The sequence below is a fragment of the Solanum verrucosum genome, unplaced genomic scaffold (genome assembly GCF_900185275.1).
Source record: "Solanum verrucosum unplaced genomic scaffold, falcon-dt-bn FXZP01000289.1, whole genome shotgun sequence".
Taxonomy (NCBI): Eukaryota; Viridiplantae; Streptophyta; class Magnoliopsida; order Solanales; family Solanaceae; genus Solanum; species Solanum verrucosum.
Genome location: NW_026020016.1, coordinates 1,068,607 through 1,212,785, shown reverse-complemented (window position 1 = coordinate 1,212,785; position 144,179 = coordinate 1,068,607). Strand labels below are relative to the sequence as shown.

General features: G+C 32.4%; 10 protein-coding genes across 11 annotated transcripts; 4 read left to right on the top strand and 6 right to left on the bottom strand.

Annotated features, from left to right (window-relative positions):
* Positions 1-28,061: 28,061 nt before the first annotated feature.
* LOC125820916 (uncharacterized) lies at positions 28,062-32,684 on the top strand. The gene is made up of 3 exons (XM_049500341.1): positions 28,062-28,216; positions 31,593-32,504; positions 32,601-32,684. Exons 2-3 carry the CDS (start codon positions 31,653-31,655, stop codon positions 32,682-32,684), a joined length of 936 nt encoding a protein of 311 aa, XP_049356298.1. The 5' UTR covers positions 28,062-28,216; positions 31,593-31,652.
* A 1,760-nt stretch (positions 32,685-34,444) lies between these two features.
* Positions 34,445-44,303, bottom strand: LOC125820906 (uncharacterized). The gene is made up of 7 exons (XM_049500330.1): positions 43,896-44,303; positions 39,257-39,397; positions 38,803-39,168; positions 36,756-37,001; positions 35,830-35,922; positions 35,307-35,507; positions 34,445-34,700 (listed from the first exon to the last, which is right to left on the bottom strand). Exons 1-7 carry the CDS (start codon positions 44,202-44,204, stop codon positions 34,485-34,487), a joined length of 1,572 nt encoding a protein of 523 aa, XP_049356287.1. The 5' UTR covers positions 44,205-44,303; the 3' UTR covers positions 34,445-34,484.
* A 1,691-nt stretch (positions 44,304-45,994) lies between these two features.
* Positions 45,995-53,331, bottom strand: LOC125820907 (probable folate-biopterin transporter 4). Its single transcript, XM_049500331.1, has 7 exons — positions 52,993-53,331; positions 50,359-50,486; positions 48,550-48,771; positions 47,647-48,102; positions 46,840-47,037; positions 46,610-46,747; positions 45,995-46,498 (listed from the first exon to the last, which is right to left on the bottom strand). Exons 1-7 carry the CDS (start codon positions 53,071-53,073, stop codon positions 46,237-46,239), a joined length of 1,485 nt encoding a protein of 494 aa, XP_049356288.1. The 5' UTR covers positions 53,074-53,331; the 3' UTR covers positions 45,995-46,236.
* Positions 53,332-54,273: 942 nt separating this feature from the next.
* LOC125820920 (uncharacterized) lies at positions 54,274-58,237 on the bottom strand. The gene is made up of 2 exons (XM_049500347.1): positions 57,895-58,237; positions 54,274-54,719 (listed from the first exon to the last, which is right to left on the bottom strand). The coding sequence occupies exons 1-2, from the start codon at positions 58,049-58,051 to the stop codon at positions 54,436-54,438; spliced, it is 441 nt and encodes a 146-aa protein (XP_049356304.1). The 5' UTR covers positions 58,052-58,237; the 3' UTR covers positions 54,274-54,435.
* Positions 58,238-60,867: 2,630 nt separating this feature from the next.
* LOC125820909 (probable serine/threonine-protein kinase PBL23) lies at positions 60,868-113,956 on the top strand. 2 transcript variants are annotated; one of them, XM_049500335.1, is made up of 6 exons: positions 60,868-61,080; positions 61,577-61,758; positions 61,961-62,150; positions 62,260-62,651; positions 62,761-62,887; positions 113,719-113,956. In XM_049500335.1, the coding sequence occupies exons 1-6, from the start codon at positions 60,933-60,935 to the stop codon at positions 113,931-113,933; spliced, it is 1,254 nt and encodes a 417-aa protein (XP_049356292.1). In that variant the 5' UTR covers positions 60,868-60,932; the 3' UTR covers positions 113,934-113,956. The 2 variants fall into 2 exon arrangements, with proteins under 2 accessions (XP_049356292.1, XP_049356291.1); XM_049500334.1 differs by lacking the exon at positions 113,719-113,956 and adding an exon at positions 63,174-63,273 and having other exon boundaries at positions 62,761-63,143.
* Positions 64,713-66,672, bottom strand: LOC125820871 (12-oxophytodienoate reductase 1-like). Its single transcript, XM_049500294.1, has 4 exons — positions 66,590-66,672; positions 65,893-66,164; positions 65,675-65,824; positions 64,713-65,305 (listed from the first exon to the last, which is right to left on the bottom strand). Exons 1-4 carry the CDS (start codon positions 66,670-66,672, stop codon positions 64,713-64,715), a joined length of 1,098 nt encoding a protein of 365 aa, XP_049356251.1.
* On the bottom strand, positions 85,390-106,551 carry LOC125820910 (triacylglycerol lipase 1-like). The gene is made up of 9 exons (XM_049500336.1): positions 106,343-106,551; positions 105,750-105,860; positions 94,720-94,860; positions 88,215-88,325; positions 87,975-88,118; positions 87,850-87,890; positions 87,683-87,759; positions 86,266-86,361; positions 85,390-85,850 (listed from the first exon to the last, which is right to left on the bottom strand). The coding sequence occupies exons 1-9, from the start codon at positions 106,499-106,501 to the stop codon at positions 85,525-85,527; spliced, it is 1,206 nt and encodes a 401-aa protein (XP_049356293.1). The 5' UTR covers positions 106,502-106,551; the 3' UTR covers positions 85,390-85,524.
* A 2,866-nt stretch (positions 113,957-116,822) lies between the features above and the next one.
* On the top strand, positions 116,823-118,256 carry LOC125820948 (flavonol 3-O-glucosyltransferase UGT89B1-like). The gene has a single exon (XM_049500371.1). The coding sequence runs from the start codon at positions 116,823-116,825 to the stop codon at positions 118,230-118,232; it is 1,410 nt and encodes a 469-aa protein (XP_049356328.1). The 3' UTR covers positions 118,233-118,256.
* Positions 118,257-121,617: 3,361 nt separating this feature from the next.
* Positions 121,618-122,115, top strand: LOC125820918 (uncharacterized). Its single transcript, XM_049500343.1, has one exon. The coding sequence runs from the start codon at positions 121,618-121,620 to the stop codon at positions 122,113-122,115; it is 498 nt and encodes a 165-aa protein (XP_049356300.1).
* Positions 122,116-131,502: 9,387 nt separating this feature from the next.
* On the bottom strand, positions 131,503-133,826 carry LOC125820947 (isoleucine N-monooxygenase 1-like). Its single transcript, XM_049500369.1, has 2 exons — positions 132,897-133,826; positions 131,503-132,141 (listed from the first exon to the last, which is right to left on the bottom strand). The coding sequence occupies exons 1-2, from the start codon at positions 133,824-133,826 to the stop codon at positions 131,503-131,505; spliced, it is 1,569 nt and encodes a 522-aa protein (XP_049356326.1).
* Between the last annotated feature and the right edge of the window lie 10,353 nt (positions 133,827-144,179).

Here is a 144,179-nt window from a genome sequence, read left to right as displayed (position 1 = left end):
TTGAATTATGGATTCAAGGTTTGTGATTCATTTTATGAATGATCTCTTGATGTTTAGATGTAGTTTAGAGTAGTTAGAATCAATAAGAAGTAAAGCTACATTTTAAAAGGACTTAGATGGAGCAAACAATGGGAAAAGGGTGGGAGCAGGCAACCCTGACAAACTGCTGGAGCAGGGCACCATCCCCTAAACTTCAGAGAGCTCATTTTGGCGCACTATTGGTGCGCCATACCAGACCTGCTGGCGCATCTGGGGAGCGCCACGCCACCCCTCCCCCAGATCATTCGGATGAATTTTCTTTCTCATTTTCTGACCCTAATTAGTCTAGAATCGATTTCTTTTCTCAAATTTTCCTTAGATTCAATTACTCAATACAAGTACACGAGAATCTACTCAAAAACAACCCTCAAACACATATGTTTATCTCAAGAACTCATCAAACCCATCCTAATTCAAGAACGAAAGCAATACTTAAAGAATACTTATCAAGAACTTAAATTCATCATTCTTTATGGACGAATTCAAATATGTAAATCATGATTGGTGTGTTGGTGAATGAACCCAACACTATGAAAACTTACATACCTCGATTTAGCGAAATTCGACAAAACTCCTGAATCTTGACGAATGTCATGAACTTTTCTCCTTTTCTCCTCTTCTTGAACTCCTCTCAAAACCCTAAGCGTATTTGGGATTATGAAAACTGACCCAAATCAGATTGACCCCAAAATATTTACTAAATTTGTTTTAAGCTGATGGGGTAAGGAAAAGACCAAAATACCCTTCACCAATTTGGGTCACTTTCCTTAAGTTGACATGCTAACTTCAAATGAGCATATATCCCTCATACGAGCTCAAAATTTAGCGAACTCGGTGGCGTTGGAAAGAGGATTGAAAGAATTTTCATTTGATGTCTTATAGGCTACCTAACTCATCATGTACTGAAAGTTATGGTTGCTTGAAGTTGACCCAAAATTCACAACTTAAGCATAACTTGTAAAATTTCTGATTTGGCTCTTTCCAAATTAGTTCTTTCTAAATTTAGCTCTTTCAAATACCGAGGTGTTACAGTAATTTTATGGGTTAATAATATATAATGAAGCTAATATAAAATATAACTGACCCAACTCGTTTGAATATGGATTAATTAGATGGGACGATTTACAAATATTGGCTAAAATTGCCACCGGAGACGATGGGCCGATGTATAAATATTGGCTAAAATTGCCACTTCTAATTGTGAGAAAATTAGGTTTTAAAAAGTTTGTACAAAGTTTTAGAAAACCCTAGCCGCTTGCCGCTCTTATAAATATAACGCTTCAACAATCCCTCTCGTTCAATCACACAACTCAACTTATTACGGCTGAGATGAAAGACATGAGCACAAAAGAGGACGTTAATGGCAATGACGATGATTGAATTCAATCCAACACGAATCTTTTTTATGGATTCTAATTTAGAATTGAAAATAAGTCAACACGTTATAAGTTCTTTCTTCTCTTTATTTAATGTTGTACTGTTCATTTCTTATGTAGTACTTTAATGGACTATTTCTTCAAATACTCTATTTTATTTAAAAGATTCATGTTTTAAAGATCCTTCTTGTTTTAGTAGTTGTATCAGATTTAACAGAAAAAAACACTATTAATATGTCTTTTAAACTTAATTTTTTTCTTAGATCCAAAAAAAATTCTTACTAAGAATAAGTGATTAATTCAACATCGAATAAATGAAATAAAATCTAATTTTTTCAATCTACAAACTAAAAATAATTTGTAATGAGCTAGTGGTTCAATTTCTTTTATCGATTTAAGTATTCACATTTGGTAAGATATACATTATTTAACCATTTCTATTTTGAGATATAACAAAAGTAGTGTCAACTACATTTAATGAATGAGCTAAAGAAAATTTTCAATTTAGCTCAGCCTATGTTAAACTGATAAATACATATAGAAGCACGTTTAAAAATTCATGGGTGATTATTCAACTTTTATAATAATTTTTTTTTTTATGTCACATTAAAATAAAAGAGAATCATATTGTCTGGTTATCAAAAGTATCACTTTGATTGGATTTTATTAGAAATTCCAGCTAATAATTATCTTTTAGCCTAATTAGAGTTTGATTTTAGTACAATTAAGTTGATTAGTTAATTCACCAATTAGGGTTGTGGTGAAGCGGTAAGTACTCTTTCATCTTTAACCAAGAGGTCTCAAGTTTGAGTCTCCTTCGGTACGGAGTCGCCTTTGTTTGGAGGAGTAATTTACCCTCCGATGTGGGACTTTTTGGGTGCAAATCTAAATTTAATCAGACTCAAATGAAAAAGAAAAATTAATTAGTTAATTGGTGTCTTCACTCATGGTATATATTTGACCAGTTTTCCAAATGAATGAACTCCTTGGAATACTATTTTATCAATTTAAGATTCACATTTAAAATGAAAAATAAAATTCACAGATTACGAAGTAGTAACTAAAAAAAGTGTCATTTGTATAAGGAGCAAACCTCTTTTTCTTTTTCTTTTTATCTTCAACAATAATTATCTTGCGCTTCATGCTTTGACTCAATATTTTGCAAATCTTGAAATCTCCTACAAATAATACAAAAACAATATTGATAATAATAAGAAGAAAAAAGGTGGGAGATATAGTGTAATATATGTAGCCCTATAATAACAAGATTACATGATTCAAACTATGATTAAAGTGAGTGTTAGTTGTTTGGATGGTCACTTAACTTAAGGTAAATGATAATCTTCGAGGGACTATATATGATTATCATTTATCGTAAGTTGAGTGACCATCCAGACAGCTAACTCTCTGTTTAATCATAGTCTAATTCATGTACTCTTGTTATTAGATACTGTTCTTACTCAGCAAGATAGCTGTAAAGGCTTATCAAGCAATGATTTAAAGAGTTGATGATTTGTATTACAAAAATGTTCTGGTGAGTGGTCTTGATGGTGAAGTCCCGATCTAGAAATCCTGGATACGCCTCTGATTCCATATCAAGTAAAATTAGAACATAAACAATTTTCTAAATAGAATTCATATTCATCCAAGGGAAACCGCGCTTCCATATTGCAGGTAGAAAAAGAATGAAACGAATTATCAAAATTAATGTTCCAATTTATCGTCTTGGTTGAATGTTCTACGTACACTACGCATTAACAAATCTATATATCAGTCCACAAATCAGACCAGCCTGGAATCATGCTCACTTATGTTTATGCTAGATGGGAAGGAGTACCATATGATGCACCATTTCTAACGGAGATTGTATCTAATTCTGATATATAATGATTTTTCATTTCCTCCTAATAAGTTATACAACACAAAATATTATGAAATAATGTTTCTCTTTTTTTTTTGTGACCATTTGAATATTATTTTAATGACAGATAAGTACTATCTATGTGATGCGACATATTCAAGTACTTGAGGATTTTTAGCACCATATCGCAACGTTCAATATTGGTTAGGTGATTATCATCTTAGGCGGACTAGTAATAAGGAGGGAAAATTTAACTGTGGCCATGCACAACTCAGAAATGTTATAGAACGTGTTTATGGAGTTCTAAAAGCAAGATTTCCTATATTGGATAAGATGCCTCCATATTCTATTGATGTTCAGAGAAATGTTGTTGTTGCATGTTTTGTAGTTCATAATTTTATTAGGAAGGAGCGTATAAATGATGACATTTTTAATCAATACGAGTCAACTCAATTAATATTTGATGAGGAAGAAGGAGAACCCGAAGAAGTGTTGGATGAAACAAATGGACATGGTTGGACAACTGTAGATTCACAGATAATGAATAATATGTGTGAGAAACTTGCACTTCAACTAATGCAAAGAAGAGGGAATACTTGAGAGTTCTATATTTTCAAAATTTGACATGTTTTATAAATATTTGAACATTAGAATTTGATCATACTATTTTATAATTAATTATTAAATTATCTTATATTTGACCAATTGAATCTGAAAAAGATTTGATCATGTAGCGACACTTTCGGAAGTATACTACCACTTAAAGAAGAAATCTAATTTAATACTTGTGACATTTAAAAGAGATTAACGAGGGCATATTGATTATAATCTAGTAGAGGAATTAGGTTCATAAAAAAATAGTTAAGGAAGTGAAGCTTGCCCATTTACACATTAAGTTGATGTCAAATTGATATTGCGCAGAATTTTAACTTGTGGTGGAAGAACCCTTCCAAAATAATCGAAGTAAATAACTTAGGAGATTTTCATGCATATATTATCCTCACACTTAAAAATGATATAAAAAGAATATTACCAACTTTCGAGTACCAAAATTAGCCGGTTCATGCTTCACACAAATAGTAAATTTAGTATATTACAAGACTTGGGTTTACACACCCCAAAAAGAACAAAACATATAGCCATACTTATATTACAACCCATGGTGACATGATCAAATTAGCCTTCAAAATTTCATATAAATGTACAACACATAGATCATGTACAAGTCCCAAGGTTTATACAAAATATAGATGCCTATATGCAAATGTGATCTTCCTTAAGGCTCTCAAAACCTCCATCTCCAATGGCCAGCTTCATGCATCCTCTCTAACATTCCCTACGATAGAAACAACTACCGCTAAGCATATAGCTTGGTGGTGTAAAAACTATAGGTTTGTAACCCACAGATTCATCAAGCTACCTTTCTCAAGCCATGGGCAGCACAATTGAAACATAATAAATAAATCAAGTAGACATATAAAGAGTGTCAAGTTCGATATTTAAAGATCCAAATGTCAAGAACGCTCATAGAACCATTTTCCAAGAGATTCAATAACAAGGCGCGCCCAATATATACACATGTCATCACATCAAGCATAAGTAGGTATCAAGAAGGACCGACGCCTTGCATCAAGAAGGGTCAAAACCCAATAATTAAGAGAGCCAAGAACCATATTAAAAATGGCTTTCTAGTTCGTACTTAAAATGGACAACTTCCATACTTAAGACAAACTAAAAATCCAGAGTCAAGATGGCAAATGATCTGAATCAAAAGGCATGTCAATAGTGACAAAGTCACAGCCACAAGAAGGAAAAGGTCCCAACAAGAGTGTCAGGTTATCAAACAATATGTACAAGTGGGCAAGTTACACAAGTGTATTTAATGTCTTAAAAGATACCAACACGACAATGCAAAGTGACAAGAGGTAACCAAGGTACCAAGATAAACTTTCAAATATACCAGCAGGTAAAAAGAGTGCAAGTACAAGTTTATACACAAACCTTGGTGCTTTAGCATAGAACCAGTCCAACACAACTTCAAGAGTTCAAACCGTAGACCAACCAACGTATCAAGGTCCTCAACTTGTTCACGAGTATATACAACCTTAAAAATAAAATTGAATAACTTCTTTAATTACTAGTAGCTCAATAATGTTGACGTAAAACAGGATTATCATCACAAGTAAGGCTTACCTGTACAAATACGACTATGCTCCCAAAACATTAATTTTGGCCAACCAAGTACCTCATGTTGCAACTTAGATTTGAAAAGAAAAATGGCAAAACTGGACTTTATATCCTTCATGAAAGATGTAGGTACATCTCTTAAGCTTGGAAATAATCAAGAATCATCGCAAAATACATTTTGTACAAAAAATATAATCAAAACACTAATAGTTGAACATACATGATTTCTAATTATTTCGGAATCTGGACAGAACTTGTCCTATGTTGCGTCCCATATTTCTAATCCATAACAGCTATATTAGAGTTTTACATAAACTTAATAGTTGTAGGTATAAGAATTAGCTTTCCAAATCATATTAATTCACCGAAAAATGAGTTCTAGAGAACGAGAAATTCTAAAAATACGAAACACTACTCAGCTCAAAAACAGATTTCGATTACTCACCAAAAGGTAGGATGTGTCTCGACTTCCAGCTAAAAGGACCAAGGTTAGAGGAAGTTCTCCAGGTTTCTTAGAGTTAAGGAACACGAATTTCACTACAGGAGGTGTGAAAATATAGTCACAAAAGTAATGTTTATCACTTTACAACTGTCCTTAAAAGGTGTTGCCCAAATAAAAAGTGTGCGGCCCAAAATGCATACATATATACCTATATGTATATACCTCACCACCTTTTCAAGTTATAGGTAATCCTAATATGAAAATTACATAAATACCCCAATACAATCCCTTAAATTACTATCACAATTTATGTTAAGCAAGGTTGCAAATATCGTAAAATTTCAGGTTCCTAAAATGAGAATACAACAAACTAAAGTAATTAAGGAATGGTGTATCGACATGCGACTCTTGGTTAGTATTTAGGGGTGTTACAGCTCAGTTGAATAATTCTCTTTATGAAGTGATGTTTATGTTGAATTCTTAAAAATATTCATGTTACAATAACTTTTATTTGCATGTTATATAATTTAATTTTTTTAAATCAAATGTAAACACTTAGAATTTTTTTTTTATCAAAAGTAATATTTTTTATTGAAATGAAATTTAATAATATTTTATTAATATAATGTTTAATTTTACATACACATTCATATATTGAAAACAAATAGTATTTATTATTCAGTGTTCAAATTTAGAGACCACATCTTAATATTTGATAACACTCAAATGTCCTCCTTAAAACCAATTAAAAGGGATAGCGGTCATAGTCAATAAAAAATCCAACGAAGAGTCGGAGTTGAATCTACAGAGAATGGTATATCGTGGAAAAATACTATCAAGAGATTTGAATTTTAAGATCGTTCATTTGCAATAGTAAGAACAAGTGGGTGGATACTTCCACCAATTTTATATAAATCTTTGGTTATCAATTATTACAATTAAACTAAAATGTCGAAGATTTCAAGAGTTAATAAACAATCTAGAGGTGTGGAGATTGGAAATTGATGTCACATAGGGGTTTAATTTTGTTGCTCTATAGTGATAAACATTCATGAATAGGCTAAGTCATCTTCATTGACGCTAATCATCTTTCGATCTCAAAGCATCTGTGCATAAAATCTCCTTTCGGTCTCATCTAAATGTCAAACTAAACAGCCCAATACCTTACTCTATTCTCTCTTTCAAAAATAGGGCAAATAGATGTGACCCATAATGTCTATTTTCAAGCAAGTTACATACATCAAACCTAAATTGCTAGTATCCAACTAATTACTCACTCCGATAAATCTCTTTCTAACATCAATCGGGATCAAAAGTAGGAATTCAGTTTGCAACATTAACCCATAAATTAACCCCATGCTAATTAGACCAAATTCATGTATGAACAACAGTAAAACAGAGCATAGCACAATACCCACTACATTAAATCAACACCCAACCCCATAATTACACTCCTAGATCTTGGGGTTTTAGCCACCCATCACAAAAAATAAAGAGATTATACTTTCCATGAAAGCAGTCATGGTTAACATTAAATTAAGCAATTACAAGAAAACCCACTTTAGATTCAACTTCAATTTTTCAATTTCAAGCACAAAGTTGTAAAACCCCAAAATCTAGAAAACTGTTCTTCAAAAGTAAAGTATTTTCTCTCTAAAATCTTCACACACTCTGATATTTTCTATTCTATGTCATTTGATCTCTAATTTCTCTCTCCTTTGAGATATTCAAAATTAGACCCGAAATTCCAATACACGACTCAGTCGGCGACATTAATTGGGCTAGTTGAACTCATTTAGCACAATGTCTCTTGCTCCTCAGCTCGCCTTCTAATGCTCTAGGCTTCAGGTGTTTTGAACCAGATGGTAAACTCGATTGAGTCAGCCTTTCACGTTGAGCGAATCACCAAGTACCAACACCTTGGCTCGCCTTTCGAGCATTCAATCTTTTCTTTTCACACTATCATTTTAGGCGATGTTCATCAAAGTCGCCTTTCTCATTAGGCGCATCGCCTTCTCCACTAGATTCTGCCGACCTTATTTGATAGACACAAATGATATGAACTGTCATTTTGGGTGAGGTCGTGCTCAATTGGCGATCCGCCTTCATGTTAAGCGATCAACAATGTATAGTTTGCACTTCTTTCTGCACTTTTCGCCATTCTTTCAAACATCAATCCTCGCCTTGTCCAATTGTCTTCATAGCTACAAATCATCAACATTCTATCAGAACAGGAAAAAATTAGGCATTGAGGACACTAATTATCGAACTAAATGGACCTTAAATGAGAGCAAACCTACCACTCATCAACATTCAGATGTGTATTCAGATCCAAACACCTGAATCTTAATTCACATCTTAATATACAGATACTAACCATATTTAGACGTCTGAATCTTAATGGAAACAAATTGTTGAATATTTTGTAACATACAGAGATTTTAAATTGAACAAACACATTTATTCATAAAAGAATATGACTGTTATGAAAAGTTGTTTGTTCATGAAAGAACATGACTCTGATGAAAAGCTATTTGTTCATGAAAGAACATGAATCGTATGAAAAGTCATATGTTCATGAAATAACATGACTCTTACAAAGAGTCATCTCTTAAGTTCTATTAATATAAAGACTATCTAGAAGTAGCCTAGAAAAAATCTGCATGTATAAACAAAAGACTTTGTTGCATCCTGAAAAGAATCGTTTGTATTTACCCCATTATGTAGATGGACAATATCTCTTCAAGGAAAGTGATATTACACGCCTCAAAGTCATCTTTTTCTTCAATTATATTTCCTATTATTTTTTCTAACACAAATGAGGCCTAAGATGATGAAAGTTTCCTTAAGTTTGAGCACTGTCTTCTTTAAGAGTTTCCTGAAATTGAAAGCGTTGGGAGAAAGGGAAAGCTAAAAAATTCATCAAAACAAAACAAGAAAGAGAACTTCAGAGACCTTCTGAAGATTCCGAGCAATGAGACCCAATCTTTCTCTATGGAGTTTTCAGTGATGGCGATGGTGAATTTCTCAACCCTCAGTCGAGTCTTGACTCTCGATTTCTACCTCAATTGAGACTTGACTCTCAATCCCGATGAAGATACTAAGACCTGACTCTTGACTCCCAACTCCCGATCTTGACCAGGGATCCATCTATTGATCCATACCCCACCTAGGACCCTACTCATAATTCATAACCCAACATCAAACCACGAACCTACTCCTTGACCTAACACTAGATCCTGACCGCGACCCTGAATCCAGACCAATGACCTAACTCCCATCTTTGACCAGAACTTCATACCCAAGACCCGATTTTCAACCCTGACACCAACTTTTGACTTTGATCCAAGTTTCGATCACTCACCCAAGGGGTATGGTATGGTGGTTGGAGTAGACGGAGGTAAGCAGGTAAGGATGGGTAGATAATGTTAGAGGGTGCATGAGGGACACGATGGTTTGTTTTTATTAATCTGAAAAATAAATTTTTAAATTTTTAAAGATTTTTTTTCTATTTACATATGTGAGTTTGTATATAGATGCCCATATTTATCCATATTTGTTCGTAAGTTTTTAGGTTAATAATATCTAATGAACCTCATATTTAGCCAACTAAAATATAAGTGATCCAACTCATTTAAATATGGATTAATTAGATAGGCCAATTTACAAATATTGGCTAAAATTGCCACCTTAGATGGGCCGATTTACAAATATTGGTTAAAATTGGCACCTCTAATTGTGAGCAAATTAGATTTAAGAAAGTTGGTACTGAGTTTTAGATAACCCTAGCCGCTTGCCGCTCTTATAAATATAACGCTTCAACAATCCATCTCATTCATTCACACAACTCAACCTACTGCGGCTGAGATGAAAGACATTCAAAACACTAAAGAGGACGTTGATGGCAATGACCATGATGGAATTCAATCCAGCACGAATCCTTTTTATGGATTCTTCAAAATTGAAAATAAGTCAACTAGTCGTAAGTTCTTTAATTCTTCTCTTTATTTAATGATTTATTGTTGATTTATTCTGTAGTTTTTTTAATGGATTATCTTTTACAAATACTCTATTTTATTACGTTTTAAAGATCATTCTTGTTTTAGTAGTTGTATCAGATTTTAATATAAAAATAACTAATATTATGTCTTTTAAACTTAATTATTTTCTTAGATCCAAAAAAACTTCTTACTAAGAATAGTGATTAATACAACATCGAATAAATGAAATAAAATTTAGTTTTTTCAATCTACAAACTTCAAATAATAGTGATTAATACTACATCAAATAATTTCTTACTAGTGGTTCAATTTCTTTTATAGATTTAAGTATTCACATTTGGTAAGATATACATTATTTATCCATTTCTATTTTGAGAAATAACAAAAGTAGTGTTAACTCATTTAATGAATGAGGTAAAGAAAATTTTCAATTTAGCTCAGCCTATTTAAAACTGATAAATACATATAGAAGCAAGTCTAAAAAATCATGGGTAATTATTTGAATTTTATAACAGAAAAAATATTTTTTATCAAAAGTATCACTTTGATTGGATTTTATTAAAAGTTCCACCTAAAAATTATCTTGTAGCCTAATTAGAGTTTGATTTTAGTACAATTAAGTTGATTAGCTAATTCACCAATAAGGGTTGTGGTGGAATGGTACGTACTCCTTCATACTTAACCAAGAGGTCTTAGGTTCAAGTCCCCTTGGATACAAAATCACCTTTGTTAGGGAGTACTTTACCCTCCAATGTCGAACTTCCTAGTGCAAATCCCGATTTAGTTAGGCTTCAATGTGGGTACCGAACACCAGATGTAAAAAAAATTATTAGTTAATTTGTGTCTATACTCATTGTATATATTTGATCAGTTTTCAAATGAATTAAATAATGTCAATAAATTGAAGACATTTTTATCTAGAATTTTATTCCTTATCCCACCAATAAAACGATCCTTGAAATACTCTTTTCAAATAAAAATCACAGATTACAAAGTAGTAATTAAAAATGTGTCATTTGTATAAGGAGGAAACCTTTTTTTTTCTTTTTTCTCTTCAACAACTAGTTCTCATGTGCTTCGTGCTCGACTCCATCTTTTGCAAAGCTTGAAATCTCCAACAAAATAACACTACCTACAGGGGGGTTCAATCCAAATCCCATGAACATACACATTTGTCCCTCTGTAGAAAGTATTCTTCTAGAGGACTGTGTTTAATGATTTCTGCTTTAATTAAGTATCTCTGAGTCTTCTACTGAAACTTTAATGTTGAATTTCAGAAAATGGAGTCTTAGTGGTTCTAACATGAGATTTAGGCTTAACATGGATCTCAGTTGATTTGAGTTATAATAAATTAGGGTTGATTTAAAATAGATCAATAGAAAGATATCATGAGATTAATAAATTTTTGAATAATATTTTCGAAGTGTATCATATCAAAATATAAATCATATGTTATTTTTATTATTTATTTGAGAATGATTTACATTTGGACCAATCAGATTAGGCAATATAAATATTTAATAATCTTAATTTAGAGGAGCGGTTAAAAATAAGAGCAAATATGAGCCAAAGAATTAATATGTGGATATTTTTTAGCCAAAGCCCAAAAGGTTGATGTCAAAGATGTTTTAGGATGAAAAGATGAATGCAGGAGTAGTTTATACCAATTCAAATAGTTGAGGGGCATTTTAGGCCCCTTCTCCGTTGTTTTACTACCTCGTATTTCATTTTTACTCTCTCAGTCCTCTTCTATTCCTTTTTCTCTTTTGTGGATCTTGCATTTCACCTTTTCTTGCTCTATGGTCTGGGATATACTGTCTAATCACTCAGTCACTTCGTTGGAAAAGAGTTTATCATCCTACGTCTAGAGACATGGTCTTACAAAGGTATGTGACATCTTTATCTAAAAGCTTAAGTTATTAGAGAGTTGTAGATAGTGAGGTTTTATTGATAAATTCATATTAAATTTAAATTAAATCTTAAATACATGTACATTGATCAAATCAAATTACTGATTAATTAAGTCAGATTAATTTTTAATAAATCAAAATTGTATGACTTAAACAAAGTTAAATTATATTTAGGCGAGTCCATTAAATTGACAAGACAAGCACAATTCATGTTCATCAAGCCCAATGTCGTCTAAAATTAGTTGAACCAAAATACCCCTAAAACCCTAGCTCAAGCCTATATAAAGAGATTTTCATAGGAAGATCCATTTATATAGGCGTGAGCTAGGGTTTAAGGAGTATTTTGATCCAAGTAATTTTAGAAGATGACCTTGGGTTTGAAGAATATGAGCTGGCTCGATTTCCAACCTAATGGACGGCCCAAATGTAAGTTGAACTTTATTTAAGTCATATAATTTTGACTTAAATATTAATTCGACTGAATTAACCAGAAATTTAACTTGGTCATCGTATCATAAATTTAAGATTTAATCTAAATTTAATATGAATTTATCCATAAAACTTCACTCTCTACGAGAGCGTACACTTGACTTGTTTAATTACTGTCCATGAAATAGGTATGAGAAAGAGTTGCCAAGATTTGGATATGTGTGTGTGTGTTGTAGACACGTAATTTTTTACCGAACTTGATGTTTTATACAAAGTTTAGGGCTTAAATATTCCATTTATATTTGAATTAAATATTTTGATTTTTATCTTATTTTAGTTAGTTATTTTAAAATATTTGTAAACTACAAAAAATAGAGCCACATTTCAAGGTAAGTTTTATTTTCAATGGTTAAAAAAAATGTATGAAAAGTATTAACACTGCCCTTTTACACCCCTCAAACTTTAGCTTTTACCAAAAATATCATGAATGCCACAAAGTGAGGTGCGAGTTCGAGGTTCTTGTTGAGTTTTCGATCGACACTCCAGTTTCGGTGAGATTTTACTCAAAAAGTATCGTTCTTGAATAAGGCAAGGGAGTTTTCTATTCCGCAAAAGGTCCATTTCTTGACACCATTATAATTTTATTTCATTTCTTTGTAAATTGTTGAATCATTCTTATATTATATGTTAGCATTTTATTTTATTTTTGTTTTGTTGTTTGTTGTTATTTTTCTAAGCTACTTTGTCTTAATTCTTAGTATCGTGATTCTTGATACATTGAAAAGTGCCTCATCACGCTAATATTAAACTTGTGATTTAGACAATTTAAAGTTTTTTTTAAAAAAAGTAAATATGTTTTATGCTTGCTATATTTAGTTTATTCTTATCTATTGAAATTAAAGGAGATGCTAAATATTTAGGTGGTAAAGTAAAAAAATTTAAGTCATATTTATATTATCACAATATGTCAAATTTATATTAACTCTTGGTGTTAAAAAATGAACAGAAAGAGTGAAAAGGGAACAAATAGTTGCCTTAAATGTACAATGGACGAATATATGCATCTAACAGTAGATGGGTATAAAATTTAAAATTTTCTTAAACATATTAATTGTGAATATAATGGATTTTCATTAAAGAATATGATTTCGTATCTTTTTGAGATACTTAAAGACAAACATAAATCTTCCTTTAAAACAATACTAATAAAAATGAGTTTTAATGAAGAATGTGGTTCCACATCTTTTGAGACACTTAAAGAAAATTCAAGGATGCGATGATGCACCTTGACCAATTGTCTTAATAATTATTATTTTTCTTTAATTATAATTAAAATTACAATTTGTAGATAAAGAAAATTAGGTGAGGCACTCGAGAGAAGAAAGTAATTATGCTTCTAAGCAATTGTATGTCAAAATCGAGAATGCAGTTATGCATCTGATTTAAGACTTAAAAACTCAACAATAAAAAATATAAGCAAACCATAGCCTATACATACAATTTATCCAAATATATATTAAGATAAGTATAAGTCAATAAAAGCGATCGTGCTAGAACCACGGGACTCGATAGATGCCTAATACCTTCCCCTCGGTCAACAGAATTCCTTATCCGAATTTCTAGTTCGCAGACCAAAATAAAGAGTCATTTCCTTTTGATTAGGGATTTTAAAAAGGTGACTTGGAACACCATAACTCAATTCCAAGTGGCGACTCTGAAAAAAATAAAAAATAATCTCTAATCAATACTGTCACTTAAATTGGGAAAAACCCTTACCGCCGGTCGGAAAAGGGGTGTGACACGTGTGTGTGTGTACAGCTGATCTGTCTCTGTTAGATCGATCTGTTTTATGTGACATTTTTTTATTTAAAGCACAGGTTCTTATGATACGTTTCAAAAGTCTTTTTTTTTAGAAAATTCTTTGTCACTATCCGAGCCTACACCCTGGACGTGGCCGGCACTCAAGAACCATTGTTGGTCCCCAAGCGAACCCTCATCCCGGTTGACTACAAGCGGAAGACTAACTCAAGCATACAAAGCTTAAAAACTAAATAAAATTCATGATACTGAAATACAAAGGTTTAACTCAAATAAAAAACTCTGAATAAAATAATATATTCAACTCGCAATAAAATAGACACTTAGTCTTTAAAACATTTAATAAAATAAATGAATAATACAGATTTCTCAACTATACTGACTATCTATGAAGCCTCTAACTGATAAAGATGGAAGTCGGGACAAGACTCACGACATCATGACTAAACTGAAAAGTAAATGAAATCCTCCGGAAACAAGGAGGCTCACCATAGCTAACTCGAACTCCCGGACGTATCAACGAATCTCCTGTTAATGATCATGAATACCTGCGTCTGCATCATGAGAAGATACAGGCCAAATGGCTCAGTACGTGGAATGTACGAGCATGCAAGGGGAATTCTAAAACATAATCATAAGCTTGAATCTTGATAAAGAAAAAAGAAACATACTTACCTCTTCTCAAACTTACTCAACTCAAGGAATACTCATGGATACTCAAAACTACTCAAACTTACTCAACTCAGAAGTACTCAAGGGTAAGATACTCAACTCAGAGATTAGATACTCGACTTCAAAGGTATGATGCTCGACTCAAAGATTAGATACTCAACTTCAAAGATATGATACTCGACTTGAAATACTCAACTCTGGATACTCAACTCATGAAGACTTAACTAAACTCATTTCATTATAAAGCAGTTTAAAACAAGTGCAATATAAAGAAAAGGAAAACTGTTTAAAACATGATGTCAACTCATAATCATAAATTCATAAAAGACATACCATGCTCTCTCTCAAAGTCTACTTGTGCAATGCATGAATGAAGTCTCATACCCCCATTCATACTAAGTAGAACCCCTTGAGGAACCATGCAATTATTGTTGTGGGAGTTTCTGTAACCGACAACCATCACTTAAGAACTATAGTGATGATACAGTGTTATTAGCCTCACGCTGCCCGAGCCATCCGATATATTTCCATCCGTATAGGACCTAACTGAACTTAGTAGATCCACTAGTCTATGTAAAAAGGATTCATTTAAAAAGTATGACCCTTTTCTACCCATGATGACTACATGGTTTTCATGCAAACTTGAGTTAATATGAAACTCGCATCCCCACATCGGCGCTCAATATTACTCCCAAAATATAACACTAGCTCTTTATGTTTAAAACATATTTCTTCTGTGATTTGAGATTAGTGCTCAAAATCTTAGCTCAAAGGCTATCTTGAAAATCAAAGTTTCTTCTCTTGCTTCATTTGGAAGCGATTACTCTTTTCTGAAAACTATCACGAAGGCTCTTTGGAAATCTCAGTTTCCGTTCTTATTTAAATGTGAAAACATTTTAAATCTCTTTGGGAATACTTAGTCCCCATATACTTTTTGAAGAAAAGAACTTCAACTTTACTCTTTACTGAACTCAAAACTTAAGTCTTAAAACAAAGTTAAAACATTTGTAAAAGACTTCTTAAAATATGGTTCATGCCGAATTATGGACATAAATGACTCAATGCAAGGTTTTCAATAACCATAGATAGAACTCAAATACTTGGAACTCAAGAACTTCAATGATACTACTCATTTCAAGAATGCTCAACTCAGAGTTCATGCGGAATTATGAGCATGAACTACCCAACTCAATGACTCAAAGATACTTTTCATCTCAAGATTGTTCGACTTATAATGTTCATGCGGAATTATGAGCATGAAATATTCAACTCAAGGACTCAAAGATACTTCTCAAAGGGGATTAGGAACTCAACACTTAAAGGCTTATAACTTGAAGATACCACTTCTCTGAAAGATGCTCAACTTACGAAGTTCATGCGAAATTATGGGCATGAAACAACTAGACTCGATGGTCTACATAACTATATGGAACTCATGTATATGACTCTTCTTATTCTCTGACTTACTTCATCAAAATCATAGCTCAAATCGATGGTGGATCTCAAAGGATTCACAATTGAACTCAAAGACTTTCTTGAACTCTACTCTTAACTCTCTCTTGAATGTGAATTATGAATTCAAGAGCTATGCTTCATGGTATGAAGGATCTCGTGATACAAGGTAGACTCATGAATACATTATTCTCACTCTCATACTCACTTGCTCGAGTCTTTAAACAAGTTATTAGAATTTGTAGAAGACTCCTCAAAAAGGACTTAAAGGACTTTCTTAGAATGTTCGAAAGGATTCTCAAAAACTTAACTCTTAACTCTACCTTGAACTTGAATTATGGATTCAAGGTTGTGATTTGTGATAGGAAAGATCTCATGATGTTTAGGATTGATTTTAGATAGTTAAACATGAGAAAAGACTGAAAATCAATATCTGAATGTGGGTCCACGACGTGGAGAAGCATTTAAATTTTGGTTTCGAAAACGGCTTTTGAGGCAGAACACTCTGTGTCAGCTTCGCGACGCGAAACATAAATTCCCAAATCTGAGAAGTGGCTGCGCGACGCGGAGGGGGTTTCAAATTTCAACCGACGAAATTTCTTCTTCGTTTCCTAACCCCAATTCGCCTAACTTCGATTCTTTTTCTCAATCTCTCTTTAGATTTAAATACCCAGCACAAGAACACAAGAATCTAACTCTAACAACTCTATAAATCTAACAATAACCTCAAGAACTCCTCCATCTCAACCCAATTCAAGAACGAAAGCAATTTCATGAATACATAACAAGAACATCAAATTTTCAACTTTCTAGAACGAATCTAACGCTGAAATTAACATGATTGGCGTGTGGGTGAACAAACCTAACGCTGAAATTAACATGATTGGCGTGTGGGTGAACAAACCTAACACTATGGAAGCTTACATACTTGAAAGAACCATCTTCTTGAAGAACTTGAAGGAAAATCTTGAAAGATGAACCCTAGCCTTAACTTTTCTTGAATTTCTTGAGCGTAGAATCTTTGGAGTGAATGAGAGGGTTTAGATTTAAGAAAACTGATTTTCTACACGTTTAGGGCAATTTAGATGACCTCCTAAGGGTTTTTAGGACTAAAATACCCCTAAAGAAATAATTAAAATGAGCTGGGACTCGGAAAGATCTTTCACCAGGCAGTGAGGTCCGTGTTGGCTCCGCGTCGCGGAGCTATCTCGGAGCTGCTGCCAGGTTTTGCGCGACGTTAGTAAATCTGTCATAACTTTTTACTCAGAGCTCGGAATTGAGAAAACTTGGTGGCGTTGGAAAGAGGACTCGAAGGGCTTTAATTTTCTATCTTGTAGCTCACCTAAATCATCCTGTACTAGGAGTTATGGTCGTTTGAAGTTGACCCAAAACTTAAGAAACACTAGGAATGACTTGAATGCTTTTCTCTTTGGTTCTTCTTGGAACTCAAGGTGCTACATCTAGATACCTTAATACTCAAGAAATTTTAAATTCCTTGCAAAAATCTCACTCACTATGAAGAACGGTTCAAGTCTTAGCTCAAAAATTTTCTAGGGTGTTACAACTTTGTCCTCAATCAAATACCGCCATACAAAATGCTACGGAGGGAGTAGTTTCGATCTTCTCTTCAGCTAGAATGAATGAAGTTTGAGAATAAAATAGTCTAAAGGTATGCTTTGTTTTGAATGTAACAAATTAAAGTAGGTGAATGATTCTTCTAACCACCTTAAGGTTTATGCATATAATTCTTTTTTTTCCTCTTCTATTCACATTTCCAATTACTTGATGATTGTAAAGATATGACACTGAAATAACTCAATCCAATAGCTAGCTAATGAGGGGAGGATTGTCTAAGTCCACTTAAACAAATTAAACCACCCGTTTATCCCACATTGCCACTCTAACACTCCTTCACGTCCAGTCCTAATTGAAGCATGGATCGGGAGTCCAAATATGAATGAACCTGACTCTAATATCATGTAAATGGTACCTGGGTCTAACTCAACCTAAAAAACTAGCTCCTGAGCAGAGAATTGTTCAAGTCCATATATAAGCAAATCACTGCAGGTTCATTCCTCAACCAACGTGGGATTCTAACCCACTCTTAACAATAATAATTCAGCATCTAAAAAGTTGAGAACTTAGTGCCCTTTCTATAAGAAGTATTAATCCAGTTAATTCAATTAATAAGCTGTCCATTGTGTGCAAAATTACTATAGAAGTGAACAAACTTGTGCCTTTTATGCTTATGGTTTTGTAAGCACTATTGATTCTTTCAGAATTCTGTTCTAGTAATTATTACTTATTTGTTCATTGTTTATAAAGTTTAGGTTATGTGCAATTGTGGTAACTGTTGTTGGGCGATTTGAGGCAAGGACAGGTGGGGGTGTACAAGGCAAATCGAATCGATAAATTAAGGGGGGGAGGGATTCAATTTATTGCTTGGTATGGTTGGTTTGACGTCGGGAAAAAAGACCACTCTTGGTTTTTGTTTGATATTAAAAGAGAAAAAGTCAAATCGAATGCAAATCAAACCGACATAAAATAATATTGATTATATAATCTACTTTGTTAATATATTTTAAAATCAGTTTATAGTTTTCAATGTATAGATATATTATTTTAATATGTTGGCTTGTAAATATTTTGTTTTGTACTCAATTCGAAAGTTACAATTAGGGGAAATGCATAAGTACCCCCCAGCCTATGCCCAAATTTCCTGAGACACACCTAACTTTTACTAAGGTCCTATTACCCCCCAAACTTTTTTTATATATAATTTTCTACCCCTTTTCGGCCTACGTGGCACTATCCTTGAAAAAATTGTCAACACGCGCTGGACCCACAAGATAGTGTCACGTAGGCCGAAAAGGGATAGAAAATTATATATAAAATAAGTTTGGGGGGTAATAGGACCTTAGTAAAAATTAGGTGTGTCTCATGCTATCAATCCACCACAACGCCATCCGTCAGTCATTTTCTAGTTTTATCGGCGTCTGACGAGATTCAATAAGTTAGTGGTAATTCCATCATTTTCAAATCATGGACCTGCCTGTACTTCTCAAGGCATTGCATCTCTTTTCTGGATGCAAGTGTTGATTATCAGGGCAATATTGTCACACTTTAGGTGATCCAATCGATACTCATTTATATAAAAATTGAAATTTTTTAAATGAAAATTTTAATTTTGTCCTAACTCATATCGATCCATTCAATAATTCTAACCTTTTTTTATGCTTGAACCTTTGTTCATAATAATATTGTTATTATTATATGCTTTTCACACCTTCAACTTTTTAGTTTAGTGGGATACAATTATATAAGCTCCCCTCCCACATGTAGTATTCATTTATGTACACCAAAAGTGCAAATTAAGTAGAGAGTTGAGTTGGTGGTGACTGGGTCAGTGATTACATCTTAATCAAAGAGTAGTGAGGCACCCAGTTTTAGACCCTCCAACCAACACCATACTTCTTTTTTCATAATATATAAAGTTGTTGATAAATGTGATAGGCTCCACTTTTGTCCCCTCATCCTCCAAAAGTTTGGACTGTTCCTTCCTTGTTAAAGTCTATAAATAGTATGTTTTCAAGTCATATACTCATCATCAATACCCCTAGTTTCATTTTGTTTAGTACTCCCTTCGTTTCTGTTCTTATTAAAATTAGATATTTTTTTATACTTTATTTTACAAAATTAATGCAAAAAAATGATTACGATTCTTTCTATTTTATCTTTGAGAGTTATTAGACTTGAAAGAATGAATTTGACCAACATAGAAAATTAAATAATTAATTCATATTCATTGATCAATTTAATTAATCAGAATAATTATTTATTGAAAACTTGACTTCAAGAGAATACTAAATAAGAGTGTATTTTTTAAGTGACATAAAATCTAAAATGATAGACATATAAGTGGGAACGGATGAAGTATATATTAAAAGAACATAAATTTTTCTTGTTACTTATCATTAGTACTTTCTTTAAAATAAATAAAAATTCCTAGGGAGCTCCCACCCCTTTTGCTCCCTTGGTGACTCGAACTCACAATCTTCGAGTTGGAAGTGAGGGGTGCTTACCATCCGAGCAACTCCCTCTCGTCTTTCTTTTATACTTATTTTAGATTTGTTTCCATTTTTTTGTACTTCCTATAGATTTTTGTTTTGGATTTTCACATTGGAGTCTCACAAAATTTGCACCTATATTAGAGTTCAATTAAATTCGAATTTGTATTGAAAAATTTCACTTTGAGAGGTAAAGTGATCTCTAAGTGACTTTGTACCAAAAAAATTCTAATTTAAAATCTCTGATGAAGTATGAAACAATACTTACCACTCTACCATTAGTACCATACCACGAGCGTGTAACCGCCGACAGAGAAGGAAACATAGAATGAATCATGTTAGAGGTGGCATCTACATTGGGTTAAAACGGAACATGCAAGATTCCACTTACTTCACTGCGTTCACACCTATTTTAATATCCCAACACAATATAATATAAAGACACAATATCTGTTTGGTACGGATATCTCGTCTGAGTTAAATTAAGAAAATATTCATTTTTTTTTGGGTAAATTTTGTAATCTTAAATTATGAATATTTAAAATGTACTAGAAGATAATTTAATTCAAAAAAATTTGTAATCTTAAATTATGAATATTCAAAATGTACTAAAAGATAATTTAATTTTATAATATTCACCATATTATATCAGCAAAATAAAACTAAACAATTGCAAGGGAAAAAAAAAAGAAACATTATTTTTGAGATCAATTAAATAAAAGTGAGATAAATAAATTGAAATGAAGGGAGTAATAATTGTAATTTGAACGCAATGCCCTTTCACCATACATCTCTTCCTAGTTCAGTACCTCGCTCAATCTATTTTAGTTGTCATGTTTACTAAAAATAACTGATTAAAATAGTTTTTAGCAAATTAAATTATTGTTTTCATTTTTTTAATTGATAAAAATGCGGGGAGAGATTAATGAGGTGAAAAAATAGTATTAAATTGAAATTAAAGCATAAAAAAAATTATAATCAAATTACCATTTTAGTTAAATAGTTTTCTAATGAATGTGTAAAAGAAATATGACAAATAAAACAGACTTAAGTATTTTAATATAGCAGACTCAAGATTTAATCCGATTAAGTTATAAAAGTAATACTTAATACCTACTCTGATTAGTTAAATTACTAACTTCTCAACCATGGAAATTAATAATGTGCTCCAACAATTAAATAAAATACTCCCTTTTCAATCTGTTTTTAATTCGATCTTTCTAATATTTCACACCATAAGATTGAAATAATATTTTGATATAAATTTAATTTAAAATTATAAAATTAAAAAGTATTCATTATTTTTAAAAAAATTTTATCAAGTCAAATTAAGTCATTGTTTTAAATAAAATAAAATAATTATTGGAGGGCACACGTGACGTGAGTAGTGCAACTAAAACTCAAATAAAAGCAAGATTCTATGCACTTGAGTTGCGTTCACACCTAATTTAATAACACTGATTCCATCCCAAAACTCTTTTCACACTAAGCCATCTACCCCCACTTCTCCCTTCAAAATGTTACTTTCTCCCTCCCTTCGTCTCAATTTATATGATAAAGTTTAATTTAACATAAACTTTTAAAAAAGGAAAAAAGGTTTTATGGACTAATATAAATCATATATGTTTGTTTGGTTATAAATTATTTTATTAAATATAAAATAAATATTTAAAGTTCAAAATATTAATACAAAATATAAAAATATGTCCTTTTTTTTCCTTCTTAAATTGATATAAAAAAAACAGAGAGTCAGACGAGTACTAACATTGTTCAATTTTCAGATATGCTACAATTCATAGGGAACACAAATATTTGACTCAAACAAATCCATGTTTATCCTCTCAAGAAGTGAAGCCTTTATTTATGACTTATTTTAGTTCCGTTTAATCAAATATCATTACATAAATTAAAACAAAAAAAGTGTTAGAATTTAATTTTGCAATATATATAGAGAGAGAGTTAAATTAATTTATTATCATGTAATTACATGCAAATTTCATCTTGTTGCATATCTTACTAATACGTGTTAGTTCATTTATTTTATATCTTGCTATTTTACTATTATTCTCCTCTTACAATTTTGTTTTTAAAAAAAATCGCCAGTGGAAAATACTTGTCTCTCTACTTTCACAGAGATACAAGTAAAATTTGAGTTAATTCTATCCTTTTTAGAGTCCACTTATAAAATTATATTAAATACGTTATTATTATTATTATCATATCTATCCTTCAAGATGGTCCAGCGATTTAAATTTAGGACTTTCATGTTGAAAATCTCAAATTTAAAATCTCTTACCAATAAAAAGTAAGAAATTTACTTTCAGAAGAAAACTGTCTTCTGAATCGAACTCGTCGCATAGAGGTAAAAGAAAATTTATTGATGTTACGTTTATTGGTGTGAGAGTGGAATAAAGGAAGATAAAATTAAGAGGAGAAGAACGTGAGCCAATAGATTCCTCCAACAAACATAACATAGTAGGTACGATTACTTGCTTTTAAGCAATATAAGACCTAATCCAAAAATAGGTAAACTTGGACCCACCAAAGGATTAGGTCAAACATCTCCCCTCATATAAACTCTTTCATTCTCAATCATCAATATATATAAATGTCACAAATCTCATTTTACAAAAAAAAATCCTTACTTATTGAGATTCATAATTCATACACATTTATATTCAATTTATACATATGGGAAATTGTATAAGAAAAGAGTCATCCATGCAATGGGGTGGTGAAGACTGGGGCTTCCCGTCTACGGTGCCAGAAATCAATGAAGATTTCTGCCACCGTAAAACGATGAAGTTAGAGGAAAATCATCATCAACTCCTCATAGGAGAATGTAAGGAAAACATTCATTCTTCGATACCTATAATAAAAGAGGTTAAGGTTAAGATCACGAAGACGCAATTGACGGAGTTGATGGGTAAAGCAGACGTTCAAGGCTTATCCGTTCATCAACTGTTGACGCAGTTGATGAACGTTAGTGAAAGATTTGAACTGCATAACAACTCATGGAGGCCTGCGTTACAAAGTATACCAGAAGACATTTAATAAATTAGGTGATTTTTTAAATTTTTTTTTTTTTTTGGGAGTTAGGAAGGGTTATCATTAATTTGTCTATATGTAGTGTATATAGTAGGAGAGTTTCGAGGAAATGAGATCTCTAATCAATTTCAAATTTGAACAGAAGAAACTGATCTTCTTTTCAGATCTTTTATATATAAAAATGACAATTAGTTGTTTTGTAAAGTTTAATTGATCTCTTCTACGTCTATTTTAGTTATTCTCTCTGTCTCAATTTACGGAGTTCGTAGATTGTTTGAAAAGATAAGCGGTCAACCGACCTTCTCCTTCCCCTAAAGGCCTATCTACTCGTACTTGTAGCTCGATCGAAGGTTAAACCTGTAAATCGATGGAAAATAGAAGTTCTTATTTTAAGTAGTCAATATGCAGGAACTCTATTGTCAAACTTTTTGAATGTTTTTAACTTATTGAGGTTGGTTTAATTAATCTTTAAAATTAAAATTTAGATAAAAACTAATTTAAAATTTTCAAGTTAATATGTAAATATTTAAAAAGTTTATGCAGTTAAAATATCGTAAACTGTAATTTTCGTCATATAAATATAATTAAAAATATTCCTTAAAATAATTGTTACAATTCACATTAAAACGAGAGTATATATTTTTTATAAAATAAAAGCAGAGTACTAAACCAAAATGACAAGAAAATGGAGAGAAAAAGAGACAGAGGGGATCATGTTTTCAAATTACTTTTCTTTCTTTTTCGGGTGATACTTTACATTTAAAAGTATTTGAATGTGTTTTTTCTTCTTTAGTTCATTTAATCAATAAAAAAAAAATTGAAAACAAATTTTGATCCATATATCATCATGTGTACTTTGATTTATTTAAATAATACTCGAAGTCGATAGTATCAAAAATATTTGAATGTAATTTCAAAAATAAAAAATCTTAAATCTGTAAAACGTATTTTAGAAAAGAAAAAGAAAAAGAAAAAAAGGGAAGCTGAAAAATCATTAATCTTTAAATGTGAAAATATAATAATTAAATTAAGAGAAATAAGTATTTCTAAAAATAAACTGATGGTGTAATTTTCTTGACATTCTAAGTGGAGAGAAATTAATATATCTTATATATAAGCCTAGAAAACTTGAAGAGGAAACCTTTTATAATGTAAAGGCTCAGCAAAGAAATCGTTCAGAATTCATATCACTAAAATATTCATGGCCTAATACACATGAAAAATTGAAAAAATCACCTAATTCCTGTAAAAAAAAATTGGCCCCTAAATATTCAAAATGGACTCTAATAATTGTGAGACGGTATGTACGGCTCCTCCAACTTCATACGGAGGATTCCATGAAGGTTTCATAAAGAAATCATCTAGAACCCATATCACAAAATTATATATGAGCTAACACACACGAAAATTGAGAAAATCGCCTACTTCCTGTATATTGAGCTCTAATTGTCCAAATAACTCTAAAAGTTGTGAGACTATACCTATTGCTCCGTCAACTCCATATAGAGGGTTCCATAAAAGTTTCAAAAAGAAATCGTTCGGAACCCAGATCACCAAACAATTTATGGGTTAACACACGAAAAATTAAGAAAATCGCATATTTCCTGTATATTGGCCCCTAGTTGCCCAAAAATGACTCTAAAAATTGTGAGACTATATGTACTTCTCCCCCAATGCCCCAACTCTCTACAGAAGGTTCCGTAAAAATTTCACAAAGAAATCATCTGGTTCATATCACAAAAATATTCAGGGCTAACATACACGAAAAGTTGATCAGAAAATCGTCTACGTCTTGTATATTGGGCCCTAATTGCCCAAAAATGACTCTAAAAATTGTGAGATTGTACGTACTGCTCCCCCAACTCCCTACGGAGGGTTCCGTAAAGGTTTCACAAAGAAATCGTCTAGAAGTCATATCACAAAAATATTCACGGGCTAACACACACGAAAAATTGAGAAAATCGCCTAATTCTTGTAAATTGATCCTAAATTCCCAAAAATGACTCAAAAAAATTATAAGACTGTACGTACTACTCTCTCAACTCCCTACGGAAAGTCCCATAAATGGTTTGCAAGGAAATCATCCGGAAGGCATATGACCAAAATATTCATGAGCTTACGCGCACAAAAAATAAGAAAATCGTCAAATTCCTGTAAATTTGACCCTAAATGCCCAAAAATGGATTCTAAAAATTGTGAGACTGTACGCACTGCTTCCCCAACTTCCTACAAATGGTTCCTTAAGGTTTCACAAAGAAATTGTCTGGAAGTCATATCTTCAAAATATTCATGGACTAGCACACATGAAAAATTGGAAAAAAATTACCTAATTCCTATAAATTGGCCCCTAATTTGCCTAAAATGACTCTAAAATTGTGAGACTGTACGTATAGCTCCCCCAACTCCATATGGAGAGATCCATAATAGTTTCACAAAAAAAATGTATGAAAGTGATATCACCAATTCACGGACTAACATACATGAAAAATTAAGAAAATCGCCTAATTCTTGATAATTGGCCCCTAAATGTCCAGAGATGACTCAAAAAATTGTGAGAATGTACGTACATTCTCCAACTCTCTAGTGAAATGAAAATAGTGGATAGAAGTCGGGATCAAGACGGAGGAATAGGTATTCAATGGAGAAAGAGGTGCTTTGGGGAATACAACAAAATGAAAAGAAAAAACATAAAGAAATCAAAAAGGGGACCCACAAATTTCCATTACCTCTAAATAAGAAAATTTACATATTTTTTTAAAGAGGTAATATATTAAGAAAAACTATTAAACTTATTAATTATATATTGACCAATAAAAAAAATAAATCATGTGTACAATTTTACAAAATTCAGCATTTTTTTCTCCTTTTTCACATGCTTTTAGGAGAACATAATCACTCTCTTTGTCATGTCACTCCTTAGGAGTGTTTAAATCACTTAAAAGATATTAAGAGAGTATTTAAACGTTTGTGTAGATTAAGTGCTAAGATAAATTATACTTCCAAGTTTATGGGGGATTTTTATGTATTTTTTCTTAATTAAAAGATAATATGTAAATATTACCTTTTTGCTTCTTTTCAAAACTCTCCTAAAACGTATTGTGGAAAATTCCATTAAATAAAAGATAATTTTGAAAAAAAATAAAATTCATACAATCTTTGGGTTTTGAAAAATTCATTATATTCATTTTAGACCACAAAAAAATGGTCAAAAATTTATTCATTTTGAACTAGAGCGAGTAATATTTTTTAATCTAATAATCTTAAATTAAAAATATATAAAAATATCGAAATATCTTTGTTTATCTTCTAAAATAGTCATATAGAAAAATTAAAATTAAAAAAATAAATAAAGAAACATCATTTTTGAAAACGAAAAAACAAAAGAAAAAAAATCAAACGAAATTGAACATAAAGTTTCAATTGATACAACTCGCTTTCCTTATTAATAAAATCTAAAAAGAATAACACATTTCTATATAATAATAATTTAATTTTAAAATATTCATTTACCCTTGACATACTTAAAAGTCGGACAACCCAATAGAAAATCTAAATAGTTGTGAAAGAGGACGCAAAATACTTTGTAATATATGAGAAACTCACGAAAATCATTGAGTGCTCAAATGTCTAATCAGCTATTTATATCACACAACTAGAAATGGTAATGCTAAATGGTCAGAAATTTAAAAAGTCTAACTTTTTTTAATTTTAAAATAAATTGATCTTTTTTTCATTTTTAATTAAAAGGTATTAAAGTTAAAAGAGTAAAAATGTTCAAAAAGGTAAAATAACATATAGAGCCGTCAATATGGGCTAGGCCCGTTGGGCCGGCCTGGTCTAACCCCGTGATTTTATAGGGCTGTGCTATTATTTTTGAAGCCCATTTAAGAAAAGAGCTTTTTAGCCCAGCCTAAATAAGTCTGTCGATTTGTGGGGCTTGAGAAATATGGATAGGATCGGCCCGTGGGCCAAATAAAAATTAATTAAAAAATAAAAATAAAATAGAGTATTTAAAATAATAAGAGTCTAAACTCAAAATCTGTTTAAAGTTTGAAATATTACAATTTAAATACAAATTATGTTTATAAACTATGTACTACATAAAATTAAAATTCCCTAAAATTTCTAGTTTTTGTGTTTTATTATGATCATTGGAAAACAATTAAGTTAATATTTCTATATAGTTATTTATGTTTTTACTTGAAATCAAACTTAATAAATATTATAAAGATAATTTTATTTGTGGATTTGATTAACAAGTAGTAACACTAACACCATGTAATATTGTCTTGTCAATATTTATGATAATATTTTTAAATTATAATTTAATTTAAAAAATTATTAAAAAAATACTTTAAAAAAAAAGGACTGGCCCGGCAAAGCCCGTAGCCCATGTACTTGTGGGCTGGGTCGACCATTTTCTGGTTCACACCAAATATAGGCTAGCCCGGCCTGACCCGTCAATTTCAAAGCATGTACAGGTTAGCCCGGATGGGGTGGGCTAGCCCATATTGACAGTTCTAATAACATAGTGTAAAATATGTTATTTTACCATTCTGATCAAATTCTGGCCAAAATGATTTTTTCTATGAATGACTAATTTTAGATTGAAATTTTAAATATTATTATAAAAATTTCGTGCTAAATTAAATTACATCACATAAATTGAGTCAAAAATGCCATTCTCTCTCTCTTTATTCACGCTCTAGGCAAAATAAAATAAAATGATATCATTAATGTCAATCCTTCCCCCCTCACTCTTAAATTCTAGAGAAGAGTAAATTAATTACCTAATTATTCCTCTCCATCTTTGCTAATTAACAAAATCTAGGGTTTATAATTTCACCACAACTACTGTTTGTTTATCTCCCATTTTTTGAATTCTTCTTATCTTCTAGCAGGCTAATATTCAAGGTATGTTTTTTTTTTAAAGGTTAATTTATGCATTTTATTCTTTTTAGTCGGCAACTGTTGATTTTGTTTTTAATTGTGTTAAAGATTGAAATTTGTATATTTTTATGCATTTTGCATTTTAATTTTTTTCGTTGAAAATAAATCTAATGTTTGTTCGTTCAGTTTCAGTATTTCATAAGTAGTTATTTTGCTTCTGGAATAAATAGACCTTATGTTCAAACTTAATAGAATTACGAAAAGATGTCAAAGAATTTTTAATTATTTTTTTTTGAAGTTTATTTTTCTAGTATTCATATTCAAATTTATTTATAATTGATTTTTTTTTAATAATTCCTTTTTCAATTTCTAAAACATCTAACTCTTGAAATACATTTTCAGATTTATCATTCTTTTGTTTTCTAAAATAATATCAAGTGTTCCTTTGTGGGATTGTATTAAAGCTTCAGCATTTCTTTTTCTTTTTTTTTTTGAATAACTGAAATTGTGTGTATTTTCTAATTATCATATTTAAATTCTAACAAGTAACTAAAGAGACAATATCAGTCTATGAAATAAAAATGTCAAAAACAACAAATTTTAGATGCAAAATAATAGATAATGAAATCCAATTCATCTAGTTGATAACTAGATATTACTTTTCATTGCTTCAATAAGCTTGATGCAATGACCGAAATTTTGAAGAGAAAAAAAGGGCATAATACATAAATGTGTTATTTAACTTGGTCTCATTTTACGTTTATGCCCTTCAACTTTGGATGTGCACAAGTAGACACTTTAACGTGTATAAAATTGAACAAGTAGACACATGAGTCGTACGTGACATAATACACATAGAACGCCACGTAGGATGAAAATTGCCATGTAGGATGCCACGTAGCACACATTTGTCTATTTGTTCAATTTTGTACAAGTTTAAGTGTCTACTTTGGTCGGCCCTATAATGGTCGATGAAGTGGGAGGAGAACCTTGAAGTCTCATGTTGAAATCCCTGCGGAGGCAAAAACACTAGATAATTTATTTTCATCTGCCTAAGTCTTAATGGACTGAGTTACCCAATACTAGTGAGATAGCAAGTATCCGATGGAATAATTGAGGTGCATGCTGGCTAGCATGGACTCCACCGTCACCAAAAAAAAGAAAAGAACGGGATTCTCCCTGAGGACTTTGGTTCAGTGGTAAAGGAGATAACATGGGATTCATGGATAGAACTTGTGTCACGAGTTTGAACCTTGCCATCGACAAGGAGCTTAGTATTTACCTGGGATCAGGCCAGAGGAGCGAGCTGATATTCCCCAAGTTTCGAACATATGGGCCAATTGGGGTTCAGTGTGTTAACTCACCGGGGATAACTCGGTTATCAAAAGTGACAGTATAACTTCTAGGAAGTATTGGTGAAATGAGAATCAACATTATACATTTGATAATTCCAATGCTATGAGTGAGTAAGAGCTTTTATTGGTCTTCCCTAGTGTAAAGTCCAAGTTTGCTATGCATTTATCATGTGATGTCTTGTAAAAATTCAGTTGAGGTGTTTCCAGATGAATTCAGATAACAATGTAAGTGAAAGCTAGAATCTTTCTATTGATAGAGCTTTCACATCTGCTCATAGAATCCTTTTTGCCCTTCCATTTTGTTCTTACGGTAGTTGAATCGGAATCTGTGTGATGGTTCGAAAGTAGTTTCAAATATTCTTTGCTTCTGGTTAGTATACTTCCACTATAAATGGAAGATGCTTTAGTCTAGCTCTTCAGCTCCGCTGGTGAATCAGTAAGTGTACTTTGAGTTTGTTTTCTAATAATTCATCAGATAGCATTTCAAAAGTTAAAGAATTGGCAAAAGTGGCATCACAGTATCTGAGCAATCATGGTCGTAGTAAACTTTCCACCACAAGCTTATTATTTATCTTGACTGCTTTGGAGCAAAAATACTCGTGTCTTGTTAATCTCTTAGTTGATGTTTTAGAATTGCATGCATATATTAGGAATTGTACTTGATAACCTAAATGCATGCCATTGGCGCACCCTTCCGCATTTGAGAGGATACTTCTTTTCTGTTTCTTCCTAAAATACCGCGCCATCTTTAGAAGATGGTTTGCAGTCATCTTCTGTTTTTCCTGCTTGTTGGTTCAAAAACCTCGGGTGTACATTTTCCTTTTGCAATATTTTGATGATGTAGTTCCGTGACTTGGGCTTTATGGGATAAGTTAATTGTACTGTTAGCTGTTCATTATTGGATTAGATTAATAAGTACTTTCAGATATTGATTTTCTTTAACAATCATAACCAAATCACATGTTCATGTACAAAGGTTATATATCCTTGCTGATGACTTGCAGTAAATCTGGTTTAAATATTATCATTTTTTTCCTTGACTTATCACTTTGGTCCATGTCTGTTGCTTTTTTATGTATATTATTCGCCCAACAATTTTGTCACACATGTGCATAAATGTTCTGATTAGGAAAGAAGTGTTTCACTAGTCCCGTTATAAGGTATGTTAAACTCAGCTCTGGGCTGGATAAAGTTGCTGTGTCTTGTGGCATGACATTTTTTGCTTTGGGTAGTTACATGGGTATCAGATATGCTTTTCTGAGTTGTCGATAGCATTTTTCCTTACTTAGAGCCATTAGTTGTACTGCTCTGCCTTTTGGTCCTACTAACGAACTGATGGAGAAATGACGTTAACAACTATCCTGCAACTTGGACACATGATAAAAAATTCCTTCCGTACATCTTTGTTCTTTTCAGTCTAAGACATAACTCACCATGAAAAATAAACTTAGATGGCAAAAAGAAGGGAGAGGGAAGGGAAGATAGAAAAAGGAATTTGGAAGAATTCCTTTTATGCGAATCTGCTGAGTCCTACTTAGTCTTGGATATTAACCAACAACAACATACCCAATGTAATTCGACAAGTGGGCTTTGGGGAGGGTAGGATGTACCCCTACGTTTCTGCGGTATAGAGATTGTTTCCGATAGATCCTCGACTCAAAATAAAAGTACCATGAAGTTATAATTGTTTTCTCCTAATAATATTTACTCGTCTGTCTCTGTTCCTAAACTTTTTTTATGATCATCATATTTGGCTTATTTGATGGTTATGCCAGTTTAATCTAATTTCTTATTGACCTTTACACACTTACCTGTCAAAAAAGCCTAATTCGTAATCTCTCTATATGCCATTAACCGTTACAGTCATTGTTTTAAGTTTTAACTTATCATTTCAACACTTCACTGTCCAGCTTTTGTACTAACTTTTAGCTTGGAAACCTAAATGGATTCTCCACCTTTATCCCAAACTGCAATCCTAGAATAGAAGCGATACATTATTATACTAATAATTATTCCAAGTCAAAATAAGAGCTGATCTTTTCCAGGCAAGTACTACAAAAGACTAGCAGGACGGAAGTTTAGATACTTGACAGCAACTTCTGAGAATGAGCCAAGAAGCTATTCAAGGGAACAGCTCCTATGGTGCAGTAACTCTTCCTGTCAAGCGGGGGCGAGGACGGCCACGCAAGGATAGCAACCTAAAGCGTGTAAAAACTGCTCATTTTCCATCAGGAATTAAACAAACAAAAGAGATCCGACCCCAACAAGTAGATACGGTTAATGTTGCAAATGATGAAATGATAGGTCAGGCTGTTACAGGTGTTGTCGAAACTGCATTTGATGCTGGTTATTTTCTGAATGTTAGGATTGGCGACTTAAATTTCAGGGGTGTTGTTTTTAAGCCGGGGCATTTTGATCCTGTCACAGCAGAAAATGACGTAGCACCACATGTTCCGATGATTATAAGGAATGACATTCATCTACCCATTAGAAACCAAATTCAGGTACATGGCCATAATCGGAGGCCTCAGCTAAGTTTATCGGCTCCAACAACAGCTCCTCCTTCTGGCCATTTGGTGGGAGCCCGCAGTGCTGTTGTTCCAGTTGTCCTTCAACCTGTCAACCCGACCAATGGATTGCCACCTACTACACAAGCTCCTCCAGATTCATCCCAAGCTGCTCATATGACAGCTGCTCTAAAGGAGAGAAGTTTGCAAACCGTTGCTCCCTTGGCTACGCTGCCACCTGATGGATCACTTATTGAAATGACCAATGGCGTTGAGGCCTCTCATAAGTTGTCAGCAGGGAACTTGAATGTGGTCGTGGAACGAGATATTGGCGACATGAATGAGCCTCCTTCTATAGAAACAAGCGATTCTATGGATTCCCCTCTTCCCATCTCTGTTTCAAAGCCATTGATGAATTACGGGATTGGCAGGATGACAGAGCTTTTACAGGTAAACTGTGATAACCTATCCTGCTCATTTCAAATTCTAGATATTGTACATCCATTCTGTGTAAATCCTGAAAGAATTGTGATTTCATGAGTGAAGGCAGTGCAGGAAAATCTGATGGAGAACCAGGTGCTTCGTGGCGAAGAGCTTATTAGAGCGAGGAGTCCAAACACGGATGGTTAAAGAGAGGAATCAAAAGTGATATCTGATGTCTCGCATCCCTTAGCTCGGAGAGACCTTGACAACACTCATACGGATGTGGTTCAATTGCTTCTGAAGTTGTACCTTGTCTTTTCCATGGAATGACACATCCGGGGCGAAAAAAGACCAGAAAATGGTCAAGTGTTGGGAATCAAAAGCTCTTATGTTTAGCATTTAGAGGGGTCATTGTTTTGTTACTTTCTTAATTTGCTCTTTAGGTGATGTGATGAAGAAATTGTCTAAAATGCTACTTTCTTTGTGCTCGAGTACAAGGCTTTTGTAGGATCAGAGAGGAAGAGTGGCCTTTCAATTTTCTTTCATTCTTTCCAATGGTAGAGACAGAAAGTGAGAGGGGTGTGTGTTCTGCATGAGAATATTTTTCGGGAAAATAAGTGGTTTTCTTAGAGAAAATAGTTCGTCCTCCTAACCTATATCCGGATTTCCGACTTCACACTTCAATTTAAACTTCTTAAAATTAAATTTATTACACCCTTGAAAAGCCATAACAATATTTTTATGTTGACTAGTGAAATCAGAAATCTACTCATTTGACAAGTGAAAATTTTATTTTATTTTTTCCTTTTTCTTTGATTTATTATTTTTTGAACTTTGTTTAACGTCAAAAGGTCAAAAATTGTACATGTGTGTCTTGGATCTTCATATTTGAAACTTGTTGATTAAAATGTTGGTTGTTAGTTGTTTGAAACTGAAAACACTGGGTTAGTTGAGTTTATAGTTGCGATTTTGGGAATTGAAAAATGCCGAAACTCTATGAAATTCGACGAGCTCCTATATAAATTTTTTTGAATTTATATTCTTGAATTGGGAGCAACTGAGTTCGTCATGTTCCCGTTCTTTTTGCCAGCGTATAAAATAAAGGAGTGCAATTGATTAGTTATACAGGACTGAAGTAACAAAATTCAATCTCCGAAACTCCATAACATAAGAAAGTCAACTTTTTAGTGATGGTAATTGTGAATGAGCAAACTCCTTCTACCTAATTTTAAGTGTTTGACCATTTCTAGCAAAGTATAAGATCATGTTAGCTGCCAATTTTGGGGTTCTAAAGAAAGTGATTCTACTCTGGTAACCATCAACTAAACTAGCGTTGACTTCAAAATATGTAAATATAATACTCTATCCGTCTCAATTTAAGTGTCTCAATTGACTAGACCCCGGAGTATTAGAAATAAATCGGCACTTTTGAATCTTGTACTTTTAATATAAAGACGTGTGTAGTTCTTTAAATCTCATAGTCTTGTTACGTAGAATGTTGAAATTAAAAAACTTACTAAATATAGAAAAATGCACTATTTTTGGGACAGACAAAAATGAATGTAAAACACTTAAATTGGGACGAAGGGAGTAGTAATTACATTGTTTAAGATTATCAAACTTTTGATGGGATTTTCAACTAATATTTATTCAACTTCTGTTTAAATCACTTGCCATTTCCAAATTTACAGTATATCAGTACTTTTTATACAACATATAGTCTTCCACAATAGAAAAGAAATAGAACAAATTTGTGGTAATATTAACTGCAGATTGTTTCAGGATCTATAAAGTTAGAACAAATCAACAAAACTACTACTATATTATTTACACTTCAATTCCAAGTCTGCTTTGACATACTAGTTCATTAGCATTCTTTCTTTTTTCCTACGAATTTCGGTATAAATCTAACTCAATTGTCACACTAACCTGTTAAGCATTGGAACAACAATCCTTGTACATACATACCTTAAACTACAGCAAGATAGCTAGGCATAAAAATCATTGTCAACAACTTTGTGGCCTGTAGTATTTTGGAGGCATTGATGGGCACTTTTCGTTCATATGGGCATATATATCCATTGTATTGTATCCAGGCAATTCCATACGGTACTTCCCTAGAATTTGACAGAAAGGAAGCTTCACTGTGTCATCCGCATTGCACCACTTAGGCAACCGATTTGTATTGTTTTCAAAAAACTTGAGTGAGTAAGCATCTTTTATCTGCACTTCGAAACAACAAGTGAGAACTTAAGACCATTACCTCATGAAAGCATGGACTGTAGAACCCTACCAGTTTATTAGTATCTCAATGAAATTTGATACAAGACTCTATATGCCTTTGAGTTAGATGCACCAAAAAGGGTCGAAGCACTTTCTTTCACTAACTGTTAATGCAAGAGTTATATATATATATATATATAGAAGTAGGCCCAAAACAGAAAATAGACCAAGTTTAGACAGTATAAACGTGGGCCCTTGGCTCCTCTCATGGCTATTTGGTGAATTTTTTTTGCAGTAGTCGAGGGTATAGCGGAAACATTTCTTTTTAAAGGGAAAGTAAACCATGTATGCATTTCAGGATAACCCAAGCACAAAAATAGAGCAGTCGACACAGGGGAAGTAACTAAGAGGGAATCGATAGACCAAAATATATACTTGGTAGGCATATGTGAATAATATGACAGGATAAGCAAAAAATACTACTATGAATGCAATAGGTTCAGATTCATCCATTTAATGCACCCCAATGCTCAGGGGCAAACAACTGAAAATTAAAAGCCACCTAACCCAGAAAATGGAACTTCAAAATCCATCTAACGAACTCACCGTGAATTCTGTAACCTGAATTGAACTAGCAAGTGGACCAAATAGTCCTGCTTCTTTGTACATTTCAAGAACAAAAGCAATACAAGATGTTGATTTCCCATCACTATAAACCCAGTCATCCTGTTCTGGGATAGTCAACAATTTGGCAAAAGATGACCCACGCTTTTCAACTTCGACAAGAATATCAGGAAGATCAAGGCCCTGCATGGACACAAAATTCAGATCCTCATTCAACATTAGTTGTCCATCATATCAGATGTATGGAACAAGCCTGCACTCTCTTGGCTTTTTGCTAGAGAATTTTGACAGCATGCTTTTAACCAACCATTGTGCATTTTCAGGGCAAACTATAGTTATGTTATTCAGCTTTCTTCATTTCATAGTAATTTGCTCGACTTAATTAAACTAGTTATTTAATGGAGGCATGTATTATCTTTAGATGAACAGCTGCTCCGAGTGTATTTTTTGTCCAACTTTTATCTCAATAAATAGCAGCTCACTAATTAAAGAAAACAGATATGACCTGAGTTCCAAGTCGTTTGTTTAAGGCTTCATTCCACATGTTAGCTGCATATGCGGGCTGTAAGTGATTCCAAACAGTCATGACAGAAGCAACCTGTACCGAGTAACATATCAACAACAAATTAAAGCTGGTGAAATTTCACAAATGCACCAAATTTAAGAGGCCTAAAGCAATACAGTAGCACTATTTCCATGTCTCCTACTATACACTCATCATTCTTCTCGTGTTCAACCTTCTTTCATACATCTCAAAAGTAAATAAAAGTGTGAGCATCATCATATGATATTTTGATGTTCTTGCACAAAAGAACATCCGCACAACAGTGCATAAGATTATATTTTAGATCCCCACTGACCATTGGCAGTTCAGAGTCTGGTTATATTTCCACGAAACCAGCTGCTGATATCAATTCATCTCAGCCAAATTGATATGGCATGAACCTTCTGATGAACTTTAAGCTATCATAAGCTAATAAGTGGAAACCAGTCACTTGGATGCTTTACAATTTGGATGCAAGAAAATGATCATGCAAAGATCTCGTGTGTTATTTTCGAATCTCTTATGTGTAAAAATGAAGATCTATTCTATAAAAAAAACATAAAACTAAAATCAAAACCAATTCAACATATTGTTCAACACACCAAAACCTGACCAGCTCAATAGTCTTCTTGGAAAAGGCACATGCATGCTAATCACTTATTTCAGTTCACAGTTCACACGTCTAGAATCTTAAATGCACCAGTCAATAACAATCTTTATCTGAAAGAACGTAGGTCAATGCTTGAGCCAAAGCAGAAAAATTGAATAAAGTGTCAAATGAAAAGAATTACAAAGTAAAAGGATTATTAAAAGGTTATGGAAGGAAACACTTCAAAACAAGAGAAAAATTGGCACACCTATGATCAGAAAGAATAGATGGTGCATACCAGATGAGCATCCAAGGGAGAGGGATAATTTCCGTCAATAGTATCTATCCAGCTAAATATTAGGTTATGGAAACCATATGGTTTGCCTGCCATGCTTCGTGCATATTCCCAAGCAGCAGTCTGATTAAACTTGGCACGGAGATCAGGGTGCAAAGGCAGCAATGCAATATGTGGATTGGAATCATCTTTTGTCAGTTCATACTCCCACCATTCCTCCCAGGGTAACATAGCAATTATATCTTCTCCCTGAAAGTAGATACACAAACAAGTTGGTTCATAATTTAACAGTAATCATGTCTATCCACTTTTAAGGGGTCGTTTTGTATGTTGGACAAGCATAGTCATAGATAGTCTTGGGATAAAAATTTAGTATTGTCTTATCCCTTGTTTGGTTACTAATCCTTGGATAAGTTATACCAAGGATTAGTATCAGGATAAGTTATCCTGCCAGAGGGTGGAATAATAGTACAAGGATAAAACAATGAAAATGACAAAAATACCCCTGAGGTCCCTCAAACCCTTTCTCTACTATGTAAGGTGGAGGGTATTTTTGCAAACAAACAACTTATCCTTAGAAATTATGCAATGCATGTTATTTTTAATACGACAAATCAAATAGTCAATGAGAAATAATACCGGGATAACCAATCCCAGCATAACTTGTCTTCAAACCGAACAACCCCTAACAGTTTTCTTATTTGGTTCAACCTCACACCCAACCTACCCTGGTAGTTTGGTTCAACCACTACCAGACACTACCTCAATCTACACAATTTGGAACATGGTGTTCTGAGTACTTCATCTGATTAAAGATAAGGCAACTTTTGTACAGGGATCACATCATTTGATATGATAGCAATACAACATGGCATTTGAACTCAGCACTGTCACATAGTTGTACTAATGCTTAAAGTTGTATACTTCGTATATGCATCACTAGGCAGTCCATACCCTGAAACCGCCCCATACTACACTTCCCTCGGAAGTTATTCAAATTGATTTGTAGTATCGGGTAATGTCTATTGTACCTGCATTAAGGTGCTTATTTTCACTAGCTACGGAATCAATTGAACACTTCAAATCTAACAAGCCATATCTCCCAGATATCATTCTTAAAAGCTAATTAGCTATAGGATAGGCTGCTAACTACACCATAAGGATATCAGAACCAAGTAAAAGAAAGGAGAACGACAGCAGCAAAGAAGAGTTGAATTCTAGCTACATAGTAACATTTAATTTTTGTAAAAACAAAAACTAGCGACAGAAGCTAGGGAGAAAAAATAAGCTTCGTGACGATTTTTCTCTTATTTTTTTCCTTTACCTCAGAAAGCGACTAAGAAACTAGGAGAAAAAGAAAAGCTTAAGACTCTTGAAGATTTTCCTCTTTTTTTTCCTTTAACTCCACTGAAATAATTATTTTTTTCTCGCAACTATTTTTGGAACATAATGACTCTCAAAGCTCAATTATGCTAACTCTGTAATGTTCGGTGGCAATACACTGATATCCTTTGCATCTCATGTAGGAAAAGGTAAAAATCTCTAATGCACAAAAAGAAGGAGAGGAGCATGTTTCATCTTCCACTTGATGAACTCCATAATCTGAATGCATGCCACAGTTGATATATGAAAGTACAAATATAATAAAGAAAGAAGCTTATGAAATGTAACATGTGTTTTTGTAAATGGAAGCAAAAAATTCCACCTTACTAGTTACTATGATCCATCAAAAAGTCGAAAATAATATCTAAAACAAGAGACTGCAACTTCTTCTCAGAGAAGCCAACCCAGACACCATGATAAAGTCTAACCAAAAGCCACATGCTTGCAACAATCAGATTCTATATGCGGATTATTTTAGACATACACAAAAAGGGACACTTTTGTCCCTTTCCATTCTTTGATGCATACTTGTCGCTAGAATGATTGTTGAGCACGTAACATAAAAGTCCATGAAACCACATAATTATAAATCTGTCTTTGCTCCCAATGAAAGAAAGAGCAATGGAAATAGTACCTTCATGTGAAGGCCAAAAAAATGTTAATGTACCTTATCATTCTCATGTCCAGATTCTCCAACCCACAGCTTTCCTTCAGCATCCCTCAAGCAAATAGCACTATGGCCAGCGTAAGTTCCAGATACCCATTTTTCTAACGTCTCAAAACCACCCCAACGCCCTCTAATTTTTGATATTGCAAGAAAATCTCCAGAATGTATGTCTTCAGTTGTAAGGTTGCTGACCCATGGTTGAGGACGTTGGTCAAATGAAGCACCCATGTGTTTCTTCAGAAATCCGATATTTGAGTTTTCACCCCATCCAGTGTTTGTGAACAAAGGGAAAACATCCCATAGTGCTCTAAGGGTTCCTAAAGTTCCTGCTTGCATAAGGAAAATTGAGACTCCTTTGCGTTTCACCTGCATTTGTATTTTAGAGTCCATTACTCTTATCATAACTGATGCTTATATTAATGTCCATGAAGTACCATTTATAATTGCAACTCACATATTCTAACTCAGCTTGAGACTCCCACTCTTTGATCTGAACAGTATGTTCACGAGATAAAGCGTAGTAATCCCATGTCACACGATATGGAGTTGCAAAGATGTAAAGGTCCATACAAGAATAACTGTGTGCATTGTTGACCTGAATAACAATAAGAAATACTCTATTAATTATTGAAAAAATACAGCAGTCCCAGAGGTATAAATTCAACTATATGTCGATGTACTAATAAAAACCTTGGGACCACGAACATTTATTAATTAATAAGTACATTATTTAGCCATTAAATTAATCAGTCACTCCCTCAATTTTATTTTGTATGGCACTATTAGATTGTTCACGGAGCTTAAGACAAAAAGAAAGACTTTTGGTACATACAAAAACTACCCTTAAAACTTGTGGTCTTAAACATGCCATGACACTGTAAAGAGCAAGCCATTAAGGGTAAAATGGGAAGTTCAAAATTTATAGGCTTCCAAATATAGAAAGGTGCCATTCTCTTGGGAATACACTCATAAGAAAGAGAAATATATAAAATGTAACTCGATGTATACTTAGTTAACTTTATCAAAAAGATGTATATTGGTCAATATATTTCCATAATTAGTAAGTCAAGAAGCAATCTATAAAAAGAACATCAAATATATCAAATGGTAAAATAAAACCTGTGATTTCTCATCAAAGGTGTAAAGAGATTTAAAACGAGAATGAAGCATTTTATGAATACAACCTAAAAAACTCAACTCACCAAAAGTTATTCAGTAGTTGAGCTGAACCACTCTCATGCAAAGACGCATTAACAACAGCACAATAACTCTTCCTTGTTAGCACAATACACCAAAGTTTCTAAATGCATTAAGAAAGCCACGGAAAAAGTCCAAGGAGACATTAATTTCCAATATTAGAGTGCCGAGGGCTTTGGTCTAGTAGTAAGATCGCAGGGCAGGATCCGTGGGATGTGGGTTAGATGCACATCACAAGCTCGAGACCTTCCACAGGCAAAATCTTGGTTTTTAAGTGGAAAAGCTCAGATCAACAGAGTTCAGAACCATGTGCCACTGCCCACTGGCCCTCGTAAATTTCACAGTTATCCAAAAAAAAATTCAAACATTCTTCGCAAAAACCTCCCAATTAAGTAATAAGGAGATTATCAAAATTGTACATTTAGATGAACCTATGTTTTCTTTTCAATTGTATTACTCCCTACATTTCATTTTATATGTCTTCGTTTGATGAGATGTGAACTTTAAGTTAAGAAGACTTCTGAATCGTGTGATTCTAAATTAAAGATGTGTATAATGTGCCAAAATGACCTCTGAATCTCGTGGTCTTACACCAGCCAAGTGGAGTTTTGCAATTAAAGAGTTACTAAACATAGAAAGTTTTCTTTTTTAAACATACTGAAAAGGACTACTTATTTCCTTTTCATACTATTTTTTATATGAGTTACTTTGGTGGTTCGGCCAAGGTTCCATTGGAAACAACCACTCTACCTTCACAAGGCAGGGGTAAGGCTGTGTACACACTACCCTCTCTAGACCCCACTTGTGCGATTACACTAAGTATGTTGTTGTTGTACTAAAAAGGAAAATAGAACACAAATTGAAACAAAGGGAGTATTGCATAAATTTAGTGAATTATTGATTTACCACATTGGTCCTATGTCAGGACCAACCAAAAGTTCAATATATATAGTAACAATGTATCAAGATTATATTGTCTTGACATTAATAACAGTCCATTCCTCACTGGTAAGAGAGGGCGAAGGATTAAGTAAGATAAAATTGGACAAAGAAACTAAACATCAAAAAATCAAATGCTTAAATTGGACAAAGAAACTACTTTTTTGAGATGGCAAATCAATAAATTTAATGCAAGCTTGTATTAAATTCACAAAAAGGCTGTGAAGCCACATTTACAGGTAAAGGAAGCAAAACACTGCTAGGCAAGAGGATATCTACTGAAAAAACTATAGAGACTCTAGGACTTGTAATAACGCCTCAGTGTCTTCTATCAACTGAAAAAACAAATGCATAAATTATTTCATTCATAATCTACTGCATGTACGTATTCAGTGACAAACAACCACTAATTACTAGTTATTGGTATGTCGACTAGTGTACTTCAGACCAGTCCAGATGAGATGTTAGAAGAATTATTCCCTGATCCCACCAACAGAATCTATACAGAGGAGGCAACCTAAGAATGAGAAGCTTAAGAGTTGAGACTTAAGAGTACTGATCTATGGAGAAGTGCCGTTATTGAAGAACAGATGGTCAAAGCTTCTCAAAAAAAAAATTGGGAACTAATCTGCTGCAGCAGTTAATAGATTTAAAGATCACACAACTGAAAAGAGTGCCACAACAGATACATGTGCCAAGCTAATTAGCCACTACAGTAAAAGGGTCGTTTAGCATCTGAAGGGGAAGATTTGGAATTCAAGTAATAACTTCCTTAACCTCAACTCATTTTATCTCAAGGGAAACTGGGACATACATTGTTATAAGGGCCAATGCAGCCCAACAAAGAGAGAGAAATTGTTCAATGGAAAAGAACCCAACCTAACAAGAAGGACAAGAGGCTGAAGTGATATCAAAAGCGAAAAGTTTTTTAAAAAAAAAACGAAAAGAAGAATTATTGAAGTCTGTTGGAGCTTTAAGCGCAAAGCACATATAAAACGCAAGCTTTAATGAAGAAAGACTCAAATGAAAAGAACAATTAAAAATATATGCAACACAGAAATAATAACTATAAATATAAACAGCTATAAATAACTATAAATACAAACAACAATTATTAAGATAAAAGCTTTGAAAAAAATTATAATTAGCCAAATAATTATTTTTAGTGTTTTCTTCATCAATACGCAATCCAAGGGTGAGGAACACGTCTTAGCGGCTTAGTGGCTAAAGCGCTGCCTAAGCAAGGTGAACCACTCAGCCTATTTTGAACCTAGTTAAGGGCTAAAACACGCCTCAAACCGATCTTTGACAACACCGTCATTATCAGGCAAACCATCCTAATCAGCCTATTTCAAGACACAGAGGGCACAACTAGCACCAGAGACCACCATTCTAAATTCCTTGCATGCAATACTTGACAATAACACATCATCAACCACATGTCACAATTTATCATATCAATGTCAATCATAAACTCACATGTAGGGAGATATGACTACTTAAACATCCAATACCTCTAAAATAGTGCAACTTCAAGAGACCACTCTAAGTGACCAAGTTGAAGCCATTTTCTACAGCCATGAGCAGTTATAAAGCCCTTTTATACTCAACTAGCAAGAATATAGGAGATGTGGATAGAAAGACAGATATACAACAAAAAGGAAAATGATGATGGCGAGCACCTACACTCACAGTGATCTCATCTTTCCTATGTATATATTTCCTAAACTTTCAATTTGTTTTAGATATCTTGTAAGAATATTATTGACTTGAGTTTCAAAGTCTTGCGCACTTAGCTCGGACGTATTACTCACACATGATTCAACTTACGTCCATCACGAAGCAACCATTTTAAGGCACAATGTCATCAGCCAACAAGTTTGATGCCTTGATCCAATCCAAAAAAGGTATAAATTGTTTCCCTCATCAGTTCCATTAGCGATTCAAGATCCATTTCCAGTTGCTAAGATTAATGTATACAGATAATATACCAAAATGTTTTATTTCTTTATGTCTTTTGGCTAAGATCATTTCACATCCCAAAATGTTTTTGTTAGTTCCAATCAAACTTTACTGACCCATACAAAATCTTCAAATAATTAGATAAAAGCCAATTTTCAGAAGTCCATAGCAAAGAAAGAAGCTTAACCTCCACCTAGTTTCTCTCCTACACAAAACAAAAGCAACAGATATCAAATAGAAAAAGAGATTTAAAGAAAAAGAAACTACAAGGTTCTTCGTAGATAACCAAAAATACTAATTGCATCCTAAGTTGCTCGGACTTTTCACTTTTGATACCACACCCATGCTGACACGACATGGGTGTGGGTGTGGAATCCATACTGGGTTTGGTCAACCAATTTTGGTTACTTTGACCAAAATCAATGGAGAAATTCGAGACAGATACAATAATTTTAGTAATCAAAACTAAGGTGAAATTGAAGAAAGTGGAGTACCTTGTATATAAAAATCTCTATCTAAGTCCTTTTCCTTATATCACCTTCTCGGATTCTCCTCTTGATCAATAAATTTTTCCCCATTATACCTTCTAAGTTATCCATACAACATCTCGTAATTTAGACATATAACTCTCTTTTCATATATTTAAACTATCTTTTAGCCAAATCCCCCCATTTAAAATTTAGATCATGAATGATCCGACCTCTGCATATGCATTCATATCGGACACCTGCACCCCGGAGTGCGAGCAACATAGCTCGTATTGCGAATAAGAGCAAGTTCATCACAATAATGAAACTAAAATCTCTGCTCTAGACTAACCTAAAACTAAAATCCGAAAAACAGCAGTCCAATTTCAACCAACACAGACATGAAACAAAAAACCACCATAAACCCAAAACTTCTACTAATTGATACACTCAAACATCAAAAATAAAAGGAAAACAACAACTACCCATAATCATAACAAAAAAAGATTATTTTTTATGGAAAAAAACCTTGATATGGATAGTCCCACCGCCAAATCGACTTCCAGTTTTGTTGTGAAGTTCCAATGAAGCAGTATTGTTGTAAAAGCAAGCACCTTTCCATTGAAGTGTACTATTATTAGCGATTGAAACAGCTCCAACAAAAGAGGGCAATAGGTCAACAGCACTGTAGAGAGAATTGACAATGGGCCATGACACTTGTACAGGTAAAATTGGCAAAACATCCTTTATATGAAAAACTGACTTTGACCCACTTAACAACAAACAAGAAAACATCAATACAATGAATAAAAAATGGGTCTTTAAGAAAACTGCCATGGCTACCTTGTGGAGTTCTGTTTTTTTGGAGGGTTTGGGGTGTCATATATATATATATGGTTAATAATAAGAAAATCGGTTGCCAAAGAAACAAGTTATCATCATTATAATAACAAGTTCAAGAATCAATATGCTTACTGAGATTTCTTTGGTTGATTCCAAAAGAGTTTTTTTTTTTTTTTTTTTCGTGTAAGATAATTTTTTTTTTTTTTTTGGATTTTAATGATAATATAATCATTAAGAAGATTGATAAAAATCTCATAAATTGTGAAACTTTAGTTTTTAGTTTTAGTTGCTTTTTGCCAATTCCTAAGTTATCTCCACGTTATAGCTTTTATTTTTGGCTTTTCAGCCAGAGTTCAATGATATTTTCTTTATATTTAAAACTCGAATTTCAAATTTTTTAATTACAAATAAACTAGGCCACTATTGCACCTTAGCTCCAGCCTCCATGTTATAGCTATTATAGTTATTTGCTGACACTTTCTTTTATGATCAACTGAATTTTATTATTGTAATATTATTGTATTTGTTGCTGTCTTTCTTGGCACGATCCCTCCACTGAAGTTGTATCATCTATTTCACATCAAGAGCAATATCATTTCTTTCTATTTATTTGTCCTATTTTTTTGTTTATTTTAAAAATTATGTATGTTGATATTTTTTTAATTTAAACTTTTCACGTATCATATTTAAAATAAGTACATTTTGATATTTTGTATATTTTGAATTTAAGATTACAATATTTAAGTGTTTGTGAGAACAATAGTGAAGGAGACTCGAACATTTATTACTAGTCAAGATGGTGTTGCTTCATGAATCAAACTCTTGTCGTGTTTTATTTGTCTTGGTGTTGGATGAATTGACACGGCATATTCAAAAAGAAGTCATGGTATATGTTATTTGTAAACGATATAGTATTGATTGACGAGATATGTGACGAAGTTAACAATAGGTTGGAGACAGACCCTACAGTCTAAAGGCTTCAGGCGGAGCGGACTAAAATAAAGCACATAGAGTGCAAGTTTAGTGTTGCATTACATGAGGCGGATGGAGAAGTGAGGATTGATACACAAGTTATTCCAAAGAGAGGAAGCTTCAAGTATCTTAGTCCATAATCAAAGAAAATGGGGGAGATTGAAGAGGATGTTGTAGATTGAATTGGAGTGGATTTGATGAAATTGATGCTAGCATACAATATCTTATGTGATAAAAATGTATCACTAAAACTTCTGGATAGTTCTATAGATTGGATGTTAGACCAACTATATTGTATAGAACGGTTTTACCAGTCAAAAACTGTTACGTTCAGAAGATGAAGATAGCAAAGATAATGATGTTTAAATGGAATGTGAACATACTAGGAGAGACAAGATTAGTAACAATGATATACCGTCAAAGGTGTGACTTGTGAGTAATATTCGTGATAGACAATGCAGAGAGCAAGATTAGAATATAATATACTTTTCATTATACCGCATTTCATTTGAAACTTCTTCGATAAGTAATTTGTATAGACCTTAATTAATACAAAATGTCTCTCTTTTAATGACACTGTCAATTTTTTATTAGAATATTATTTGATTAATTTCTTCTATTGACTTTTATCAAAAAATAAATTAAATGACGTGATGTAATAGACATTTTGAATTACTACGAATTTTTACATTAGAATATAATTTTCTTAGTTTGTTAATTGTGTACTTCTTGATCCTTTCAATCAAACTTGATAAAATATCCTCTTACCAATTAGAAAGTTTGAAGGGTAAATCCAACTGTCAAGAATAATGTTCTCAGTTAAAACTTCTGGATGTTTACTATTACAGATGTTAATAAGCAGAGGTGAGGATAGCTACAAGTATCCACTCAACTACTACGCCTCAATCTCAAGCAAGTTGAGGTCGACTATATGAATTTCCATTGACCATGTTGCTCTATTTAAGCTCATCTCAATCCAAAAAACGAGTATCCGTCTATCATAAAGAGAAGAAAAAAAGCCTTTGTTGTCTAATCTGTAACCTGCATGTATGATCTATGCTGATATTCCTGTAGCTTCCTTTGGAATCAAGAAAAGGAAGACCACTGGGATGAAAGTGCAGAGAACCTGTATACCAATGCCTAAAAAGAGATTGTCAAAAGATCCTGAAGAGATGTTTAGAACTGAAGCCAACCCTGCTCCTACGAAGGATCCCACCGTAGAACCTAAGTTGTTTATCGACATGAATAATGCAAATAAAGTCCCTTCAACGCCTGGAGGACAAAGCTGTCCCGATAAGATAAGAAAGGGCATGAACCTACAAAAGGAAGAAATACTTGTTTTATACTTAATGGAATAGATGTTAGCTGTTCCAGATGTTCGATAACTACTTTTAAGAAGACCTTATATAAGAGAATATGGGACATACTTGAATTGATTGATGCCATCAGAAAGAGCAGAACCAAATAGCACAGTAACCTTGTCTGAGATACCTAATGAAACATTAGCTCGAGAAACCAAAACCATATCCAGAACAGTCAGAATGGCCAAGCAAACTTGAGTAAACCTGCATGAATTATAAAGAGGGATATAAGTATTTGGTAATCTAAGCCAATATTCCTTCATCACATCACATTTGCAAGTCAGAGATCTACTTACATGAGAATATGTCGCAATCTCATCTTTTTCAAATAGCGATTGTAAGTCAAGGTCCCGATCATGAGACTCAACCATCCAAGAACACGTGCTGTTCCAAGGAAAGATGCCTCTAGTTTTAAGAACTCTGTCTGGTAATAGAACATAACCGTCGAGAGATTTGGAACTGTCACGTGAGCCAAAAAGAACCAAGCCATTGGTCTGGACTCCCAAGGAAAAATTTGCAAGAGAACAACCACCGTAACATCAGTCATCAGTTCATTAAGAAAATGCACAAAAAAAGAAATGGTATTATAAACAAAAAGTTAAGGAGATGGGAGACTACTGAACAATTCACAACCTCCCATGAGCTGTGAAACATGGAAGCATGAAACTCATCAAATGGAAGCACCACAAAAGTGATAACTTGGCCTGTAATTTAATCTATTGAAAGTAACACTGACACTTTGATCTTTCTTAAGAAATTGTGATACAAGGCCAATACTGATGAAAATGTTCTTGGAATCGCAGTTTCATTATTTCAATTAAGGTGATGCAAGTCCATTTATATGCCAACGAAAGCTGTCCCTTCGTGGTCCTGTTACCCCTTCAAATATGGTACACAAATAGAAAGAAATGGCATCACCAAAGGTTAAAAAGAAGGTCCAGGAAGACTTTCAAGACCTAGGTCCCATCATGTCATAATAATACACTGCAGTTGGTGCCTGGTATTGTTCTAGCAGAAGCTCCAAAATGAAAATAAATTGATTCGTGATTATTAATTATAAAACATCAACACAAAAAGTAATTTAAAACTCCTTCACAAGTTACCTCAAAATGGCTGGCTGGCGGAACGCCCTAAATAATGTGTAAGTGGCCATTTTCAGTGATTGATACCACGGAGACACTGATGATCCGTTTTTTTCAGGAGCCTGAAATATTTTTTCCATCATTGGCGCTCTTTTTCTATTTTTCTGGCTCTTCTTTCTCCTCAAAGTACTAATTTTTGATTTTTCACCAGAGAATTGCTCTTCTTCATCAATAATTCCACTCGTCATATCAGAACCATTAAATGCAGAACCTTCAGAGAATGCTTTAACTTGTACAGAACCCTCCTCAACCAAACCACACGAAAAGAGCTGCAAAGCAGGTAAGACAGAGAAAAGGAGGAAAATCATATCTATCCGTAAATTGTCTAATGCATATCCTCCTAGCAAACTACCACAGATTCCTCCGAATGCCATAGACAGCCAAGATACTGACTGAAGATCACCAGCAAATGATGCCCTGTTGACAAGTAAAGCTCAATTAAAAAGAAGTCATGCCTTTCATGCACAGCTAAAATTAATCTAAATCTTTTTGGCGCACTTTGTACATGGCAGACTCTAAACCTGTCGAATTTGCATGTAAAATGAGACTCACAATTAGGTGACAAATTAACAATTCAAATACACACAAACCCAGGCATTCCATCATCAAAAACTTCAAATGAAAGCAAGGCTTTTGTATATAACTACATTTTATCATGAACTGAATAGACAAAATACCCATGGTACAACCTGCTATTGGATCCGATTAATTTGACATTTACTTTTGTTGTATTGTGTTGTCAAAGGCTTAATTTTGGTCCAGATACATTTAAAACTATGTGTTTGTTTCTACAGCTACATAAAATTACTCAGATTGGGAACGTTCCTTTAAATGACCGAAAAAGTTCCACGCAGAAGAACATACCTCTCCAATCTTACTGCCTCAGCGATCATTGCGTCAATTACAACATCAGCCATTGCAGAACCCAGGTTCTGCAGTGTCAAAAGAATCATGAGTTCTATCCTCGTATTTCTCAGGAAATCACTTAACCCTAAAATGAGCCATGGCAACAGCGAGAGCAAAGTTGCAAGCGTAAGGTAGGGGATTCTTTTCCTTCCTCTAATTGGAAAGCAGTCCGATAATATCCTGCAAAGAGCATATTGAATATGGTTGATTGAGCAGAAGAGCGAGAAATGAACTATTTTCCAACAAGCTTTCATGAGAAAACGACAAAAATGATCTTAGCAGAGCATAAGTCATGAACAGCACACCAGCAGTTAAGGACCATCTTAACATCTTATAATAAATTTATTGTTTAATGACAATTTCAATGATCTAAGAAAATTTTATCTGGTTTTAAGCCATATTCTTAGGTCTTCCACAATAAACTGCTATTATATGGTAAAAATTGATCTCCTGATGTTTATTATAACTTCAAACAACTATTGGAAGTTTTCTCTCACAGCTCTTCTCTTTATATGGTAACTCTACAACATATCTAGGTGGCCACCTAGCAAAGAACATTATTCTTAATATTCATTTCACATTGATCTGCAGCTCCTTTTGTTGTTTCCAGTACTGCTAATCAGAACTGCAATCAGATGGAAGGAAACCAAACATCTGAACAACTTTTTTCTTTTGATATGTAACCTGACACATAGATGTTTTAGATTAATTGACCAAATCTATAGGATCATTAAATTCTCAGTAGAATCTGATATTCAGCTCAAGCTTAGCTTTACTTAACATTTACATAAAAGTTAAGCCAGCCAGCCAGCCAGCCAGGCAGTTGGAAAAGCTAATGAAGTGTGCATGGTTCACACCAACTTTGAATCTCATGTTCATAAATCAGGAAATGTTCATCCCATACACATAGAAACTGAAAAAGAAGGAGAAGACAGAAAAATCAAATCCCCCCAAATCCTCAGATTTGGTATAATTACATCATACATGAAAAGAAAAGAAAAGCATCATAGATACAATCAGAAGATCAAACTGGAATGAACTTCTCTTGGACCATAGAATATTTATAAAAGCATGTAACAGAAAGGAACACCATCGAGGACAAGATGTTGTTTCTCAGAGAAAATCCATTTTATTGATTGTTGGATAGGTTTAAGTGGTGTTGTGTACTCTCTCATTTTATAATTAGCTCGGGACAGCATGATACAGTAATAGCTTCTTGTAAGTCAAAAGAAAATTATTACTGAAACAGTAATAGTTTTCTGACTTACAAAAAGAAAACAAAGATGCCCCCCAAATAAAAAGAGTAAAGATGGAAAAGGACAATAGATAATTTCAGTTTGAAGTGGGCTGGCTATTATCAGTATGATACAACCACAGAGATGATAGGAAATCATTTGAAAAGGTGAACTTGACAGAGTAGTGGTTGGACTACTTAGTCCTTATCAAAGCCAAGTCCTCAAGTCTATGTTTCTAAAGCTCAAAAAGTAACGTCAAACGTCTAATATTCACTCAATTCAAGCACCACGATCTACCGAATCATTCATGATGACGATCTACCAAATCAGATTGAACTCATCCCACTTTGGTCTGAAAGTTTGTTTGGCTTAATTTGTTTTCAGTTCTATGCTTAAGAACTGTTTCGAAGATATTAGTTTACACAATACTGAATAAGACTCAAACATATTGCTAGGACACCATTTTCTAATCATTCACAAATATGCACTAGAGAAGGTCACAAGAGGCTGAGTATTAAGGATAGATAAATACCCATATAAAGGTTTTACGCTCCACGGAAAGAATGCTATTGAAGTGACAAATTGGGAGGCTGATGGTGATAGCTTCAAGTTGTCTTTCAACTGATATGAAACTGCTGTCCAGACAAAAGATCTGAACCCCTGCTTCCAAAAATTAAGAATGGTGTTAATTATACCCAATGAGGAAATAATAAGCTTCCAACAAAAAATATTTGATCACCTCTTAAATGCATTTTGTGGGTGTATGGAGAACCGAGAGGTTACAACCACTCGATGTTTTTTTCTTTTCTTTTTTCATATTCACTTTCCTACCCCTCTGTAAATGCTGTTTAATTCGAGGAAACAGCAGAGGAACACTATACGCGCGCTCTCTTAACATAAAAAAGGCTGCCAAAATACTCTATCAGAGTTTGAGAGGTCACATAGAAGACAAGTGTGAGAAAACCTTAAGGGTTCATTTTGTTCAAGTACTAGTTACACAGTAATTATAATGCAAAGAATGTTTATGCAGTGAATAATAATATAGTTGTTGTCATGCAATGAATAATAATACAGAGAATGTTATGTAGGGATTACCTACTTTAAGAGCAACTGTAAAGACTTTTATCTACATATTGCTAATATACATATTTTTATTTCCACATTATATCTCACATAAAAAAGAAATTAAGATCCCTGCATAAGCTATGTCGTATTAAGCTTAACACTGCCAACCAAGTGATGCATTACTTATGTGGCCAACAAACTTAACACTGCCAACCAAGTGATGAATTACTTATGTGGCCAACAAACAATGGATTACTTATCAAATATTTATTTTTCTTATACAGCCAACTGAACATATAATTCAATGCGGAATTTTATGTAGAGAATATATAGCAATGTAGCCAATCAAATGATCCCTAAGATATCTCATTGAGATACACAGTCCAGATAACTGCTATTACAGCAAAACTTATATTTGCTAGATAAGAGAACAATAGTGTTGGTTCACTATGCATAATTTTGTCCAAGCTCTGCTGTAAGACTTCATTCAACAAATTTGAAGTACTGATGTCAAAAAAAGAGACTTCGTCGGAGCAAATAAAAGAGGCAACAAGGTGAAATCATTTTGCTTATGGACAGCAGCATATTGAGTCCAAGATCTTAATATATTGGTTTTCTAGCTAATGGTGTTAGCATCTTGCAACGGCTTTTCCACATCTGGTCCTGTACCATATTTCATCAAACCTCTATTGAGGAGTTGTTCTTTGTGTTCAACTGTCACGGGTTAAATTCTATGTTTTAATTTATTGAAGTCAATGCGCTTAAAAAGCACATTGAGGACTTTTATTCCTCTCTCACTCCACCACTAGGGTACCTATGGAAGAAAAAGTAAATAGGGTTTAAACTTTTTTTTTTTGAGAATGGTAACTAATAGGGTTTAAACATTTGCTGAACAGACACAACGATTGCTAGTTTTTCTGTTACAACTAAACTGCAATTTCCCCATTTCTTGAGAACGAAAAACTTGATGCACTTGGCTGGTGAGCTTAAATAAGCTTTGTTGAACTTTCCACATTTCAATCCTCTAAATCTTCTACTAAATCCACTAAAGTCAGTACTTCCAACATGGGACTGGAGTAATGTACTTTTCATTCTCAAACAAAGAAAAGTACTTTCGAGTTGCTCTTGACCCAAAGACCTCCTTTTGGCTTCGATTCGCACTGCTTGGATCAATCAAACTGTGATCTTCTGATTCAAAAATCACTATCCAACTATGTTTACCTCAACCACAGAAAATTTACGATGTATTTATACCCAAGACGAGATGAAGTCTCTTTTTTAGTCTCACCAGAACATACAAAGTCTTTTGAAAAATGAATGGCATCCACACCTAAATTCTCCGGCAGACCATGTTTTTGAAGGGACACAAAATGAGCCAGCAGCTTTTTGAGTTGATTTGAAAAAGATCTCAAATCATCACTACCATTGACATGTTTTATGTGTTAAGCAAAATCAACTTTTTCTTAAAAATAAAATAAAATTGGGGGTAGGGGCAAGGAGAAACAGGAGGGGGATTACAAGATGGGGAACTGAACACTCACCGACAAGTTGAAAGTTCAAGTAGCCAACCAACTAAGCTACTAAGATTCTCCATGCAAATTATGTTTAATTGGCACCCTGATGATTAATTTTGATGGCAGAAGCAGGAAAAAAAGTAGCCAACAAATAACCTTGACGCATTGCTAACCAACGTTGTTGCAATGAACACATCCAACCCATAAAAAGAACTGATCCATAGGTTAAGATAATCATGTCACCTAATACAACAAGCACTATACATCAATTCCAAACTAGCTGGTTCGGCTATATGAATCCTCAATATCCATTCTACTCCACTTAACCCGTTTCAAATCACTCCAGGTGAAGATAAGAAATTCCCAGAACAGGCAACTCAACAAAATCTTGAATTTTGACTTGGAACAATTTTTAAAAGAAAACAAGCCAGATTTAATCTAAAAACCCAGAAACCCCATCATTCACAACACTAAAAAAAAAAACACCCACTCAACCCCAAATGCTGAACTGAGAAACAGAAGGCATAAATCATCATGAGTATATATAAATTGAATTAAAGAAAAAAGATGGGAAATAGAAGGCGAACCTGTGTGAAGTAAATGAGGCAAACAAGCCATAGAAAGGAAGCCCCAAAAGCAGTATGTAACTGCTTAAACCAACCGATCATTTTTGAATCGATCGATTCAGTAAAAAAAATAAAAAAATGATTCTTGTTTTCTCCAGTCGTTCCTTTATATGGTATAGAAGACTGGAAAATTGGGATGCCCTCAGATTACATGGATCCTTTATTGAAATCTATCTATAAACTTGTTGCCATAGCTGCATTGACGTATTCATTACTCCTCTTTGCCATTTTTCTTCTTCATTTTCATCTTCTTTGCCGTTGTTAAGTCCACAGTGGACCAGCGCCTTTGACCCGAGTAATTGTATTTTACCCGATTTACATTGAAATATAGTAATGGACTATTTCAACATAGGTCTCGAGTTTGAGGGTTGAATATGAAAAAAAAATTCATAGTGGAGCATTATTGCAAAATGTCGATTTAATCATAATTCGAATATGTCCTTCAATCATCGGGTAGAAAAACAACAAAAAAACTTAACTGGAGTTCAATAAAAAAAAAACATTGTAATTCTTGTAGTTTTAAATTTAAAATATTTAAAATGTATCGAAAATGCATAATACATAAAAGTACTATTTAACTTGGTCACTTTTGATATCTATACCTCAAAATTGGGTATGTATAAATAGCTACGTGTTTAAACTTATATAATGCTGAATAAGTAGACATACGTGTCCTATATGACACAGTATACATCCCACATGACATCATATAAATGAATTCGGGTGTATCTCACATAAATTGTTATATATGATGTGGGTTCTAATTGTTCAACTTTATGTAAGTTTGAATGTTGATCTCATCACACTCAAAATTGAAATGCATAGATATCAAAGGATAAAAATGTTCTTATACTTGGTCCAAAATGTCCTTATTGTCCCTTAATGAGTCAAAAATGCCTCTTTCAATTAAACATATTATTTGTTTTCTTTTTGCATATATTCTTTTCCTAATAATATTTTTTTTATCAATAGATGTTTATCCTACTTCAATTCGCAAAAAGATAAAAATAAAAATAGTTCTTATTTTATATAGTTATTTTTTATCGTTATCTAAATGAATATTAATTATGAATTTATCATGATCTTTTAAAAACAATCTTTCAACCTCCACGAGATAATAGTAAAATCTGCGTACACTTTATTATCCCTAGACTCCACTTCTGGATTTCACTGGTGTATGTTGTTGTACCTAGCAGACCATGTATTCTTTGCTACAAGAATTCATCATAATTTGACTATCTTTACACTAACCTAATCATCAATTTAACGGAGTAAACTGAACAGACAAGTGTTACCAGATATATCCAGATTGCTACTGGATTTTCAATAAAATCAAGGCAACCAAGGATACAGTAACAATAACAAGCTTACATAGCTTGTACCATATGATACATTACATATTTATTAGATGCAGTATGTTGGAACGTTGGTGGGACGATATACAAATGGTCTGACTGTGTGTGAATATCCTGAAGGATGATTGTAGCTGAACTTCACCCCGGAGTTGCTATCTCCCAGACGTGTACAGTGCTCGTGGAAGCTGCTGATAGGTCTTGCTAGGCATGCATCCCAACGATCACTCGCTGGCATTGTCTCAGCTACTCTATATATCCCCTTGGAGTCTGTGAATGCCTGATAATTGAGAACTTCCCCGGTCTTGGTAATGCAAAGAACAGCAACCTCTGCACCTGCAACAAGGAAATACGATAACCTACTTCAGATACAATGAAAAGTGAACTGTTATTATTATACATGTATCCGTGGATAAGATAGTCTTGCACTGCGTGTTGAACAAGCATCAACAGTACACACAATCACAATCATCAGCAGAAACGTAGTCAATAAACCAAAAAGAGTACGAACACTTTGCTCTATGCCTTCTTTGCCTAAAGTTTTGATACCAAAAGATGTCCAGAGAGACGACTTATAACATAGAGGCACAATGTAACATCTATTATTATGAGATAACATTAAAACATTTGAAAGTAAAAATTATGCACATGAGTACCTAATGCTTGGACTTTATCCCATACGAGTCCAATAAAGAGATTTTTTGGTCGCAGACTTAAATTTTGATTGGTCTTTTGTTTGACCTTAAACGTGCAAGAGTACAAGCCAGAGCATATTCTAGCCAACAAGAATGGGGTGAAGAGTAAAATTTGCCATGAAATGAAATGTCTGGAACAAAAAATGGGGAAGGAGGATAGCAAAACTAGGATCTACCAATTAGATTAACATTGCCTAAAAGAAGAACACCAAGCAACTGTTCAACACGGTATGCCATCTCTAGCTATAGATGGTTAGGAAAAAGGAAGGAGCTAAAATGGTGATAGACATTGGGCGTGTTACCCTTCTCACCATCATGACATCATTAGTGGAACAACCAAACTATCATGGTACTCATGAGTAATATTGACACTGTCAAATAATCCACTCATGCCCTTTTGTTGAGATTGTTTTTACTTTTTGATAAATTAGGAGAATTCAACGTGGAAATTCTCGATAGACTTTTGGAGTTGGCTAATAAGTGAAGCCTAATATGAATGAGTCATAAATCAAGTTCCCTGACTTTCTATGACACTATTTTGGCACCTTTTTTCCATAAGCCCCAATATCATTGGCAAAACCAAACAACAAAACCATATGAAGTAGCAAAGTCTATAATCAAGGAAAGGTAAGGGATAAACTAAGCATGGCAGGATAATCAAACAGAAGCATAGAAGGTAGCAGGAAGACTGAAGTAGAGAATTACTGAACATTAGGCATCTAGTGGCTATGTTGCTCGAACTCTTCAAAAGTGTCAACAGGTGTGTGTCGGATTCTCCAAAAGTAGTGTATTTTTGGAGAATCCAACACGAGTGCGGCACCGAAAGTGAAGAGTCCGCACTACTTAGTCTACTGGTGCAGTAAGATTCTCTTAATTTTCTATTCTCACGGATGAGATTAAGGGTGATGTTGACCATGCACAGTGATGGTGTTCCACCAGTGCAATGCGTCATTACTTGAATACACATCCCAAGAGTTTCCGTGTGCTTCCAAGCCCATCAGCTTTCACTTTTGCATTTACAAATTCAACAGAACTTTGTAACGGGAGATATTCTAATCTATACAGTTCCAGGAAAAGGAGATAGATTCATGGTGTCAATATTGGTAAATAATAACTTCTTTCCCTAGAGCACACAAAGTATAGGGGGTGGCTTAGCCTATATATCTATGTAAGTGCATACGGATAGGTACATGGAAGGAGAGGAAACAGAGAGCATTAATTAGTCCTCTTCATTATTTCACGAATCTGTTTTACTTCACTACATATTTAGCATCGAATATCAAATAAAACAAATAGTCCATCAGGGTTCAAATCTTATTGGTTAGCAAAAAAACATGTTCTCAAATATTCTTAACAATGTCACCATAAGATTACCCAAAGTAAATTGATTTCTATAATTTGATGCACCATTTACTAGAAGTCCAATGAATCTTCTTGTGATTTTTTATTGCATTAATTGTCTAATCAGTGACTCACTCATCCCTCTATCCCAAAACACTTGCCACGTTTCGCTTCTCAAGAGTCAATTTGACTAATCTTCGGAGCTATATTGGTTTAGATAAATTCAATATTTTAAAACTACTATTTGAAAACTATAAAGGAAGTACAATAAGTTGCTATTCTTTTTATATCAATACGGTGAAAAAATACATCTTAATATATGGGTCAAAGTTCATGTAGCAAAAAATGACAAGTAGTTCGGGATGGAAGGAGTAATAAGAACTCAGTGATTAGGACATCCAATGCTTTAGCTTACTTGTAACTTGTAACTAGGTTCATGAACATAGTGCTTTAGTTTTAATGCAAAACGGAAGTATTCATCTCCTTTTAACCAACCAAGTTAGAAACTGAAAAGAGTAACTAAATAGAAATGAAGAAATAACTTTGTTTCCCTTCCAGATGACATAGAAGGATGGTCTCATCTGTTGGGAGCCAGATGAGTATGCTACGCGTAGTTATCCAAAACGGCCTAGGACTGATAACAAAGTTGAAAGTTTGGAACTTTAGTTGATCCATACGGTACAAACACCCGTATATTTGGCTTTGAGAACACAAATTCTTAAAGCAGGCCAACTTTTCTGAAACTATCAGCAAGCATCCAGCATAAAATATAACAATGATTTAATCAAGCAAAAAAAAATAAAAAATGCCCAACATGATTCTGAAAAACACTACAATTTGGAGAATCTTAGTAGCTCAATTGGTTGACTATCTGAACTTCAAAACTCGCTGACGAGAGTTTAATTCCCACCTTGCACCCCTCCCAATTTTCCCTTCCCCTACCCCGATTTTTCTGACCATCAATAAAATTAGTAAATCTCTCAACTATCATCCAAAGCTCTAGAACATCAATAACAACAAAAGCTAAAAGCAAACACAACGGATTCGAACCATAGGTTCTATACCCAACTCATTTAGTGGCTATTTGTCCATGAACATTTTTTACTTTTTTGGGGGTTGAATACCGAAAATCATGTTTAGCCATAAAATTTCAAAAAATTCTGAAATTCGAAAAACACTAAAAAGTTGTTCACTTTTTCATTCCAAATCACTCATAAAAATTTAAAAACAACTCCAATTAATATTCATGGTCAAGCACAACCCAAATCCCAAAAACCATTTTTCACTTACAAAAACAAAAACTACTTCATTTTTTTTTTCAAATTTCACAATTTTCATTGCCCTAAATAGAAAGTTTTGCTATTCATTCCGATTAATCTGAAACTGAAGCTTCAGTGGTAAAGATCGTAGTTCTCGAACGAGAAATCGAAAAAAATAATCTACAACATACACCAGTATAAGAGTAAAGAAGAAACCTTCTAGAACATGGTCTTCTGGACCAACAGAAGAATCAGCACAAACATCACAAACAACTCTTCCATGAATCTCTCCAGTCCAACCTCTAACACCTTGTAGGGTCAAATTGGTAATTAGAGTTAGGTAAAGTAATACCTTACCCCAACTTGACTCCATTGTTGCTTAGCTCACTGGCTTCTTGATTTCATTTTCATAGCACAAAAAATTGGACCGGTGAAGTCTTTTAATCAAGTAGTTGAGAGATGGTTGGACCGGAATCTTGAACCCGGTTCACTTGTACTAGGTGTGTTTCGTCGGTGACTCGGTACTTTTGGAATTTGGAGTATTATTAAGGACTATCGTAATTTTTTCAACAAACAAACCTATAATTTATGATAAAATTTGACTTAATATTAAAATTTAGGCGTTTAATGCTGGCTTAGGATGGTGCATACAATATACATAAAAGTTAAAACTAGTATAATGTTTGCGCAGTTAGTGGAAAGTAAGGATGGGGAGGAAAAACGAACGAATCAGGTAAGGTATAAATTCAGGAATGGACCCATCCATACCGAAGGAGTGTTCGTTCGGAAAATTACACTATATATATATAAGTATTGACACTTCTTAACACAAGTTAAAAGCTTAGTCTAGTGGTTAAGGTGTTGTGAAAAATCCTTGAGGTTGTGTATTCTAGTCTTAGTCTAGTGGTTAAGGGGTTGTGAAAAGTCTTTGAGGTTGTGTATTCTAGTCCTAGAAGCCACATAATTATATTTTTTTACTACAATTATCGACACCTCATAATTATATTTTTTTTACTACAACCATCGACACGTCTTAATAACGATCCTGGATCCGCTACTGTATAAATTAATAAAGAAGGATACGAAGTTAGAGTACAACGGCTAAGACAATAGTTTTTGAACACATGTATGTGGAATTAAAGGACAAAGGCAGGGATAAGAAATTGTACAAGATAACCAACGTGAGAGAAATGAGGAGTCGTGACGTGGATCAAGTGAAGTGTAACAAGGACGAGGACAACAAAGTTCTGGTGGAAGAGACACTCATTGGACGGAGGTAGCAGACATACTTTCATAAACTCTTGAACAAAGAGGGAAAAAAACATTATGTTAGGGAGTTGGAAGCACTCAGAGAGGCATCGCAATTTGGGGGTGTTGTAGGTGTATCAAGGTTGAGGAGGTTGAGAGTGTTATCCTAGGATGCAAGAGAAGAGTGATTGGACAAGACGAGATCTTAGTAAAAAATTTAAAGAGTGTAGGCAAGGTAGGTTTGGAGTGACTTAGTGGGTTGTTTTGGTCTTGTAAATATTCATGAATTTGAATTAGCCGTAAACGTTCTAACTTCTAAAGCATAATAATGGATTGTTTCGCTACTTAATAATATTACATGTGTGATATTTTCAATTTGACAAAAGGAGTTGTGGTTCAAATCTTAGGATACCAATATCTTCGTCAAATTTTAAAGTATTTACACTAACAGAAAGTTTAAATCTAGATAAGATACTTTTTGATATGCGTAATATTATGAGGCTTGTTACAAAGTAGTGGGGGATTGTTAGAATAGTTGTGTAATATAAAGGGAAAGTTCTCACATTGGTGGGAGAAGCCATCTTTTATATCCTTTTAAGGTTTAGCCCATTTAGTATATATATTTAATAATAGGGAAGAATTATGCAGCGCAATTATCAAAGCTATAGTTATAGAATCTTATTATGTCTATTATGTTTGTTATTTCTAAAATTTTCTCTTTAATAATATAAATCTATTATCTAAATGACTTGGGTGCAGGTCAGGTCAGATTTTTAATTAAATTTAAAGATTTATTTTTTTGTAATTGATTTGAACAAGTTATTTATTTAAAATTTGAATTTAATATTTATTATCTAAATTTTAAATGAAACAAAAACTTTGTATGTTTAGGGAGCAACAAAAGTTTTATCTTTTTAAAAAATGAAGCACCTAAAGGTTGTGATTGTTCAAAAAAGGAGTGACTCTTTCATGAAAAGTCATTTGTTCATAAAAGAACATGACTATTATGAAAAGTCATTTGTTCATTAAAGAACATGACTATTATGAAAAGTTATATGTTCATAAAAAACATGTTTGTTATAAAAAGTCATATGTTAATGAAAAAACATGACTGTTATGAAAAATCATCTCTTAAGTTCTATAAATACGAAGCATTCCCAAACGTAGCGTATTCAATTGCATATAGGTTTCAGGCTTTGTTGTATTATGACAGAAAATTGTTTGTCATCCCTTAAGAATATACAAGCAATAACTCTTGAGAGATAGTGATCTTTCACGCCTCAAAGCTTTAATTTCTCTGTTGTTTTTTCTTCTGACGATTACTTCTTAGAATTTTATTTTCATAAATATAACGCACACGCTTAACGTACGTGTCTAAATACTAGTTAATTGAAACGAGTTTCTAGTGCTCAAACTCAAGAGGAAAAGTAGCAGGAGAGAAAAATTTGGGTCATAAACTCTATCAAAAATGTTATTATTGACCTACTATTACGGGATATGAAAAATAAATGAGATTTTACCTCGTGATTTATAGATCTCACATTTAAAGCTCAAAAATGAAGAAAAACCTCCGTAAAAAACGTTCACCGTTAATTACACTCTACATGACCATAGTCTGAATTAGTCGAATCAGTAAATAATTTTATATTATCCTTTCCCTCCCGAAATAGTTGGGTCATTCATGACTAGGCAGGTAAAACAACATTTTGCTAAAATTGATTAGAAAGTTTTTTTTTTTTTTTGATTTCCTGGGAGACCCAAAAAAAAAAAGAAAAAAAAAAGATTTTGACTCTTTCAGGGATCAAAAAAGTTATCATTTTTTTAAATCTTTTAGATATGAGTATATCAAATTTTTGAATACATGTTGGAGTCCTCTCTAAAATTAATTACAATCACATTGGTTTTTTTTTTTGACAAATTCCAGATATTTTATGATGATTGTATTATAATTTATAAGATATGATATCATATATTTTTTGTAAAGGGAGGAAAATAATTAAGTGAGAATGTTCTGTTTTTCATGTTGTATGTCATCATCATCAGATCAGGACAAAATTAATCATAAAAATTCTTTGGCAAAAAGTATTCATCATCAAGAACAACAAAAAGATACCAAATCTATTGCCTCATTTGCCAACATTTCTATTAAAACTGGTAAATTCATTTCTTATTTTGCTTGATGTCATGTATGCACACAATTGTTGTTATAATTATTATGTATTTATTTTGAATTGCATGGCTTTTCTCATCTTAGACGGAGTCAGAATTTTTAGTTTATGTGTTTTGTACCATAATTATTTTTGTATATTGGGTTCTGAATAGTATTTGTATATATTAAATAAGTTTCTTAACAAAAATACAGTGAGTTCTCGTGAAGGATATAGACATTTGGTGCCTATCAAGAAAAATGAAATGAATAGTCCCAACCAACAAGCATGTGATTTCGTCATTTCCCCCAAATATTGCAAGTAGTCCAAAAATGTTGCCAGAATTTTTAGTTTATGGGTGCTGAACTAGAGTTTCTTTTGTTTATTGGATTCTGAATAAATTATTTATACATATTAAATGATTTTTTAACATAAATACAGAGTTTTGAGCCAAAGCTACTAGGTTCTGTCGAACCCTTAGCCATATTGTATGTATTGTGCAGATAGCAGCAGAAGGAGATACATAGTTGAAGAAATAGAAAAGTATGGAAAAGGAAACATTTCAGCTCAGACAATCACATACAATGACTTGTGTCTTGCAACTAACAACTTTGACTCTGAGTGTTTGCTTGGTGAAGGTGGTTTTGGGAAAGTCTACAAGGGCCACATTCAAAGCAAGAACATAGTAAATACTCTAATTCCCAAATTTCTTTAAAATCTACGTACAATCAAAGCTCTCTATAACAGTCATCCGCTATAACAACATTTCACTATAACAATTATATTCTCTATACCAGCATCTCGTTGTAATAGAGAGGTTTGACTGTTTCCAACATTATATTATAGTCGTGTTGTTTTAGCTATCAACGGTATGTGTTTTTTTTCAGGATGTGGCTGTTAAGCAACTTGATAGGAATGGGTTCCAAGGAAATAGAGAGTTCCTTGTGGAGGTTCTGTTGTTGAGCCTTCTTCATCACCCTAACCTTGTTACTTTGGAAGCATACTGTTCAGACGGTGATCAACGAGTATTGGTATATGAGTTCATGTCAAATGGTTCACTAGAAGATCATCTTCTTGGTATGCATTACCTTTTTTCCTTTCGTAACCATTCATTCATACCATCGCTGTTAGCAAATAGTTAGCATCTCTATAGTTACTGACATATATATATACCTTTGTTTGGCAGAGATTGGTCCAGAACAAAAGCCACTTGATTGGATTACAAGGATGAAAATTGCGGAAGGAGCAGCAAAAGGACTTGAATACTTGCACGAAACAGCTAATCCTTCAGTAATTTACCGCGACTTTAAAGCATCCAACATACTTCTAGATGAGAAATTCAATCCTAAGCTTTCTGATTTTGGACTAGCTAAGCTAGGTCCAACTGGTGATCAGACTCATGTTTCCACCAGGGTCATGGGAACCTATGGATATTGTGCACCGGAGTATGCTTCCACCGGTCAATTGACCACTAAATCTGATGTTTACAGCTTTGGAGTTGTCTTTTTGGAAATAATCACAGGAAGAAGAGTCATTGATAACTCATTACCGAGCGAAGAACAGAACCTTGTTGTTTGGGTAAGTTACAAAAGTTCCATGTGATTAAGCTATCCATTATAAAGGAAATTTTATACTATCAGATCGCCTAAAAGATAACGTTATGTCATTTTGACAAATTGTTATGCAGGCAACACCACTGTTCAGAGACAAGACGAAGTTTCATCTAATGGCGGATCCATTGATGGGAGGGGATTATCCAATGAAGGCATTGTACCAAGCACTAGCAATAGCAGCAATGTGCTTGCAAGAGGAAGGTAGCACACGGCCTTTGATGAGTGACGTGGTGACTGCTTTGGAGTTTCTATCAGGGAACAAGAAAGAATTAGATGCAGAGGATGAGGATGAGGACGAGGACGAGGACGAAGATGAGGAGAAGGCTACAGAGGAAACTTGCAAATCCCCACCTGCATTGCAAAGTTTTACGAGTAGACTTGAACGTGCTGAAAGTCACGATACAAATGGCATTAGAGAAAGAGACTAGAACCTTCTGTGCATAACCAAAAACTTTTTTCTATCTCGATATGACCTTTTGAAGATTTTGTATATTATTTTGCAGGCTCCCCACAAAGCTTTTAGAAGTACATATCAGAAGTATTTTGAAGAATGAAACCAATGGTGTTAGAAACTAAAACCTTCTGTGAATATATAAACTTTTTTGTTTGCTAAGTTTTGTCAGTTTTTATATATAATATAGTGTTAGTCTTAGAATATGGAGTTCCAAACACATGGAGTTTATGAATCTGAGTTTTGATAGAGTAGTCTCTGTCTTTGAGGAATTTAGGCCTTCCTATTAATTACTCTAGGAAGGTAAAAAGTTCAATATTGTTATCGGACTTTGAGAAAAATGCTCATTTATGTCATCCGTTAATAGTTTGGCTCAATTATGCCACTACCATTACAGGAAGGGCTCATTCATGCCATTATTTTTTAACGGTCAGATTTTGATGATTTGACTTTTTTTTCCTCAAACAAGACATTATACGTAGTTATTGCAAAAGAAAGACTAATCATAGTCACTAATATTTGTATAGTTATTGCAGCAATCCTTTCATATTTCGAAAGTTGTCAATATTAAGTTGTCTCAGAGATGGAAACCTTATTCTTGTGGAGAATCTAGAATGAATAGTATCATCCTCTTCAACATACTCCGTGGACCACTTGTATAGCACTAGAATTTCTGGACAAGGCAGCTCACTAAAGGGTGGTAAGCACGAGCAGTTCTTGCAACCGATAATTACATTAGAGACAACATTTTTCAAAACTACTAAGTGATTCATCTCGTCTGTCAGAGAAACCAACGGTCATTGTATGTTTATAATCTTTTGCATTTATTTCGAATGAGATTCTCCTCGAAATACCTTGTTAGTTTTCCTCATAATGTCACATAATTTAGATATATATCAGCATTTTCAAATATTTGAATTATTTTGAGCCGAATCTTGGTACGCATACTCGTTCCCGAATCCATATCTACAATCTTAAAATTTAGACCGTGAAAGATCTAATCTCTAGATCCACATCCCTATCGGAACACCCACACCCGAGTCTGAACAACTTAATTAGGATATATGTGTTTTTGCTTTTTTTTTTGTAATATGTTATGAATGAAGAAAAGTTTCTGCTGAACCTTATTTTCCCTCACGATGCCTTCGGTTCATTCTTCTTCATTTCATCATTATGTTGTGTTGTTCCAAAAACTAAGCATAAAATTTCTGGAGTAGGGGTAACTTGGTTGGCGGTATATTGCAGAATACGCAGGAAGCTTCTGTTGAGAAGATGAAACACGAGTGGAAAACTGTTGTTGTGGTTGAAAATAGGTAGAAACGTTCTGCTAGTAAACTGTTCCTGAGAAGAATTGCCTGAACTTGAGTTGTGTCTGATGTAGGTAATTTCTTTTAAAGATTTCCTCTTACCATTTGAAGATATGAACATTGATCCAACTTTAAATACTTCACTGCCTTTATTACAACGAAGAAATTACTCAAATGATATATAAGTTCAACGTGGATATTAGTTAATCTCATCTTACAAACCCCCTACATCCAGAAAAAGAGTATCATATCTAGTGCTTCCTCGGTGTCATATTGTGGTTTCTAGAAATGGATAGTCAGTATAGCCAACAACAGGATCAGAAGTATAGAATGTTTCCCTGTTATACTTATTGAGAGGTGCATCAAGCTCAAATCTCCTTGGTAAATCCGGATTCGCTATGAACATACGTCCATATGCAACAAGATCAGCTCGGTCTTCAAGCACAGCTTTGTTTCCATCTCCTCTATCGTAACCACCAGCTACAATAAAAGTACCTTTAAATGCCTTCCTCATGGGTATAAGGCTTTCAGGACATTCAACTTTTTCCCCAAGTGTTTTCATTCTTGGCTCAACCATGTGGCAATATGCAATGCCATACTTATTCAAGGATTCAGCCATGTAAAGTCCCAAAGCACTTGGATTTGAGTCTCCTGAATCCATGTAATCAGCAAATGGGGAAAGCCTTATTCCGACTCTGTCAGCTCCTATCTCATTTACAACTGCTTCAACTATTTCAAGTGCAAATCTACAACGGTTCTCTAAAGACCCTCCATATTGGTCAGTTCGATCATTGACTTGGTCTTTCATAAACTGGTCGATTAGATAGCCATGAGCTCCATGGATCTCAACCCCATCAAAACCTACAATTGAACAGATTCACATAAGCAAACTTAGTTTTGAGTAAAGGTTCTAATTTGAAGGCGGTGCTGATCTGAAAGAACAGGAGAAGATATTCAAAGCACACTCTTAAAATACATAATAAATTTACATATTTGACAAAAGTTAACCTCTTCCCACATAGTAAATAAGTCCCAGAATATGCGTGTGCTTTTCATTCTTAGCTTTCAAACTCATGATCCATTTTAGCACTTGCTGACTTTGTTTTCTTTTTGTCTTTGGTTTCATCTAATACATATGGTAAATATGGAAGGAAGATTTTCTAGTCCACAGTTTCAGACAGAATTAAACAACTTTCCTTCATAATAGAGAGCATGTCTAGTAAGTTTTACCAGTTTCAATAGCATTTCTAGCAGCAAGCCGAAAATCGTTAACAATTTGAGGAATTTCGTCTGTTCTCAACCGCCGTGGTGGTGGAAATTGTGCAAATTTTGATGGCTTGTCTGTGCAGGAGATAGGAGCTTGTCCATTGGGTTGAAAATCTGTGGTAAGAGTCGGTTAAGAAGTTGGAAGCATCAATGTGAGTATATAAAGTGAGTTAGGTAACTACCTTTGCTAGAAACCCTCCCTGTATGCCAAAGTTGGCAAAAAAAGATTCCTCCTTTGGCATGGACTGCACTTACAACTGGTTTCCAGGCCTCAACTTGCTCGTATGTCCATATACCAGATGTATCTTTGTACCCATGGGCAGTGTCAGAAATTCCACAGCCTTCTGCTATTAAAAGACCTCCTTTTGTAGTTCTTTGGGAGAAATAAAGGATAGCATGTGGTTGTGGAACATTGCCATATGATCTTTGCCTTGTTAACGGCGCCAACACAACTCTGGAAAACATATCAAGTCTTATAATAACATTTTATTCATTCTTACCTAATGGATTTAAACGATCCATCAATCAAAAAGAAGGGCTTAAAATTATAAGATGGACGAGAAATTTGATATAGTTGTCAAAATACTCTGCTCATCAACAGTTTGAATACATTAGGAATATCATCTAAGCACCAAAACAAAAAGAGACAAACACAAGCTCAACGTTAACTTGATGGAAGAAAGTTTCAAGTTTATTTTTTTTCATCTAGTATATTGCGGACATCAATTTGTGAAGTAATTGCTTCTAAGTATCACATGGGAATCTTTTAATTTGCACAAATAAGAAAACGATGAAAATAAGAAAGAGCAACCAAAACGGTAACTGAATATTCATCAATTCAAAACACACACAAAAAAAAACATATGGGGTAGAAAGTACCTATGAGAAAGCTGAAAGTTTCCCATTTCATAAGGGCTCAATAGAGGGATGTGTTGTTTCCCTTCACCTGATTTGTTTTCCATTTTGGACTTTTTGGTGAGAGTAGTCTTTTTTTATTTGTGCAGCTATGACATATAAGAGCCATACATATTTATAGGAAAGGAGAAAGTATAATATAAGGGAGTGGATCATGTGCTTAGATTCATTGCTTTCTTTTTTAATAATATTATAGATTATAGATTCGGTATACAATAAATTACAAAATTTTGGTATTTTATTTTTTACAAAAAATATTTGAAAAATTAATATTCAGTGGCGGATCTAGAATTTTAAGGTTGTGGTGCTCTAAAAGTGACGGAGCGGATCTAGAATTTTAAGGTTGTGATGCTCTGAAAGTGGCGGAGTCAAAAATATAAAAAAGACATGTTAACAGTGAGATTCAAACCCAGGCTCAACAACACTAAAAGAGCCTTAAACACCCACAAGAGCCAATAGACCAGTCAAATCATTTGTTCATTGGATGCTCTATGTTAATTTTATACAAATACCACTTAATTTCTACATAAATATCATATCTATCTATATATAATAGGAGAAGAAAAAATGCCTACGTGTCAGCACCACAAAAAAAGAGAATTTAAGAATTATTAAAATTATTTTAAAATCTAAAAGTAAAAAACTAAAAATTGAAAACACTACAAAGATAATGAAAAATTCAACAGGCAGTTTTTACAGCTTTTTTTTAAAAAAAAATCAAAAATTTACAGTTACCTTAATTGTATATATCTAGGAGAAGAAAAGATGACATGTCAAAAGAAAATAAAAAATGAAAAGAAGATTAAAATTTTTAAAAGAAAAAGATTACGAAAACTGTAAATAAGGATAAATTTGCAATTCAAATTTACGTGAAACTTTAACTGCCATTTTTGAATAATTAAATAATTCAATTTTTCTTATCAAAGAAAAAAAAGTTACTGTTTCAGTTTTTTTTTTTTAAAATTAAATGTATAAACGGATGGAAAAAAAAGGTACTTATCTATCTATATATATTACTATATTTATTATCTATAAAAAAAATTACTATTTTGTTTTTATAAAGATTTTAAAGTAATTTTTACAATTAAACTTTTTTATTCAAAGAAAAAAGTTATTGTTTCAGTTTTTTTTTTTTTTTTTTTAAAAATAAATGTATAAAACGGATGAACAAAAAAAGTACTTTTATCTATCTATATATATTACAATATTTATATATAAAAAAAACTAACCTACCAACATGATAAGTATTGTTTTAAAGTTTAAATTGAAATCAGTTATTTTGCTCTATTTTGCCTCCTCCTTTGTAGCAAATACACGTACATGCCTCTCTTTAAATAGCATAAAAAATAAAATATTATATCAAGGAAAAATTGTAGGCAACAAATCCACATTTTTTAAAATTTGAAATCAGTTATAACTGCTCAATACAGTTTTAAATTTCATCATTATAGAAAAATTATTATATATATATATATATATATATATATATATTCCTGCAGATCTTTTACACAACAAAGAAGCAATAGAAATATTTGTAGGTTAAACGCACCTAAGAACAAATCTTGGATTCAGTTAGTATATGCTACAGAAAGAGAATTGACCGTTAACCATTCTTCAAATTCTTGATCATTTATTTCACATACAATTTGGTAAAGTATATGTACATTGATTGATATTTTTCGTTCTTGAAGTGTTTGCATATGTATTATAAGGTACATTACATTAAATTTACTTAATTTTCAATACTTTTTAATCCGTAATCATCTTGAAATTGCTATAAACTCACAAATATGCCAACTCCTATTTCTTATTGGCAACCATATTAAAATTTATCTAATGCTATGGAAAAAAAAAATTAGTAGAACGCATACAATTTTTATATATAAATTTGGTTGAAATTTTTTTTAAATATTTTTTCTTGCTTTTTATTTATCTAAATGAAAAAATATCATGTTAGAGATGCTATTACTTGGTTTTGATTTCTTCTCTTAAGAGTTAAAGATCATGATTCAAATTCTATTCATACATTTGAATTAAATATTTTAAGAAAATATCAAAAAAATTATGACTTTGAATTATGAAATAAGTTTAACTTTTAACTGTTCTTCACATTTACAACTTCTACATATATAATAACTTTCTTTTCAACACAGATTTTTAATGCAATAAATCATAAATTTCAGGAAATTATAGTAATTGAACTCTAAAATTTTGGATTACTCTTAATAGAGTGGATTGAGTTTTAAAATTTTGGAATGATAATGTTTACTAATCAATATACTATATTGTATTTTCGATAAGTCTATTGCATTTTGATGTTGAGAAATAGGCCTCTTGATATGACAGAAGAAGAAATATCTGAATTAGAATTGACCAAAATAATGTAGACTTTAAATATTACATGTTACTAAGTGATTACAATAAATTTCTAACTTTATCCTTAGATATTCATTTATTTATATATTAATTTGTTTAAAATATGAATTGGTCCCAATTAAAATTTTGAAATAACATATACACTATATGTTAAAAGAGTACAATGTATTTGAATTTTTTACCTATTCCTAAAAGTAAATTTTCTCGGGATTAGAAGAGATTACTGAAAAAAGAAAAAATAAAAATAAATAAATAAATATATATATATATATATATATATATATATAGGCTTTCAAGCACATTTTTCTAATTAAATCTATCTATCTATATATAATAGGAGAAGAAAATATGTCTGCGTGTCAGCACCACAAAAAAAGAGAATTTAAGAATTATTAAAATCTATCTATATATAATAGGAGAAAGCGCCACAAAAAAAAAAGAATTTAAGAATTATTAAAATTAATTTAAAATCTAAAAAAAAAAATAATTAGAAAACACTACAAAAAAATGAAAAATTCAACAAGCAGTTTTTACAGTTTTTTTTTAAAAATAAAAAATATACAGTTACCTTAACTGTATATATCTAGGAGAAGAAAAGATGACACATGTCAAAAGAAAAAAAAAAGAAGATTAAAATTTTTAAAAGAAAAAGAATAAGGAAAACTGTAAATAAGGATAAATTTGCAATTCAAATTTACGTGAAACTTTAACTGCCATTTTTGACTAATTAAATAATTCAACTTTTTTATCAAAGAAATAAAAGTTACTGTTTCAGTTTTTTTTAAATAATTTAAATGTATAAAACGGATGAACAAAAAACGTATTTATCTATCTATATATATTACCATATTTATTATCTTTAAAAAAATTACTATTTTGTTTTCAAAAAGATTTTAAAGTAATTTTTACAATTAATTTTTTTATCAAAGAAAAAAAAGTTACTGTTTTAGATTTTTTTTAAAAAATAAATTAAATGTGTAAAACGGATGAACAAAAAAAGTACTTATCTATCTATATTTATTACCATATTTATTATCTATATATTATCTATTAAAACCAATTACTATTTTGTTTCTAAAAAGATTTTAAAGTAATTTTTACAATTAAATGAGAAACAATTTGAAAACAGTTCTAAAATAGGGTGTCTGATTCCTTTTATTGGGGCGAAGGTTATCATAATTTTAATTTTAATAATAATAATAATAATAATAATTAAATTAAAAATTAAAATAAAAGATGACACATAAAATAAGTTTACCATTTTAAAATTGAATCTTAATAGTATCTATAAGTGTTAAGTTATACGTATAGCTGAAGAATAAAATATATACCTATTTTAAAAAAAGACTAAACAAATAAAAAAAATTCATAAATGAAAGAAGAGAGTAATAGTAAATTAAAAATAATTTATAATTTAATAAAGATAAATGCTGATAGATTAGTTAGTGGAGAATTTTAAGGAGTCGTTTTAGTGCCCCATAACAATTTCAAATTTAAAAATAATTATTACATATGAAATTTTTAATTTCAAATTTTTTTTTTAAATTAAAATTATTTTTAAAATGATTTTAAATCGTTTAAAAATTCTTTTTAAAATGTTTCCACAACTTCTAAATTTAATATTTACCCAACTTTAAATAAATAGATTGCTGCATTTATATATAGAATGTTTAATATATTTTAAACATGATAAGAAGAATAATTCATTTATATATAAAATCCTTTATTAGAAAAACTAATAAAAACATCTGTAAAGCGGTAGTCTATATATCTATATCTCATTGTTAACTTTTAAAATTGCCAAAAAAAAAAAAAAAAGTTACAAATTGCAAACAAAAAAAAAGTTACGTAAAAATGCAAACACTAAAAATAAAAATTGCAAACACTATAAAAACATTTTATCATCTTACGCTTACAAAAATTACAATTTCAAAACTGAATTAATCTTTATTTAGAAAAAAAAATATTTATCCAATTAAATAGGAAGTTTTAAAACTTCGTTTTCATATTGCTAAAAATTAGGATCCCATAATTAACCAATTCCTTTTGAATTTTAAATTTTAAGTCGCCAATTATATAAATAAGTTACTGATAAGTCCTAATTAAAAATATCTGGTCACTTTAAAATTTCATTAACTTTAAACGTTTGAATTAAGATAAATAATATTTATCTATATCTAGCAAGCGTTAAATTCAATCTTGAACAATATAACAATTATAAGTCATTTAGCAAATTTAAGAATTCACAATCTTCACAATATCATATAATAATAACATTAAATTAAGTTGAAAATTGCGATTCTAAAATATATGGTACAAATTTTAATTTTCAATTTTATATTTTTTAAAAAAAAAAAGAATACAAGAAAACTATTATTACACATAATATATTTAAGCGGATAAATTCAAATCAACAACCTCTCATTCATATCCATATGTTTTCTGATACAATTCAAAATTTAAAATATCGAATACAAACTTTGAGTAAATGGTTGTATTAATTAAGATTACTTTTACCTTTAAATTAATTTTATATTATATTTTTACACAAATTTAATACGGAAAAATATTTTGATTTTAACTAAAACATCTATCTATATATAAAAGGAGAAGAAAAAGTGACATGTGTCAGCACCACAAAATTTGTAGATATATTAAATAATAAATAACAATTTAAATAACAAAACATTTAAAAAAAACAGAAATTAAAAACAATTTTTAAAAAATTGTTTACGTTAAAAACTGTTTTAACATAATCTTTTTTCTTTGTTTAAATAAAATGAATATTTTTTTTTCCTAATAAAATGCTAACTGCCTTTTTTAAAAATAAATTTTAAAAATATAAAAGTTAAAATTGAAACTAAAATTAAAATTATACATGATATATAGATAATGATGCTAAATTTTAGGTTCAAGTAACAACAAAATACTTAAAAATTAAATTCCTTTAAAAAATGAGCAGTTTTTTAAAGATTGGTTTCCTTTTCTTTTAATAGACTATATTTCATACATAAAATAAATAAAATAAAATAATTCAAAGACCAAAAATAGGAACTTTAAAAAACTTCTACGACATAACTTTTAACAATATTCAAATATACTCAAATTCATTTGCCATTTATTTGAAAATAAAAAAAAATCATTCTGCACCATAATTACAAATACCAAAAAAATATAAACCGCCAATTTATTTGAAGAAAATAAAACCTCTGCATAATAAATTTTACATAAATAAAAAAAAATAAAAAATAGAACAATTTTTTTCTATATACAGAAACATATTGATAATAGACCATCTCATCCACATCTATCTATATATATATATAGAAAAATGGCATATGTGTCATCCCCACAATTAATCTTCAAATTTCAGTATTTAAAATCAATTTAAAAAGAAATATGTTTTTTTTTTAAAAAAAAACACATGTCAATTTTTTTATACAGTTAGAATGAGATATGAGATATAATTTTAAATTTCAAAAACACAACTGCATCATTTTGAGGAGCATAAATAGGATGTCTCTCTAACAAACAAACAAAAGGCAACAAAGAGCATTCTTCTCTTTCCAAACAGGAAAACTATCGGATTGTGATGAGACCAACAAAAATAAAATAAAAAATAGGTATAGTCGATCTTTTTCTTCTTCTTTTTCTTAAATATAAGCTTTTCTATTTCTTTCTTTTTCTTTAGGTTTTCTTATGAAATTGGTTTTTCTTAGATTAAAGATATGTAAAATCAATAATCTATATAATATAATTTTTATCAATATAATTTTTATGCAAGCCAATGTCTAGGAATGCCGCAGGAAATGTTGCAAAAGAAATTTGCAATGAAACAAAAAGATTAAAATCGTATTATTGGAACATGATTTTTCCTTAATAGTATTTATTCTTATAAAGAGTTTCTACTATTTATTGATGTAAATTTGTTTCCGGATTTTAACTATATAATTTTATGTATATATTATTTATGATTGCTTAAAACAATAATACTTATGATTTTATTTCGACTTTTTAGATAATACAAGTTTAGACTATCAAAACGGGGATGCCTACAACGAGATGATTTGCGTTATACAAGATATTTCTATAACTTTTAGGATTAAAATCTATATATGTCATCGCCAGAAAAAAGCAGTATTTAAAAAAAAAAAAAATTGTCTTTGAAAAAAGAAGAAGGTGTATTGGTAGTTAATTATTTCAAAATTAGTGGAATTAGTTTAAAATTTATGTATACGTGTAAATTTACACAGCAATAACTATTATAAAATTTCGAATCCTAAAAAAATACTTAAATTAAAATTCAAAATAGAAATGCTAATTTTTTTGTTTTTCAAGTTTAAAATAAAAAATCTTAACTTTGAAAATATAAAAATAAAAAATACACGGAAGTTCTGCATCTAAAATTTTATTTTTGAGCCTAATTATTTTATAGAACTATCAAGCATTATCTAATTTTATGGAACTATCATAATATTTATGATCTAGCTAGCGTTAAATTCTATCTTGAACAATATCACTATTATAAGTCATTTAGCAAATTTAAGACTATTCCCAATATTATATAACAACATTAAATTAAGTTGAAAATAGCGATTTTTAAATATACGATAAGCTTTAAATTTTCAATTTTTACCTTTTTAAATTTGAATTCAAAGATAACTATAATTACATATAATAAGCTTTATCGGATAAAATTCAAATAAACATCCTCTCATTTATATGCATACGTTTTCTGATATAATTCAAATTAAAATTTAATATATCATCTACATACATTGATTAAATCTAATATAGTGATTGTACTAATTAAGATTATTTTTAAATTTATATTATATTTTACACAAATTAATACAATAAATAATATTTTGAATCTTTTAAATTTGAATAAACATATATAAAATGTTTCAACATGTTATTTAGTCTTATGATATCAAATATTTCATATGGAAGGTTAGAATTGATAAATTATTAACATAATTTTTTTATTCAAACTACATAAAAGAATAAATTTATATATATATATTAATATAATAAATTAAATTGTGTACTAATGATATTAATCTAATATTGCTCAAATACACAAGTTAATAATTTGTATTATTATATTGTTATTACAATAAATTAAATATATTATTTAAGTGCATTATACATTTTATTAGTTATTTTTAATTATAAAATTATTACATTTTAAATCATCCGCTCAACGCGCGGGCACGTATACTAGTATATATATATAAAAGAGAACCCGGAGTCCGCCTACGTGGCGCCACCACAAACCAGAATTTCTTTTTAATTTATTTATTTCCAAAACTAGTCTTCTCCTTTCATGAAAAGTTGTGATAATTACGAAAAGTTGTGACTTTTATTGAAAAATTATGACATTGATTAAAAGTTGTGACTTTTATGAAAAAATATGACTTTTATGAAGAGTTGCAACTTTTATGAAAGGTTGTAACATTTATGAAAGGTTGTGACATTTCCGAAGAGTTATAACTTTTCCAAAGAATTGTGACCTTTCCGGTAAGGCACAATAAGAATTTGTTCACACTACCCTTTGTTGTCTATAAATAGAGGGGTTTCCTCTCATTTTAAAACAACGAAAATTCTGAACTTCTTCTTCTTCTTCTGCACAATTAAATATTTGATTTTGAACTTCTTCTTCTTCTTCTTCTTCTTCTTCACAATTAAATAATTGTGTACTTTGCTCCTGTTGAGTGGCTCACTGACACTATTGTTTTTGGATCCGGCTCTTCTCCATTTCTCTTCTCTCCATTTTCTCCAAGTTTTAGTTTGGATTGGAGACACATGTCAAAGTTTAGAATTAATGATTGAGATCTAATTTATTAAAGCAAAGTCCTAACCATAGTTATTTACTTCCATATATTTGCTTCTTAAATATTTTTGCAATCCAACAATTCTAGATTTACATTATATTTTTCCTAAATATATTTAAAAGAATTTCTTTTCTTAATTACTTGAGTAATTTTTTGCTGATTTTTTCCTTTTTTTTTTCTAACGTTTGCCATTTCTCAAATAATATTTGCCAAATTAAAAATTAAAAATTGTGAACTGATGTTTTTTTTTTTAATTTTAGGAGTAATAAATAGTCACTCAACTTTAAATTCTTTCTTATTCCCTAAATGGAGTCCATATTGCTCTATAGACACTGTAGCTCTTAATATTCTATTAGAATAATAAAAACGTTTAACTGTATTATAATTTTTTTCAAAAAAGTAAAAATATTTAGTAAAAGTTTTAAATATGTATGCAAGGCAGTAAAAAAAAGTTTTAAATATATTTAGTGAAAATATAATTGATTGCAAAAATATTGAAGAAGTAAATATATGGAAGTAAATAACTATAGTTAGGACTCTACTTTAATCAATTAGATCTCAACCATTAATTCTAAACTATGACATGTGTCTCCAATCCAAGCTAGAACTTGGGAAAAATGGAGAAGAGCCGGATTCATTGTTTTTATATCATTAAACTGGTGAATAAAATAGTTTTATCCTGAGAGGATCTATTTCTATAAACCTCGGGTACCAGAGGGTAATTATTTTCTTAACACTGTGCATTCAGTGGACTCGATTTTTTCTTTCTATTTCATTTTATTGTTAATCCTGGTATATTTTTTTTACAGTCATAATTCATGCTTATGATATTAATTGTTGTTTTTTAGTACATTTTAAAACTTTGTTGTTTATGTTTTTGTAAAGTTATTGTTATAAGTATTTTTTTAGTACAGACTCTATGTAAATCCAACTACTGTAGATTCACAAATAATTTTTTACAGAATACATTTATTTACAACAATCTCCAAAGAAATCTTTTCTTCTCCAAGAGATCAAGCGTAAGAATTTATATGATTTTTGTTGTTGTCATAATAATGTTAATATTAACGGGAGTTAAAAAAAATAGAAAGTCAAATGATAGAATTAAAACTAGCAATTAATTACAATTACATGATACACAATAATGACTAATCTCTCATACCAAAGTACTTTTTAAAACTTTTTTCCTATTATCCCTTACTTCTCTTTCATCCTTTTCAAAGATCCTTAGTGTTTTATTTGTGCACAACTTCAATTCCAAAACACTATCATAACTATATTATATACGAAATTTGGATTTTTGAAGATTGCATTTTAATTTTAAAATACATAATGACTACATATTACTTATTGGTATATCATATGATTATAAAACGTTTTCTCTTGATAAACACATTAGTTATACACATATATTATTAAAAAATATTTAATATTTTGAAAGTAATTGATAAGTTATACTAACGAAATTGGCAAGGAAGAAAATTGAGAAAAATATTTATTTGACTCTCTAATTAAAGACAGTATGTAACTATGAATATATATGATAAAAATAAACTAACCATTGTAAAATTTCAAAAGCAAATTAATGAATCTGTAAAATGAAATTATGTAAAGTGTAAACTAGGAGAAAATAGTGTTATGATTTGTAATTTTGCCTTTTCTTTTAATAAAACAAATGGTAAACTACAATTGAATAACCTATGTACTCTTAAAAACATATTTATATAAAATAACTATAACATTAAAATATAAGAAAAGTTCTATTCTAATTTTTTTTAATGAAGAATGTTCTCTATTTACTAGTATATATATATTTCAAGACGCGGTTAATGGGTGCTCGAGCATTCGGCGGACTCCATGTGGATCCACCCCTTACAATATTATACACTTAATATGTAATATTATACAAAATTATACTTAAGAGGTATTTTCACGCCCATAAATAATAATATCCAATATTATACGAAATGAACATCATTTTCTTCTTTGAATTCAAATGTCAGATTCATTTAAAAGCACATAAAAAAACTACATCAAATCACATTAACACATATTTAGGCTCATTCATATGTAATTGATCTTTTGCAACAATACTCAATCAAACAAAGCTAATTTGTGGAATTTTCAAATTTTGAACCTTCGAGCTTTTACAATGATTGTCTATGACTTCAACAAAATGTCAATAACACTTCATAATAACTCCAATAAAGGAGATGAATGAATGACTTAATATGTAAATTTCTCCAAAAGCAATTGTCATTACCAATTACTCAAATTATATATAAGTATGGGACCATTTCATTTCAAACAAGCAAAGTAAATAAATAAATTAATTATCATCGCTACCACCACAAATATAACATATGTAACTGTTTATTTTATTTAATGTGGAGGTCGTTATAATAATTGAGAAATATAATATTGTTTAGTTAATTGTTGCATCCTTTTTTACGTGGCTACCTATTTTAGACTTATTTATATCTTGATTATTATCATTAACCCACATTACTATTCTTATATTTATTTTATTCCCTTTTCTATTTTTATTCTTTCATTATTGAATATTCTAAAGTCCACTAAACGATCAAACCCTTTGCATTACGTAAAATCTATAATTGGTAAAAAGAAAAAGGAAAGAAGACACAATTGAATGGATGTGCAAGAAGAATACATATGAGATAACTGAAAGTTTTTCATTTTAGGGAAAAATGATAAATATACCCCCTGAATTATCATAAATGGTATGCAGATACCCCGTGTCATATTTTTGGTACCCCTACCGTCTAAAAACTAGAACATATATACCATTTATACTAACGGACATACACGTGTCATAATCTTATCCACCGACTCAATATTTATTAAATATCGGATCGACGCATAAGATTGCGTCACATGTCCCTATTTACTCTTCCGTTAGAGTGAAGAGCATATATGCTCTAGTTTTTTATTGACAGGGATACTGATATCCCAAAAGTATAACGCAAAGTACATGCATACCACCCCCATTTAGGATTAATTACTTGAGTGGATCCTTTTTTAAAAATAATTACTTATTTTAGATATAATCTTTAATTATTACCATTTATAGCAATATAAAATAATACTATATATTTTATTATATTTTTCTCTCTCGCGCCTCTTTCTCTTTTATTCTCTATCATTTTTATAATTTTTCTCTCTTGCTCGCTCCTTTCTTTTTGTTGCTCTTTCTCTCTTACTTTCTTTTTGTTGTTTTTTTTCTTTTTGCTGCTCTTTCTCTCTCTTTCTGTTGCTTTTTTTTCCCTTTTGTTTCTCTCTCTACTTTCTTCATAGAGTAGTGAATGATTCGTAGAATGAATAAAATTTGTATCAATAATTAATTAATTAAATAAATAATTTAATCGTAACAAATGAAGTGACATAACAAATTGCAAAATGAATTAAACTTGAATTAAAAATGTATTACACACATATTAAAGTTGAATTAAAAATATATTACACACAATGATCTATAGAGTAAATTAAACTTGTATTAATAATGAATTAAACAAGTAATCCAATAGTAACAAATAAATAAAAAAATTGCAAAATAAATTAAATTGCTTTAAAATTGTATTACACAATATTAAAGTTGAATTAAAAGAGAGAATTAAGAATGAATGAAAAACGTAACTAACAAAAGACAAGACAACGATCTATAAACTAGATTAAACTCATATTATTCATGAATAAAACTTATATCATATGTATCTTAAAAATTATCTTTGCTTTTATCACTAAGAAAATGAGCGATGGTTGCAATATGTATTAAAAATGTATTGTGCATATCTTATAAATGTATTATTAGTGTGTTACCTAAATTATTCTTGTTGGTATCCGTAAAAAATGAGTAAAGTGTGCAATATGTATTATAAATGTATTATTCATGAATAAAACATGTATTATATGTGTCTTATAAATTACTTTTGGTTTGTATCACTAAGAATGTGAGTGATGTTTGCAATATGTATTAAAAATGTATTGTGCATGTATTATAAATATATTATAAGTGTGTTACCTAAATTATTTTAGCTGATATCATTAAAAAGGGAGTGAAGTTTGCAATATGTATTATAAAGGGTGTGAAGTTTGCAATATCTAATACAACTTTAATACAAATGCGATATAGTTCCGTAAACTTCATCCTTTTCGAGCTTCAATCCAATATTTTTCCTAAAGCAATTCTAAACTTAACCAAACCCTCTTAAAATTGAGATATAAACTCCAAACGATATTTTCAACTATTTGTAGGAACAACCTATCAAAACTAATCGCAAACGAAAGAGAAGTCAACGATTCGTAAACTGAATAAAACTTGTATCAATAATTAATTAGACAAGTAATCTAATTGTAACAAATGAAGAAACATAATAAACTGTCAAATGAATTAAACTTGAATAAAAAATGTATTACACGCATATTAAAGTTGAATTAGAAGCGAATTAAACATGAATGCAAAATATAGCAAATAAAAGAACATTATGTGATTTGTAAACTGAATAAAACTTGTTTCAGTAATGAATTAAATTAAAGAAGTAATTCAATCATAACAAATCAACCAATAAACTGCAAAATGAATTAACTTGTATTAAAAGTGCATACACAAATATTAAAGTTGAATTAAGCATGGATAAAAAATGTAACAAATGAAACACCAGACAATGATCTATAAAGTGAATTAAACTTATATCACTAATGAATTAAACAAGTAATCTAACAGTAACAAATAATAAACTACAAAATGAATTAAATTTGCATTAAAAATGAATTATACAATATTAAAGTTGAATTAGAAGAGAAAATTAACAATAAATGAAAAATGTAACTAACGAAAGACAAGACAATAATCTATAGACTGAATTAAACTTATATTATTCATGAATAAAACATGTATTATATGTGTGTTATAAATTATTTTAGTTTGTATCGCTAAGAACATGAGTGATGTTTGCAATATGTATTACAAATGTATTGTGCATATGTTATAAATGTATTACAAGTGTGTTATTTAAATTATTTTGGTTGGTTGATATCACTAAAAAGGAGTGAAGTTTGTAATATGTATTATAAATGTATTGTTCGTGATTTTAATACAATTATGAAATATATCTTATACAACTTTAATACAATCGCAATACCGTTCCATAAACTTCACCTTTTTCGAGTTTTAATCTAATATTTCTCCTAAAATCAATTATAAACTTAACCAAATCCTCTTAATTGGGATATAAACTCCAAACGGCATTTTCAACTATTTGTAGGAACAACCTATCCAAACTAAGGTCTCAAGTTCAAAACCCCTTGCCAGCGAAAGTAAGGGGTTTGCCTTCTGGGTCGAGCTCATCAAACCAGGTTTGCCTAGTGCGAGTTACCTCTCCTATGTGGTTTGCAAGCTATTGCATAGGAGCGGGAGTTTTACCCAAAGGGTAGCGGCTGGGGGTTTTCCTTGTCATCAAAAAAAAAAAAAAAAAACTAAACACAAATTCGTAAAATTCAAATAATGAATTCAAAAATTGAATCTTTATAATGACCATCAATGGTGAACTCTTGTTTTTATAATTTTAAAAATTTGAAATTTCTATTTGAGAAGATGATATTGTACAATTTTTTGATTTTTCTATTCCTCTTCTCGTCGTGTTTTTGGATAAAAATAGTGAAATATGGGCAAAAACTGATTTAAAAACAGTTATTTGAATGAAAATTTCAAAAAAAAAAAAAATTAAAAAAAAGAGGAAGAGAAAGAATGACACAGAAAGAGACGACAAAGAAGAAGAAAAATAAAAAAAGAAGAGGAGGAAGAGAAAAAGGGCAGAGAAAGAGGCGAAGGAAGATAAACAGTACAATTTTTTAATTCTAAAAAAATGTTATATTTAGTTAGAAAAATTATATTGCCATAGATGGTAAATATTTTTGTAATATTGCATATTTATGTGATTTACCCTACCATTTACGATAGTTTGAAGATATATTTTTTTTCCCCTTCATTTTATAAGGGTTCAGTAGAAGGATGTGTTGTTTCCCTTGAGCAAATTTGTTTTCCATTTTGGGATTTTCTTGTTTTCTGTGACGGTACAACTTAAACCACAGATAAGAGATTAAGGACTCGTTTGGTAGGTGTATTAAATAGAATAGTCTTTGGATTAAAATTTAATCCATCTAATACATTGTTTGGTTACATTATTTTATTTAATCCATGAATTGCTTATACATTATATATGGTCTTATTTTATCCCTAGTAAATGGAGGGATAACTAATCCAAGGTTTGTTAAACCTTGGATAAGACCCCTAAATGACAAAATTATCCCTTTATTCATTTTCCTAAATTTCTTTTGTAATTTAATTTTCTTTTTATTTATATTGAAATAATTAGAAATATTCTTTTTAATTCTCCAAATTCTTTTAGTGTAATTTAATGATTTCACTAATATTTTTTTATTCAATGTAGTTCGTCAATTAACCACTTGGACTATTTTTTTTTAACAAGCTTTAGCTATTGAACAATATAAGTAGTCTTAAATCTATGTTAAGTCTAAGATATACTTGACCAACAAAAAAAGTGGTACATCATATATATATATATATATATATATATATATATATATATATGTATTTAGCTTAACTAGTTAAATGAAACAGAAAATTCTAAAAAAAAAATATTGTCCCACAACAACTTTGATTAATTATTATCCGGGTAAGGGACTTTGGTATAAAATTGTATAAGTATATTTTTAGATCTTCATTTTTGATAAGTTTAAACTCTTTTGTCAACATCCGGTTGCCATATACAATAATTATCATGTTAAAATTTGTAAAAATAAATAAATAAAGATTTAGCTTTTTTTTTACTATGAATTTTATTCAACTGTTGCGTAGTATTAAATTCTTGTTATTAATTATGCACAAAAAAGAAAAAAAATTGTTTCAATTTATATAACACTCTTTTTCTTTGTTGTTATTTTCTAATTTTTTTTTACTGTAGTGTTATGGTCCGGTTATCTACCTTGACTCAATTACATGAAATAAACAATCTCATAATAACACAAGGGTATAATAGAAAAGAATTTTTTTGTAGAGTTTTAAATCAAACACAAGATTAAGTGGGAAACAATGAACCAAACACTTGACAAAAAATAATCCCTACACTACTAATCCCTGCATTACTAATCCCTGCGTTACTAATTCCTGCATTACTAATCCCTGCGTTATCAATGTTTGTACCAAACAACCCCTAAGAGGTATGGATATTTATTGGAAAGGATGATTGGTGTGGAGCCACACAAATGGTCCACATCCCTTATTTCGCTTTCTCCATCTACCATCTCAGCCGCCCTAAAATGAAGCATCTTACTCCCTTTTCTTCTTTACATTTATTGCTCTTCTTTTTTAAAAACCGTCTGTATTTTTTTATGAGCTCAATGACCCGATATTTATTTTTTAAAGGAAAATTATCATATATCATATATTACTATAAATGAGAAATATTACTGTAAGTGAAAAAAAAAGTTAAAAGTTAAATTACGATTTTACTCCTACTATAAATTAAAATGTTATAAAAATATTTAACTATTTAATTTAAATATTAAATTGTATCGTTTTAATAAAAATGTTAATGACTTTGCACTTCCTTAGATTAAACTCATTTAAATCGATACATGAATCAAATTCACATTAATAATCAGTTTCTCTTTTTCTGTAAAAATCAAGAGTATTTGAAGAGTTTTTCCATTAAATAAATTTGATATGGACTAAAATCATTAAACTAATTTAATGCAAATTAATTTTATCTATTCAAAGGTCATCCTAGCTACTCCTATAAAATGCCTAGCATGGTCTTCATGTAAATGATAAGAGGAGGATGAGAGATTATCATGCAAAAAACTAATCTTGCTCATCATTTTGTATGTGCAGTAATTTCCTTTTGTTTTTATCCGCTCCTTGTCCAGTCAAAGTATTTTATATGTGTTTTTTTTTTTTATATATATTTTAATATACTTTCTTATGATTTTGTTTTTCTATTGAAATATCTTGTGTCCTACATGAAGAAATCAGTGATATACAATTCATGTTCTACCAATAATTGATGAAAGATTAATTAGTTAATTTGATATGTTTATTTGGCTCTCGATATGACTTTTTTTTTAAATAAAAGAATCCATATCCTAATAAACTGGGCCACCGAATTGGAGATAAATGATGGATCATAGTATGTGATTTTGAGGTTGCCTTTTTATTTAACTTTTCGTTTATATGTATAATCTATTGACCTTATTAGTCTATTATTCATGTGTTGAAACATTCATTCCTCAAATTGACCATATATAATTATATATTATATACCTAGAATAAGTCATTTTGAAAAGTTTGTGTTGCTCAATTTATATTAACTATTCAAACGTCTATCTACTATGATGAGAAGCTATTTTTTGTTGATGTAAAATTTTAACGATGGCTGAAAAATTGTCAAACTCCAGTCTCCAGATTATTTGTTGGATCCATAAGTAGTTAAGTAGTAATTGTCCAAATTAGAATGTCTACTTTTGACATAGAAATATTATTTATGAGAATGTGATGCATTCTTTTGCCTGATTATTGAATGTTAATTATTACTCATACCTATAATTTTTTAATATCAAATGGTTTAATCTTTTGTATATATTATAATTACTTATTAAAAGTGAAAACTCGAAAAATTATCATTTTGCCCTTACACTAAATCAAATACCTAATTAATAAAATATTATAAATCATTAACATACACATTAGAGATTCAATAAATGTAAGATTAAAAAAATAAAACTACATCTGCATTTGAATAGTAATTGTCCATTACTATTCAAAATTAAAAGTTGAATATGAAGAGTCATTCTCCACTATTATGTAACTGAGCGAAGTAACAATACTCACTCAAACGAAGCTTATTTGCAGGAATTTGATTTTCAAATTTTGAAGCTTTGTGATTCAACAATGGTTGCCTACGGCTTCAATAAAATGTCAATAGTACTTCATAGTAACTCTAATAAAGGAGATAAATGAATGACTTAATATGTAAGGGGTCATTTAGTAAATTGTATTATCAAAAATAATGTAGGTATTAATTATGTGTATTAATAATACCTTGTTTGTTATAGTACTTTTATTATGCTATGCATAACTAATGCTTTCCGATGTTATACTTTTTTTTATGCTATGCATAACTAATGCTTTCTGATGTTGTACTTTTTTTATGCTATGTATAACTAATGTTTTTTTTTTGGTTATATACTCTATACTAATACTATGAATTTCTAGGTATTAGTAACGCAAAGAATTTAATGCATGCATTAACATGTTTAAATACCCAACTATCCCAAAAAGGCCTAACCCATCGGTGACCCCTTAAAGTTGGCACGACGTTTCACTTAGGCACGTCAAGTGGTCAATGTTCATTTTAGACACCTCATGTAGGGTCTTGCTATATCATTTTGACACTTTTTGCTTACATGTCTTAGTGAGTGTAATACACTCGTTGAGTGCGCGTGAAAGACCTTTTTAATCATTTTTTTAATTTTTTTTTCTTCTTCTTTCCCATTATCAGCCACCATTTCTGCAAACTTAAATATCCAACTTGTTGAATAAAAATAATTATAGTAAAATGATGGAAAATGATGGAAAATGATGGAAACTATTTTAGAAATTTAGGAATAGACCCATTTCAAAATTTAAATATTAAATTATTAATGAGATTCTTTCATAAAAGAATTTAATATTTACTGAGAAGCAAGTTTAATTTTTGGTGAATTCTAAACTTGCTAATTAGAATAAAAAAAACAAAAAATATTTGAAGAAGACGCTAATAAAAAAGGAACAACGTGTAGATGGGTGTGTTCCCAGATGTTTTAGCAAAAAAAAGAAAAAGGTATTTGGAGAAGACAATGGGTGGGGGTAGGGAAACGGGGTATGTACAGGTGTTTCAGTAAAATGGTATGGGATTTGGAGAAGACAATGGGGGTGGGGTGGGGGGTCATGTGGGGGGATTTTATATCTAAACAAATATTATGAAAGATGGAAGTGAGAGTAGGGGTGCGGAATGGTGGGGATGGAGGCTACCAAGGTAGAGTTGAAGTTGAGGTGTGCTGGAGGGTGGAGACACAATAAATGTAAAATGCTAATTGTGAAACTTATGTTGTCTACTGCACTAGGGAAGTCATTTTTCCTCATTTTGAAGAAATTTGCTTTCCTAGAAAACATTTTCAGAAAACTTTGACAGACCAAACATAAGAAATAAAAAAATATTTTCCTCCGTACCAAACAATCCCTCAATGTTTCCTCAGCACTCAGCAGATTCAAAAAAGACATTTCTAAAGCTGTGGAAATGACCGACTGTTTTTGACAATGGGCGGAGGAGAGTATTAAGCAGTGGCAAAGCCAACAGGTAGCAAATTCCTTACAACAATGATTAGATGTGCTTAGGGAGTAGCTTTTGCCTAAAAACTGAAGGAACTGATTGAGCTGCACACTTTTAAACCACATATACAATGATTGGTAATGGTTTTATATACACACCTTATTTGCCAGAAATTATTTGGATCTGAAGAGGTAGCACGAGCTACATCATCATCCTATGTACAAGACTATGGACAAGGAAGAGGCCAGGGCCACCACACATGACACATACTAATCAGCCCCTATTTAAAACTGCTAACCTTTTGTACAGAATTGAAAAATCTAATCATATCGTCATAAACATCTGTTTTTGCCCTTGTACTCAGGAGGAAGTCAATATGACCATATTCCTCAATATAAAGCAGATCTGGCTTGGATTTCAACCCCTTTAGTGTATGTTGGACGTCGATGGCATCTGCTAATGCGTCATTGCCCCCATAACCCATCCACAATGGCAATGATGTGGGAATCTGGCTGATATCAAATACCGGGGGCTTTGGTCGGTTATAGCGCATGAGGTTCTTCGACATTCCATAATCATACATAGCAAAACTCCCTTTACGGATCACTGCAAAATTTTGGATCAGGAAAATAAGGACGAGAATGACGATATGAGCAGTTGCCCTACACATGAACACACTCAAAGTAGCACAGATCATAACAACACTGACATATTTGGCGAAACTAAGGATGTAAAACAGAGCCCAAGAGGAGGAGAGACCTCATTTAAACCTTGTTCGGGAGATATTGACAAAATGAAAACTGAAAATAGCTGATTCAAGAAATTGAGATGAACAGGGAATAGGAGACAAAACCCAAAGTACTCGTTTAGTGGTCAAGGTTCTAGATTTAAACTGGATCTGACATCCAGTCCTTGTCACCCCAACCCCAGGGGCCAAACTTACTATTTCCCATCCCACTGGAAAAAAATAATAAGAAGAATAGCATATTATATTTTGCATAATCTGAAAGTATGTACATACTCTGAAAGAGATGATGCAAGTTCTTCGAGGATGATGGGTGAGGTTCGTATTCAAGATAGAAATCAATCCGTGAATCATTGAAGCAACAATTCTTGCCTGCATGAATATTGATCATCGAGAAAGTACGGAAAGACATAGTACAGTTCATACTTTTGAGATAGTTTAGTGCTTCATTTAGAAGAAAGGAAAAAAATATAAAGCAGCCCATACTACCATCAATAGAGATAAAAAATATCAATGGTGAATAAAATAATGAAACTAAATTAATGTGAACTGAATATTACAAAGCAAGAAAAAAAATTCCAATTTGGGATGAAATATTTTGATAATGAATTCCATGATCAAGCCCAGTACACCATATAAATAAACAACCTGCTATATAAGGATAAACCAATATGCTATGCATGAAGTTGAACATGACTATCAAGTACTTCAAGCAAACTTGCTCAGGTTATTTGTTTTTCAACCACTGTAAAAAACTATAGTTAGGCAGAAAGCTTAAAAATGCTTAAGAACAATCTTCCAATCCTTATGTATTTAAGAAACAGTGTTACATTATTTCCAACATTTCCTTTTGCCATTTTTTTCCGGATACTATCCTCAATAAAGTTGCCTAATTATGTTACATCAACTGAATTGTTGCCTAATATAGCTAAATCTTACTTTCTCCGTCCTAATATATATGCGTTAGTTTGACTTGGCACGGAGTTTGAGAAAGAATGACTTTTGAAACTTGTGGTCTAAAATAAGTTACAGATATTTGTGTGACTAGAATCATTTCATTAAGGGTTAAATGAGCATTTTAAAGTTATATTGTTACTTAATATAGAAATGTGTCATTCTTTTTGGGACAGACTTGAAAAGGAAAGTAAGTCATATAAAATGGGACAGAGGGAGTATATAGTTGCTAAAATAGGAGTAGGGATATCCAACATACTCAATCAAATCTTGAAGTATTGCTGTTCCAAGGCTAGTCATATAATGAAAAATTGAATCCTCTAGTGTGAGTGGCAGTTGAAACTTTTAAGCAGCAAACTAAGTTCACATAGAGGACACATTCGAAATTACTTGGAGGCTGACTTTTAAGATGTTACTAGAATCTATATTCTCTTAAACTGGCCAATTCTTGCTTAAGATAGCCGAACCATTCAGACCAGCAATTGACCAATCTAAGCTTATGATGGGAAGTTAGAATCAGAAAAATAATCATTTTACCAAATTGCAGAGATAATAGAGCAAACAAATGTCTCAGTAAGATGCTAGTGACAAAAGAATGGTAGAACCAACCAATTTTATTTTTTTTGACATCAACCGGCTAAACCTATACCTTGATATCCAACTTAAGAAGTACAATAGAGAACTTGTACAGAACAAGTAGGAAATGCCTAGAAGTGGAGAATGTATAATAAAGAAGAACCTGTAATAGCACTAAGCCAGATGTCACAGTGAATATGCCCATCGCACATCATATCCATGATTTGAGTCCCCATATTACTGCAAAAATTATAATGTGTCAAAAGTTTAAAGGAAGGCACTAGAAGATCATAAGAACACTGGATAAAGAAGTGAAAGATTCTGCAGAACCTTTTGAAATTAAGTTGATGGATCCCCAATGCAAGAATTACCTAATGCATACCATAAAATTTGTCAGAGTATTTCTGAAGTCGTATATATAGTGAGACTAACATGGCGAGCCACTATTTCTTCACCTCATCAAGACGTATTTTGACTAATCCAAGCACAAAATCTGAGGTGATATGATCCAAATATGATATAGGGCAAAGGAGTGCTGCAGCTTTGACCATATCCACAATATCTGGCTTAGTAAAAGCAGCAAGAGACATGATTGTTCCCTGAATATAAAATGAGGAAAAGAAACATAAGATGCTATGTCAATGATAGAAAACCTTACAGTTACATAAGACATAGATGCTATGAAAGAATCAAACCTGTGAATGTCCTACAACAAATATTTTTGCTTTTGTGATCTTATTGACATATCGAATCATTTCTGCAAGATCATAAAGAGCCAACTCTTGCCAGCTCCAGTCCCAAAATTCCTAAGACAATCAATAGAGGATGTAAGACATTTCCAATACAAACAGTTGTCTTCATTTGGTAACTAGCACATCATCAGGAGCTGCATATATGATTTCTGCAATAATTTATATTTTCATAAGAACAAAGAAAAGCATGAAATATCTGGCAATAACTGACACATTCTCTGTCCAATATGACAAATATATTGGTTAAGCATAAAAAAGAGTTCACTGGCATAGCTAACGTCATTAGCAGAAGTATATTAAACTGGCAAAAAAATAAGTAAAAATATACGATATTACTTAGGTTATCTATGAAGATTTGATGTGGAAAGAAGAATATCATCGTAGTTTCAACTTTCAAACAGAGTTGTTGAGCCAACTTGAATTCTTAAAAATTTGTGTATCATATGCAAATTGTTGATGATTTTTTACTAGTTTACATACTAAAAGTGCATGATTTATCTACTCATTTGCTGAATATATCTTAATCACTACATGCTATGCATTGTGTTATTTCTGTCACTGCTCCTTAATTCTGTTTTTTTAATCAAGTAAAGTATTTCATTCATAATAACAAGGCCAACTTGGCCATATACAAGAGATGTGCCAAAAAAAGGAGAACCAACAAAAAATGGTCTCCAAAACACCTCCCAATCCTCTGTAAATAGGAACTACATGGGTACACCTAAGGAAAATAAGGGATCGAAGACTACTCCTTGATTGAGCAAAGCTTATCTTCGAGGCAAAGGCAAGCTGGGATTCATCGATGGAACATGTGCAAAGCATCAGTACAAAGGTGAATTGGCTGAATTGTGGGAAAACTGCAATGCGATTGTCCTCTCATGGATCGGTTGTACGGTTGCAGCTGAACTAATGCTGAAGATCCTATATGCATCACATGCAAAACAAGTTTGGCTTGACTTCAAGGAGCGTTTTGATCGATCGAATCTAACGAGAATTTACCATCTCTGGACTGATATTGCAACCTTACGGCAAGGTATGGATTCTGTAACTACTTATTACTCTAAATTGAAGGATTCATGGCATGAATTAGATATCATGGCACCATTGCCTCAGTGTGACTGTGGGGAATCACGACCTTATTTGGAGCATTTAAGATTTCAAAGACTGCTGCAATTTCTTATGGGCCTAAATGAAAGTTATAGTCAAATTCGAAGTAGTATTCTGGCAAGGAATCCTATTGTTACTGTGAATGAAGCTTAGGCTGTAGTATCACAAGAGGAGAGCCAAAGAACTTTAGGAGTTGTTGATGCCAAGGAGGCAGTGACTTTGCTAGCAGAGAAATCACAAACCTATAAACCATCTCCTAAGAAGGAACCTGGAGCTTCAGGTGGTCTTCAGAGGTTTGATCTTTTTTGTGAATATTGTGGGTATCGAAACCATAAAAAGGACAATTGTTATCGCTTGATTGGTTATCCTCCTGGATTCCAGAGTCATAAGAGGGACAATAGTAATGATGGTGCAGGATATTCTAGATCTAATGAAGGTGTTCAAGGTGATGGTTCCAACTCTTTTGGAAATACTCAGAATCAGCCCACTGGATACAGACCTCAGGGTCGATTTCAACACAACTCAGGTGGTTATCGACCACCGAGGCCTGCTGCTAGAGGTGGTTCATCAGGGTTCAGGCCTCGAGGTAACTCCACTTACACTTCAGCAAAGCCGTCCTCCTCACAGGGCCATTTCTTCAGTGATCGTCAATATGATTAGATGTTGCACATGATGGGGAATGAAGAGCCATCACAGTATTCAGCTAATCTAGCAGGTATCCCTGCTTTACTGTCCAGTGCCTTAGTGCATGACGGGATTATTGATACAGGTGCATCTCATCATGTTACTCCATTTAAGGAACTTCTTACTTCACTTAGAAGTCCACATGCTGTTTTAAAGTCCAGGTTCCTACAGGTGACATGTCTCAAATCAACAATGAAGGAAAGACAATGATTATGGGAGATCAAGCTATACACAATGTGTTGCATGTTCCTGAGTTTAAATTCAATTTACTCTCAGTTTCCAAGCTAACCAGAGAATTATCTTGTGTGTTGTTACCTTCTTCCCTGATTTTTGTATATTTCAGGCACTCTCCAATGGCAAGGTCATGGGGATTGGTAAGGAAAGAGAAGGCTTATACATTCTCAAAGAATCTATCACTAGTCCAACTTCAGATACATCAACAAATCTTTCAACTAAGATCTCTAGCAGTGTAGAAGATATTTTATGGCATTACAGGCTTGGACATCCATCTTGTACAGCTATGCAACACATTTCCTCTCTTCCGAGGAAAGTGCATTCCCATGTCCATGACACCTGTCACATATGTCCATTATCTGAGCAACATAGACTTAAATTTCGAAGTAGTACCACTAAGACTATAGCCTGTTTTGATTTAGTCCACCTGGATGTTTGGGGGCCTTATAAAAGGCCTACATATGAATGAAGCACTATTTTGTTACATTGGTAGATGACTACAGTAGATATACTTGGGTCTGCTTAATTCAGTCAAAGAGTGAAGTGTTCACTGTGTTGCAAAATTTCCTGTCATTAATAAAGAATCAGTTTGATGTGTCTATTAAAATGTTTAGATCTGATAATGGTAGGGAATTTGTTAATTCTCAATGTGTTGATTTATTTCGTTCAAAAGGAATCATTCATCAAACTAGTTGTGCTTACACTCCTCAACAAAATGGGCCAGTTGAAAGAAAGCATAAACACATTTTAGAGGTGGCTAGAGCCTTGAAGTTTCAGAGTGGAATACCCATCTGATTCTAGGGGGGAATGCATAAGAACTGTTGTGTATCTGATAAACAAACTACCTTCACTGGTCTTAAATGATGTTAAATTAGGTCTTAGGCCTAACTCACGCCCCAAAAGCTAGCTCAAACGGAGGAGGATTGCCCAAGCCTTATAAGGAGTCTACCCATCTCATTAACCACCGATGTGGGACTTTTGTCATTCTTTAACACCCCACCTCACGCTCAGTGCTTAGCATCTGGTGCATGGGCAATTTTGATTTTGGGGGTCCCAACATCGGGTGAGACGGGCCCTGCTCTGATACCATGTAAGAAATATAAGAAAAGAATATTATTATATTGTTGTAGTTTACATTATTACATTGAGACCCTATTTATAGACCCTAGAATACAATCCTTTACCAAGTAGGATACTAGTTAGTTATTTGGGAAACAACCAAAGATTGATCACCTAAAAGTCTTTGGATGTCTTTGTTTTGCTAGTGTGCTGCCTAGAGGTGATAAATTTCAAGAAAGGGCTAGAAGAGCAGTCATGATAGGTTTTTGTGAGAACCAAAAGGGATACAAGCTATATGAATGTGATACTGGACTTCTGTTTGTCTGCAGAGATGTAACATTCAAAGAAATAATGTTTCCTTTTAAGGATCGAACACATTGTGAGGTTGAAGATATGTTTGCTGTCACACCACTTGGAGCTGTAAATGATTTGGCCGTTGAAGAAAACCATACTCAGGAAAATGTTTACTTTCCTGATACAATCATGCAAGAAGTTGTACAAGTTAAAAATCCACATTATTTGACTGTTGAGACCACTACAACCACAAGTTCAGGAGCTATGGAACTTGCAGGTGCTGATGATGATCCACCAGGGTATCCTACAGCCATCAATGAAGTTGTTCATGCAGATGTCCCTGATGATGCACAAGTGGTTCCACCTCCAGTTATTCCAAGAAGGCCTTCAAGAAGTGTTAAACCACCTATATGGCTCAATGATTATGTTACTTCTGCTAAATCTGTAACAAATTGCACATATCCCATTGCTAACTACATTGGTTATACACACTTATCTAGAAAATATCAGGCCTATTTGAGCTCTTTTTCAGCTGTCCAAGAACCAAGAACATTTGAAGAGGCATCTCAACATATTTAATGGGTTGATGCCATGCAGCAAGAAATCAATGCCCTAGAGGAGAATCAGACATGGAACTAATGCCATTGCAACCTGGTAAGCACCCCATAGGATCCAAGTGGGTATACAAAGTCAAGCTCAACGCTAATGGAGACATTGACAAGTACAAGGTAAGATTGGTAGCAAAAGGATACACTCAAAAGGAAAGTTTGGATTACCATGAAACCTTTTCACCAGTAGCAATGATGGGAACAGTTAGAGCAGTTATAAGTGTGGCAGCATCTAAGGATTGGAATCTCTTTCAAATGGATGTAAGCAATGCATTCTTACAAGGAGACCTATATGAGGAAGTTTATATGTCTTTGCCTCAGGGATTTCATGGTAAGGGGGAGACTAGAGTGTGCGAATTATTAATGTCACTATATGGACTTAAGCAAGCTTCAAGACAGTGGAACATTAAATTGACCACTGCCCTGCTTGATGCAGGCTATAAGCAAAGCTCACATGATCATTCTTTCATCACTAAACACTATGGTGGTGATATTGTGATCCTATTGATATACATAGATGATATTCTACTTACAGAAAGCAACATTAAACTTATTGATGATGCAAAGAAGTATTTGCACAGTTAGTTCAAAGTCAAAGATCTAGGGGAATTAAAGTATTTCCTAGGAATTGAAGTTTTGAGGTCTCAACATGGGATTTTGATGAATCAGAGGAAGTATGCATTGGAACTTATATCTGATGTAGGATTAGCATGAGCCAAACCTACTCACATACCACTGGAGGCCAATATTAAGCCTACTACAGTTATGAGTGCACAGGAGTCCATGATGATCCTTTATTTGAAGACACATGCAGATATCAAAAGCTCATTGGGAAATTGATTTACTTGACAATTACTAGGCCAGACATTTGTTTTGCCGTCCAATTGCTGAGGCAGTTTATGCAACAGCCTAAGCAATCACATTGGATGGCTGCATTAAGAGTGGTAAGATATGGTAAAGGTTCACCAGGGTTAGGGTTGGGCATATTCCTGAGAAAATGTCCCATAGAAAATTTGGTAGTACACTGTGACTCAAACTAGGCTGGCTGTCCTAATACGAGGAGATCAGTCACAGGTTTTGTTCTACAACTAGGTGCTTCATTGATTTCTTGGGAATCCAAGAAGCAACAGACTGTAAGTCGTAGCTCAGCAGAAGCAGATATCGCAGCATGGCTGATGCAGTTGCTGACGTCATCTGGATGGTTGGATTATTGAAGGACTTATCTGTGAATGTATTAACTCCTATACAGCTCTACTGTGATAGCAAGGCAGCTATACAGGTTGCTGCGAATCCTATATTCCATGAACGCAGGAAACACATCGAGATCGACTATCATTTTGTTAGGGAAAAGCTCAAGGAAAGCCTCATACATCCAGTTCATGTGTCCACTAAGTTTCAGCTTGCAGACTTGTTGACAAAAGGGTTGGGAGTGGCACAACACAGTTCTTGTTATCCAAGCTGGGGGTTCTCGATATTTTTCACCCTCCAGCTTGAGGGGGAGTATTAAAACTAGCCAAAGTTAGTTAGTTAGAGTCACTCACTGTTAGTGGAGTTGTTAGCTGTCTAATTTGAGTCGGTTAGATTAGAGGAAAGATGACAGCTGAATGAGCTAATTGTAGACTATATATAGTCAAGCTTGTATTCTTTTTCCAGTTGAAGCAAAAACAAAAGAGATCAATAAAATAGTTCCTCCATTGTTCCTTCCGCAAGATCTGTTTGCAGAGTAGCTTAGAGTGCAACTCATGTTTGATAAATGACTAATTGAGCATAATTTGACATTACTCTTGTTTCTTGTTCTTCAATTTTCTGTCATTATATGACACAATAGCCTAAGCCCAGATCATGTACCATGTTCCCGTGTACAACAGATTTAAAACTTCAAGACAATTTAACTCCAAGTGGGGGTTGTTCCAGTTGAGCATCTCAGCTTCGCACAGTTAGATTCCTTCTTTGGAGCTGTTCCGCTTATCATTTGACTCGTATATACAGTGTTCTCTCCTTCAATTTTGCAAAAATTATTGTAGATAATTTAAGAGGCAAAAAGTGATTATTATTATCATCACCAAAGAAAACCACCAGGGTCTACCGTAGACTTTCCATGACTCAGCCTTTTATTTCCAATGTCACAGATAGCCGACCCTTTAAGAAGGCAGGAAAACAAAGGCTTCGCCGTGGCATGCAAAACAAATGCATGTGAGGGATGCAATGTGAAATGAATGTGTTCAGCTGAATATATCATTTTTCAAACAGTGTATAGATATATAGGTAAAAGATCACTAAAATTTTGAAAAATATTTGAACCCATAATTCCACTGTGCAATGGATTCAGTGCTAAAGAATAATGGTTGAACCCATCAAGTATGATTCCTGGCAGCTTCTAGACTACCTCATAAAGGACAAAACATATGCAAAACTAGAAAACTATTCGTAGACATTATACATACATAAGATAGAAATAATACCTTATTTTTCACTGATAAAGATACATGCCCATGACTCCAATGTGTGCCACGCACATTTCCAACCCAGACATCAAAACCTTGATCAGCAAGGATAAAGCCCAATGACTGACTAGCAGAATTCATGAACCATGCATCACCTGCCTGCATAAATCAAGATTCTGCAAAAGTTCAGTTGTTGGGGAATAGATCAGTCGTCAACTGTACCATAAATGCAAGTATCGCTCTGTACTTGCTTGTAGGATATTGGTATGCTTCAAGCAAAGAACTATAAACTGTACTGTTACAATCCAAATGACTTGCTACCTTAAAGAACTCCAACTTAACTCTTACTTTTCGAATGACTAGTAAACATGGGTATGCTACCTTTGGTGAATTGGGAAATGGTTAACACTAGTTACTGAGCTGTGTGTTCTGATACAGCTTGAGAGTATTTCAAACACTTCCTTTTTCTTCAGATGATTTAAAATTATCTAAATTGAGCATCTACATAAGTTCCTTACATGCAAAGAAACGTATCAGTGGAAGCAGTACTAGCTGAATATAAAATGATCTGAACTTTCAAGGCTGAAGTTCCCATAAGATGGAGGTTAGTCACCGCTCATAATAGAGAATTGTGATTGTACTAGAAAATGGCCCAAATAGACATTGTTGTAGTAATTAAATTTGTTTCTCACTGATTATTCTGAGAAATGTGTTTATGGCATGTTATGGCCACCCGGCATCCAAACTAACAGAAGAAACAGAGCATGACTTCTTTACTGCTACTATTACCTGAGTGCCAAAGAATATTGTTTTTCATATAAAGTCTCTGAACAGGATGGTTATTTGTTATTACTACATAAATGCTCAATTTATTGAGACTCCAAAACATAAAAGCTGCAAATATACTGAACGCCTTTATTCTACATTGCACTATCTTACTATTAATCATTAAAATCCTGAATATATGCAAAAGAAAATGAACCTGAACAACCATAGCCTCAAACCCTGAATTTAAAATTTCAAATCAAGCTCAATGTGCATCCTTGAACTCAACTTCTAAAGCTATTGAGATGAGGATTACCCAAAACCATACAAGGAAACAACAACCCGCTCCCTCAGCCGATGTGGAACACTAACACTAAGATCCAAAAACATTAACTTTGAGTTGCGTTTCCTAATGAAGTAAGGTCAAATAGTAGATAAAAAATTATAAGATAAGGTATATAATTGATTGTTGAGTACCAAGAAGGTACTTCAAAAGTAAGGCAATATAGCAGATACAACATTAAACAACCATACAATACATCTAATAAGATTGAGCTAGTTTGAGATTAACAGAACTATTCTACTGACACATCATTTGCTTTGTTTCTTTATTTCTATATAATAGAAAGGACAGTTTCAACATGTCTGGTTATTTGTCATTCAACTGAAAAATGAGGGTATTTTCCTCATTTCAGCTTGCCAAAGTGATAAGCCTTATTTCCATTTCCGTGCATTGTATACATGCCTTTCTCTCTGTAATTCACCAAACACGTACCCTTTTCCGATTCAGATATAATTTCAAAGTGAATGCTTTATCCCTTTGATTATCTATGAAATTTTTGAGCAGTGAAAGTGAATGCTTTCAAGGATCCAACAATGATTAATACATGCAAAACAGCAACTCATGAACCTCTTGAAACCCAACAAGGATTGTTGGAGGAAACAGAAACACTGAAACCATAAATTGAGAGATTGAGTCAGAGGCTAAAGAAGCTGAAATATGTCGACATATATGCATATTAAAAAATGTTAAACATATAATTCAAATTTTAAATCAGCAAATAGACTAGTGTTGTTGAAATATTGAACCAAAATTATAAAGAGTAATGCAAGATAATAGGAAAGAGGCTCTGCCAGCGCAGATTAACGAGCAAACAAAGCAGAAACGAGCATATAGTATCGTGTTGCCTGCTTAATTATTATCAAATTGATTAATGGATCAACCTATGAGGCTGCTAATGTTTCAAGCGAGCAAAATTTCCTCTCATGAGAGACTCATTACTTATATTTGAAACAGGTTTAGCTTTTTCCTCATCTTATTTCAATTATTTTGAATAAATTATCATGAAACTTCCATAGAAATTAAAGTTCATGAATCCTTGCCTCTATCAATGGAAGTTCATCCATTTATTTTGGCAAGAGGTGGCAGCTCTATAACCATCTGCAAGATATCCAAATTGGGTGAGTTTCCTACATTGACATATTCAAAACTGTTTTTCCACTGTTTTGTTTAATAGTAAAATTTCTTTTTTTTGAACAGGTAACTTCGTATATTTCTCACAATCAGTACATAGGTTGTACTGAAAACCATATTTACAAATTTTACTTCAAAATCCTGCCAACTCCTATCTAAATTGAATTTAGAACATCAATTATGGAGATAGTGTCATTTGAATATATTTGATTACACCAAAAGCATAGTAACAAAAGGCAGTTTAGCTTAATCTTTTGCATACTATTCTCTATGCTATCAGAACATCTAGCATTCCTCTCCTTCCAAATTGTCCACCAGATACAGGCAAGGACAATTCTCCATATATCTCTGTTTTTTTCTTGCACACCAGCTTCCTCCCAGCTCTGCGTTGCTTCGGTAATATTTCCAGGCATAGTCCATGAGATGCCTTTGAGATTTAAGAAAATCCTCCATAGCTGTCCAGTGACTTTGCAATGAAGAAATAAATTATTAACTGTCTCAGCCTTTTCCCCACAAAAAAAGAACACCTAGGACAAAGTGGTATCCTTCTCCTCATCAGATTGTCTTGCGTGAGAGCTGCTTCCTTGGCTAGCAAGTAGCAACCAGATAAAGCAGGCTACTTTGTGTGGAGTTTCGTTTTTCCAGACGCCTTTCCATGAGCAATTGCTTATGCATTGAGGTGTTTGATTCATCCACATGTAAGCGTTACTTACTTTGAACTGACCTTTCTTATTATCTTTCCACCATAAGGTATCTTGACCTACCTCCAGTCCATTGAATTGTTCGATAATATTGAAGAAATCTGCAATGCTTTGGATCTCCCAGTCATTTAGATGCCTTCTAAAGTTAATCTCCATCCAAGGGATGTCCAAAATTCTACAATAGTCTTTTGTTGATGAGAGACTAATGCATGAATATCTGGGGAACAGATTTTCCAGTCTTCCTGCCTCATGCCATTCATCTTTCCAAAAATCAGTTTTAGCCCCATTTACAACTTTAACCTTAATGTTGGTTTTCCATAATATTCTAATAGACCTCCATAAACTAGCTCCATAGGGTGTTGTTATTTCTTTCATCGTCCAGTGGTCTTCCTCTTCATACTTAGCATTAATAACATTCCTCCATAGAGTCTGGTTCTCATTGCTATACTTCCATGACCACTTCATTCTAAGGGACTTGCTTTGGAATTACAAGTTCTTGATTCCCAATCCCCCTTGTCTTTTCCCAATTATTACTGCTTCCCATTTGACCAGATTATAACCCTTCCTTTCATTGTTTCCTTGTCAGAGAAGCTTCCTCCTCACCTTGTTCAACATATTAATAACCTCATCTAGAATGGGGAAATAGACATCATGTAGGTTGAGAGTGAATCAAGGACTGAGTTGATGAGAGTTAGTTTGCCTCCCCTGGAGAGGTTCTAAGTCTTCCATCTTGCCAATTTCTTTTCACACCATTCAATTACACTATTCCATATTTCAGTTGATTGTGTTTTTGTTCCCAATGACATCCCTAGATAGATGGTGGGTAGATACCCCAATTACCCGCCTAGGATTGCATTCAAAATCTCCATGTTTTGCACCTCATTAATTGGATATAGGAAACTTTTCCTCCAATTAATGTGCAACCCAGAAATCCCTTCAAAAAGTACCAAAATCACCCTCAAGGTCCTGAGTTGATCCTCTTCAGCATCACATAGTATCAGAGTATCATCGGCATATTGCAAGTGAGTTATCTCCAAATCCCTTCTCCAATTCTGGCCACGTCAAATCCTCTGAGCCACCCATTCATATTTGTTGTTTTGATCATGCTACTAAGACCCTCCATAGCTATTAAGAAGAGTCAGGGTGACAAAGGGTCACCTTGTCTTAAACCCCTTTCTGCACTGAAAAATCATGCGGTGTGCCATTGATAAGCACTTAAAATTTTACTGTTGAGATGCAATATTAGACCCATTGTATCCACTTTTGAGCAAAACCCATTCTTCTCATAGAATCCAATAAGTACTCCCAGTCAACATGGTCATATGCCTTCACCATGTCTAGCTTACACAAGATTCCAGGCTTTTTATGCTTTAGACTGGAGTCAACAACTTTATTAGCTATTAGCATTGCATCCATAATATGTCTACCTTTGATGAAGGCCATTTGTTGTGGATCAATCAACTTGGCTATCACAGCTTTTAACCTTTCTACCTGTACTTTGGAAAATAACTTGTATATACTGCCTATCAAACTGATTGGTCTAAAATCCCTCAACTCTTTGGCTCATTTTTTCTTTGGAATGAGAGTTGTGAAAGTGGCATTAAGACTTCTTTCAAACCTTTTGTGTTCGTCGAAATTCTAAAAGGCCAACATGATGTCTTGCTTCAATATCTCCCAACATTTTATGAAGAAAACCATTGTGAAGCCGTCTGGGCCAGGTCATTTGTTTGTTGCAAATAGCTTTAGACATCTCAGAACTTCACTCTCCTCAAAACCCCCTTGTAGCATCTCTTTTTCCTCATTTGTTAGACTGGGACAAATGACAATTAGGAAACAAATAAGCTAGTCTACCACTTGTGGTTTCAAAATATAACTTTCTGTAATATTCCACAATTTCCCCTTCAATTGTTCCTGGATCTTGAGATAATTCCCCCTAAATCATGAGTTGGTCAATGTTGTACCTTTTGTGTGCATTTGCCATTTTGTGAAAAAATTGGTGTTTCTATCACCCTCTTTTAGCCACAATGACCTTGACTTTTGCCTCCAAGATATTTCTTCATTTCTAATCAATTCCTCATACTCCAACAAACTTGTTGCCCTCCTTTCTGTCTCCTCTTCGGTAAGCCTTCTTTCTTCCATTATTTTGTCAAACTCTGCCAGTTTATTGAGTAAATTCCTTCTTCTTGTTCCCAGGTTTCCTTGTTCACTCTTGCTCTATTCCTTAAGCTTAATTTTGAGAGCTTTAAGCTTGGATACAAGGATGAAATCCAACTTTCCAGAAAAGTTGAAAGAGCTCCACCATTCCTTAATTCTATCATTAAATCCTTCTGTGCCAAGCCCACCAATTTTCAAATTTGAAGTAGTTTTTGTTCTTGTTCCACAATCCTCCCTCTAAGACAATAGGTGAGTGATCAGATCCTAGCCTCTGCAGTGGCATTTGTTTTAAATTGTTGAAGCTTTCATCGCATTCTCCTGAAAACAAGATCCTGTCAATCCTAGAGGCTATTAGAGGCTATCTTCTGGTTATCCCCTTTGAACAAAGTATAATTGTTATCTTCAGGTTGTATATCAATCTGCTTCAAGTCTTCAATGACATTATATAATTCGCTCATGCCCGCTGAACTTCTTAGACAGTTTCTCTTTTCGGAGATGAATCTTTTTTTATGACAAGGGAAACCCGGAGCCGATACCCTTTGGGTGCGCACAGGGTAAAACCCCCGCCCCTATGCAATAACTCGCAAACCACATAAGAGAGGTTACCCGCACTAGGCAAGTCCGGTGAGACGAGCTCGACCCTGAAGGCAAACCCCTTGCTTTCACTGGCAAGGGGTTTCGAACTTGAGACCTCCAACATGGAAGTCCCAAGCCCAAACCACTGGGCCACCCCAAAGGATCTTTTCAGAGATGAAACTGGCCACATTAAAATCCCCACATACTACCCAAGGACCTTCCATCAGACCCCTTACTGCCCCTCTCTCCTCCCATACTAATCTTCTTTCTATGTAGCAGTTAGGAGCATATACCCCAGTGATATGACAAAAGAAGTCTTGCAATTGTGCCTTAAATTTGCAGGTTATGAGTAAGCACCTATTTCCATGATTTCTCCCTTCCATGCCTTGCTGTCCCGTAGCAACAGTATACCCCCTCTGGTGCCACTAGCTTCTAAGCAAGCAAATCTAACCCATCGACCTCCCCAAATTTGTTTCACCTCCTCATATAAATTCCCCTCTAGTTTAGTTTCTTGCAGACAAATAATGTCTACATTCCATTCTATCACTAAAATCTTAACCAATCTCCTTTAACCGTATTGTTCAATCCCGTAACATTCCATGAGACAAGTTTGAACTTCATCAATTACTGCTTGTTTCACTTCTCCCCTTGCTCCTATCCCCATTGTTTTTGAATTTGACATCAAAAGACACAAGACTTTTTAGCTCTTGAGAACCTCTAAATCTTGTCTTCTTACAGAAATTCACATTCTCCATTCTTCTGACTTGTTGAGAACTATCAACCTGTAGAAGTAGTTCCAGAGCTTCTTCAAGTCATTGAAAATCTGCTCTAAGAACTTTGCCTAGTTTGATCATATTCTGCTTCACCCACAATGATGTTTCTCTTCCCTTGCATATTATCGATTGTTGTTGCTGGACTTGCAGTGGTTCTGCCTCCTCAATATCCCATTCCCCTACTATAGTAAGTAAGTTTCTCTCCCAGCCTCAATTAATCTATTTTCGATATTGTCGGTCTCTTTCTCCCCTAACTCCCTGTCAGCTGTTCTATTAATTGCTGCTCAACTTCTACTGTTGCTTTTCCTGACACGCCTTCTATCCACACATTCGTTGTCTCCCTCTCCTCAATTATCGATAGATTTCTAATCTGCATGGTTGCTGACTCTGTTCCCGGGAGATATTGAACTTCTGGAGTTTCAATAGAGATGTATCTATTCTGTTCCAAACCATTGCTATTGCTCAAGTTATTAAAAATGACTAGGCTTGAGAAACCAGGCCCACCTTTTCTTGAAACTATGGGCTCTTTATTGGGCTTCAGAAGCTGGCCCAATTTTTCAATTTCATTTGAAGTGGTCACATGCTTCTCATGTGCTCCTCTTTTAAACACTGTGGGAGTTTTTGAATTGATCCCTTCCTCGTATTCTATTGCTGGCAGATCCTAAGAAAAGTGGGATTGTTGTACTTCACAAATCACAACAGTAGGAACAATCTATTATCCTCTAAATAACAGGATTAATTGGGTCCTTGTCTATCCTTTCTTCTTCACCAACTCTTCTATCATTTCAAATCTGATTTTACTTTCCGACCAGATTGGAAAATAGTACTTAACACCATTTCGAGATATCGCCACTTTTTTGGTATTTTTTGACAAAGTAACAGTTTTGTGTATAAATCTTCAGCACTAAAGGCTGGGATCCCAAATTTACATTATGGAGCTGCATACAGTTGAGTATACTCAACAAAACTAAACTAGATCCTACTTCATCTTACAAAGAACCTAGGATATCTATAATAGTTATAGGATCATCTACATATTCAGAACTGCACCAAGAACCTAGGATATCTATAATAGTTATAGGATCATCTACATATTCAGAACTGCACCAATAGAAAAAAGTGATAATTCAATTCATTTTAATCCTATGTAAGGGACTACTAATGCTCTCATAACATGTCAAATTTCTCTCTTTCCATATGGTCCACCAAATCACTGTTGTCCTGTTGGGACAAGTACAAAAAGTTAGTTCCGTTAGCAGACACCTTTCAGCATGTTTGGATTTTTTTGGATTTAAATGGGATTCGAACCCTGGACGCAAAGGCCAATTTATTTAAAAGGAGATCTACCACTACACTACAACTTTCTTCTTGTTCATGAGGGGGTTCAAAATTATTATATCTACATAAATTCAAAAAATTTACTATATATATGTCGGATAATTTTTTGCCTAGTGGGTCCGCTCCTATTCATGAGATTCTCCTGAGTTAGTGTTGCCTATTTCACTACCAACCAAGTAAAGACTTCTTTTGGTATATTCCGCCCCTTGTTGGAACCAAGATACTAGCCCATTTTATGTGGTTCTTCAGCTCTGTTTCTTCTGCTGTGGCCACCCATTCCCCACATAGGGTTCCAATTTCTTGGAAGATTTTTTGTAACCATAGATACAAAGGGATTCCGACATTTCTAATCCAAGTTCCGGTGGACATCGTGCTATTAGGTACACACCCTTGACCCTACCATTGGGTTCCACCACTCCAAGCTGAAAGTTTCATTCTTCCAACTCCACTGCCCTTGTAAGGTTTGCTCAGCCATGTGCTTGTTGGGGAATTTGAAGAGGAACTTATCACCATACATTTCATAAATGTTCACCCCGAAAGCCTTCTTCCAGATCATAGTCGACCAAGCCTCATGTAGTAATTTTCTAATTTCCTTATCTACATCAAGCTGTCTTTCTGTTTGTGAATGACAGAGCTAACTCTCTCTATTTACTTTTATTTTTTGGATTCTGGAATGAAGGAAGAGGAGAAAAGAAAATGAGAACTTTACGAACAGGGGCTACAAGTAAGTGAATTTGGTCACTTTGTGGATTTCTTCTACCTTCCAAAATTTTATTTCTCTTGCTAACTTTCCTTCCATTTGTTTTCTTAACTAAGCAGTTATATAAGATTTCACTTTGTGATAGAATATTTTAGGACAGGTCTTCTGAGTTGTTGACGAGTACTAGTTTAAGGATCCATCAAAATTTCAGAAAAAAAGACATTGTGTGATTAACTATAATGCCTGGTGTCTAAGCTTTGTACCCAGCTTAGAAGGATTAATCTTATTATGAATGTCTAATATTGAATGTGACAAAGCAATAAAGTTCTCATCACATGAGGTGCTCATTTTTTCTGTGCTTAGTTTCAAAGAAAGTGACTTGACAATGTGTGTCTTAATTTGTCTCTGTTTCGACTTACCCCGCAACAACTACTACCTAGCAAGCCTCATCAGCCTTTGCTTGATATATTAGTTATATTATAACTATTGATGTAATTGTTCAACACCTTTTATGTATATATGCACGTATATTTCAAGTCATTGTGATGATATGAATATTAATTTTTCACTTTTTCTATCTTACGTAACAGGTTTCAATCTTATGGTCAAAGATCACAACAACCGAGAGGATGCATCCCATTTTTTTATGTAAATATATTGTACATAACTATTTTGTAAAACTTGACTTCTTAGCAAATACCATCAAGCAGTTAATAGGTAATAAGCTTATCTTCTCAATCCATCAAGCAGTTAATATGTAATAAGCTTATCTTCTCAATCTTGGTATGTTTACGGTTTGCATCTTATGGTACATGCAATCCAACTTCTAATTGGTATCAAATCTTGACATTTACTATTCAAAATGTCCTTTACGTTGGGCCCATGCTGGCACGGGCTATCTTTGTTGTACTTTAAGCTTTTGCTTTATTAAAATGTCTGCTACTTTTCAGATTAATTAATACTTAACTAATTAGTAGAATATGAAAACAATTTTTCTTTTGCTGTTTGAACCACAGTTTCACGTGTTTGAATCCACTTAGATTACTCCCTATGACAGAAAGCAGGAAGAAAAGAAAGCCACTTAGGCTTTTGTATACTTGAGTGTGGCTTTTAGTAAAATTTATAGTACCTATGAGCTTGTAAAGTAAAATTTTAAATTCATAGCAAAACTTCACTATTCTTTCTGATAAAGAGATGAATTCTACCCTTTTGTCACCCGCGCGTTACTCTCTAACTCCAAAAGGTTAAGTCAAACGAGGAAACAAAGCGGTCAAAAGAACTTGGAAAAAGATTAAGAGTTGGGCAAAGGGTGAAAGAGGAAAGCTGAAAATGTAATACCGGTTGAGAAGATGATAAAATGAAAAGAGCTCGCAATACTATTGAGAAGTTAAAAAGAGAATGAAGAAGTGCAGAAACAAAAGAAGATGAAGGGAATATATCATTAAAAACTGTGAATAAATCATTGCGATAAAATAGAAGAGATACACTTATGTTTGGCCGAAGATGACCAAAGCAAAGCTAATAAAAGGATTTGAGATCCTAAGTTACCTTTATCAAAAAAAAAAAAGGATTTGAGATCCTGTACACAACTGCCGAATGTTTAAACCACTTCAAATTATTTATTGCATCCTTTCCATATATATATAAACTACTCTTATGATTGATTACGTGTATTTATTATAAACTTAAGAATAGAAGTGACAATCTTTACTTATGCTTATGTGTGACAACTAACCATGATTCAATCCTTTTTCCAATCTGATATTTTCATGAATGCTAATCCTTCACATTCTCTAACTTATGTAACAGGTCTCAGTATGTAACAGATCTCAGTCTTATGATCAAAGACAACAACAACTTAGACTACACCACAACTAGGCTTCAACACAATGCATTATTTTGTTATCCTGTAAATAAAATATATATTGATATTTATTCAATTTTGAAATACTCGAAATGTTCTTCATGTTGAGCCCGTGCTGACATGGGCGGTAACGTATCTATGAAAATGAAGAGATTAAATGCTATTCAAGATGCTTCAGCTGAACATTGACGTTATCCTACCTATCTCACCTAACCTAAGATGCTCTCCACAAAGGTATCTCTCCAACAGCATTCTTATACAATCTCCTTCATGAAGACACAATGCCTCTTTTATCTCAAAAAGAACATATTTACTTCTTGCTATCCCTTCAAACTTTAAGCTTCAGTCTTTTTTAGGAACATGAAGTCATCCCAGAATGTGATAACTGAAGCCAATTGAACCAGTAAATACCCGATATTCAGATATAGTAAACTTCTGACAGAGAAAAAATTCTGATTGATTTGGAGAAATACTGCTGCTTAGGTTGGTCCAATCATTATAAGATTCAGGGCATAGATCCCACAACAGAGCACTGTGCTGAAAATCAAACAAGCCAGGCAGAGACAAAGAATATATATATATATATATATATATATATATATAGGAATTTAAGTATGTTCCAAACAGGTTACAAAACTGCAATAAAGTCCTAGTATTCAAAAGGTAGCAAATAACGAAGTTCAAGATTTGTTAGCAACATTACCATGAAGAGTCCATGGATAAGCAGAACTGGAAGACCCATTTCTCCTCTGACAATTGTTGAGCGAGATGACACACGTTGAAGTCCAAGGAGGAAACCATCCTTTGTCTTAGTCTACGTGGATTCATTACACACCAAAAAAAATAAAATCAGTTGAATCAGCGACTAAAAGTGTCACGCAAGGGCTATTATGATTGAATACAGCATAAAGTAAAAGAATATCATCTCAAGGAACTCTATGTCTATATTTCTATGTACCTCGAATTCAAGTAATTCATATTTTTCAAGCTTCCATATAGGATATTTGAACTGAACTCCAGAAAGAAAAAAAATCCACAATTTGGATAAAAAGAAATCATCAATCAATCAGCCATACATGTATCATCTCTAACTAAATCTCTCAACTCAGGCACACTTACGAGTCCAATGCTGAGATAAATCATTATACTGCAATTTTTAATCAGTAATTAACTTACCCAACGCTCCTTGTCTAAACACACATACATTGGAGATTTATGAGGAAAAGATGTTAATGCTGAAGATTATCCGCATGTTATATATACATTAGACATGGATGGAGGCGATAGAAAGGGTACCTGGTGCTCTGTGCAAGGGAAACCAGCAGATTGTATGAGGTGAGCGCATAGACCTCCTGTAACTTGAGACTTTCGCCGGAGTTGTGGAACGGCGGTGAAATCACCGACAGAGAACAGGAGAAACATAATAAGCGCGGCAAGTGCCCGAGGATGATCCATTTTCTCCGGCCACGAAGAGACCTGGAAGCATGTGCTTGTAAAGCAACGACAGCAGAGGTGAGGAGTGAGCTAATCATATTCTTTTTTATCTATCACACCAAGTTGCTGTTGACTTTCCAAATCCTAGCCTAAAATTATAAAAACATTTACACTCTGTTTGATCATTGTTACCCATTGTATTGTATCGTTATTATACATATAATATTTATTTTGATTGTTACTTAAAATATATTATATTGTATTCTTAAATTTCGTTGTTGCGTAACAACGAAAACCCCTATTTTATGGAACAACCGATTTGGTGTGTTCCCATTATTACTTAATTTCTTTTTCCAATTATATCTTTATATAATATTTCAAAATATTATTTTACCATTTACCTTATATTATTTAATTCTAGTCAAACCTCCTACCCTAGAATAATTAAGGATATATTAGTAAATTTATAAATTACAATACAGTACGATATAATCAAACCAAACAATTAAAATGTTATTAAACAACAACAAACAATACTATCTAGCCAAACATTGTATCTACCATACAGTACAGTACAATAAAGTATAATACAATACAATATAATACATTATAAAACAATGAGTAACAATGATCCAAACAGAGCGTTATTGTCACACAAAGAGGTTCAAAATGGAATGTGATAAGTGTGTAAATTATAACTAAGAATAAAAAGGAATTTGTTGTAAAAGTGAATGCCAGGTAAGCCTCAAATTGTGGCAAATTAATGACCAAGTAAAAATACTGTAGCAAGTTCCATTTTCCAAGTAATGTATTACCCTTTTGTGTCTATAAAAGACACTACAAATGGTTAATGAAGTAGACACTCAAATTAGTTACACGTCTTACTTCTCTACTTTTTGTCTTTCTCTTTCTTTCATATGATTTTAGTTATCCGCACGAGTCTCTAATCAATTGAGATAACTTTTAATCTTTTACTAAAAGAAGTTGAATTAATTTTCTTTTTCATTGAACATATAAAGAAATCAAAAGGCATATGTTACTAGTTATCTAGTCTTTGTCCATACATCTCATTTACAGAAAGGTATAAATTTTATTTTCTCAACTCTAAATAGTTCTTTACTAATAATTGTTTATTGCCCTTGTCAACTGTCAAGATTCAAGATTATCATATATGAGATGATTACCTTTATATTTCACATTAGAAGATGTTATGGAAATAAATTATTTAATTGTGCTAAGCCCAAATATATATATATATATATATGTTTGATACTTTACTTCAACCATTAAGAATCAAGGTATTCTAAAACTCAAGTTCACCTTACAAAATTAGTATTACCACGGTACAAAAACATCTTTTGATAATTTTTGTTACTCATTATTTGCATATAGCTTCTTCATCTTAAGGAAAATATAAAATTGAACTTGCCTTCATAATTTTGTGCTTGTTAAAATTTGATAGACTAGCATATGGAATATGAAATTTTATTACTTATTCTGCTAGAAATTTTCAGATTTCTAGAACAAGTTATTTAGATGTAAAGATTTGTTTCTCATTGGAATGGATCATGAACTACTAATTATATTAGTGATGAATCTATTAGTTTATTGTGAATTCATCTGATGATCTTTTGTCCTGTTAATTAATTGATGATTTTGATTTAAATTAATTTCTAGAACATATAGTATCTATAAGAAGTTGGGTTCATCTACAAAATGCAATTATGTATATTTCAAGTTAATAAGATAGTATTTTTAAGGCAAAGCACATGTTGAAAGTCAAAAGGGGGTTAATTAAAAAAATTCTTTAGTCGACTTTCTATGTTGTCAAGTTGACTCACCTGCAGATTAGTATAACAGTATATGGTAAGAGTAAATGCAGTAAGTAAAAGACTCAGAGAGTTTTTATACTGGTTCGGAACACCGATGTGGTACCTACTTTCAGTCCCCTTGGGTTACAAGGGTTTCCTTAAGAGCTTATTGAGAACTTGGGTGTTACAAAGTGTTTACAATTGAGAGCCCTGTCTGAAATGCAAATCAGATCTTCTTCTTTGACACAACCTCTACTTGTATAACCTACACTTAGATCTTTTTTTCTCTTTTCTTTTCAATTGTTCACACAAGTGTGTACAAAGTTTTACGGAAGATAAAAAAAATTACAATATAAGCTCAAGTGAAGTACGTACTTCACTACTAGAGCTAAAGGAGTTTTATATAGATAGGCTTTTGCTCTTGTAAGGAGAACCCAAGGGTGTTTATCTAAATCAAGGATATTGAGAATTTTCTTGATTGAGGCGATTTGTTGAATCATGTCCATATTAGATATGTGCATGATAAAATCGCTTTGCCTCCTTCTTTGTGAAGATCTACTTGATTCTCAGTTTGACTGGCTTTTCTTCCTTCCCTTTGGAGCTTTCTTGATTCTTGGAAGGATTGCTGATTCTTGGCTGGATTATTGATTCTTGATATCGTCATATCAATCAGGATATGCTTGCCTTTGAAGGTTGTGTGATCTTTGGCAGGATCGCTGAATCTTGATTTCGTCATATCAATCAAGTTATGCTTGATTGATTTTGGAATCTTTTTACTCATTGCTTTCTTTTCTTTAGTTGCTCTAGAGATCAGGACCTATCTCTTTTCTTCTTTGTGTTTTAAGCTTGGTTTCTTTCCTCTTTGATGTCTTTGCTTTGCTTATTTCCTATCTTACAGATCCTAGTCAAGCGCTAGGGTTGTGGTGACCTTGATTATGTATTCCTTGAATGATGACTTTCCTTTCTTGTGTTGCTTCAGTAAGTGCATATTGATTTCTTCCTTTCTGGTAGTATTTTAACGTCCTTTCCTTTCTTTTTGAATTTCTTGCCTGTGAATTTATCAACATATGGGATGAATATTTCATTAACAAAAGTAATCAATTATATGAGGCTATCACATGATAGTAGTGATGGAATTTGAAGCAACTTTTACCTACTATAATGTTTAAGTTGAAATATATATTTCTACATCTTGCCATTTCTATTTGTCATCATGATGTGGGTTTAATACCCTATTTCTCATGGATAAAAAAAATCTTAAACAGTTTGGAAGTTTCAATTGCTCATTTTTCTTGGAAATTTTTTGATAATGATAACTACATATTTTTCTAAGATAAACATTTTTTTTGTTGTAGATAAATTCAATATTTATGTGTATAATTATAAAGTAGTAATAATGTTAAAGGCTCTAGGGTGAGTCCAATTGCACTTTGGCTTATTATGTCAATGGTTAAAGGTAAGATGATGAATTCAAATTTCATCACACCAAAAGGGCAAGACATCACTTAAAGTTTTGATGCTCTATGATGATAAGATATTGGATTCAAGTCTCACTATATATGGCCTACAAGCCTTCTTATAAAAAAAACATTCAATTCAAATTCTAATGCAATATATTGATGAGATAATGACGAATGAGCAAGCTAATGCTCTCTTGATGAAAAATTAAGAAATACATAATTTTGCTTCATTCTCTAAAATAAATGAGGTAGCAGTACATGATAAGTCTGAAAGATGAAAAAATCACTATTGTGATTGTATAAATGAATATGAGTGTGTCCAAGGACAAAAAAGATAGTCATCATTGTGATAATTATAAAAGAAATAACATTATGAGTTCTCAACATGATCCTTCAAAGAGTGAAGGTAATTTTTGTCATCAAATTTGGTGTGAAAGGTATTGGGCATGTGATTGCCGGGTAAACTAATTTGATTTTATAAATCCTCCACCAAAATAAAGAAATATAAAGTGAAAGTGCACTTGACCTTTCAAAAGTGATGTCGAGGTATGTCATATGAATATGATAAATTTCCAAGCAAGACAATGAACTTCTTATGAAAAAATAATAATAATTATGAAGCATGTATATATGATTATAGTTAATTCTTTGAAGAGATGTGACTTGTGATGAGTATCATGAAACATGGATCATTCTTGAAAGTGAATGTGTAAGAGATGATGAAAATTATAAATAAGGACATACTCATGTATGATTTAATAAATACCACAACTCACCCCTATGGGAGATTTGAGAAAAATGAAGAATTTTTATTTTGGTATAAATGGTCATTGGTCAAGTGCTTTTAGTACATCACACATATTGTGGTATGTTTTATTATGAACTACCAAAAGGGCAAAAGAAAGAAATAATTCTTAGCCGTACAAATTTATCATTGATTATGTACCTCAATACGTTACAAATATTTTGCCAGGCATTGAAAAAAAGGGAAGAAGATATTAGTGACAAAAGTAAATCAAGAAACAAGTTTTGCCTGTAGTGATTTTGACCATGACAATGATGATATAAATTTCTCCTTGAAGGAGATATACACCACACAAACATGTTATGAAATATGTGGTAGCATTAAAAGCAAATTACGAGCTTCTGTTGAGCTAATGTGTTACTACCCAAAGAAATAAAATTGCTCGTGATATTGAAATTTGTAAGTCTCGAAAACAACTTTTTAAGTTTAAAAAAAAATAGTCAAAGAAAAAATATATATATTGAGACTATAAAATATAAAAAGATTTAAGATCTTGATATTACTACAATCAAAGTGGGTTATAAATAAATATTTAAGTGAAAGATCACCCATTTTTATATTGTTTGTGGTATATAAATATGGGCATGATGATAAAATCGCATGTGATAGTAAACTAGCAGTTCACTAAAAGAAATAGCAGTTGTCATGATCGGTTGACCATCCCGATTTAAATATGATACGAAAATAATTGATAATTTATGTGATTATATATTGAAGAAATAATAAATTATTCAAGAACTCTCTTATTTTGTTTGTTCTCGTGATAAAATAATCATTGTACTAGCTAAAGTTGGGCCCATGCACCTGCCATGTTGACTATTTACCATTATGTGATTTAATAAGTACATCTATGGTATGATCACATGTGGATTTGATATCAAATTGCAATTTGATTTTTGTAAAGGTTGTTTGCTCGAATTATTAAATCAAGAGCACAATTCAAATTATAAAATTATATTGATAATGTTGGTTTATATCCAAGTGGATTAAGCATAAATTAGATGCCTCCAATTATAGCTAAACCATTGGTTATGAAAATAAAATTTCCAAAAAAAAAGAATTGGTATTGTAACACCTCGGATTTAGAAAGAGCTGAATTGAGAATTGGGCAAGTTAGTCATAAATTGTGAGTTTTAGGTCAACTTCAAATGACCATAACTTTAGCACATGATGAGTTAGGTGGCCCATGACATATGAAATGAAATATCTTTGAGTCCTCTTTCCAATGTACCGAGTTTGATAAATTCCGAGTTCAGATGAGGGAGATATGCCCGTTTGAATTCAGTCTATCATGTAAGGAAAGTTCATCCAAATTAAGGAGGGGTATTTTGGTCTTTTCCATACCCCATTACCTTTAAGCATTTTTTTCATCCAAATAGCGGTCTAAACTGATTGAGATCATTTTTCACAATTCAAAAATACGCTTAGGGTTTTATAGAGAAGTTCAAGAGGTGAAAAAAATGAGAAGTTCAAGCGTTCGTTCAAGATTCTTGCGATCTTCGAGTAATTTCGCCAAGGATTGGATCCTTCCAAGGTATGTAAGCTTTCATAGTGATGGGCTTGTTCACCCTCACGCAAATCATGAATTTCTTTATGGAATTCCATCCATGAGAATGAATATTTTGAGTTCTTGATGAGTTTCTTGAAGTTTTGTTCTTAATTCTTTAACATGAGGTTTTGTTGAGTTCTTGAGACAAGGATCTTCTGTTTAAGTATTGTTCTTGAGTAAATTTTGAGTGGATTTCACTGTAATTATGTTGGGTTTAAGAATCCAAAAGAGTTTGGGGAAAGTCATGCGATTCTAGATGAGTTAGGTCTTGAAAAAGAACAAGAAAATTCGTTAGGTTTCTGGGCAGGAGCATGGGGCGTCGAGTCAGCCATAGCGCTCAAACTATTGGTCTGTAGTTTGGGGCCAGGTGCCCCGCTCCACTCAGTGCGCCCCAACTACCGTTCAGTAGTTTTGGGGTTGGCGCCCCGCGCCACTCAGTGCTCCAGGGTCGCCAGGTCCTCGACCTTTCTAACCTTCTTTCCACGTGAGTTCCCTCAAATTGTAACTATATTTTCTACTTGATATCCACACTTTAAATATTCATTAATCCTTGAGAAATCATGCATATCTAGGTCATAACTCTTGAATTCATAATTCAAATTCAAGATAGAGTTAAGAGTGTTTTAGGAAGTCCTTTGAGCCATTTCTAAAAGTCTTTCGCAAACTTTTAAAAACTTGTCTTGAGACTGAGTATTTGAATATGAGGATGAGGTGAGTTTAGTTTCATTTTTCAAAATGAATATATGGGAACTAGGTATTCCCAAGAGTATATACTTTTACATTTAAATGATAGGAAACCTTAATTTTTTCAAATGAGTTCATGAGGAGTTTTGAGCACTCTCTTTTAAGAGAACTTTTTGAGTAATAATCTCAAAGTTTGAGGATGAGGAATTTTTTTAAATAGATGATCATGAGTTATATTATTGGGATTAGTATTTAGCATCAATATGGGGATGAGTTCAAACAACTCAAAGTCCTCATAAACCATGTATGCCAACATGGGTAAAAGATCATACTTTTTAGATGATTCCTTATTGCTTTTAAGCATAGCTTAGTAGATCCACTTAGTTGAGAATGTCTTATACTCCGGCAAGGTATAGGACAGTTCAGGCAGCGTGGGCGAGACACTGTATCATCACATAGATCATAGTGATTGTTGTCGGTTAAAGAATCTCCCAAATAAGAGTAAAGAGTATTATTGTATTTTTAAATACTTTGGGAACCTACGGATATTGTGCACCGGAGTATGCTTCCACCGGTCAATTGACCACTAAATCTGATGTTTACAGCTTTGGAGTTGTCTTTTTGGAAATAATCACAGGAAGAAGAGCCATCGATAACTCATTACCGAGCGAAGAACAGAACCTTGTTGTTTGGGTAAGTTACAAAAGTTCCATGTGATTAAGCTATCCATTATAAAGGAAATTTTACACTATCAGATCGCCTAAAAGATAACATTATGTCATTTTGACAAATTGTTATGCAGGCAACACCACTGTTCAGAGACAAGACGAAGTTTCATCTAATGGCGGATCTATTGATGGGAGGGGATTATCCAATGAAGGCATTGTACCAAGCACTAGCAATAGCAGCAATGTGCTTGCAAGAGGAAGCTAGCACACGGCCTTTGATGAGTGACGTGGTGACTGCTTTGGAGTTTCTATCAGGGAACAAGAAAGAATTAGATGCAGAGGATGAGGATGAGGACGAAGATGAGGAGAAGGCTACAGAGGAAACTTGCAAATCCCCACCTGCATTGCAAAGTTTTACGAGTAGACTTGAACATGCTGAAAGTCACGATACAAATGGCATTAGAGAAAGAGACTAGAACCTTCTGTGCATAACCAAAAACTTTTTTCGATCTCGATATGACCTCTTGAAGATTTTGTATATTTTTTTGCAGGCTCCCCACAAAGCTTTTAGAAGTACATATCAGAAGTATTTTGAAAGAATGAAACCAATGGTGTTAGAAACTAAAACCTTCTGTGAATATATAAACATTTTTGTTTGCTAAGTTTTGTCAGTTTTTATATATAATATAGTGTTAGTCTTAAAATATGGAGTTCCAAACACATGGAGTTTATGAATCTGAGTTTTGATAGAGTAGTCTCTGTCTTTGAGGAATTTAGGCCTTCCTATTAATTACTCTAGGAAGGTAAAAAGTTCAATATTGTTATCGAACTTTGAGAAAAATGCTCATTTATGTCATCCGTTAATAGTTTGGCTCAATCATGCCACTATCATTACAGAAAGGGCTCATTCATGCCATTATTTTTTAACGGTCAGATTTTGATGATTTGACTTTTTTTTCCTCAAACAAGACATTATACGTAGTTATTGTGAAGGAAAGACTTATCTTTTACATTTATTTCGATGATATTATTGCTTGATGAACTTGCCAAAAACTGAGATGTAGCCAAATGATGGATGAGATCATACATCTTGAAATAAGTTTTAGTAGATATTCATCCCGTACTTCATTACACACATTCTCTAGCTCCAAGTTTCCACTCGATAAAAGAAAGTTGTGTGCCATCCAGAGAGAGATTAGCTTCTCTCTTTTCATTTCCAATAGACACAAGGTTAGAATTTGTTTCTTCTTAGCACCCAAATGCACGTTGCATGAGCAAACAATCAACAATCTTGGTGACACAGATTTGACAATTGATATGGTTGCAAAGTTACCATAATTGATCCAACCTTTTCAAAACGAGTAGTGGTTAGAACAGAAGCACCACTTGCTCCAACCTTCAAGACTTTTCTTATATTATCCCACTTATCTTGATCTTCGTTCCAAACATCATCTAAGACAAGCAAATCTTTTGAAGTGGAGACCAAGTTCATTTCACCAAGTGACGTTTCTTCAATAGATTCTACAATTGCCTTTATCAACGTCTTCTCATTAAAATCTTCCGAGACACAAATCCATATTTTGGGATGGAAATGCTCAGTTACTCTCTGATCATTGAAGACCATTTGGGAAAGAGTCGCCTTTCCTAATCTCCGTATTGGGAGGACTGGAAGTTATCACTATCATTAATTCTCTATCAAGATTTTCACTATCGTCTATCTCATCCTCATCTTTGTCCTTTCCGTAATACTAATTTAAGATGAGCACCTGTTTCTGGTCTAGCAACTTGTCTCTCTATAATCTTTTCGTGCAAATGAAATTCTTTCCTTAGCAATTGCATTTAGTTTCTTGATCATCTCTTTCATCCTCTTCTCAATCTTGTAATGGAAAGTGATAGTCTTAGGATGATTACACCCTAATCGAGACTGCTTGAGTCTTGCTGCAGCCTTATTTTTACATTGTCCAATATGTCAACAACTTTATATGCAACAACATTGAGTTTCTGTAACCAGTTTTTGATTGCCCTGTCCTTCAGTTGTTTCTTCTGAGCATCTTCAAGTACCGATTGGATTGTAGAAAACCTGTTCGAAAGATTTTCAAACTCATTTTCAAGCAAGATTCAAGCAGTCTCGATTAGGGTGTTATCATCCAAAGGCAATCGATTTCCGTCCTGTAGACTATACACTGTTGTTTTATTAACTGCTATGCTTCTTCATAGTTTTCGTTTTTCTATTACTTGAGTTTGATGCACTTGAGCAGGGGTCTTTCGGAAACAACTTCTCTACCTCCACAAGGTACTAATAAGGTCTGTGTATACTCTACCCTCCCCAGACCCGACCTAGTGGAATTTCACTGGGTATGTTACTGGGTATGTTGTTGTATTTTCAAAACCGAAAAGCAATACAAGTTCCCCTTCAAGGAAAGAAGTGATATTGTCTATTCCATATGTCTAGGGTGGAATTGTAACACAAATTGTTGATGAGTAAATAATGAGTTCAAAGTTACTGCTTCGTTTGTCATGAATTACTTTGTAATAAATCCATTAATGTGAGGAAAAAATATATACTTTTCGTGTCATGAAAACTTCATATATATCTTTTATGGAATCTCATGAATACTTTGCTTTCTTTTTTAATCTGTATGTCAAAGTCTTCAACACACAACTTTTTACAATATTGTACTCCATATATATATATGAATGTGTTTGTTAAAAAATTAGTAATCTTTTTTTTATATATAGTTTTGAATTGCTAACTTTTTGCTTTGTAAGCAAATATGGGATCTATTCCTGGTGTGCAATGAGTGATGCCTCATAAAGTCAGGAAGAATATTAGAAAACAAATTTGGGAAACCTCTTTGCATTTTAAATTATAGATGTGAAATCCAGCTATAAGATATGTTTATTTATTTATTTTATTTTATTTTCAATACATATTTATGTATTATGTCTTGTATTTTCTTCTTCTCAATTTATGTGACATATTTCAAATTTTGAGATTCAAATAAGTCTATCGTTAGTCATTATATATTGGTAAATTGCGTACAACGTACTATAAGTCACAATAATTGACAATAAAAAAAAATGAAAATTTTATGCGCAAAATCTCAATCAAACTTAAATTGTTTGACTTTCAAAAATAAAATATGTCATATGAATTAGGACAAAATGGTGTAGAATGATATATAGGATAAATATATTTAGTTGTTCAATTTTATAGCAGTTTAAAGGAACAAGCTGAACCCAAGTCTTTTTTCCATCTTGTAAGCGTCAGGCATGACATCGAAAGGCACCAAACATTTCACAGTATAAACCAAATGCTCCAGTTTCCAAAACCTTCAACTTGAGCTTCAGTCAAAACTAAATCAATGGAGTTTTCCGGCGAGAATAACGGCGCCGGCGCACACGTTCTCCTCTTCCCATACCCTACTTCCGGTCACATCATCCCCCTCCTTGATCTAGCCAATCACCTCATAAATCACGGCCTAAAACTAACAATTCTAGTCACACCTCTCAATCTACCATTAATCGAACCAATCCAAGCAATTCACCCTTCAAATTCCATTCAAACACTTATCCTTTCAGTTCCCGAAACCCCTCCTGGATCCAATTTTGCTAAAAAAGTTCGTGCGACTTCTAAACTTCACGATCCGATCATCGATTGGTTCCGTACACACCCATCTCCTCCAGTAGCCATCATCTCCGATTTCTTCCTTGGTTGGACCTTTCAGCTGGCACGCCAACTAGGTGTTCGACGTATTGCCTTTTGGCCGTCTGGAGCTTTTACTTGCTTAGTTATGAGCTACACATGGAGTAACGTTGAAGAAATCTTCTCAAAAACCGATGAAAATGCTTTAGTTACGTTCCGTAACATACCGAATACGCCGGAATATCCTCGCCGGCAGGTGTGTACGTTGAGCAGTCAGTATAAAGAAGGAGATTCAGATTGGGAATTTTTCAGGGACGGTTTGTTAGACAATGATAAAAGTTGGGGTGCTTTGTTTAACACTAGTAGAGAAATTGAGGGGCTTTATATTGATCAAGTAAAGAAAGAAATGGGCCATGATAGGGTTTGGGCAGTTGGGCCTTTGTTAAATGTAGTAGGCCCAGGTTATTCTCGACGTGGCGGGTTGAGCGCGATGCCACATGACGAAGTGATGACGTGGTTAGACGACAAGGTTGATGACTCAGTCGTTTACGTGTGCTTTGGGAGTCGGTCCACGTTGACGCGACAACAAACGGATGCCCTCGCGACAGCCCTGGAACGTAGTGGGGTGAATTTCGTATGGTGCTTGAGAGGAGGACACGTAACGGACGGTAATGAGGAGGATGCAATCACGAAAGAATACGAAAATCGAGTATCGAATAGAGGGTTGATAATTAAAGGTTGGGCTCCACAAGTTGCAATACTAAAACATCGAGCAGTGGGCGTTTTCCTGACTCATTGTGGATGGAATTCGGTACTAGAAGGCATATCCTCGAATGTGCTCATGCTAACGTGGCCTATGGATGCAGACCAATTTACAAGTGCGGAATATTTAGTTAACGAACTAAAAGTGGGAATTAAGGCATGTGAAGGCGGTAGTCAAGTAGTTCCAGACTCAATAAAGTTGACTCAAATCTTCTGTGATTCAATTAATGGGGCTCGTCCTCAAAAAGAGCGAATGAGAAAACTTCATGATGGTGTCCTAAAGGCGGTTCAAGACGGAGGGAGTTCAAGTCGAGATTTTCATGCATTTGTTGAGCAACTAAGTCAACTTCAAAGTGGTGTCTTTTAAATAAGAAGCCAAGTATATGTAATAAGGGTGCGCCAAAATAGTGGAGTAAATATCCATGTATTTTGATTATGTATTAAATGATTTTTTCACTTTAATTACTTTTTATTTGAATTGGGCAAGTCATAGGTTTAGCTACTCCCTTTGAAAACCTTAAGAACAAGAATAATTAAAGGACAATTATTAAGAATAAAAATCATTCAATACATAAGCAAAATAAGAGACTTAAATCAAACTTTAATAATTAGTATTCTCATAAAAAAATTCAAGCAAGAAATAAAATTCTACACACTTTGATATTCAATGCAAAACTCAAGGGTTCTGCCAAGTCCAAAGACGACAACTTTCCAAAACTAATAACTTAGTAACTCTTTTGTTAGCTGAATCTTCTATTTTGCTTATTGAGTGGAAGGTTATAAGTTTGTTGCCTTTCCTTTTTTATGTCCTGATTTCCACTATCTATTTTTGCCAGAGGTTAGGTACATGGCCCCCTCTGTTTTTGGGTAACTTATGTTGGAAATTATAGGCATGGTAGGGGTCAAGCCAACCCCCCCACACCTAATATAATAGAATTTTTTTTAAATACTTAGAAATCTAGTAAGGATTATGGTAATTCAATTCGAATATCGAGTCTTGGGACGAGAGTCGGGGTTAGGTCACATGTCGGATGTCAGGATAAGATTCTTGATCGGTCATCGGGCTCGTGTGTAGGTTTGGATGTCGAGGTCAAGGTCGGGGTCAGGTCTTAGGTGGGGTCTCAGGGTCAGATCTTGGATCAATTGTTAGGGTCGTGTTTCGGTTTGGGTCTTGGGGTTGGATCGAGTCCTAGTTCAACTGTCGAATCTCGGGTTGAGAGTTGGGTACTTTCCTCTTACCAACCAAAAATGAGAAAATAAGTTAGAAATCAACTTATTTTCCAATAAATACAAAATATTTTCTTATACGGAAACCAATCCCGATAATCAACTCGAAATCCAATCTCTATACCTGAATCGAAACACAATCCCGACGACCGATACAAAATCTAACCCTGACACTTGAATCAAGACATGACCCCAACACCCAACCTGAAACCTAACATTCGAACTGGGACTTGACCCTACCTTGACACCCAAATCGGGATATGACCCCGACTTCAAATCCAAAATTTTACCCCGAAACTCGATTCGGGACCCAACATTCAAGTTATGGGACCCGATCTCGACATCCGAACCTATACACGACCCCGACACCCGAATCTGAACAAGACTTGGATGACTGATTTGACATTTGACCCAACACCTGATCTGAAACATGACACACGATCCATGACCTAACACCCGAATTGGGACCCAACTTCCGAATTGAGGCTAGACCTTGGACCTGACTTTCAAATCGACATCTAACCCCAAAGGTCGATACGTGACCAAAACCCGACACCTGATCTGGGACTCAACCTCGACTCTCGACATGAAACCTAACTCCTACATCTGACTCAAAACCGCATCCCAATACCTAAGTGGGGACTCGATCCCAACACTCAATTAGTATTGGGAATTGGTATTTGAGACTTGAGTTAGTGTTAAAAGTTGAGGTGTGAAGTTGAAAAAGACTTTTGGAACATGTTTTCATTATTTTTTGGAGGTAACTCTTTTTTCTTAAATTTGAGGAAAATAAATTGATTTAGAAAATATTTATATCAACCAAACGTGAAAGAAATTAGAAAACATACCAAACACACTCAATTAAAATGAACCTACTCTCATAAATTAGCCTAGCGTTTTTGTGCAATTTTCAAAATTTGAATGAAAAGGCGCGTAAGCAAGAAATTAAGGGCCATTTTAACATGTCATATCATATGTCCCAGGTAGAGCTTCTTTGTTTGACTTGAAACATCCATTGTTATAGTAAAGAGGCCCAGTAGTAGACTGGTAGTTATCATTATTATTATACTATAATCAACATATCTTCGAAAGTGACAAAAACACATGACAATCACTATAATTCTGCTTTCTATTTTATATCTGTAATTCTGGGCTTTGTTGATATTTTTGAGAGCTCCAATCCACTCTTTTCCTGGTAAACTTTTGAATTTCAAATTAGTTTCTTATTTAGTTGAGATTTACCTTAACCACATTTTCATCATTTAGTTTAGATCTATGATTCATTTGTTTTTTGAAATTTTATACTTTCTCTACTCCAATTTTAGGTTTTTTACTATTTGGGATTTGTGATGCTTTGAGCAATACTTTTGATGATTTTGTTAACTGCTTTGCCATTTTCTGTTGATTTGGTTGTATCTAGGTGTAGTATGTAATAAAGGTAGTTAAGAAAGTTTGAATCTTTTTCAATGATTGTAGTGTTCAAATAGCTTTCACGCACCTCGATTAATTCCATCGAATACTAGGTAACTTTGTCCACCAGGTTAGGACAGATGGGAGGAAATCACCTAATTTTTTGTTTGTTTGTGTTGGGATTTGAACCTGAGACGTCATGGTTCTCAACCACTTCATTGACTAGTAGGCCGCGTCCTGGGTGCAAGAAAGCTTGAATCTTGTTTTCCTTTTAGCTTGATTGTATCCACTTGTAATGTTTCTGTTCTTCAAATGGGCTTTAAGGTAACTCTTATCTGTTTTGAGGAATGTAGATGCAAAATGTGATTCTTTTTTCCTCTTCTAGGGGGCTTTTCGTTTCAATGTTTCTTTTATTTGTATAAAAAGTTTGTGGCTGGGAGGTGGTGCATCGATGAGGATTCATATACTGACCTCAACTTGTTTGGACTTAGGCGTAGTTGTTGTTGTGGTAGAGTGAGGATTGGGTTAGGCCAAGGGCCGTACTTATACTTCTCAACCTTCCTTTTGTAATGATGGATGTAAATCGGTGCTTGTCTTCCATTTTCTACGCGCACACCCGTATGTGGGCTATAGGTATTAGTAATGACAATGCCACATGTGGTTTTGGAGATCACCAGGGTGTGGATAATGAAATACTAGTTTTTTCCACCTGTGTACTACCCTCGCTAAGAATCTATTTCGGCTATCTATGAGCTCTGATCTTTGAGTTTCAAGAAGCTTGAGGGACATTTTAGTGCAACTTGTAGGCAAATGAGTAGTGTGTTCTATCTATCTGCCAATGACTATATGTTCTATATAATAGATACTTCTCTGCATTCGTGTTTGATCTAATGAATTTAAGTTATTATCATTTGTTTGGAGAAAATACACGCTACATTCTCCTTAGCTCTTTGAACTGTTGTTTGTGATGACAGTGTATGGTAATTCAGGTTCTATATAAGCCCATCTCAATGCACTCAAACTTTTGCGTTTTTTTGCTCATGTAATAGTTGCTTCTGCTTCACAAGATTGAACGTGATATCTGCTAAGACGATCCTAGAAAATCAGTTAAAAAAATGGTTCAGACGTTGGAAGCGATCAAGGGTGGTGGAGGCTCTATTAAAGTTGGAACGACTGGTACAATCGGTGCTTTGATGTCAAGAGAATTAGATTCTAAGAAAGTTTCTTCTCATGCACCGGCTTCATGTAGAAGTAAGTCTACAACAGTTTGTTCATTCATTGCTGGCAGTGCTTCCAGTCCCAAAAGAACAAATCCGAAAACATCAGGTGACGAAGCAAGTAGCAGTGGGATGTCTGAGAGCAATAAGAAAATCAGTGAAATTGTGAGAAAAACAAAACAGTACAGTCGAAAAACTCAACATATTCCAATACTAGAATCAGAAAACATTTCCGCAGATGGAACGCCTGTTAGGCAAAAACCTGATCGAAAGGGACATCACATTGTGGAAATTGTGGACATAAATTGCAGAAATGTTGACAGAACTTGGGCTGGCCCTATAAAGAATCGCCTGAAGAAGCTTGGTTTCTCAAAGTTATCCGAAAGCCCTGTCTAAGGAGCATTATAATCCTTGAATATCAATATTTAGATTCCTACAACTGAACCTGTAAATTGATTCATTACATACTGGTAAATCAGCTTATTGCTCTCTCTTCTCTTTTTCGGGTTGTGGTTGATGATCCATGGTCTGGTTACGCTAATAGAAGTCATATTCGCAAGTTCGTGAAACTTGTTAGACTTGTTAGGACAGATTCATGCTATGTTCGCGCAAGAAGAGGGCGTCTATCTCAACAAAAGAGTTTTTTGATTTCACCTTCTTAAAAACTGTGAAGTCTAAAGCTATAAGCTTTGTACTTGGATCATTGTGTCGTACGAGCCAGGGTGGTTCAATAGTAAAGCCACTGAAGCAATGACTTTGGGGCAGCAAAAAAATTACACAACAAAATTATTCAGGGGTCGTTTGGTTGGGAACTAGTTATCCCAGGATTAAGTATCCCGAGGTTAGTTATATGGGATAACTTATCCCATCACTATGCTATAAATGGTGGGATAAGTTATCCCAAACATGTCAACCAAACAAGACATCTAAATTTTATCACAGGACTATTTTTTTTATCTCAGGGCTATTTATGCTTATCCCTCACACCAAACGAGCCCTCAATGTTTTATATATACAAGTATTAATGATTATGTACTCTCTCTGTTTCAATTTATGTGACACATTTTGTTTTTCGAGAGTTAAACAGTTTAAGTTTAACTGAGAATTTGCTCATGGAATTTCAAAAATTTTAAAATGAATTTATATATTTGTGAACTACGAAAAAAGTACTATAAGTCATAATAATTGACAGTTCAAAATATTTAAAAGATATATGAAAAATTTCTAGTCAAAGATAAACTTGTTTGAATCTCAAAATTCGAAATGTGTCACATAAATTGGAACGGAGAGAATATTTATGAATAGTATTAATTGAAAATCTTTTACCTATTGTTATGCACATATTTTCAAAATTTTATTATTTTCTCAAAATACAATTGATGTAATTATAACTAAAAGTCCTAGGCAATTAAATTTGCAATTATTTTGCACTTCTTTATTTATCTAATTCACGTCAATTTGAATCAATCATGTTTTAATATTGACTTTGTAAGATTGTCTTTAATTCTTTGAAGTGCGTTCTTAAACATTTCAAGCTTAAACTAATTAGATTATCCCATAATTAAATTTAATAAGACAGTATTTTAACTTTGAATGTCTTAATGAAGAATAACAATCATTACAATATTGATGATTAATTTAGACCTATTTTTGTAATTAAAAGTAATACGAAATATTATAAAAATAAAAATGATAGCATAGTGCATACTCAATTAGGTGAAGTCTTAATACTATTTCTAAATACTTCTAGTGTTTCTAGAAAAAAATTGATAATTTGGGTAACAATTAACTCAATTGAAAAAGTTTTTAAAACTATAATCAATAAGAACTTACAAACGTAGACGTTTGTGGTGTTATCTAACGTATAATAATTTATATATGTCTCTTCTTGTCTTATGAAATATTATAAGAAATATTATACTATCAATTGAAAAAAAAAACAACTTAACTATAAAATTATAATTGATTATTATATTTTAAGAATTTATAAGAATAAATAAAAATAAAAAAATAAAAAAATAAAAAATATATATAAATTTATTAAATAAACATAAAATTTCTTTTTTTAAAATTTGACTTTAAACCATCCATTTTATTATGCTCTTACATAAAATGGGAAGTGATGCAACAAATCCGATAGTGTATATGTTGCTTATCTCAACTAAAGAGTATTTTGATGGCACCTTCTCATAGACTGTAATACTTTGTATGTAGCTAGATATGAGGAAGTCATGCATTAAGGTTGAAGAGAGGTTGTCTCCGGCCGTGATCCTTGTTTTGAATTTGAATTCATAATTTCTTTGCTATCATATGTTACATTCATCCATATGTTTCGTTCATAGAACCCGTGGATTATTGCCTCACCACGCTTTCACTGCACTTAAGTTCTCTACACACTAATTATAAGAATGATGTTGATATTTTGTGTCCCGTAAAAAATGTTTTATAAAAATAATCTTCCCTCCTTTTGTGAAAATTCTTTAGACAAAGTTATTATTCAAACCTAATAAATTAAAGATAACACTAATAAATTAAAGATATATATATATATATATATATATATATATATATATATATATATAAATATATATATGTCATGTTTGCAGAGGTGGATCTAGGATTTGGAGGTCATGGGTGCCACATTGTTCAAGATAAAAGAATCGGCAGCTTTATCTTTGGATTACCATTCGGGTTATTAATATTTTTCGATTTTTATAAACAAATCAATCAAGCATGCATGTTAGTAATATTTTCTTTTAGATATTTTGAGATAAGAGATAACTAAACAATTTAATTTTATTTCCTTTTTGGAATTAGATGCTTATTCGCCGAAACTTCGAGGAAAAAAATTTCACATTAAAATTCGAGTTTGTATAAACCATTTAATAGTATTAACTTAGTATATTCATACTCCATTGATTTTATGTGTTGTTGGAGATACATAGTAGGGAAAGAATAAAAATTATTGTTTCAGCCTAGTCATATTACTTAGCAAGAACGTTGGTGAAGATCGAAGAACTTTTAAATTAAAAAAAAAAAACTCTAGTAATAATATTCCTCATTTTTAAAACTTATATTTTAAAAAAACTACCATTTAAATATATTCTTAATAATATGTATTTGACGTTCATAATTTAGTACTCATTAATTGATAAAGAATAAACAAGTAACACTCATATTAAGAGATTAATAATTAGTGAAAGAGAAAGTAGAAATAAAGTAAAAATTAATTGTGAAAAGGAGTCAAATTGAATTAATAAAGAATAGTAAATAAATAAACATAAATGGAAGAAAAAAAAATTAAAGACCTTCACACAATAATGAAAAAGACAAAAAAGAAAAGAAAAGAAAGCCAAAAAGTAAATGGCGCCAGCGAGGTTCGAACCTGCGTTGAGCTTGTGGCCGACTTTCACCTTTGCCAATTGAGCTGTTCATGATTTCAGTTAGCGGGTGGCAACGTTAATATATATATAGAATTATTTTACATATATACATATATATACAAAGTTTTTTCCGAGATCACTGGGTGCAGTGGCACCCCCACCCGTCCACATAGATCCGCCCCTGCATGTTTGTGAATCAAAACCCGCGTGGATATAAACCTCAACACTATCTCATAATTTGTATGGACGAAAACAACTGATTACATTTTTCTATTTCTATAAAACTCAAAATATAAATTTATATTCTTGAGTATTATTGCTAGTTTAGCCACCTTTGCGTCTCTTTGATGAATCTCGTGGATGATTGTCTTTATCATCATTTTTTTCTTGTTTTAAAAAATTCTGATATTCCTCTCTTGCCAGCAATATGTTCTCATTCTATAAAGGTTTTGTTGTGACCCCATAAGCTGACTTAGAGGACACATCAGAAGCTACCGTGGACACCCACTCAACAGGCGAGTGGGGTTTTGAAAAGAAGTAAGCGCGTGAGAATGGGCACTAAACGATGAGAACGTGGGCAAAGGACAAGAACGTACCGTTCCCGAAGTACCAGATTTCATAAATAGCAAAACAGGCATCTAAATTAATTAGGCAATTGTAATTTCAGTTTGAATATCTCATCTCTATGTTTCTTTGTCTTCTCATCCCCTTCCTTCTTTCCTTGTTACTGTTTCATTGAAATTTCCTTTTCGATCTTGTATTTTTCTTGTTAGTATAAAGGGTATATACGTTTTAGTTTTTGGACAGTAGAGGCGTCAATGTCTCAAAAGTATATCTGCATACCATTTACGATAGTTTGGGGTTATATTTGTCCTTTTTCCCTATATTAAAAGATAAAAATTATGAAAAAAATATAAGAAATATTAAAGTAAAATTTAATATATATATATAAAGAATTCGAGTAAGTATCTTCGAACTTCTTCAGCGTGTTTGAATTCAAGAAATGAAAAAGAGAAAATTTTACGTATAGCAAATTAAAAATTGCTTATTGTATGCTATAGCAAATTTTATAAAATTGCAGTCCGTAGCAAAATTTTAGTTTGCTACAGATGTGTCTTTCTATATATTCGCTAGTCAGTCTTTTTTTTTTTTTATACATTTTGATTGTTTTAAAAAATAAATAAAAAGGCACGTTAATTTAATTTGTGTATGTAATTGTTTATATATAAATGTATATGCAGAATGTGTATATAAACGTTTATATGAGTATATAATGGGAATATGTATATATGTGAATAACTGAAGTTGCTAGAATTTGTATAAATATATGTTCTGTTTGTTGTTGAAATTCTTAATCGTATAAATGTATATGTATATATAACTTATTTTTTATACAGAAATTTTGAAAATGACTTCATTAGCTATTTTGGTTATGCATTCCGATAGACGGGACAATGACAATTGTTACGTTATTCAATTGAGGGGGTGATTTTTAAAGAAAGTTCATCGTATACGGAGTTGTATAATGTTATTGCAATGCAACTCGGTGTTGATACAAATGTGATTAAGCTGAAAATTGAGTATAAGGTTAAAGAAAGCAAAACGCCAATGCTGATTCACATATTAAAAATATATTAAAATAGACAAAGTGTATAAGTGTGAGCAAATATGTATGTTTAAAGGAACATTATACAATAATTACTAATATTATATATTTATACAACCACAATTGTATAAGCAAACAGTAGAAGACATGAATCAACATAAAAAATATAAAAATAATGATTATATAGTCCAATGACCCACATGATTATAAGGTCCAATGACCCGCATAATTATACAGTCCAATGACCCACAAACAACAACTTTAGTTTTATCATTGTGATCAGTATAAACGTCAGTTTTATCTTCTTTTTTTTTTTACTTGACCCAGAAATAAGTGTATAAGTGTGAGCAAATGTATATGTTTAAAGGAACATTATACAATAACTACTAATATTATACATTTATACAACCACAATTGTATAAGCAAACAGTATAAGACATGAATCAACACAAAAAATGTAAAAATAATGATTATACAGTAAATGACTGAAAAAAATAAGTTATATATACATATACATTTGAATTGAAAAAAATTAACAAAAATTAATAGAATGAGATGAGTTTTGGCAGTACCTGAAATTTTTGAAGTAATGTTTCTCTTTTGAAAACAAGACGAAGACGTGCTGGAGAAATTTGTAATTTGAAATTGTATTTGGGGAGAAGATTTGGGAGAATTTGAAGGAAATAGGAGAAGAGATTGTATAAAAGAAAGGGAAAAGGAAAAACGTTTGTTTTATATTTTTAATAAATTATACAAATCGGTGGGGCCCTATAATAGCAAAGTGATCGAGATTTTGCTTATTAAAGGAAATAACTGAAATGGTAGTTAGTGAATTTAATTAACATTATTAGTTTGTCATTCTGTACAATTATCCCAATTAAAAATGTCAGTAATAAGTAATTGTAATCAAAATAAATTAAAGAAATGTACGTATATGTATATATAAAAAAATATAATTTTATTATATTAAAATTTCACTAAATTAATAATCGATAAATTAATAATCCCTCCAAGATAATATTTTTTTGGGTCCCAAAGGGCCAATGAAAAAAACCATTCATTTCGATAAGATAATATATTTTCAGAAGACCTCTATATAAATATATGGTCCATTAATATTATAAATTAATAATTCTTTAAAAGTACTAATATATTTAAGACAATTTAATGAAATATGATTCTATTATGTTTTATTTTTTGTTAAAATTTAAATCTAGTTGAAACTCATCTCTAATTTTTCTTATTGCATCTAAAAGTTCCGTTATTGCCACGACTGCAAATCTTTTTGAGTATATGTGGAATGATCTCTTTTGTACTCACATAATGATTTACATATTTGATATGTCATTATTGATTTTGTGACACATTTTAAATGAGAAGCCATTTTTTATATGGTTTTAAGAAATTTCCTATGTTGGTTATATAGTTTAATCTTTTACAATCATACATTGAATGTTTTTAGTAAAGATACAATGAATAATATTTAATTATTAAAAAACAATGAACATTAAGCATAATGAATTTATTTTTACAGTAAATCATTGAACTTATAATAAATTTATTTCTCATGTGAATTCAATAGATATGATACATAAATTAGTAAGATACAATGATTTTGATGTAATCAAAATTAATCTTCAGTAAATCTCAAAACACTCTTTAAATTAATAAATATTAATTTATCGATTAAATAAATCTCTATAAAATAATAATATTTATTATTCCACTTATATTAATTTATTGATATTTTACTGTATAGCTGAGCGTAGACACGCTATGGCTGCAAGTTTGATAGCTAATTGGATCATGTCACGATACATAATTTGTAGGCCAAACACATGTACAGTATCTTAAATTTATTCTTAAATTTCATTTTAACACTCCAACTCAACATTGTTCCATTTTAACCCTTTAACTTCAATTTTTATGTTTTATTTTAACACAAAATGCTGACTTGGCATATTGTTGTCATCTCACAACAAGCGTGTGATGGATCCCGTTAACCTTAATATTTGGCATTTTACCTATTTATTTCCTCTATGTCTTCTTCTTTCCCATTATTCTATCTATTTTCTTTCCCATTATTCTATCTATTTTATTTTCTTACTTATTGCATATTGGATGCAAATACTTTAAATGGGTCGAACTTGAATGTTAGTGACATTTCATTTGTGAAATAAGCTAGGATTAAGTGTAAGATTATGTAGAATTTTATTTACCTATTATTAAACAAATGAAACTGATTTTTACTGTGAATTTTGAAACTAAAAATCTAAATCTTGTATAAAAAATGCCTAATGAGAAACACTAAAAAAAAAATTATATAAAAAAAAAACTACACAACATCGAAAAGGAAACTACAAAGAATGGTTAAAAGATTTGCTTACCAACAACAACCAAAACAATTTTAACTTTTAGAAGATTATAGTCTTCAAGTGATTTTGTCTTTAAATGGGAAGAAATCACTGATAATTGCAGAAGGTTTCATCTTCCAAGGGTGGAGATTTGGGGAAGGATTGTTGTTTTGAAAGGTTTCTCCAAAGAGTAGGGTAAGAGACTTGTTTATTTTGGAGAAATAATTACAAAAGTCTTCACTTTTGGAGGGAACTAATTTCAAGGATCCGTAATAGAGTTAGGTTAACCAGGATGATATGGAGAAAATAAAACGCATGGCAGTATATAGTTGGATGTTTTTTACTTGTCTAACACGTGCATAACAATTATGTGAGGTAAAAGAAGTGTTAAAATGGAATATAAAAATTGAAGTTGAAGGATTAAAATGGAACAAGATTGAGTTGAAGTGCCAAAATGAAATTTAAGAACAAGTTTTAGGGGTTGTACATGTGTTTGGCCTAATATGTATTCTTCATCCTATTTGACAATCTAGAGATCTCGTCATCGCCCAAAATTAATTTATTTATTATGTTTTGTATATATGTATATATGTACTAGTAAAGAATAACCCGTGTTATGTGTGGACCCAATAATATTATATTAAATATTTTTAAAAAATCATTATTTTATTTTTCCAAACTTTAATTTAATTTTTAAAAGTTCAAAAAGAAAATTTATCTTATTTTCAAGTCGTGTTGATTAGTATAAATTAAACAATTTTCTTTTAAACTTATTATGTGTTGATAATATACTATCTTTGACTGAATTATTTTTTATATCTTTCTTCAGTCAATTGGATTTATTTCATCAAAAAGAGTTATACTATTTATTTTTATCAATCAATGTTATTAGGAGTTTAGTTTATCAAATTAATTTTATTTAACATTTTAGTAAATAATTAGTACTCCCTTCGTTCAATAATAATTGGCACTATACTAAAAACAGTTGTCCAACAATACTTGTCCAATTTTAAAAAAAATCAAGAGATAATTTACTTTTTGTGTCTATTTTATTCTTGCTATTAAATATTATTTATCATCTAACAATTTTTTCAAAGCATTCAATTTAATAAAGTTAAAGGATAATATAGTAATATTGATGGATACAATTAAAATACAAGTTTTATTGATGAATAATACATTTATCAGACATTTTAATACAATGTGTCAATTTCTTATCAAACAAACATAATATATTTTAAAACAGTTATAATCGCCTTCTTCCTGATCTTATTGGCCTTACAGCGGGCCTAAGAGCAAGGAAGTCTCAACTCCCCAATCCCCCAGGGTGAGGGGTGAACCTTCTGTCTGATTCAATCTCATCTATTGCTGCTTTCGAATTGGCTGAAAGAGTATTTTGATGTCACTTAGGAGAAGTATAGGGAAGTGAATGCATATATATTGCACACATAATTCATTTTTAATACATATTACAGATTTATCATAATATTTCTATGTATTGCTATAAATAATACTCCCTCCATTTCATATTAATTGAATTTTTGAGGTGTTTCACACCCTTTAAGAAAAGTAGACTAAGACATAAATTGAACATAGTTTTCTATTTTTACCCTTATTAATTATTGTCAAATTTATTGAAGTCATCACATTGAAAATCCAAATGAAGGGTAAAATTGGAAGAACACTCTAAAAATAGTCTTGAAAACTGAACAATTAAGTTAATTTGAAAAATGAAAAATACCTCAAAAATTTAATTAATATGAAATGAAAAGAGTAATAAATAAAATGTATCGCTAAAATAAATAACTATTTATTGAAAAGTATTCATCCAATTAACAATTCCCAATAAATATTTAATTTAAAATAATAATTCCCAATAAATATTAATTCATCTAAAATGATAGATATTGACACTATTATAATCAGAAATTACTGAAATACCCCCATCAAAACATGCAAGGATGTACGAAGAGGTGCTTGATTATTCACATTTAATGATGATGATCGTAATAGTAATAAGGAAAAAAAAATTTGGCCAGAATTTGACTAGAATGATATTTTATCTATGTTGTTTTATCTTTTTAAACATTTTTACCATTTTAACTTTAATATTTTTTAACTAAAAAATGGAAAAAGATCAGTTTGTTTTAAAATAAAAAAATATTATAGTTTTTTTAATTTTCTGGACAAATTCTGGCCAAATTTTCTGACCATTTAACACTTCCCAAGTAGTAATAATAATAATTAATAATAATAATAATTAATAATAGTAATAAGAATATTAATAATAATAATAATAATATTCATTTTTTTCAATAATAGATCCATCATTATAGATACAAGTTTTAGTATAATTTTTTTCTTCGAAAGTTGTTTGGATATTATGCTTTGTAACTTTTAAGGTTTCCAACTTTAAATACATATTGCATAAAGTTGTATGTTAAAGATGATATATGGCGTTAGCTAATCTTGGTTTTGCTCGAGCAAGAAGTGGTGAGGTACAAAAATGATCAATCTTAGATGACTCAATTAAGTCACTGCATGATGAATTTGGTGGTAAACTCCAAGTAAATCCTTGAAGAAGTCTAGCAAGTAACATTGTAGTAATTGTTGAACCAAGTTTCACAGCTGGACAACCTCGTCTTCCAATACTAAATGACAATAAACGTAACTTTGAATCAGTGAGAACTACTTCACTACCATCTTTCGTTTTTAGGTGACGTTCTGGCTTGAACTTCAATGGATCCTTCCAAACTCTAGGATTTCGGCCAAGTCCAAGACGACTTAATAACACTATGCTCCCTTTAGGGATGAAGTACTTTTCACCGATAATGGTATCAGAAACAGACACATGAGGAACGTTGAAAGGCGATATAGGGTGGAGTCGAAATGCCTCTTTTATGCAAGCTTTGACATAATTTAGCCTTGGCAAGTCTGATTCTTGAACCAATCTATCCATCCCAACAACATTGTTGAGTTCTTTTATGGCTTTTTGCATTAACTTTGGTTGATTCAACATTTCTGCAAGTGTCCATTCAACTGCATTTGAGGGATTGTCCACTGTTGCCAGCATGAGTTCCTGTGCATAGAAGTTTTGTTTGTAAGCAATTAACACTTTCTGATCAGATGATCAGAATTAATTTATACTCCCTCTGTCTCAATTTATGTGACACTTTTCGAATTTCGAGATTCAAACAAATATATCTTTGATCATAAATTTTTCATATATCTTGTAATTATTTTGAATTGCCAATTATTGTAACTTATAGTATTTTTTAAATAGTTTACAAATATATAAATTTCATTTCAAGAAATTTGAAGATTCTACACACAAATTTTCATTCAAACTTAAACTGTTTGATTTTCAAAAAATGAAAAGTACCACATAAATTCGGTTAGAGGGAGTATTTATTTTTTATTTTTTGAGTCAACACATAGCCTATTTAAGGGTCTGAATTATAATTCATTGCCTATTTGACCAAATTTTTGGAAATCAAGAGTATTTATTTTAGAAATAGATAGTTAAAAGTGTTTGGTCAAATGTTTAAGAAAAATAACTACTTTTAAGTAGTGGTAATATAGTATGAGAAGTTGTTTTTCAAAAGTTGATTTTTTTTCGATAACACTTTTATAGAGCTTTGGTAAAATACAAATTGATAAAAGGACTTTTCAAATTGATTAGTCAAAATATAAACGACTATCCTCAAAAAGTATTGACAAAAAACACTTTCCAGAATAAGTAAATTTTGAAAGTTTGACCAAAAAGACTTTCAATGATCACACAAACACAACACAACTTTGTTTACATAGTTTAGTAATTGAATGTATACTTACAAGCACTTGTGCTTTAATCTCTTTAACATTCATCAATGGATTTCCATTGTCATCTTTGAGCATGATAAGAACATCAAGGATGTCTTCTTCCAAAATTTTGTTGCCATCTTTCCATATTTGAATCCTATGATCAACTTCAATGTCAATTTGTTTTGTTGCTATGTCATAGGCTTTCTTAATAATTGCTTTATGACCATCTAAATCAAACACACTTAACCATGGTAAGTAATCTGATATACCAAAACAATGAAGATACTTAAGAAGTGTAAAAAGTGCATCAACTTGCTCCTCTTCTTCTATACTTCCAAATAATGATCTCTTGTTGTAAATCATATTTCTAATAACATTCCCACAATAACATCTTGTCACTTGCCTCAAATTAATAACTTGTTGGTTGATGCATTGATTGTAAACGAATTGAACAAGGTCATCAATGGCTTCGTCCCTTTTAGGACGAAGCCATTGAAATGAGGTTGGTGATAACACATGAGAAGCAAGAATTTTCCTCATTTTTATCCATTGATCACCAATGGGGAGGAAAACAGAAGTTAAGTAGTTATTACTAATAAGGCTTGCAGACATACAAATAGGCCTAGATGAGAAAATGGAGTCTTGGATCTTCAAGAACTCACAAGCAAGCTCAGGAGAAGTTATAGGAATTACATGAACTTTGCCAAGAAAAATGCAAGCAATTTCAGTGTTCATTTCCTCCATAATTTTGTGTATCCAATAAATAAATGTTGTCTTATTCTTTATGAAGATTTGAGGAAGGCTTCCAATTATAGGCCATGATTTTGGACATGGAGGAAATGGTTTATTGTTTCTTACCTTACTATTCCATTTCCTAAGAATAGTAGAAATGAAGATTTTCCATAGAGTAGTATTGTTATTGGATTTTGAGAAAGTTGAGAGGAAGTTGTAGATTACCATATATGAAGAAGGTTTGTAATGTTGGAAAATAATTAGATATTACAATAATAATATAACTATTTATTTAGTAAAATAGTAGTACTAAAAATAACTACTATAATATTTTAAGTAGTGTAATGCAATTAATATTATTTCAGTAATGTGAAATGTTTTTGCAGGATTGAAAAAGACCTATCTAATTAAATAGAAGATACGTGAATTAGAAAAGTGGTTAACATCAACAAGTTAGTAATGGAAAAATAAGATGAAAAAGTCAAAGAAATTAATCAACAGAAGAAAAGCTAAAAAGGGAGAAACATAACGGAAGAGAGAAGAGGGAGCAAGAAAGTGTTGGTATTTGTTTTCTAATGATTTTTATCAATGGGTAATGTCCTTATATAGGCCAAAAGATAGAGTTAAATTCTTGACAAGTGTTAGGACACGTGTCATTAAACATTTGTGCACTCGACACCTATTTTCCACTTGTCAACTTAGCTTCATAATAACATATTTGAAGACTTTTTAAACACATTTAAAAAATAATTCTTTTGAAATAAATCATTTTACTTACAATCTCCCACATATTTCAAAAGAATTTATACATAAGAAGAATATAATCTATTGGATTTTCATTGACAAAATGTAATAGGTTTAGTGTCTTTTGGATTATGAACCAAACTTAGATTGATAAAATTTAACTTACAAAATTACTGATGCACATATAATACTTCTATAAATCAATAATTCTTATTGAAAGATAAAGACTTTATCAATCACATTTTAACCTCAGTAATTTTATTGTTCAATGCAACTTGTGCTAGTAGGCCATGCGCATGCCTGATTATTCATGAGAGCTCTAGAGATTATGCCAAAGTCTCATAGGAGAAGGCTTACTTCACTTCTCATATAGGTGAATTCATCAAGTGTATACTACTTTAAATACACCATCCTTAGTTAAGGATTATGAATTCATTAAGAGTTAATAACTCATCCCACAATATTAGAAACAATTCAAACACTCTTAGTTAGTGTGATGTGTCAATATTGACTTGTTATTACCCATATGAACCTACTTCATGGGATCTCCAAACACATAGGTTGGCTTAGTATCTCTATTGACAATCACATTAGCCTTAAATTCATCCCTTTTGAGGTTTGAAGAATTATTTTTCTTCCCACGAATTTAGTCAATGAATCGGCCGAATTCAATACCGATTTTTCACATAATCATTTACAATTATTTCATCTCTCAGCAACTACTTAATGACATCATGCCTCAATTTCATGTGCCTGCTCTTACAATTATAAGATTTATTCTTAGCAATAGCAATAGCAATTGCAGCTTGACAATCACAGTGTATAAACACTAGAGGCAACACATCTTTTGTTAAAGGGATATTCGCTAAAAAATTTCGTAGCCACGCTGCCTCAGAACCAACTAACTCCAGAGCGACAAACTCTGTCTCCATAGTTGATCTAGCAATGATCGTCTATTTAGTTGATTTTCAGGATATTGCACCCCCAACTAAGGTGAACACATATCCACTAGTGGATTGTCTCATCTAAATCAGAGATCCAGGTTGCATCACAATACCCTTCTAAGGTAAAAGAAAAATCCACTCTCATCTGAATCAGAGATCCAGGTTGCATCACAATACCCTTCTAAGGTAAAAGAAAAATCCACTATATATGATACCATAATTCATAGTTTTTTTCTCAAATATATTTCATCAATCTAATTAATGTAAACTAATGTTGTTTATTGGGATTATGAGTATATCTACTCGATCTAAACACAACATAGGCAATATCAGACTTAGTAAAATTTCTTAAATGCAACATACTTTCAATAATTTGAGCATATTTAGACTAAGCAAATGGTTCACCATAATTCTTTTTCAATATTTGAGAGTTAGCATCGTAAGGAGTGACCACAAGTGTCACCTCAAAACTTTCAAACATTTTAAGAAGTCTTTCCACATAATGTTCTTATTACAAAACATTATACCATCTTCACTCATTATAACTTTTACTCCCAGTATCATATTCACTTCATCCAGGTCTTTCATATCAAAATTAGTAGACAAAAACAATTTGGCACTTTTCACAATATTTAAACTTGTATCAAATATAAGCATGTCATCAAGATATAAATATATTATCACATAATCGTCGTCTATTTTAAGAGTATAAGGGAAAAGGTACTATTTTAAGAGTATAGAATTATTGAATTTTGAGAATGGAAGGCAAAAAAGATTGGAGATTGTACCTTGGTTTTGAGGGATATTGTGATTGAACCAAAATTGGAGGTAATTGTTGGACCACCAAATTCATTGTCTTCTTGATGATGATACAACTTCACTTCACCTATAACCCAATAATTAAACACTTGGGTGTGTTACTCATATATATATAAGACATAATACATAAACATGACCCTTAACTTGGCTTCAAGTGCAACTATGTCCTCCAACTTTGAGCGTGTACAAGTAGGCACTTAAAGTTACATAAAATTAAACAAGTAGACACACATGTCCTACATGACATAATACATATAGGACGCCAAGTAGGACACAAAATTGTCATGTAGGGTGCCATGTAGGATGAATGTGTGTATTTTTTCAATTTTATATAAGTTTTAGTGCCTACTTGTACACACCTAAAGTTAAAGGTCATAGTTGCTAGCTGAAGCCAAGTTAAGGGTCATGTTTATGTATTATGTCAATGGTTATTAAAGCTAAAATTATGTCATATATGATAATAAAAATATGACATAATACATAAATATGTCCTTTAACTTGGCTTCAAAATACATTTATGCCCTTCAACTTTGGATGTGCACAAGTAGACACTTAACCTTATATAAAGTTGAACAAATAGACACACATGTCCTATATGACATCCTACATGGTGTCCTACGTGTATTGTGCCACGCTGGACTTATGTGTCTACTTGTTAAATTTTATACAAGTTTAATTAAGTGCATATTTGTTCATATCCAAAGTTGGAGGGCTTAAATGTGAAATGAGGCCAAGTTAAAGGACATATTTATGTATTATTCCATAACCATTTGATATAAATATGTATTAAAGTTATATTAAAATTGTATAAATAAAACCGATAGTTATATAATTTGAATTTGATATTATACATTACTATAAATTCGATAGTTATTATTTCACAACAAACATAATACATTTCTAACAATGTAAACTAATTTAAATAGTACTAGAATGTCACGCCCCGAGCCTACACCCTGGACACAACTGGCACTCGAGAATCATTGTTGGCCCCAAGCGAACCTTTGGCTTGGCTTAACTCTTAGTGGAAGACTTACTCATAAATAGTATGAACTCAAAAGCACAACTTTACTAAATGTCTCAAAAGCAAACTTAGAATATTTAGAAATAAACATTCAAACTGGCCTCAAGGGCAACTCAAGTATATAACATAACAATTGAAATGAACAAGACTCATGAACTAATGTCTATCTATCTATGAAGCCTCTACTAACTAAGATGGACGTCGGGACAAGAGCCACGACATCCTACTAACAAAAGGAAATGACTGAAAGTAAACAAGGGATCCTCCAGAAGCAAGAAGGCTCACCAACAACTCTGAAGCTCAATTGGATCAATGAAGTGCTGGATGCTAATCCTGGTTACCTATATCTGTATCATAAAAAATGCAGGACAAATGGCGTCAGTACATGGAATGTACAAGCATGTGAGGAGAGATCTAAACAAGACATAAGCTTGAACTGGAATCTGAAAGAAACACTTACCTCATCTCAACTCAACTCAAGGATACTCAACTCAATGAAGTATAAAAACGATAATAAAGATGCAGTTTATATAAAGATTTAAAACAGTAAAGAACAACTCAATGTATTTAAAAATACAATGTACTCAGTTTGTATGCAAGGATACAAATAAACTCTGATTGCATCTGAAAATACAAAATAAACTCTGTGTATTTAAGAATACAAAATATCTCTGTGGGAGTTTCTCTAACCAACAGCCATCACTATGAGCTATGTGATTATACAATGTCTAACCCACGGTGCCAGAGCCGTCCTATACTTTGTCGGGGTGTAGAACCTACTACTAAGTGGATCCACTAGTCTATGCTAAAAGCATTAAGGAATCATATAAAAAGTATGACCCTTTCTACCCACATTGGTTGTATGGTTTATGAGGGTTGTGAGTTGTATGAACTCTCCCCATATTGGTGCTCAATACTACTCCCAAAATATACTTAGCTCATTATGTTTTAAAGAAAACAGTTCCTCTTTCTATGGTTTGAGATTATTACTCAAAAATCTTACTCTTAAAAGACATGGTACTTGAAGCTGATCATGAACTCTTTTGGAAATCGGTGTTTCCTCTCTTGCTTAAATGTGAAAACATTTACTCTTGAGAATACTTAATTAGTTCCCGTATATCATTTTAAAGAAAATGAATGCAACTTTACTCTTCTTCAAACTCAAATGCTCAAGTCTTAAAACAAGCTTAAAAGGTTTACAAAAGACTTCTCAAAGGATTCAAAAGAACTCTCAAGACTTGATTCTTAGCTCTATCTTAAATTTGAATTTATGGAGTCAAGGTTATGATTCATATTTATCAATGATTTCTAGATGTTTTAGACGTACCTTAGATTGTAGAAATCAATTAGAAAACATAGCTATGATTTGAGGGAACTCATACAAAAAGAGGGACTAAAGAGTAGGGGACCTGGCGCACTGAGTGGTGCGGGGCGCCAGACCCTGAACTACAGAAGGGAAGTTGGGGTGCACTGAGTGGCGCTGCGCCCCATGAGGTAAACTACAAACACTCGTCTATGGCGCATTGTTGGCGCGGCGTGCCAGCCCCAACCCAAATTTTTTCGACGAATTTTCTTACTCATTTTCTAATCCCAATTCACCTAGAATCGAATGGTTTATTCCCCAATCACTTAGATTAGAATACCCAACAAAAGTATACAAGAATATACTCAAAACTACACTCAAAACATCAACTTTCAACTCAAGAAATCATCAAACCTCAACAATCAAGATTGCGAAAGAAACTTCAAGAACTCATCAAGAACTTTAACTCTTCAACTTCAAGAACGAAATTACGCTGAAATTAACATGATTGGTGTGTGGGTGAACGAACCCAACACTATGAGAACTCACATACCTCTTAGGGATTAAACCCTTGGCGAAACAACCTTCGAATTTGCAAGAAATCTTGAAGAACGCCTTGGCTTTTCTCTTTTCTCCCCGTCTTGAACTTCTCTAAAAACCCTAGATTAAATTAGGATTTGAAAATATTAACCAAATCAGTTTAGACCCCTAAGTATTACCAATTTTCACTTAAATCTGACTGGGTAAGGAAAAGACCAAAATACCCCTCTTAAATCCTAGTAACTTTCCTTAACTGACAGGCAGATTTTCAAATGATCATATCTCACCCGTCTGAACTTGAAAATTAGAAAACCTGGTGGCGTTGGAAAGAGGATTTCAAGACCTTTCATTTGATATCTTATGGACCACCTAACTCATCATGTACTAAAAGTTATGGTTGTTTGAAGTTGACCCAAAACTCATAACTTAAGCTTAACTTGCAAAATTTTAGATTTTGCTCTTTCCAAATTAGTTCTTTCTTTTTTTAGCTCTTTCAAATACCGAAGTGTTACATGGAATGTTTGAAATTCACATATAATACTTATAATATATTTGTGTTAAAAATGTTATAGTTGTGTATTCACCACATGCATTTGAACATGCCTATAATATGTATAATATATTGAATTCAAAATGTATTATAATTGTTGTTTATTTTTTCACTTATTCACGGTACAAAAATACGTTATTGTATTAAAAATGTTTTAGTTATATATTCAATACATGCATTGAAACATGCCTATAATATGTATTATATATTGAATTCAAATATATTATAATTATTTTTTTTCTCTTATTGATGGTGTTAAAATATATTATTGTATTAAAAATATGTTAGTTATATGTTCACAATGTGCATTGAAAAATGCATATCAAAATGTATTACGAGTATAATCTATATTTATTTATTTTATTAAGGAAAAATGCACAAGTACACCCCTCAACTATACATGAAATCCCAACGACACACCTTAACTATACATGAGACCTATTAACCCTCTGAATTATTTTAAAGTGTAATAAACGCACCCTTTCGTGCTGAGGTGGCACAGAAAGTGAGTTCACTCTCTTAGAGGCATGTGAGATACGAAAAAAGGTATTAAAATCTGATTAATATGGACACGTGTTCATTTTTAATTGGACATTTTTATAATTAATTAGTAGAGATAGTTAATTAACTTTAAAACTTAAATTGATATTATTTTTAAATTTTTTTTTTTTTATGAAATAGAGTCAAATTTTATCATTTTTCACAACATATTTAAATTGTCAGGGAATTCTTTTCAGTGTTTTTCATTAATTTGTATAGTATCGAGAGAATTTTTTTTCTTTTTCATTTTTTACTCAAATAAATTACTTGAAATTTGCTAATGAGAAAAAAATTGCATATTAGGAATTTAATTTAGGCAACATATAAAGAGCATAATTTAAAATAGAGTTTTTTTTTAATTTTTTTTTTATAAATAAATAATTTAATTACCATCCCTTCCTCAATTATCCATGTCATACCCCTACCCCTACCCCTACCCCTATCCCTCACCCTCCCCCCCCCCCCACTTGAGTTCTCCAACAATATGACATCCCACCCCTACCCCAACCCAACCTCCATGCCGCTTCAGTTCTCCATCAATAACATCCTCTCTCCTTCTCTTCTCTTTCCTTCTCACTTCAATCAGCCTTTATCTTAATCTAAATTCAATCAGAAAAAAATGACCCCAATTTTGAATTCTTCTCGAATTAGAGTTCAAAATTTAGGTAGTTTCTTCAATGGAGATTTTGGACCATGTTTTATGAAATTTATTTGGATTCAAAGAAAAATAAAATTGATAGTAGTTATTGAATCCGGTGGTAGTGAAGGGATAAATTTGGTGGTGGGTTATAATTTTCATGGTGATTGCTATGAGTTTTAATGGTTAAAATAAGTGAGTTTCGTGGTTATGAAGTGGGGGTTGATAATGAAGAAGAAGGAATCAAAAGACATGAAATTTTATATATTTTTTATAGATCTGATCATTTATTGACGTGACATTGATATAATGATGACTTGGAGGCGAGCGTAAAACACCTCCTATCATGCGAGTGGCTATATAGGTTTTAGGCTGTGTTTATTACACTTAAAAATAATTCAGGGGGTAATATGATTCATGTATAGTTAAGGTGTGTCGCTGGGATTTCATGTATAGTTGAAGGGGATACTTGTGCATTTTTTCTTTTATTAATGATGTCCATATTTTAAAAAAAATAAAATGATAATCTTCAAAATATCCTTAAACATTAAAATAATTGAAATTTAAAAAAAAAAGAAAAAAAAATGTCTGAAGAAAAGACAAGAATGAAAAAAAGAGAAAAATAATGGAAGAAAGAGAAAGAAAATGACAAGAAATTAACTGAAGAAAAGACAAGAATGAAAGAGCGAGAAAAGAGAAAGAAGAAGAAAATGAAAAAAAAATGACTGAAGAAAAGACAAGAATAAAAGAGAGAGAAAAAGAAAATGAAGCAAAGAAAAAAAAAGGAGAGAGAAAAAATGAAGAATGAAAGAGAGAGAAAAGAGAAAGAAAAAGAAAATGACGTAAAGAAAAGAGAATGAGAGAAAAAATGACGGAAGAAAAGACAAGAATAAAAGATAGAGAAAATGTTGGAAGAAAAGAGAAAGAGAGAAAGAAAATATATTAATGAAAGAGAGAATATAAAGAGAAAATATGTTCTGCTATTTTTGGTAATAGAATTAATGTTATTTTCAGTAAAAGTAGATATTATACTATAATTCGTAATTAATCTATTATATTATTATATTTATGAATGACCAACTTTTTTTTCATATGGAAGCTCTGATTGAGGTTGGAGTCGTCTCAACACTGGAGCACAATCCATGTTGATATAATACTTCACTCTCTTAGTTATTGTCTTGTAATTTCCTTTTTAATGGTAATATTTTTTATTAGTAATAATTTAATTATAAAATTTTATTTATATTTATTTAATAAAATAATTTATCATCATATAAACAATTAAAGAGTATTTTACGATCATAAATTTTTTTAAAAAATTTGTGTGAAGTTATACAAATTTCAACGGAAAGATTACTACTTGTGTGAAGAGTTTTAGTAAATTCACTTGTTACGGTAAATATTGTTTTACTCTTAATTAGAGATTTTAAGCTCAAATTTTTTTGATTATAGAATTTCTCTCAATGTAATCGAACTCCAATACATAAAAATAAATAAAAATTATAGTAGACTTTGACCCTACGACCACCAATTGTTGTTAAAAGGTTTTTGTTTATGTTTTCTGGAAAAAAAATATTAATTACAGAAGAGATTGAGGGGAATGAAAATACACAAGTTCATCGACTTTTAAGGAGATAAATAATTTTGTAATTTTATTGATAGTACCGGTGAAATTTAATAATTTAATGAGAAAAAAATATTTTGTGACTTTACTAACATGTTAATTTTGTTTATAAAGCTACCAATATTTATTTTGACTAATTTACTTATGATGAAATTCAAGTTCCCCAATAGTGAGGTCACTTTCATGTGACGAAATCAAAAAAAAATATTTTGTGACTTTACTAATATGATAATTTTGTTTGTAAAGCTAACAATTTTATTGACTACTTCACTTGATGATGAAAGTTTCCAATTGCGAGGTCACTTTCATGTGACAAATATAATTTTGTGATTTCACTTTCAATATATATATATATATATATATATATATATGACATTAAACAAGAGATTGTTATTTGCCATATTTTATTTAAAAATAAGGATAAAATTTAAATTTATTCTTTTTAGTGAATCATATATTTTCTAAGTCTAATTGAGGCTCTTATCACACCCCAAAGTATTTATCAAAAAATCAAATTTAATCATTTTTATAATATGAAGTTAATAATATATGTTATAAAACTAAAGCAAGATAAGACAAGAAATATAGAAGATGAGAGCAATAGAAATAGAGAGATAATAGATGAGAGCTTTACTTATTCTTTTAAGTATTCAAATGTTACAATATGTATACAATATGAACTCTTATACTTCTATTTATAATGTTACATAGAGGCATACCAAAGGTTAGTCATAAACATAACATTAATCATGAAGATGATGGAGGAGGTTATGGAGGTGTAAGGTTACAAGAATGATGATCATAAAGGTGGAAGTTATCTAAATAATCTGGGGAACTAATTGAGATAATTAGTGATAGTAACTTCTTGGTGTAGTGAGCATCCACACCATAATATTTTATAACACTCCCCTTGGATGTCCATATATAATATTCCTCGTTTAAAACTTATTAGGCAAAAACCTTGTGGGAAAAAATTCTAGTGAAATAAAAAGAGTACACATGTCTTTTAATACGCTTTGAATGTTGCCTCATTAAAACCTTACTAGGAAACCTCAATTGGGATAAAATCATGGTTGAGGAAAAGAGTACAACACGTAATTTTCTCCCCTTAATAAAAACTTTACTTGATATCTCGAAGACGGTGCATTCCAATCTTATATCACTACTTCTCAAATATTGATGTTGGCAATCCTTAGTGAATAAGTTTACAAGATTATCACTTGAATGGGTCTTTGAACGTTTGTCTCACCATTTTGTTGAAGATCATGTGTGAAACAGAATTTTGGTGAAATATGCTTTGTCCGATGTGCTTTGATTGTATCCTCCCTTCAATTGAGCTATAGATTATTTTTGTATATGGTGGCTGGATATCCTTTTCCAAAGGAAAATCACACATTTTTTTAATATGATAGATCATAATTTCAACCAAACACACTCCGACATACTTCATAGACCAATATTATTTATGCATGATTTGAAGAAGTGGTTACTAATATTTGATTTTTTGAATGTCAAGATATTGTTGTGCCTCCATATGTAAACAAATAGTCCATTTGTGATCAAGCTTTTTACGGGTCAAATAAATATTCTGCATCTATATAATCAAATCATTTCTGACTTAGAGATTGATCATTTTACTTTTATTTAAGCTCATCTTTTCTTCTCAAAGAAAATCAAACATCTTCTATGTGTTGAGTCACTTGCTTTGTTAGTTTCTAGGCATAACTTGAATAATAATATGACAATCCCTTCACATAACTTTCATTATGTATATCAAATAATCTTCTAACATTTGCATAACCAGTAATCTGTAAGTGCACCAATTGTACTAACACATGATAAATTTTAATCATTTT

What these genes read in the sequence shown, in the direction of transcription:
- LOC125820916 (XM_049500341.1), top strand. Translation starts at nt 31,653, where the DNA reads ATGAGCCAAGAAGCTATTCAAGGGAACAGCTCCTATGGTGCAGTAACT. An exon ending in GGATGACAGAGCTTTTACAG is followed by an intron (nt 32,505 to 32,600) that starts GTAAACTGTGAT and finishes TCATGAGTGAAG; the next exon opens with GCAGTGCAGGAAAATCTGAT.
- LOC125820906 (XM_049500330.1), bottom strand. Translation starts at nt 44,204, where the DNA reads ATGGCAGTTTTCTTAAAGACCCATTTTTTATTCATTGTATTGATGTTT. An exon ending in CTCCCTTGGATGCTCATCTG is followed by an intron (nt 35,923 to 36,755) that starts GTATGCACCATC and finishes TACTCGGTACAG; the next exon opens with GTTGCTTCTGTCATGACTGT. An exon ending in TTCAGGTTACAGAATTCACG is followed by an intron (nt 34,701 to 35,306) that starts GTGAGTTCGTTA and finishes TTCGAAGTGCAG; the next exon opens with ATAAAAGATGCTTACTCACT.
- LOC125820907 (XM_049500331.1), bottom strand. Translation starts at nt 53,073, where the DNA reads ATGATCGGTTGGTTTAAGCAGTTACATACTGCTTTTGGGGCTTCCTTT. An exon ending in AGCGTAAAACCTTTATATGG is followed by an intron (nt 48,772 to 50,358) that starts GTATTTATCTAT and finishes TGCTCTTTGCAG; the next exon opens with GATATTATCGGACTGCTTTC. An exon ending in CGCCAGCCAGCCATTTTGAG is followed by an intron (nt 47,038 to 47,646) that starts GTAACTTGTGAA and finishes TTGGGAGTCCAG; the next exon opens with ACCAATGGCTTGGTTCTTTT.
- LOC125820920 (XM_049500347.1), bottom strand. Translation starts at nt 58,051, where the DNA reads ATGGAGTCAAGTTGGGGTAAGGTATTACTTTACCTAACTCTAATTACC. An exon ending in AGAAGACCATGTTCTAGAAG is followed by an intron (nt 54,720 to 57,894) that starts GTTTCTTCTTTA and finishes TCCTTGTTGCAG; the next exon opens with GTGCAGAGGTTGCTGTTCTT.
- LOC125820909 (XM_049500334.1), top strand. Translation starts at nt 60,933, where the DNA reads ATGTTCTGTTTTTCATGTTGTATGTCATCATCATCAGATCAGGACAAA. An exon ending in ACATTCAAAGCAAGAACATA is followed by an intron (nt 61,759 to 61,960) that starts GTAAATACTCTA and finishes GTTTTTTTTCAG; the next exon opens with GATGTGGCTGTTAAGCAACT. An exon ending in ACTAGAAGATCATCTTCTTG is followed by an intron (nt 62,151 to 62,259) that starts GTATGCATTACC and finishes TTTGTTTGGCAG; the next exon opens with AGATTGGTCCAGAACAAAAG.
- LOC125820871 (XM_049500294.1), bottom strand. Translation starts at nt 66,672, where the DNA reads ATGGAAAACAAATCAGGTGAAGGGAAACAACACATCCCTCTATTGAGC. An exon ending in AACTTTCAGCTTTCTCATAG is followed by an intron (nt 66,165 to 66,589) that starts GTACTTTCTACC and finishes TATGTTTTCCAG; the next exon opens with AGTTGTGTTGGCGCCGTTAA. An exon ending in TAGAAATGCTATTGAAACTG is followed by an intron (nt 65,306 to 65,674) that starts GTAAAACTTACT and finishes GTTCAATTGTAG; the next exon opens with GTTTTGATGGGGTTGAGATC.
- LOC125820910 (XM_049500336.1), bottom strand. Translation starts at nt 106,501, where the DNA reads ATGGATCATCCTCGGGCACTTGCCGCGCTTATTATGTTTCTCCTGTTC. An exon ending in CTTTATCAGTGAAAAATAAG is followed by an intron (nt 88,326 to 94,719) that starts GTATTATTTCTA and finishes TGATTGTCTTAG; the next exon opens with GAATTTTGGGACTGGAGCTG. An exon ending in TTGTTGTAGGACATTCACAG is followed by an intron (nt 88,119 to 88,214) that starts GTTTGATTCTTT and finishes TTTTATATTCAG; the next exon opens with GGAACAATCATGTCTCTTGC.
- LOC125820948 (XM_049500371.1), top strand. Translation starts at nt 116,823, where the DNA reads ATGGAGTTTTCCGGCGAGAATAACGGCGCCGGCGCACACGTTCTCCTC.
- LOC125820918 (XM_049500343.1), top strand. Translation starts at nt 121,618, where the DNA reads ATGGTTCAGACGTTGGAAGCGATCAAGGGTGGTGGAGGCTCTATTAAA.
- LOC125820947 (XM_049500369.1), bottom strand. Translation starts at nt 133,826, where the DNA reads ATGGTAATCTACAACTTCCTCTCAACTTTCTCAAAATCCAATAACAAT. An exon ending in AGATTAAAGCACAAGTGCTT is followed by an intron (nt 132,142 to 132,896) that starts GTAAGTATACAT and finishes TTCTATGCACAG; the next exon opens with GAACTCATGCTGGCAACAGT.